This window comes from Carettochelys insculpta, chromosome 16 (assembly GCF_033958435.1).
Source record: "Carettochelys insculpta isolate YL-2023 chromosome 16, ASM3395843v1, whole genome shotgun sequence".
NCBI lineage: Eukaryota > Metazoa > Chordata > Testudines > Carettochelyidae > Carettochelys > Carettochelys insculpta.
Genome location: NC_134152.1, coordinates 30,853,116 through 30,996,504, shown reverse-complemented (window position 1 = coordinate 30,996,504; position 143,389 = coordinate 30,853,116). Strand labels below are relative to the sequence as shown.

General features: G+C 45.4%; 2 protein-coding genes and 1 long non-coding RNA gene across 4 annotated transcripts; 1 reads left to right on the top strand and 2 right to left on the bottom strand.

The window, feature by feature from the left end:
* Window positions 1-3,692: 3,692 nt before the first annotated feature.
* On the bottom strand, window positions 3,693-4,808 carry LOC142021768 (urotensin-2 receptor-like). Its single transcript, XM_075010938.1, has one exon. The coding sequence runs from the start codon at window positions 4,806-4,808 to the stop codon at window positions 3,693-3,695; it is 1,116 nt and encodes a 371-aa protein (XP_074867039.1).
* A 20,655-nt stretch (window positions 4,809-25,463) lies between these two features.
* RNF216 (ring finger protein 216) lies at window positions 25,464-139,358 on the top strand. Of its 2 annotated transcripts, XR_012647822.1 has the most exons (18): window positions 25,464-25,589; window positions 44,241-44,366; window positions 46,415-46,548; window positions 48,600-49,460; window positions 51,087-51,163; window positions 55,574-55,676; window positions 56,475-56,639; window positions 57,854-57,968; window positions 58,229-58,368; window positions 59,292-59,342; window positions 60,528-60,665; window positions 61,967-62,115; window positions 63,719-63,797; window positions 106,730-106,827; window positions 110,434-110,656; window positions 125,811-125,880; window positions 134,067-135,982; window positions 136,339-139,358. XR_012647822.1 is itself a non-coding variant. In XM_075011282.1 (17 exons), the coding sequence occupies exons 2-17, from the start codon at window positions 44,300-44,302 to the stop codon at window positions 134,384-134,386; spliced, it is 2,790 nt and encodes a 929-aa protein (XP_074867383.1). In that variant the 5' UTR covers window positions 25,464-25,589; window positions 44,241-44,299; the 3' UTR covers window positions 134,387-139,358. The 2 variants fall into 2 exon arrangements, 1 of the variants encoding a protein (XP_074867383.1); XM_075011282.1 differs by having other exon boundaries at window positions 134,067-139,358.
* Window positions 65,484-67,674, bottom strand: LOC142021938 (uncharacterized). The gene is made up of 3 exons (XR_012647823.1): window positions 67,646-67,674; window positions 66,186-66,253; window positions 65,484-65,536 (listed from the first exon to the last, which is right to left on the bottom strand). It is a non-coding gene; the product is annotated as an uncharacterized LOC142021938 (long non-coding RNA).
* Window positions 139,359-143,389: the final 4,031 nt, after the last annotated feature.

Genomic DNA, 143,389 nt, shown 5'->3' with positions numbered 1-143,389 from the left:
TTCATAGAATCATAGAACAATAGAGCTGGAAGAGACCTAAAAAAGCCATCAAGTCCAGCCCCCTGACCTGGGCAGGACCATACCCATCAGATCAGCCCAGACAGGGCTTTGTTGAGGCGAGACTTAAACACCTCCAGGGACGGAGACTCCACCACTTCCCTGGGTAGACCATTCCAATGCTTCACCACCCTCCTCGTGTAAGAGTTTTTCCTAATGTTCAACGTGGACCTTCCCAACTGCAACTTGAGACCATTGTTCCGTGTTCTGCCCTCCGTGACCAGCCTCTCTCCAACCTCCCTGCATTCCTTGCTCTCCTGTTGCAGAGGCGTGGAGATCTGCTCCAGTAGATATTGCACGGTTGCCTTGTTGTGTCCTCACCGCATGCTGCGGCAGGTAAGCCACACGCCTCCTGGGATCAGCTGGCATTTCAGCTTTGGGAGATGTGAGAGGAGTCCCCTGGCATCCCGACAGACAAACTTGAACCTGCGGCCGTGGGTGCTTAGTGCAGGAGCCTCTACTGTTTGAGCTAATACCAGCTGCTGCCCTGCTAAGGCTGAAGTTGAGTTGTTCTTCCTCTCTGTGTAAGTGGTTTAGGTACTGTTACATGGGACAGTGACCCACTCCCTGCAGGTGTGGGATTACACCCAGACAGCATCTGTACTGTACACGGCCTTTTGTCCACCCGTGTATGCCCCCAACCACCCACCCACACACTTGCCTCGTCGCTGTGGTTACAGCCTGCAGCTCCCTTCTGGTGCCTGCTGCCTCTGTCAGGGATCTCTGCTGAGCTTGGTCACCTGTAGGGCACAAATGGACCAGTCTCCATCCAGCTTCTTACTGGGGTGTTGCTATCAGGCGCGGTGCCAGTCAGCCGGTGGACGCAGCCTGCGGCAGTGTCAGACGGCACCCCAGTAGCCGGCCGATGGGCACCTAACTGCAGAACAAGCTCGCACACCGGGTCAGACGGTAACAGCTTCCCATGACTTCCCATTGCCATTGGGGCAGGAACGAGCAGAACAGGGACAGGCGCGAGGGACATCAGGAGGTTTGGTGCTGCTGTTCCTCCTCAGCCTCTGTCTACCAAGGAAAGCCCAGCGACTGCAGACCTTCTGCCAGGGTGAGTGGATGCGGACCCTAGAGAGGGAAGAGGACGCAATAGCTCAGGCTGCAAGTGGCTTTTTACTACACAGCCTGCAGCTCTTTGCAGCACCTATTAGGACACTGTTTAACTATTAAATCACTCAGTCTAAGTTATTAGCCAAGCCCGGCGCTTTGACTAGGTTTGTAACCCCCTGTAGCTGATAAAATAGTAGGTCTTGCTCAGTCGTTTCGCTATGGGGTGAGTGGAGGACGTCAGGCCTGCAGGGAAAGACTGATGGGCGGGGGGAGTGAACGGCAGTGGCCGTGTGGGTGGGTGGTATTGGATGTAGCTGTGAGGCCTGAGGGGGATGAAAGGTGTCATGGCTGCCTCTTGAAGGGATGGGCCGAGTGGGGGTGGGGGTGTATGTAAGGCAGGAAGGGAAAGGCTGGGTGGCTGCGTTGAGGGGCCGTCAATGGCTGTCAGAGATTAGCTCCCTGAAGTTCTACAGTGTGAAGCTCAGGCCAGCAACGTATCCCCCAGACGCCTTACCAGGATCAGAACCGTCGCCACGGTTACAGCTGTTTCTCCAGAGCTGGTACTTAACGCTTGCCTTTACCTGGCCTGCAAAGAGCTGTGTGCAAGGCAAGGACAGGCTCAGTCAGACAGAGGCCTCGGGCATAGGTCCGGCCAAATGCAGCTGCCCCAGCAGCTCAGACGTGGCCGCCTGGGTCATGTTCCGGCCCTCGCTGCCACGCTGGGTGTGTGCTGCGGGGAGCAGTGAGCACAGCTGCTGGGCAGAAGGAAGCGCCAGCTGGGTGGCACAGAGACAGAGCTGAACTGGAAGGACAATTGGTGGAACAAGTGAACAGACACACACTGGAGCCAGGGAGCTGTCTACACTAAGGCTCCCAGTGGGTGTTACCAAGAGATGCGATTTCTCTAAAATTCCCTAGTTTAGGCCAGGCCCTCCAAGGCCCTTGCAGCCTAGGGAGACCATGTTTCTGCCTGTGCAAATGCCACCTCGGCCAGGCCTTCACGAGGCTGCCTTGCCCTAACTTCCCTCCGTTGCTGGCGGCAGTGAAGTCCCACCAGTGGTAGCACTTGGGAGAGCGTCCGTGGCGACGCTCCTGGCCGTCACTGCTGTGAAGACCTGCACTGTCAACATGGGGTGTTTAAAATGCTGTTGGCCTGCCTACAGTAGAGCCTTTCCATTGACAGCCAGGCAGTGGCGGTTGCAATGACAGGTAAGCTGAGGTAAGCTTCCTCCTTCTGGGGCATCGGGCGTTGGCCGCTGGTGGAAGAGAGGATACTGGACCAGATGGGCCTTTGATCTCACCCACTGTGGCCATTCTTATGAGCCCAGGACAGTCCTTAGGACCCCGTCCAACCTGTCACATCTGCCAGAGAACTCAACTTCTCAGTACAGTTAACTCTGCCCTTGAAAAAAGGCAGTCCAGTAGCACTTTAAAGACTAACAAAATAATTTATTAGGTGGTGAGCTTTCGTGGGGCAGACTGTGTCCCATGAACGCTCACCACCTAATAAATTATTTTGTTAGCCTTTAAAGTGCTACTGGACTGCTTTTTTGTTTTGATAAGATACAGACTACCACAGCTATTTCTCTGTTACTATTCTGCCCTTGAAAGTTATCTTCTGTTGTGGGGGTGAGATGAGCGATTTAGCAGTCGTTCAACAGCTGTCACAAGCAGGATGTCCAAAATAATCATGAAATCACGACTGCCCTGAAAGGAAAGGATTGATTCAGCTCACAGCCTGCTTTTCACCTGTAGATAGTGTTACTAGTAGATCTGCAGTGATTTTCAGTGGAACCACAATGATACAGAGTTTTAATTATAATCAGAGATATTTCCCAGAGGAGAGAAGTTGGGAACCTGGTTCTTCCTGTGGTGAGAGATTCTGACTCTCCTGGACGGGAGCTATTGTTTTACCTCTTTATTGTCATCACATCACCATGATTTATTAACATCCTGTCCGCTCTAATAACCCAGCGGGCTCTTCAACGGAAAGGCGTTGATTAAAATGCAAACGTAAATGAAATTAACTGAGTCTACAAGGGGGGAAAGGAGCATCTGTGTTTTCCATTCAGTTAAATTTGATTTAAGGGCTCATTTTTCATGTGGAGAAGCAGTGACTGTCGAGTGGTAAGTGATCCTTAAAATCTTTGTCAGGTGCTGGATGCCAGAAAACTGAGGCATAGTGCTCATACCACATAGTTTTCTGGCCGCACCAATTTCAAATGAGAGTCATGTAAACCTAGTTTAGGCCACCACTGCTACTGTAATTATTTTCTACATGTGTAATGACCTACTAGCACCATGGAAGGTAACATGGATAGAACCTGTGACTGTCAGCTCCAAAGCCCCATTTCTGCCATGTACCCCATGAGTTACTTGGTTAGCTAGTAGCTGCAGTAGGTTCTTATCCTCTATGTGGATCAGCCACCAGAGGGGGTCAAGCTGCTCATAGCTACTGGGATACCTTTGAATGTAATTTCTGGTGTGGCTGGGTCACACAGGTGGTACCAAATATATGCATAAAACCCATGAGTGTGAGAAATGAAACAGACACCTTCTTCTCGCCAACTCACCTTTCACAAAGAGCAGACGTTCTCATGAGTGAGCCCTGTGATGTGAGCAATAGCTACGGTTTCCATGTATGCGTGGCTGCCAGAGGACACGGAGCGCCTTGAGGAACACCTCTTGGGCTTTATCTTGGAGAGAACGATGCGATTCTTCTGACGGCTCCTTAGATACTCCTTGTAATTCTTGGAGAGCAGCGTGTAAAGGAAAGGGTTAATGCAGCTGTTGCTGTAGGCCAGGCAGGTCACCATGAAATTGATGTAGACCACGGTGTTGCTGGTGAGGTTCCCTGGCTTGTAGTAGTAGATGCTGAGCAGCTGCCAGAGCCAGAAGGGTATGAAACAAGCCCAATAGGTGAGGATGATGCTGAATATCATGTACAGGACTTTCTGCTTTGGGCACCGGTTCGTTTCCCTGCTGGTGAAAGCAGCAGTCTGAGATCTCCAGTAGGTCCTGGCCAACTTAATGTATAAGTAGCAGATGATGAGCCCTGGGGCCAGGATGCAGGTGTTAAAAAGGATGGTGAGATACACTTTGTAGGTCTCCAACTGCCAGGTGGGGTGGCACATACGCTTGGTCACCCCGCCCTGGTCACTTGTCCTGAGGTCTATGAGGATCATGGTCGGGAGAGCAAGAAGAAAGGACACCAGCCACACCAGGCAAGTGATAGTCCTCCGGTAGTCTCTGGCTCTCCCAATGGTGTCTAAGGGCTTGACGACAGCGAGGTACCGTTCGGTGCTCATGATGGTGAGGATGAAGATGCTGGCGTGCATGGTGAGGAGGTCCAGGCTGAAGAGGATCCTGCACCCCACGTCTCCAAAGTACCAGTCCTTGACAAAATACGTGCAGACCACAAAGGGGATGGTGGACAGGTACAGGAGATCAGCCAGGGCCAGGTTGACGATATAAATGTACATTGAGCCTGTGAATCTCCTGGAGAGGTTCACAACCACCAATGTGTAGATGTTGCCGACTGTGCCCACCAGGCACATCACAGCCAGGATGCATCCCAGGAAGGAAGTAACCAAGACATCACTGGTGTCAGCGAGCACTTCAGATGTGGCATTGGCATGACCTGTGGCATTTGTAGGGTGGCAGGATGCAGAAGTGCATGGAGCCAGCTCCATCGCTCAGCAGTTATGGATTTTTCCAGCCTCAAAGCCTAAGAATAGAGGCACTTAACTCTGGAGATGTCGGCTCAGAAGCTGTCGTCAGACATGCAGATAAATTCCATGCAACTGAACAGAGAGGGCTGTGATTAGACACAATATAACAGCCCTGTAACAATAGCATGATTTGAATTTTTTTTTTTGGAGGTGGGGGTTGGTGCCCACAAATTTACAGCCTCTTAAAAAACATCCACCGCTGTCCCTCTGCTGTTTATTTCATTGTGCACAAACAGCCTTGAAGGACCACAGACAGAAGTGAAGATAGGAGTCTGTTACCTGCAGACAGTTGTCCCCATATCCAAAGGCAAAAGCCTCTAATGTATGTTAAAGCTGTGGCTGGCAGGTAGATGGGGAAGTGTCCATTCTGTTGGAAAGAATCACAGTGCAGCTGCCAGTCCAAGTATTTTCCTTCCTGTGAATATTCAAGTGTTTATTTACTCCAATTGCCTTCCAAGGGGTCCTTGTGATACTGGCGACTGAACTGGAGCTGCAGGCAGGAGCAGCTGTTCTCCAGACCTGGGCGAAGTTCCGGGGCATGTGAAATTACGGCTCAGTGAAGACCGGAGTTCTGTGCAATCCGAGCTGATATCCCCAAAGAGAGAGAGAGCGAGTGAGGGATGTGAAGGTGATCTGCTCTCTCTGTGCAGTTGCTAGAATGTGAATCGGAAGCAGGGTTGGTTTAATGTCACAGCAGTTCTTAGCCGCTGTTATGGAAGATAAATCTGGACTACTGAGGGATCCCAGTCAGTCCCTGGTAGGGGGAGCGAGCGAATCTGGGCTAAGAGCAGGGCTGGGATGAGCTGTACCAGCAGACAGCATGCTCGCCCTATGCTGCAAAATTTTCTAAGCACTGGAGCTGGGGAGGGGTGGGATTTGCAGCTCTGGCAGCCTCCCAAGGGTGGGATTTGTCCCTTGGCCCACTAGGGAAGAGGAGAAAACAAAACAGCAGTAATTTAGCACTTTAAAGACCTAACAAAATGAGGGAAGAGGGGATAAAGCCAGCTCTGGCACATTGTTCCCAGCAACACTTCTACACGCACCTGGTACCTCCTACCCTCTTCAAACCCTGGGGGTTGAGTGCTGCCTTTTGAAATGTGTTTCTACAGGGAAATCTTAGCTCCTTCCTTTCCAGGCTGTTGCAATTTAATTTGAATTGTGCACGGCTCTTAATTTGCTTCAAAGGGGGCATTGGGAGGCTAACTCCACTGCGTACAATGCACATCCCCTTATTTCATTTGGGCACCGCCAGGGGGGCTATTTCTAAAACAGACGCCTCTCAGGAGGGAGTGGTATCGGCCTGGCGTCTGGAGAGCGCGTTCTAGGAAAAGTGAGCAGAGAAGCATGAAAGGCTAGAAAGGAAATGCTGTCTGATGCCTCATTTCTCAAATAGGAGGGCCATAAAAATTCCAAGAAAGCACATGGCACAGCCCTGGCTAACAGTGAATGAACAAAGTGTCATATTTTGTTTTTGGGCTACGCTTACCAGGGGAGAAATGCTCTGGAAATCCATCTCCTGGGGAGTCAATTAGGCAGGTCTTGTAGAGCCACCCTACATCGCCAGCTGATTATGCTCCTGTTGATCCCGATACGCCACTGGGTGGTGAGGAATCAGGTAAGTCAATGGCAGAGTTTCGCCTGTTGACCACCTTCTTTGGGGACGCCACAGAAATTTGGCCTAAGGGACGTCAACTCCAGTTCCACTGTTCCTGCAGCTGGAATTGTGTGTCTTAAGTCAACTTTCTCCCTTAGAGTAGACCTGGCCATAGACTTCCAGAGCGCCTTTTATTCCAAAAGGGTAGCTGTACTAGTCTGTAGCTTTGCAAATAACAGGCAGTCTTGTAGCACCTTAGGCTATGTTTTCACTGCCGAGCTATTTTGGCATACCCAGGTATTCGGAAATAGTAAATCTGCATCTAGGAAACATGGCCGGTATTTCAAAATGTTTTTCGAAATAGTGGGCGTGCAGTTTCAGCATCCCTCTACCCCTCACTGTGGGAGGAGTAAGGGATGCCTCGACATAGCGCAGTGTTTTGAAATTTGATGTTGCTTAGAAAGCGCCAAATCCCAAAATAGCCTATTTTGAAATTAATTTGAGATAGGAGATGCTGTTTGCATAGCATAAATTGTCTCTTATTTCGAGTTAAGGGCACAGTGTAAACACAGCCTTAGAGACTGACAAATTTGTTAGGTCATGAGCTCTTGTGGGCAAGGTCCGCTTCTGCAGATGATCGGAGTAGGGGAAAAAAAGTAGGATCCAGGGTTGTTTTTTTTTCTGCTCCAATCATCTGAAGAAGTGGGTCTTGCCCATCCAAGCTCATGACCTAACAAATTTGTTAATCTCTAGCATGCTACAAAACTGCTAGTTTTTTATTCCCAAAGTTTGCCAATCCAGTTAGACGAAAATCCCTTCACTTTTGCAATGCAGCTGCTTCTGGGGTGAAGTGCATTCTACTGCTTAACAGAGCTCAGCAACAGCCTATTGTAGTTCAGGAGAGGCAGTGAAGAAGAATGCTCTATCTGATTGCAGCTGCTGATTAATCACATGGTGTGTCAGAATCACAATTTGTATTTTGGCAGACACTGGGTCTCCATACTCTGGGGAGGCTGTCTGGTACCTCCTGGGTCACAAAAATCTCCTGGCTGAATTAGTCCTAGTGATGGGAACCTCCCAGAACTCATGCTGCCGTTGGTGTTGAGGAGATCTGACAGCACCGGGGCAAGGAAGATGTAAGAACGACATGTTTCCCACATGCATTGATTACCGCATTAATGTTTCAGCTAAGGCCTTCCTATACAAGCCTGCATTGGCCATTGTCTGATGGAGTCCCTCACGCTTGCTGTATAATATCATGGATTCCTATCAGGTGCATTGCCCTCACGGCGTGTGGAACCTATGCCTGGATGGAGATGCACTCCAGAAATTACACCCGAGGTTTTGTTTTTAGCCAACTGGCTGTGTCTGACGGAGAATGCTGCTGGGCTTTGAAGAGCTGCTGCGTTAGGAGGGCCCAGTCTGATGGTCACTCAGCATGGTGAAGAGCTGAGACCTAGTCTGAATTTGCAGCAGAGGGGTGTCTGCTTTTGCCCCACATGTGCTAAGCTACTCAGTGTTTCTTGTCATTCCCAAGGACTGTGCGTGTGGGGTCACGGTGGGAAATCAGACAGTGCTTAGAAGACAGCAGGTGCAGGGAGAGCATGCTGCAGGTGGGAGCAGTGCTCTGGACGGGTGCTGAGCAGGGCCAGTGCTTGTGGATGGGGATTGCTGCTGGTCATGTTTCCCATCCCCAGAGTCCAGCACCACAGCAGAAGCAGCCTCAAGGGACATCTAAGCTGCAGGAGGGAGCAAACCTCCCCGTCTGTGTAATCAGGCTCCTTTTAGTAGGGTTGCCAACTCGGTCACACCGGATGGACTGGATACTATTTGTGGCAATGGCGTCTGATCCATCCACTCCAACTGAGCTGGCAACACAACCTGCTAGCCAGCCTTCAGCAAGCCCACCTGGCTCCCTAGGGGTGAGAGGCCAAGCTGTGGCACCCGCACAGCTATCTTTAGGTTGCCCGTCAGGCCCCAGTAGCCCCGGTTAGTCTCTCTAGGTTGCAGCGTTGATTTATCCAGGTGCAAATCGTGGACTGTGCACCCGGTTGGGGAGAGAGAAGAACAACAGTGGTAGGAAGTCGGCGAGGGAGGGGAGTTATTCCTCCCTTCCCCTAACTCCCAGAAGGTTTCACTTTTCCTGCCCGCTGTTGGTGCATTGACATTAGCAAGTTCTTTCCAAATATTTTTTGAAAGAAAGGGCTCGTTTGAAATATCAGCAGAGCGTCTACACACAAAGAGCATTATTTCAAAATTATATCCAAAGAAGGCCAAGCACCTTTCCAAAGCCCGCTCCCACTCCCCTTTCAGGAAAAGCGCCTTCTTTTGAAAGCTTCTTTTGAAAGAAAACATGTGTCGATAGATGTTCCACGGGCCCTGTTTTTTCAAAAGAGCGGTCCTCCTGGGGCTGGATTTTTCAATCCCTGGCCCGTTCTTTCAAAAGAGCAGGGGCTGTGTGGACGTTCTCTTTCGAAAGAGCAGAGTTCTCTTTTGATCTGCTTTTTTGGGAGTGGACGCGCCCTTCTGAAAGAAGCTCTTCCAGAATAGCTTCTTTCGAAAGATCTCTGTAGTGTAGACATAGCCTGGGTGTCTTGTAACCCAGCCGGCAGCCTGCGGTGCCCCACCGGCAGGCCTCTCTCCACCCACTCAGAATTCCTGACCCAAGTTGTGTTGCCCTCTGCCGAGCTGACCTTCTGGTTGCAGGGCTGGTGTTGCTTTTTTTTAACAGTGACGTGGACCTGCAATGTTTGAACCCCTTGCAGGGCTTGTCTCCCCAGCTGTCTCGTTGGCAGTGGCTCCGAGCTCAGCACAAGCTCTGCTTGCTGAGGGACTCATCCTGGCGTGTGGCTAAGGCCATGCCTGTGGGGGCTGATGGGGACAATGCAGGCTCCTGGGAAGGGCTGATGTCCAAAGCCCTGTTTGCAAATCCCTTTTCCTCATTCCAGTCCATATCCTCATCAGCCAAAGGCCCGAACGTTCATTTCTGGGCCCCAGAAAAGCTCCTTCTCCTCTGCTGCCACCGGGCATCTTTAAATCAGGCTCAATCCTCGCCTTCCCAGGGTCGAAGACCCGTTGTTCCCAGGCCCCTCTGCTCCACTGCAGCATTCCTGTAACTGCAGACAGTGAACGTATTGGACCCCGAGGCAGCTCACGGAAGCCCTGGCCTGTGTCATGTGATGGGCCAGCCCATCAAGAGCAGCGTTAGCATATCCGTATGCCAGGGCCTTGGTGCTGGCTGTGCATAGGACTGGCTGCAGAGCAGAACAGAGCGTATTGATGGCACGGTAACAGGTACTGGTATGGGGCCTAGATATATGCCCATTAGGCCTTCCCTCCTAGCCCCAGCATGGCCATTTTCCTGCCCCTGTTCCCTCTGCCGTCTAAGAAAGCCCCCGAGAGGGACGTCCTGCCACAGCAGTAGTCATGCGCTGCCACATAGATTAAAGGGTAAGCCTTGCCGGCTCATAGCAGAGTTTCCCTCTGAACTGCCCCCTCTGGCCCTGGCTTTCGGCTCTCCTCCAGGGACAGGGATTGGGTCTGTCCAAACATCCCCCCCCACTGCCTCTCCCCAGCCCACCATAAGTCAACTGAGCCAAGGCATTTTAGCAACAGCCCCTCCTAATGGCACCCAAGCAAAGGAACATCCCTTGGAGCAAGCAATGGGCCTGCTGAAGACAGAAGCAATGTTACACCCTGGCTGCCGCAGTGTAAGATCCCTGCCCTGCAGCGCTGTGCTTAGTGGCTGACTGGGTTTCTCAAGCCCAAGAGCTCTTCAGTAGCCTTTCCCTCAGGATGGATGTTCAACAGAGGCATGAAAACAAGACACCCTAGACCAGCAGAAAACAAAAGAAACAAGGGAGGAACCAGGTCTGGAACAGCCTCCTGCATGACCCTTTCCTGAAAAAGCCCCACTGTGTCTCATGACTGGGCTTTTCCTTTCAAACCAATTCCCATTTTCCACCCTATTCCTCTGAGGCCTATGTCCCTTCCCACCCACGATGATCCCTATTGGCAGAAACAAGCGCTTTCCACCTTGCAGGGTCCGGTCTGCTGATGTTTGGCTGAGCGGCGTTGGCACAAGACACAGCTGGGCTCGCAGAATGGGCTGGAGAGGAGGTGGAAACAGGAGAAATACCAAGAAACACTTCTGTGGAATAATCCCATCGAACTGAATGGGAACAAACATGGGGGGGAGCTACAGAAATTCCATTGGGCTCTATAGACTCACTCAAAAAACAAACCAAACTAATAAGAGAAATAAAAATGAGCACAGAAAATAAGTTTTAAATAAACTGAAAAGTTACAATCATTTTAAAATCGAGTATCTTCCGATAACGTTATTAATGGCTGTCCAAAAATCTACACCGTGGTTTCCATTTTCATTTAACGAAGTGTACATTGTGGCTAGAATTGGCTTTGGTGGGAGGGGACCCAAGAACGGTTGGTGGGGCTATTTGGGGGTCCATAAAATGGTTCTGGAGGATTGCTTGGAGATCCCTACTAGGGAACCACTGCTCTCGTGGACTTAACAGAGACTAGGGCCTCCGGTGCTTTTCCACTTTTGAAGCATTCTGTGGGATAATGTAGCAGTGATAAAGTTCTCTATTGCTGTTTATAGGATAATTCAACCCCCCAACAGTAATTCTCACTTGAATCTCCTAGTTTCCTTTGCAAGAAGGGGAGCGGGAGAAGGAACTCACATTATGTATGTGCCGGTAAAGGAGACGAATCCACAATGAATTTCACATGGGTAACGAGAATGCCACTGCACGGAGCCGATGTTATTACAGTCTTTTGTGAACAGGCTTATTGAAGCTTAACTGCAGTGTGATGCTTAGGTACCATGGTGACAGCACACTCTGAAGTACCATTGAGAGGTTCTGTGGGCAACTTCCTTCATGCAGAGCCAGGTAGGGGAGTCATGACAGGGCAGTACAGAGCACCCCATAGCAGGGCCGCCTGCCTGCCTGCCTCCTCCAGTTCTGGGAATGTTTGGACTCCAGTCCTGGGTCATGAGTAGCATCTCAGCAGCTCTCTGAAGAGCAGCAAGCAGGGCGGCTTGGCCCTCCGGTGCTCTTTCAGTGGACGCTTTCAAAGTGAGTTGTAACACAAGGAGCTTTGCAACACCCCAGCAAGGTGAGTAAATGGTCAGTTTTGTAAAATGGGGAAAACGACACTTAGCACCTATTGTGGTAAAGAAAGCTTCAGGGATCAGCAATACGATTCAGATCTTGAATCCGATGTTAGTTGCTGGGAAATTGTCTAAGTGAAAGCAAAAAAAGTCCCTCCTCGTGTGGGTATCTTTGGTCCCTTTCGCTAGGGGACATATTCTTGGTTTCCAGTGTTTTTGATTCAGCCTGAAATTTACCATCTAGACTCACCTCTGCCCTTGGCCTGTTGGGAGACTCTTTGCAAGGGCAAATCAACCATGGCACACTGCAACTGTCTGCTGTTAACCCTTCCCCTGCTGCTGCTGTCAGTGTAACATGGCAGAACAAACGTGGCAATTTTTGTAATGTGACTCACTGCAGGCAGATTGTTTTCCAATGAGGATTTTTTTTCTCTGTCTTGAGCCTATCCAGGTTTCCTGGTGAAAAAGCCGCCTGGCTGCTTGAATTGCAGGGTATGAAATGACGAAGCAAAAAACAGGAGAGAAGTGGCCTGCTTGGCATGTCCTGCAGAGATGGCTGGACAGAGGGACCTGAGCAATGCAGCAGAGGCTTTCGTTAGGGGGAATTCATTGGGTGAAACTAACCACTTTCCACCACAGAGCAGCAGCCGACGGAGAGGAGGCGCCAGCTCCCTTTCCTCCTTGTGCATCATCAACAGCTTAGTTCCATGAGCTCTCATGAGTTACCCTTTTGGCAAGCCCAGTGAAAATTAGAGGCTGCATGGGAGCAGAGGTGAAAGGAAGCAGGTGTGCCCAGGTGTTCTCTGGCGAGAGCTGGCTAAGCTACTGCAAAAGCCGGCAGGGAGCTATTTAAAGATCCGGGTTGCAATAGGACAGTGCCCGTAAGACATTTTAAGTTACTTTCACCTCTGCATAGACATCAGAAAGGACACAGTCTAATGGCTGTGGAGGTGCTGAACGGAGGTTGTCCTGAAGAACCCGTACAATGGATGATGCTGTGAGGGGAAGAGAACCCACCTGCATTAGCCAAGCTGGCTGTTAGGGGGAAGAAAATCACCTCCTCCTTGCAAACAAAGTACATCTGAGCCGCAGTCAAGGAAGAATAATTGGGTGTCGACGTGAGTGACTTTTCCACATGAAACCTCAACCCTATAGCTCTGAAAGAGCTGGTGCCCATGCCAGGCCCCCTGACGGAAGGTATCTCCCTGCCAGGCAGAGTGCAGCAACACAGGCCATGCCTGTCTCTCTGGAGGATGAAATGCTGCTGTCGGCTTACAGAGCTGCTGTGGATTCGTCTCCGTTACTCAGCACGGCTTAGAGAGACAGAAGCTGGGTTTGGGTTTGTTTGAATGAAAGCTCTGTCAGACCCGCCCAGGGAATCTTCGACTCCCCTCGCCTCTGCCAGCATGCGGCACTGGGTGCAGCATGACTGACTCGTGCCTCTTTGTCCTGGGAGGCACAAGCGAAAGGGGTGGCTATGCGGCTGCCCTATGCGTCTAGCCCAGCCTCCCCACCACCACCGTCCGACCTCATCCCAGAGCTGCTGCGGTTTCCCGCCCCACCAGAGTTATCTGCAGAGGAGCTTTGTCGTCTTCCCACTGCATCTCCTGCCTGGCAGAGGGGTGGGGAGTGGGTGGGACAGACCTGCGTCTCCCATGGTTGAATCTGGCTGCCCCACAGCGCAGCAGCTGCCTGAGAGAGCCAGCTGGGGCAGTGGAGGGCTGCTCTCCACCTGCTTCGCCTGCCAGAATACAACCTAAATGAACCAGAAATGTGTCAGGCGGGAGGGGAAACTTCAGATTGCTCAGCCCCTGGCCCTGGCAGCTAGGCCAGGCCACCACCCCAGCCAGGCTCTCTCAGGCAGCCACTGCACAGCAGAGCAACAGAGAAGTGGTTGGTGGGTCCACCCCTCCACACCCTGCCTCATCTTGGCTGGCAGGTGCAGGAGCTATGGGTGCCAGTCCTTCTTCCCACCAGCAGGCCAAGCAGAAATTCGGAGCGCGCCCGGCCCTGCAGGCCCCCTCTAGGCATTGCCTGTGCGTGTGCCTGGTTTATTAATAAGACTACTGCTGCTCTGTCAATTGCCTTGGGCAACATCTTTTTTGCTAGGCGTTCTCCTGTGGAGAACCTCTCCTCTTGCTCTTTGCTGCTCTCACCTGCTGCCACTGGATTTGGGAGCGCAGGAAAGGGGCAACAGGAGTGAAAATGTGCCCCCGTCCACCCACACTGTGGGAATTTTGTGTCTCCCTCGGCACCAGCTGAGCATTTCTGCACAGTGGTATGGGAAATAATGGGGCTGTTTCACTGGGAATCTTGCTCCTGAGCTCTTTTGGTCTTGTGGGCTGGGTCACAGACAGGTGCCCGAGGGTGAAGGAGAGGGGCACTGGAGTTGCTTTTCCTGATCCGCTCCATGTTCTTCTGGTTCAAGGACTCTCTGAGAACAACGAGAAGTCCCGTGGCACCTTATAGACTAACAGATATTTTGGGGCATAAGCTTTCGTGGGCAAAGACCAGCTTCATCAGATGCATGAGTTGGCGGGGAGGGTTCAGAGGGGTATTTAAAGAATGGGGTCCCAGAAAAAGGGAGGGCCAGAGCTGACAGGGTCTATTCAGTCAAGGTGGAAAAGGCGCATTATCAGTAGTATGTATCGAAAGAGTTAAAACCAAGTCAGAGCAGACAGGGGGATGTGACCCATTGTCAGAGTCTAATGTGGAGATGTTAACACGCAGGGCAGAGAAGCTGCTTTTGTAAGGGGCCAGCCATGCCCAGTCTCTGTTTAATCCTTGGTTAATGGAGTCAAATTCACAAATAAATTGCAGCTCAGAGATTTCTCTCTCCATTTGATTTTTTGAAATTTCTTTGTTTTAGGATGGCTGCTTTTAAATCTGTTGTTGAGTGTCCAGGGAGATTGAAAGGTTCTCCCACAGGTTTCTGTATATTATCCTTCCTGATGCCTGATTTGTCCATTTATTCTTTTAGATAGAGACCGTCCAGTTTGGCCAATGTAAATTGCAGTGGGGCATTGCTGGCACATGATGGCATAGATTATATTAGTGTATGTTCAGGTCACCTATCAAGTCCCAAAGGGCAAAGCAGACCCAAGGGAGTGTGAGACTAAACACCATAAGCCAGCACAGACCCTGGGCAAGAGCCAAGGGAGGGGAGAAGAAACCAAACACAGCGGGAGGGACCCAAAGGTGACCGGTACACACCGCCATGAGCAATCTGAAACCCCAAAGGCCCACAACAAAACCCTGACAGCCTGACGCCCAGGGCTGGGGTGCATCTAGTGAGGACTGCCCTAGAGGTGAAGTGCAAGTTTAAATTCCAAACCATCCCTTTAATTGCCCCCTTCCCATGTTTAAAGTGTCCCAAGCATATTCTTGTACTCAGAGCTCCCTTGTCACAACATCTCTGAGCCCATTCCAACACCCCAACCAGCGTGCGTGTCCGTATCTGAAAGTGCAAGTGAGAGGCCTTCGATATGCATCAGCTAAAGGCTTGCCCAGCCCCGTCTGCTTACATAAGCACATTGCGTTGCCCTCACCTCTAGATCCCCATTTAGGAGCTTGTCTTTGGACGGCAGGCACAGAATATCAGGTAACACTGATAACCAAGCAAAGGGGGAGACAGTGCTGAGTGGGTTTCTTGATCCCAGTACCCCACCTAGTGGATATTCAGTGGTTTAGTGCCCTGATGTGGCCTGTTGGATGGGCAGAGGAGTACAAATGAGAAATAAGTGTCACAAGCTCCGGCCCGGTGCTGAGAGTACGGTAGCCCCTCTGGTGTAATCAACCTTTCCTGCAGCCAAGAGTGATGTTAACAGCTGGCTGGAGCACCTGGGCCTAATATCTCCTGGGAGATACCCGGAGAGCTGGGCTGCCACGTCCCAGCCTCAGCCCTCCCCACCAGCAGGAGCATGGGCAGTTCCCTCATCTACATACCCAAGGCCCATACTGATAATGCAGAGGTCTTGATATATTTTGGAAAAGTTAACAAATTAGTTATAGAGTAGATTAGAGAGAAGGCTGCTCAAGGAGTCTTCTCTGCATGCTGGTTGGGTGCTGCCATTTCAGCTGCGGGGTTACCCCTCAAAATAGTTTTCAGCATCATTTGCCATAGCTCTTGAGTTATCAGACAGCCCCATTTCCTTAAAACACCTGTAACTCAGTCTTGTGATGCTATTAGATTATTTACATTGCCTGGGTATTTAGCCACTGTCCCCTTGAAACCCTTGAGCTCTGGAGGGAGCAGAGGTCATCTACAAGTCTCCTGCACGTCACTCTGTCTTGGTGTGCATTTATTCACGAAAGTTGCTTTAGATAAGGGCCTAGCTCTTGGTGCTTGCTGTGAAGTCGTCTTCCCATCCTGCAAGGATTTTCAAGATCTTGAAAACTTTTCCCAGCCCTAACTGGGATAAAAAGCTGAAATCTAAAAATCTGTCATGCCTAAAAATAAAAAAGTCATATCCAGTTGATCAAAACATTTTGTTTCAATAATTTTGAAAAGGTTCCATTCAATGATGACCTTTACTTTAGTTTTTTTTACTGTAAGTTTGAAACGAAAGGCCACTTCAATGCCAAAACGGGATTTTTCATTTTGAACCTGGCAAAACAGGATGTTTTTCTTCAAAACTTTTTTTTTTCCAGATATATTTGTAACAGCAACAGGGATCAAAACTGACTTTCCTACAAATGGTGCATTAAGATGAGTTGATATTTTTTTGCAGCAAGAAAGTTATCACCAGCTACCTACTAATTTATGCATTTGTAACGTTCTCATTACTCTGGTATCTAAATACTAAAAACAATGCTGTGCGCTTGTATGGTACCTCCTATCCCAGTACATCTTGCTAAGACTAATTAATCCTCCATGCTTATATGCTTTGGTAAAAGCCAAAATCACAAAGGAGGTCTGAGTCCTAAGCAACCACCTTATCTTCCTCCTGCAAGGCAGTCTTCCATTAACAACAGTGCAACAAAAAATAATGTCAATAACAGGTGGAAACATAAATCAATGAGCAAAAAGTAGAGCTGAGAGGTGAGCAAGAAAAAACCCACAGCACCTCATACACTGTACACTCTGGTGGTTACTGAGTTATGTCCCACGTGACCCATGTAAGTGTGAGGGGGAGAGGGCAAGTAACAAAAAAAATAGCAAGAAAATTCTAACAACAAGCTGCCATCAACCCTCTTCTGTGGGTCATTAATCCACACACAGAAAACAGAAAGAATTAACTGAAAAGACCTGTCTGTCCTGTGGTGGGAAGCTTGCATTTCACAGGCCACATATGACCCATTGGGGTTCTGTGTGTGGCCCGTGAGACGTTGGGTTTACTGTTGCCCATCAGCAGGGTTGCCAGATTCTGCTGGTTTCGGTCTACATCGTGTCTTTCCTACCCGTGTTACTGAAGTGGTACTCCCATCTAGCTAGGGCACGTGAAGGGAGGGGTGTGCTCCACTGCACACAGCTTCGACTGTAAGAGCCGTGTGCTCCCTCTGTGTCCAATCAAAGCGCTGACAGAGTGCCATGGGCACACCCACCACGTTCTAGGTACACAAGTCCAGTCAGCAAAATTACCCTACCCTGGGAGACTGGCTTGATTATAACAATCTTGCAGCCCACTGAGATAAAGGAGGCCCACTCATATAGCCACTAAGTAGCCTCAGCAGGGCAGTCCTGTGGTGGGGCTTGGGGTGATCCTCCTGCCCAGAACCCCAGGCCTGGAACCTAGGGCAACACCCCTGCCATGCTACAGACCCCACCCTTTCCCAAGCCCCAGCCCTGCTCCACCCTCTGCCCCAAGTAACACTGCTTGGAGGATTATGGGGCCTGGCATGGCAACAGCAGGGGTCACCCCTCCACTCACCACATGGGCATTGGGAGCTGGAGCAGCGTGCTACCTTCCCAGCCTGCTGCGCCCCACTTCTCCACAATGGGCAGAAGTAGAGCGCCCGGGAGCCAGGCTCCTCTGCTTTCTGCGGGCACAGAGAAACTGGGCATAGTGGGCCAGGAGGGCAGTGCAGCAGAGCAGAGCAGGCTGCTGAGTGGTGGTAGGGGGCCAGGCCTCCTATAATCCCCCAGTCCCTCCCAGCCGTACAAATGTTGGAGCAGCCACTGCGCTTCATTCTATGGATGGGACAGCTCTGAGGCTAGGTTGCCCATCGCTGGGCTGTACTGTAATTTTCAGCCCTGCAGCTGGGACTTCCCAGGCACCCCTGTGATCCAGAAACAGCTGACCGGGGCTACGCTGGGGACTGGAGACCCATATGTGTACATGTCTTTCATAGTAGTGTAGATCTACAGGCTCTTGTCTTTCCCTGCTTTCTTATCACGTGTCTTTACTCCATTGTCTAGATCCAAGAGTCCTATTCTCTTGCAGAGGAATCTGAGTATGACACCCAATAGAAAAGGGAGAAAGTAGAAAAGCATTAGCTGAGCAATTCACCATGGGCTGAGTGGAAGATTCCATTGGAATGACTCCATTCTGGCCATTGATTTAAAGGATCACGCTGTGTCATCACTCGCCAGAAGAGATTGCAGCCAAACCACCAGTTTTGTTGTTCTCTCCATTTTAGAGGTTTCATGAAGCAAAGGAACTTCGCAAAATGTTCTAGAGGTCTTTGCTGCCTCAATGTCCATCCAATCTTCCTTTACACAAGGGCTGGCAGCAAGGCTTTGTGCCTATGGAAATGTGGAGTAGAATCATAGAACAATAGAGCTGGAAGAGACCTAAAAAAGCCATTGAGTCCAGACCCCTGCTCTAAGCAGGACCGTACCCATCAGATCAGCCCAGACAGGGCTTTGTCGAGGCGAGACTTAAACACCTCTAGGGATGGAGACTCCACTACTTCCCTGGGTGGACCCTTCCAATGCTTCACCACCCTCCTCGTGAAAAAGTTTTTCCTAATGTTCAATCTGGACCTTCCCAACCGCAACTTGAGGCCATTGTTCCATGTTCTGCCCTCCATGACCACTGTGAACAGCCTCTTTGCAACCTCCCTCAGTAAGCTGAAGGCTGTTATCAAGTCCCCCCTCAGTCTTCTTTTCTGCAGACTAAACAGTCCCAATTCCCTCAACCTTTCTTCATGTGTCATATGCTCCAGCCCCCTAATTATTTTGGTCGCCCTCCACTGGACCCTCTCCAGTGTATCCACATCCTTCCTATAATTGGGGGCACAGAACTGGGCACAGTAGTCCAGATGCGGCCCCACCAAAGCCAAATAAAGAGGAACAATCACTCTAGTAACAGAGAGGTCACCGTGTTAGTCTGTATTCTAACAAAACAAAACAGCCGTCGTGTAGCACTTTAAAGAATAACTAAACGATGTGTTCAGAAATGTGGGTTAAGAAAGCAATAGCCCTGTTGAGTGAGAGCCCTGATTCTTCCCCCCCCCGCCCGCCCGCTTCAAACACAGCATCAGATTGTGGAAATTAGTTCAACATCCTGCCTTAAATGTATTGCGGAAGAAAGGCTGTCTGTTACAGCCCAGTGGAATGATATGATCAATGTTGCACGCTGCGCATTGCATGGATGGCTAATGACTAAAAAGTAGCCACGGGGAAGGGGAAAGCAAGGAGATAGGACACTAGGAGACATCGCCTGCTGTCATTCTCCATGAGGAAATCCCATTCGTATTAGCCAAAATCAAAGGTATTGATTGATGGAAGAATACACTCCAAGAAGAAAAATTGGATTCTCAGGTATGGTGGCTTTTGGGTGCAGTGGGACGTATCCATTTTCAGTGCAGTGGGGGTGGGAACAGGGCCTGTCGGAGGTGGTGTGGAGGGTACTCAGCCAGTGTATGGTATAGGCCAGCTCTATAGAGTTCCCTGTGCACTGCTGTGCCAGAAGCAATGGAACATTTGGAGAATCCATCACTACCTGGATGGCTCAGCCAGTGCTCCCTCCAGAGGAGGGGGTTCAGGGCCAGCAGAGCTTTTTCTTGTGCACTGAGGGGTCCTGAAAACCCCAGCCACATCAGCGGCAAGCTAGGGCCCTGGGTTCATGCCCCAGGAATGAAAGGGAGCAGCAATCTTGGTGAAAGAACCATGAAGGAGATGAAAAGAGACTAGAACCAGGGAGGGGTGGGGTAAAGCAGGGACACAAAATGGGAAAGGCGGTTGGGAATGAGACTTTCCCCTTCTAGAGAAGGAATGACCCAATAGGAAGGAATTAGACAGGACGTGGAGAGAGGGGAGTGTCTGGAAGTAATTTATTTTTTATTGGAGGGTAGATCCATCTCTGTGTTACCCATAATATTGTATCAAGTCTTTTTATATATCATTGTATTAAGTCCTTTTACATCGAAAGTTTGTGTCTTTTCAAACAGAAGCTTTGTATCAAGTCTTTTTACACCGACATTTTGTATCCTGTAGAATAGTTTCTAGAAATAAGTAACTGTCTTTGTACCCACCTTTTTTTTTGCGGGGAGGTTGCTTAATTGATTGTCCTGTTGAGTGAATGACGTGTGAATGGATAAGGTGTGGAAGACAAGCACCTCCAGGTACTTGCAAGGGTTGGAGAGGGGATGAAAGCCAGATTCAAGACCAATGAGAAGAACAATGGGACATGTGAAGTGGACTCCTTGAAAGAAGACTGAACATATGGATGCCTTGGGATTCTTCAGCAAGCACCTTCCTTTGGAAGCACCACCTTCTTTGAAGGTGAATGTGGTCACACTGAGATACCACCAGAAGAAGGCACCACAGACTTCTAACTACATATGCATACGGTGGCTCTCACAGATCATGCATATGCATGTGATGGCTAACAGGTGTCCACCTGCCTGTGAGGGAAGACAGTACAGATCTAAGGCACCTTGCAGAGGGACCTGTGTCTCTTCTTGTCAGCATTGGAGTATTGATCTGGATCGTCCAAAGCCTAGCTCCAACCCTCCCGCAACTCCACCTGGCCAGTGTAGTTAGGGGGAGCGACTATTGGTAACAATAATAAGATGACATGTGCTTGTGTGTGTGAGACAGAGTGAGTGAAATATATCATATGCATGTGATAAGTGTTGATTGCTCTATGTGTATTACCCATAAATGTGGTGTTTTGCCTTTTCCCCATGAAAACATCCCGTACAGTACTTTTAAGTACAACAGCAGTAGCATCCCCACCAGGGGCCGGGGCAGCACCGTGCACATGCAGTGAAAGCTGGCTGCTGCCCCCAGAATGGGAGACGGAGAGAGGCCACCCTCAGCTGTGAATCTGCACCCCGAACGATGTGTGCGAACGCTGCTGACAGCCAGGCTAGGAGTGGGAATGAAGCCAAAGGGGGACACTCTGTAGAGCAGAGAGAGGAACTTGGCCCAGAGCACATCCGGGCAGGAGATTATTTCTGTTCAAGTTGTTGCTTCTTTTCCCAATTCCCAGCGCCATCCAAACCCTATGGGCCAGACTGTGTCCGGCCACCAGTGGTAAACAGAGGGAAGGGAGAGAAAACAAGAACCGCCCCCCGCCCCCATGCACAGACTGAGTACAGGCCCCCTGGGCAGCTTAGGTCCTACCAGCACTGCCTTCCTTTACAACTATCCAAAAGATTGCAGGGAGAGGCAGGGGAAGGGAGAGCCATGAGAGGGTCCCCCTGCTCCCTCCATAAAGTCTGGCAGAGTTAGCCAGGTGTGACGTGAGCACATTCTGCACAGGCTCCCGTAGGAGCCCCAGGAGCAGTTTTGGCTGAGTCCACCAGGTTTTTGCCTGGAGGCTCCTTCTGCAGCATAACATATCTGTACCCTTCAGAGCACCTTTTTCTGGGAGCGCCAGCATTTAGCCCTTGCTAATTAATTCACTTGCCAGTTGTTATTTTGAGTGCATAATTGACAGGAAAGAGTGTTCTAGGATACTCCAATTGAATCTAGTTCCTATCAGTCTTGATTTAAGTTTAATCTCGGACCCATGGAACACCATATTGTGAAAATCTTCCAGGAAACAGCTACTTAGTAAGATCTGATTTCACAGATGGATGCAGTGACCCTCTTTCATATGATTTACAGGGGAGATACACTCAACTTCTTGAATTTTCTCTAAAAAAATGTTACTTAGATGATGTATGCAAGACAAATAAAAGGTTCAGCTAATAAAACAGCTAGTTCCTTAGATCGCAGTTCCCAGGGGTACACAGCCCACCATTGTAATACATTTGTACATATATTTTAAAATCATCTAATTAAATGGTGTAGCATAGTGCTAGTTGGGATGGGGATTGTCTCTTTCTTTGTTCTCTTTGTCTATGGCTCCCAGGTATTGCGGTATTACAAATAAGTAATAACAAATGTAGAAAAGGTATGGTCTTTTCAGCTGCATGTCCCGCAGCAGAAGAGTTTACTCTTTCAGTTCCGTAGGTTCAGGGTTTTGGAATAGGGTTACTAGGATTTACTGATCAGTGATAACGCTCAATGAGTTTCCTTCCAAGTATCAGTTTAAGAGTCCTTCAATCTTCATTAAAATCACCATGTTTTCCTTCTGTCTGAGAATGTTTGGACAGATGACAGGGGCTATGTCTACACTTGCGAGTTTTGGTGACAAGAGGCCAGTTTTGTCAACCAAACCTGTGGACCATCCGCATGCCCAAGGCGTTCTGGCAACAGTAAATTGATAGAATGCCGCACTTCTGTCGACAGTGTTCTGTGGCTCTCCCATGAGACAGAATGTCTCTGTCGACAGGTTCTATCAACAGAAAGCTGGTCTAGATGTTCCAGGGGGCCCTCTCTCCACAGACAGGGCTTCCAGGACACCGGGCAGCCCTGTCTGCTGTGCTTCCAGATGGCTGTTTTGTTGAGAGAGTGGCTGGGCAGTCTGGCTGCTGTCGACAGAGCAGATCTCTCTTTCAATCTGCTTGGCAGTCTGGCAGCACTCTGTCGACAGAAGTTTTGTTGGAAGCTATCTTCTGACTGAAACTTCTGTCGACAGGTCGCTCTAGTGTAGACAGAGCTAGGATTCTGCTGGGCAGGCTTGGCTAAATCAGTGATCCGCTGTATCCATTACTAATGGCACTGGGTATAGCCAAACAGGTGTGCTGAGGACTTTTGCAATGTTAAATATAGCTTTGATGACTGATCTTCTCTGTCCCTTTAATTCTGAATAAACCCAGCTTGGATAGTGGCTTGCAATTTCCATACTATACAATTGTTAGTTCATTTTATTTATGTATTTAGCATTAGTTTATCCTTATCATGCAGCTGAACATAGTGCATCGGTCTGCCAGATTTGACAGCTGCCCTAAATCAATCACAAACTTTATACTTGTGCCCATTACACTGTTTTAGGTGGTAACATGCTTATATTATTGCTGTCTGGTTTCCCTTGCAGTCTTACTCATTTGTTTGTGCACCCACCTGTGGCCTTGTCATTAATGTAGGACAAGTGCTGTCTTTCTATTTGTTAGCAGAGTATCTTGTGCAATGGACCTCCAAACCTGGATTGCAGCCCATGGGTGTTGTGGGAATACAAATAATAAATTACAGCCTGACGATTTGTGTTTATAAATGCTTCCCCCCACGTTTCCTCTGATGTATCTTTCGCATACTTTGAGTCAGTCGCTGTGTGATGACGCTTTTTAGAACTGCATTTTCTGTTGCAATTGTACCTTGTACAAAGCTCTGATTTGACTCTTTGTGCTGTTCACCTGGCTCCTTGCCTCAAAAATACCGATCTTCATAAGCTTTCGTTCCATAAGGGCTACAGTGCTCGATTTACATCAAGTCTTTTCTGACTCCAGAAGAGTGGGTTGTGGATTATGTTGGTTTAAGCAACTGTATTGACTTTTGCTTAGTTACTTCACAGTTAAGATCTGGAACAGAGTGATCCAGATGTAAAAAGCTGAGGTGGAGACTCCTGACTTCATCCATCTGTGGGTATATTACGTTACAGAAGCCTGATTCTTTACTGCCTCACATCTTGTATGGTGGTGCAGATCTGGGCAAAGTGAGTACAAAACATGACGATTCTGATTTTAATCCAGTTGAAACTGTTTTTGTCAGCCGGAGACAGGAATAGCTTGTCAGGAGCCATAACGTGCGCGACTTGTCTTTCTACTGGTTATGGGCACTTTGTAGCACATTTGTTCAGAGAGGCTTCTTCAAATTCCTTGGGCATGTAGATGAGAGTTTTCCAGCCTTCAAGAGTTGCAGGAGAGGCGAAGAGCAACATCCAATGAGAGTGCTGGCAATTTTATCATAGTCCCACTAGGTGGCAGTTTTTTGTTTGATGGGGATAACAGGGTGATTGCCTTCTAACCAGCATTTCTTTTTGGGTTATATGTCAACACAAAATGCTTCTGCATAGCAGGATTTATGGTCTTACTTCTTTTATAGCTAAGTGCAGTAGGAGGAACACCCCATTCTTTTTATCATCTTAAGTAAAACAGTTATATACATTGGGTAGACTATCAGTCACTCAGATACCATCAGTCATTCAGATACAGCAGTTATATGTATTGGGTAGACTATCAGTCATTCAGACACCATATCAGTCATTCAGATACATAAAGAGCAAGAAAACTAGAAAGCTAATTCAGAGTAATCTTGACCCTGTAGAGTTACCTAATAGTTAGGGTTGTTTTACTTTGTTGTAGCAATGCCCTTTGCTCTGAACTTCTGTGATTCACGTGCAGTAAGGGCGACTAGCTCTTACTTAGCACTTTTCATTGGTAGATTGCAAAGCTTTTTACAGTGATCAACATAGTCACCTTCTACAAGTAAAGAAACTGCGGGCACCAAGAGAGTGACTTGTGCAGACTTGCCCTGGAAGGGAATAGGATGGGTAGGGGTGGCATTGTAAGAGGCAGAGCCAAGCCTAGGGGATGGGATGGAAAAGCACTTTAGTATCTCACTGATTGTGTTTCTCTTTTTAATTCTAGTTTTTATTTTCTTTGATCTTTACCACCTCACATAAGATCACCATCTTCAACTGTTTTAAAGTCTCTGCGATGAATCCTTATATTGTACTGTTTCAGTAAGCACATATTACTATCATATATGTTTGTATTGTTTTCATAGGGATAGAGAGGATCACTTCAGGTCAGCCCAATGTCTCTAGGGAAAGAGAGGATTATGATAGGTGTGGGTGGTTGAAACAAAGGACTGACATGCAGCAATAACCCACAGTCAACTAGGAAAGGAACCTCTCCTCACTTGGGAGGAAATTCACCCTAGTGCAAAGGCTGGCCAGGCATGAGGGCTGGGTACCACTCTAGGGCTGAAGTGATTCAGGGTCCATGGGAGGGCAGGTGGAAAAAGGCCCTATGCTAACAGGTTGATTCCTCCCACTGACCCTTACTGTAGGGTAGGCAGTTGCCACCCTTGTATCTCAGGGCTGTGTCATCACCCTGTCACAAGGGCATCTTATGGACATTTGAAGACCATTCAATGGCCCCTGTTGGCACCCTCAACTTCAGGCTGCTGCTGCTAGACAGCTCTACCCTGGCCACAGGGGCGACTGGTGCCTGAGGGGAGAGCGGGGGTGCAGAGGGGTGGCCGGGAGGGGCCTAGTGGCACACCCCATTTAGCAGTTACAGTTTTGCTGGGGGGCTTGGAGGGTGGTGCAGCTCCCCACTGCTTCGCGTGGTCACCTAACCCGGCTCAGGCCGGCACTGGGAGGCCAGACCGCCCCTCCATCTCTTGGCCCCTATTGCCAGCGCTCCTGCCCTTCCCCTCCCCTCCCCTCCTGTGCCCTCCCCAGCTCTGCCTTCCCCCTGGCCCTGAGCTCTCCTCCCCTCCCCGCAGCGGCCAGGCAGCAGCTCCACTCCGCCCCCTCCCCTCTGGGGGAGAGCGGGAGGACCAACTGGAGCTATCTCTATGGTGCCAAAGCGGAGACGGGCCCCTCCTGGGCGCCCTTTCCCGCTCCCTCTCCTCTCTATGGTCGGCGGCGGTGCGGTCACGTGGCACGGCGCGGCCAGGGCGCAGCGCGGTGCGGGCCGGAAGGAGCCTGCCTGGCCGCGGCGGCTAAATGAAGCGGGGCCCGAAGGAGGCGGCGGCGAGGCAGGGCTCGCGCGACGCGGCCCGGGGCTGGTGAGTCCCTCACGCCGCCGGGACGAGCCAGGCCCCGGGTTCTTGGGCAGCCCCCCCCCCGACTCCCTCCCGGCCGTGGGGTAGGCTCCAGGGCTGGGCCCGAAGCTGGGCAGGGAGCGAGGCGGGGGCCCCGGACTCCTGGGTCCCGTGCCCGGCGCTGCCCCTGGCTCGCGCTGTGACCTTGGCAAGTCCCCTCCGGGCAGGCGGCGCAGCCCTTGGCGGGACCCGTGTCACGGCCGGGCGGAGGGACTGTGAGGTGCCGCCTTCTGGCCCGGAGCTGGCCGGGTTCCGGGCGGGCAGGGCTCGTGGCGGGAGGAGGGGTCAGGCTCGTGCCTTTCTCTCTGTATAATGGGTCTGTAACAGAGGACCTGCCTTTTTGCTTCAGAGCCCCACACTTCAAGCGTGGGGGTCGCTGTTCTAGCTGCAATAACTGGAGCCAGTTTTACTTCAGCACCGCTTGTAGCAGCTGTGGGGTGTGTGGGCCTGGGCTGCCCTTAGCCCTGCTGGCGAACAGAACCCCACTCAGAGCCCCTGTGTTGTTTTGTCCCGCCTCGCTTTGCCTAGGCCCTGCTGTGTGTTTACTTTCCGAATAGCCAGGACACCACTAAGCCAGAGTCAGGTCTGGCGCAGCTCACAGAGTATGTGAAGTTCTCCCCTTCTTGCCTAGTTTCCTGTTCTGGCAGGAAGGCTTCAGGCGGAGTAGGACGCTGGGGCGTGAAAGGAGCTCCTGTTTTGAAAATCTGGCAGCTCGCTAAGGAGCCCATTTAAAAGGAGCATTGGCTCAAATGAGTTGTGGGTGTAAAGAGCCAGTTATGAGACGTGGATAGCTCTGCCATGTCAGGGGTTTGATACCTGAACTCCTTCCTCACCTCGCTTTCAGAGACGTGGGCCGAAACCTAAGCCTAGCACGTTTGGGCAAGAGGCCTGTAACCTCAGTCCTGTCATTTGGGGCAAAAGTCCTCAGTTTTCAGCTTTGGTCCAGGCCCCAGTAATTCTAAGCCATCCTTCACAATCCCATTAAACCAGGTTTACCATCCACTTTGGGTCCACAACCTGCCATCTGAGAACCTGTGGCCTATGCTAAGTGTTCTGCAGTTGCTACTATTGGAGCTACATCTCTTGTGGACAAATGATTGTTGGCATGGTCCAGGTTTCAAACAAAACAGAGTCATGTTCCCAAGGTAACTTGAAGCTTTGTATTTTAAAGTGAGGCCTTTTTTCAGTTAAAGCAATGAAAATTATAACTAGAGTTATAACTTCATTCCAGCATGAATGAGGGAGGAAAAAAGTTGAAAATATGCCATATTTTCAATCTGGTATATTATAACAATGTCATTTTCGGAGTGCAAGCTATTTCAGGTCCATACCCTTTGTGTTGGTACTTCATTGAAGACACTGCAGGTGTTCCTGGAAAGTAGTGGTAATAATATAGATATGGCAGCTTTACTACTGTGAGCCATCTTTCTTAAGAGTTCTGCAGCAGATTTTGAAAAACACTAATGAGAATTGGGTACTTAGCTGTCATTTGTGCCTTTTGAAAATCTCTGCCTTAATGACTGTTTCTCAATCACTTGTATCTAGTAAGTGTCTAAAAGTTGGCATGTGCTGAGATTGTATCTAGGTTAGCTTTATCCTTATTTTTTTCAAAAAAGCCTTAAAATAGGTCTAGTTAAAATATACATACAGTAAAAAAAAAAAAAAAAAAAAAAAAGTAAACAGTCTACTTTTCTTTTAGCTCTGTTTTGTCAAAACCTTGGGTGAAATTTAACCTTTTTAAACACAATATTGTGGCTTACTCCTCAATCTGATAGCTTTTGATGTTCTTTATGTAAAATAAAAAGTATGGCTTCAGCCACACTCACGTTCTTTACTGGAGGTAAGTGTGGAATACTACAGGGCTACAATGTAATTTATTGGTGTCTTTTACCATGGTTTGTTCAAGTAGCTCATGGTCATATTTCAGCTCTGATCCAAATAGCTGTGATAGTTTAATATTTGAAAGAGACTGAATTTTTTTCATGCTAAAATGAAGCAATTTGCATCAATTTTCATGTCTCTCTTCACGCTTCCCCTCTCGGTTCTGTAAGTGTTCTCTGTTCCTGTGGTTCCTACCCTTCCTCAGTCCTGCAGTGAGCAGAAGCGTGACAGTCCCAGTTCTCTGGAAGGAGATGGGCTTCAAGGGCTAGAAATATCTACAAGATATACCTTATGGCCTTGCCTACAAGGCGCTCTTGTGCCTGTCTTTGCTGGTGGAGGAACTGGTGTCTAAATGTACTCTTCCTTTTGTCCCTTGGAATCTTCAGTAGCTGTGTGGGACCAGAATTAATAGAAGCTTCTGCCCTGAGTCAGATTTCTAGCTGTTGCTCCTAAATAGTTGTATGCAGCCATGTGGAGAAGGCAGTGTTACTAGCTGCAGGACAGGATTTTTATTTTGGGAGTAGCAAAGTTTCAGGGCCAACTTGATAGCAGTGCGGTGGTAACATCTTTAATCCATCTTTTGTACTATTGCTATGCAAAATCCAAGTTACTTCAGTGGGCCTTTCCACATTCTAAAATCAACATCTTAATGGATTTTATTTGCTGTGGGTCTGCATGAGGTCATTGAGGTCATGGATCCTGTGACCTCAGATCCAGAGCTCCATGGCTTCTCTGGCAGTGGCTTCACCTCTGCACATGCCAGAGTTCAGGCTGTCTGCTCCCCACATGACAGGGCTCTGGCTTCTGTGATATGTTGTTGTTTGACCTGCATCCTGTCCGTGACTTCTACTAAAAACACCCCTGACAAAATCTTAGCCATACTACTGAGACTAGGCATTGAGGAGTAGTACTGCCTGTCAGTATCTAAACAGGAAATCATTATGGATATGTGGCAAAAGATTTTGACCATTTTCAGTGAAAGAACTGTAATGGCATGGTCCTGTCCATAGTGTGTTGTAGATGGTTAAGCATGAAGCTTACTGATTAGTCAGCCCTTGCCAGTTAACTCTGCTGCAACTGGCTGAGGCATTCCAGGTGGTGGAATCTGAAGGGGCAGCAGAACTTAGGTTAAAATGGGCAAACCCATTAAGCTCTGTAACAGCAATGAAGGGTCCTGTGGTACCTTATAGACTAACAGAAAAGTTTTGAGCGTGAGTTTTCGTGAGCACAGACTGGCCCTGCAGATTTCCAAGACCAGCATCTGATGAAGTGAGTCTGTGCTCACGAAAGCTCATGCTCAAAACTTTTCTGTCAGTCTGTAAGGTGCCAGAGGAGCCTTCGTTGCTGTTACAGATCCAGACTAACACAGCTACCCCTCTGATACAACTAAGCTCTGTAATTCAACGTGTTAGCTGCTTTTAACATCCGTACTGTGTAGTGATGCTGTCTTGGAATGTTCCTGCAAAGCATTATGTAAAGTCCCTTTGTGTGTGTGTGTGAGAATGGTATATGATTTTTGGTCAGGGGTGATCACTGTTATACAGCTAAATACAATGAGTGCAAATAGGTGTTTTTAAAGGTGTGTGTGGTGAGGGAAGGACACTGGACAACAGGACACTATAGCAGATTGGGGTATGATTTATAACTAGTGTTCCTTTGTTTTAGGTACTGTAGAAACACAGAGCAAAGAGCCTGTGGCTTGCTTTCCATCTTAGACCTACATTTCAGACATTCTTTTGGTGTTGTGAATTCCATGGCAGGCTGACACTGCATCTTGTTTGGAAAAGGGGTGGGTCTGCTAATAAAGTATCTGACAGGCCTGGCTGATAGTTACATGTTTAGTGCTATCTTGCAGCTGGACACATGCTGTACACTTGAATCTCTAGGTGGCAAAAGTAGGTGATTCATATTGAGGTTAAAATAACTGTGATATTAAAGGATGAGTTGGAGAAACAACTGGAAGGAGACAGGAAGTGTTGCAAAGTGACCAGTAACTGATTAATAAGAATAAACAGCCCAGAAACTAGAGCAGTTGGGAAGTGAGGACTTGTGGGTGTTTTCAGAGTCTGTTGATAGAAACTCCTGTTTGTTGTTTTTCCTAAATGTACATTTTTGAACTATTCTGACATTTCGAGTAGCTTTCAGTGTAACAGTGCACGCCACTTCCTGTGCAAGAGTGGGTGTCAGTGCTTGCAATAGGCTGTATTCTTCCTGGGGACCTTAGAACTGTATGACTATTTCTCCAGTCAGAAGCATATTGCAGGTGGACTTGATCTGGAAACCTTTAAAGCTTCGGCTTAAAAGATAAATCAGAAAAGTGGACTTTTTCTTTCAGGCAAGAACTGTAGACTGGCATTCACTGAACTAATGGCCTTTTTATTGTAGGGGTGAGTTATGCATTCCAAAGTTGCTATACATAAATTCATTTACTGTAAATGAGAGTTACACTGGCTGTGATAGATTCCTTGCTATTTACAGCAAGTGCATGGGCAGCAGAAGCCATGGAATATACAGTTTATTTGGGAAGCTATTTATCTATAAGCCAATGTGATCAAGCTTTAGCTACGTATTGAAATGATAGGTCTATAGTCTTCAATACAGACATTATCTCATCGGGTCAACTATCTCCTGGTCACAAAAGTCTAACGCTGATTTGAAATACTAACTCATCAGAGAACTATGGTAAAATGCTGGCTGAAACTGATGAGCAAAAAAAAATACAGTAAATATGTTCAGGTCATTCCTAACTTGCTATGTTTCCTGGAATATTATGGCATAGAGAATATGGAAGACTTTACCCTGATCTGAGTCACAGATGTGGATCTGAGATTACCTTGGGGGTTCTTGCCTTGGTCTTACAATTCTGGCTTCCATGCTGATTTAATTTGTAATGTCTTAAGTGTAGAATTTTCAGACAGATCACTGGCCCCTGTCCAATACTTAGGAAGGCATACTTGTAATAAACTCTGATAGTGATCATTCCGAGTTTCTAATCCAGCCGAAGATTCATAGCTTTTGCTGTGTTGAAAGGTCACAATTTTTAAAGGACAGTTAATGTTCCATTCTCTAGGCTGTTTTTTTTTGCTGCTGTTACACTAACAAATCTTGTGTAGGCATTCAAGTAGCATTACGTGTGCCCATTTAAGTGGAGAAAGTATTGAATTTAGGAATTAAATAGGAAATTGCATAGAGGCATGATGCACTGTATTTATTTCTGTCTCTTGCCAAAGTAGTTAGTTTAAGACATCTGGCATACTGGGTCAGTCTTCTGCCAAGAGAGATGCTTGAAGGTGATTGAGAGAATGAGGTGGTTAATGGAGGGGAGGGGGGTAGAAGAGTTTATAATGCAGCAGGTCAGCTGTGCTATTTTCTTTAAGGGATCTCTAATTGAACTGCTCAGTCATGGTAATGTAAATTGAGCATTGGTTCCTACTTCTGTCTTCATCAAAATCTGACATTTCACTGTCTGTGATGCTTGTCGGTCACATTAAGGTTTGTCTTTTTTTTTTCATTTCAGGTTCTGAATTAAGTTGAACCAAAGGCATAGCCCGCAGCTTGGGCTCTGAAGATCATTGTGATGTATAATGTTTTCTGTTGATTTTCAGCGACAGGCACTCTTATTTGTGCTGACTTCTCATTTCTTTAGGTTGGCTGAGCAGTTGTAATCCAGACCAAGTTTTTGGTGAATTAACATTTGGCTTGATAAAGTTGGCAGAGGTATGACTTGATATTTCTGTGCAATGTAATTGAGAAATGCCTGCTAGAGATCACATTTGTTTTAAAGACTAAATGGCTTAAGAAGCTTTACAGCAAAGTGGGTGTCAGTAAACAGTACGTGTCTCTAGCACCTGCTATTTGAGGACCTGAAAGTCCTTTATGAACACTAAGAAATTGTTCGTTCTGGGGAGTGGCTGGCATTGTTCCCATTCCTCCGAGGTAGGTGAGACTCAGACTTCCTGAAGGCTTTGAAAAAGCCATTGCAGAGCTGGAAATGGAACTTAGACACTTGATAATCTTCCGAAGAAGAGCTGATTCACTTTTTGTGCTTGTGAGAGAAGATAATAGCTCTGCAGTGGTTCCTGCAGGTGGCCCATTTTTGCTCACTAGGGTATATAAAGACTAACACTGACCCAGGGTTTGAAAATGTGTTTACCTAGGTTCTAGTACAAAACTTTCCCTGATGGAGAAGTGAGTTAAGCTACGTGAGGGAAATGGACGAACTCTAACGTTCACAACTACATGCAGCACAATAGCGAAGCTAACCAGAGAATTGTCATCCTCAGTCTGCTAATGCAGAGAAACCTTGCAAATTTTTTGGGGAGATGGAGAAAGAGGGCAGCTGCAGCAGTATCCCTGAAAGAAAAAAAAAATCTTTCCTTTTTTCCCTTCCTCGGAGAACCTGCAGCTGCATTGGATTTTCTGTTCTGCTGATGCTTTTCAGCAGCAGATAAGGGGAACTGGCTTTAGCTCTGCTACAGAACATGTTTAAAATCCCATCTACAGCCTACAGTGGAATTGTAGTGGGTCAGGCTAACTGGGTGATGATGTAATAACCGGTATCCTTTTCGATAGTTGTTTAAGTAAGCTTGTAGCTTATAGAATACAGTCTTAATTTTAGTATCACACAACAGAGCACTCAACACATTTTGTTTTTATCTGAGGCTCTGCTCTCTGATCCATACAGTGTTAATTTGCAGTTAATAGCCTGTTTGATGCAGTACAGTTATAAATCTCCTTGCAGGATTTTTGCACTTTACTAGATGAAGACATACTGCATGTGGCAAATGAGATGGAAGAGACATTGAGAAGTGGGGTTCAAAAACAAAGGCAAAAGAGAATTTTTCCAACTTCTGCCCTGCCATGAGTGGCCAGTGGAGAGTTTAGTTTTATTAGATTGTCTGATAAATTTGTGTGTCTACATATCTGAAAGCACATGCATTCATATATGAAGAAATGAGATGTCAAGTCTTTACTGAGAACTGAAATAAAGGTAACTGGCTAGTGGCCAGTCTCATAAACATTCTGTATTGTACTTCGTTTCTTCAGGCCTCCCAGCTTTATGTGGTTTACAAATAATTAAAAAGTCCATAAAGACAAAACGCCCTGACCAGCTAAAATGCTTTGAAGGAAGGCACTGCACATCTGTGTTTCAGTTCTAGAAATGACATTTAGACCCCCATGTGGAATCCAGTAGTTTCATCCAGTCAAAAATAAATGCTCTGCAAATTTGAGTTACTACAGATGAATCTAAAACGGTTTGGCTCCCGCCTGTGCAAACTTGGCTTGGACAAATTATTTCTCTTTTGCCTTTGTTTTTGAGCCCCACCTCTCAGCCTCTCTCAAATCTCATATGTCAAATGCTAGATGAAAACATACTGCAAAGTGCAAAAATCCTGCAAGGAGATTTAGAACTCTAGTTCATCAAATAGGCTATTTAATTGTGTACACCAGGGGCTACTGGAGTCCTTCCTGCCAGCTGTTCGCTCTGCTTATGAGACCATAAAAGCACAGCTTCTCCTGTTCTCTACCCTCAACTCATTTCTGTTCAGAAGGACCAATGCACAATAAAACAAAACGGTTACCAAAAAGAGGTCTGACAGTCTATTCTTGTTAATATCTAATAGTTGGGCACCCTTAGCACTTGAACACTGATAAATTCAGATCGCCTCTGACCAGCGTTTTAGGGACAGCACAGTGTTTGCATGCACTTCTCCAAATACCAGTACAAGAGTTAAATCCCTGATTATCAGTAGGTATTTAACTCTGCAAGGAAGACAAGCCTTTAACTTGAGCTCTTAGTCAAGTGTTGCCTGTAATCAGATTGCCATGTGCACACATACAGACATCTCCCTCAGTAGTTAGTATTTTACACTTGAGCTACCTGGCCCATCTTGGGGAAAGAGCCATTGTGCTGTAAGCACTTGGGCTGGTAACCAGTCCATTTTATAGTTTTAATGCAGACTAAAACCTTTCAAGTACTGATAGTCCTCCAGCATCTTCCCACAATTCCACTTCGTGCTCAGAAGGGAAGACGAGTTCTCCCACAATTCATTGGAAAAGAACTTGAGCATCTCACTTGCTGCAGTGTGAAAAGTATAGGATGTGCCTGCAGAAATCTTAGCACCTTGCGTTCGTGATCAGCACCAGTGTGGATGCAGTCAAGTGAAAGTGCTTGGGTATAACTTCGTAATATGGTCACCTGCCTCAAGACTAGACTGTTTTTCTTCTCTGCAATGAAGAGAGACCCTTAAATGAAGTGGGGTAAGCGGCAGCACTAATTTCCACAAGTGAATACAGGAATGCCTTGTACATCTAGATCCCAGTGACCCCAGTCATGCACAAACACATGCTGATGTGTGCTGTGTTAGAAGGGGGGATGATACATATACAATGATCCAGCAAAGACAGTAAAAGTAGCAGAAAGTTAAGTGCCTGCATACAGTCTATACATTTTAAATCTTTCAGTTAGAGCTTCCTCCTTCCCCCAGGACGCCTTTCTGTAATTGGGCCTTGCATCATTTTGTTCAAAGATCTTGAAGACCTGGCCTCCACACCAACACATGGCTACTGTTGACTTCTCCACTTCACACACTCAGGACAAAACTTCTAGCTGACTCCAGCTGTTGTACTTCAGTCTCAGTAAATCTTCTCCCTGTCATCTGAGGTCTTCCTCTTTTGCATTTTCCTTGCAGGTTCAATCTGAGAGCTTGACAGTCTATGCTGGATGATGGTGTTCTGAGAGTGTGACCTATCCATCCCCACTTCCTTTTCTTAATCGTCAAGTGGTTCTTGTCAGACTCTGTTCCAGAGTTTCTCGTTTGTGACAGTCTTGACATTTGATGCAAAGGATGTAACGCACGCGTTTGTTTATGAACATCTTTAGTTTGTGATTTGAAGACTTTTTTTAATATGCCAGGTTTTGCATCCATGGAAGAGTGCACAGTTCACATTTGTATAGAAGATACGCAGTTTCATCTACTGGCTAGAATTGGCTTTGTAGGTGTGTTTGGGTGTCTGCACTAGTGAAAAGGTTGGGAACCCCTGCTATAGGGTTATGCAGAAGTGTCAGTTACCAATAGTAGTATGCAGCTGTTTGTTTTTTCCCCCAGGGACACTGTCCTCTTACCTTGTAAACTAATCTTTCTACTCTAACAACATTTTTAATGTTATTAAATCATTTAATAACCAGTTTACTTACCTGTGCTCCTTTTCTGCAGGCTATAAAAAATGCAAGACCTAAACAGTTAAGACCTGTTAATACCAGAATATTTGCATCTCAGATACTTAAGGGGAACATGTGTTTGTTCTCAAAATTGCTTTCACCAGATCCTCTCTGTAACAATTGCTGTACAAGTTGACCCCCGATCTCTCCTTTCTCCCCCAGGATAAGCAGGCAAGCTGTTGCAATAAAAGGATTTACGTTGCCTCCCGAAATCATGCCTTCTACCCAGAGTGTTCCAATCCGTAGGTTAAACTGGGTCACTGTGCTGCGCCAGCTGCCCTATGGATGGGCGGGGTGAGGATTTTTGGGACGGAGTGTGATGGTGGGTGGCGGCAGCAGCAGGGGGTTGCCTCCCCTTGGCCTTCTTGCACTCACCACCCAGGTGGTGGGAGCAGCAGCTTGCTCTGCCACACCCTCCTGTCCCCCTGAGCCCTGCTCCTCCATGGCAGTGGGAAGCAGCCCTTGCTGCCTGCGGAGAAGCAGTACTCAGTGGGCTGGGAGGGTGTGGCACAACTCTGCTGCTTCTGCCTGCTACCGCTGTACTGTGTTCCAGGTAACACCCTCCCTGACCAACGGGGCCAGGGATAGGTGGGAAGGGGAGAGTAGTGGGATAGATTGATGGTTGTGCCTGTTAATGAAGAGTGGGATAGACTGATGAACTCCAAAATATTGAAAGTGAAACTGTTTGTGGTAATTCCCAACTTAAATTTAACAAAAAAAAAAAAGGAGGGGGGGGGAAACATCTCTCTCTCTGTCCCTGTCTGAATCAGATCTCCTGCAGTGCTGCTCAGTGTTCTCTGTCCTGGGTACTTCAGTCCACTGGGTTCATTCTCTTCAGCTGCTTCACACTTGGAGTATCACCAGAAGTTGTTAAGCTCGTGTATTACAAGTAGTTTCCCTGTCTCTCTTATCTCCAATTCTGTCTAATGGTGTCAACTTTATGTGGCTCTGAGATTCTGGCCTGCACCTGTTGACTCCATACTGATCTCTCCTTTGTGGTTTTCATGGGCTGCTTCTCTTAGTCCTGATACTTGACAACAGTTTGCCAGCTGCCTGTATCACCTTGAGTGCTTGCTCAAATAGCCATTCTTGCTCCCGGCTCTGCAGCATGGTGGAGTTAGAGTCCAGGACAGCTGGCTGGACTTTTGGCTCACTCTTTTTGCTTATAAGCTTAGGCTAGAAGCTGGAGAAACAGCCTTAAGGGCTCTTGATGATGTGGGATCCCATTTGTTATATAGCAGTATAAAAATTATGCTTCTGGCTGGATTTTTGTACCTGTTCTTGTTACGAATAACCGTGAAGATTTCTGAAAATAAGACGAGGAAATAATTTCTACTTTGAGTAATTTAATACTCTGGTAGTCTCATTGTGTCCCTTTAGTAGCCAGCCAGTGGGTTTCTCTTGCTCTTTATGTGGGGCTCTTGCACAATGGGTGACAAAGAAATGCTTTATCTTTAAAACAATGTCAAATAATAAATTGGCAGATGAACTGGCAGGCAGGTTAGCACCTGAAGCCTGCTCTGTTTCAAAGAGTTTAAAAGCAGCTTCAAGTTAATTGTTTGTCTAAATCTGGAAGATGCTGTTTGCCTGTCTTACTTTTCTTAGAACTGGCTAAATTTGAAGGTTGTTAACTAATTTCCAAGAGTGAAAAGTAGAAAAACTTGCTGTTGTAACAGTGTGTTTGAAACAGCAGATCACATGGTTTAAATTGGCATTCTTTTGGTCCCCACCCCAAGGGTAAAATAGCTATGTGTAAAATAAGTGAAAGATGAGTTGTGAGCTGTTTGCACCAGTGTGTGTGTGTTTTTTTTTTTTTTGGCATGTGTTCTTTGGTATGTTGGTCTTATAGTTGTATCTCTTGCCCCTCTTGTAAATTGCCAGCATGACATTCAGTTATCCCAGCCTCTTTCCTGTGGTCCAAAGAACTTGGATGATTAGGATTCTACTGTTCTACTTCAGGAAAGGAAGTTGCAAGTTAAAATTCTTTTTTGGAGTAGAGGGAAGGGATTTTCAATCCATTTAACACGGAGGGCCACATATATGCAGCTCTGTGTCTCCTGTGAGTGTGACCCACAAAATATGCACACGCTGCCTGTATGGCCCTGAGGCAAGTCACTTGGATGTCATGTGCATTATTTAGCCTCCTTGTTTTAACAGTTTGAACTCAGCCAAAAATTCGACTTGTTTTACAACTGAAAAAAATAAGAGGTTAATCTATACTCTAACAGCACAACACAGCAGGAATGTTAGTCTTTAAAGTTCTACATTTCAACTGAAAACCAGTTAGCTGCCTGAAGGCGGAAGGTGGGAACTAATGCATTTCTGTTGATAAAGAGCTACCATTGTAACCTTAAGCTTAGATGGTTGAGCTTGATGTCTCTTTAGAACATGGTTGTTAGGATTTCGACATTCCCTAGCTTCCCCCACAGCCTTGCCTTAGAGCCAGAAAATGAAAAGGATGGGGGTGGGGGGAAAATAAGCAGTCCATGGGCCATATGCAGTTTGCCAGGGTTCGTCCAGCGGCCTGCTGGGGGCTTTTTCTTTACGTGTGTCTGCAGGTGCAGCCACTCACAGCTCCCATTGTCCACAGTTTGCTGTTCCCAGACAGTGAGAGATGTGGGAAGCATTGAGGGTGGAGCTTCAGTTCTCTCTGACCAGGAGCAATGAACCACAGCCAGTGGGAGGTTGGACAGCTGTACCTGTGGCTATGTGGGTAAGCAATGTCCAACAGCCTGCCAAGCACTAACCCTGGCAAACTGCATCTGGCCTGTGGGCCGCTTATTGCCTATCGCTAGGCTAGAAACCATCAGCTCTCCAAGCAGCATTGAGCTCAGTAAAACACCTTTACGTTACACTTTTTTGAAGGGGAATGAAACACGGGCGGGCATTGAGCAGAAATTCTCTCTCAATGCTTGTGCCATCTGAACATATCCGTTCCCACACAAGCAGGGGGAGTCAGAGAACTACTTGAGGAGGGCACTTAAAGTTCTGTTTCTTGGGTTCTTTGGGTTGTGATCCCACTTCGGTAACGTAATGTCCCCTTCAGTGACCACTTTGCAAATTCACTGTGTTTGTATAAGGGCTTTGGAGCAGACCGTGCCTGGAAGGTGTACACATATGAGTGTAGAAGTAAGTAGAGGGACACTACCAACTTGAAGTCTCATAGGCTTAAAAGTTAAGAGTTTTATGTACTATACTTGTGTGAGCGCCCTACCTGTCTTTGTGGCTTTACAATAATGCTGTTCTGTTAATGGTAACAGAGAGTAAGCCGTGCTAGTCTATATGCTGTTCTGGTCTGGCTATGGTCTGAAGAAGTGGGTCTGTCCCACGAAAGCTCACCTAATAAACTATTTTGCTAGTCTTTAAAGTGCTACTTGACTGCTTTTTGTTTTGTTCTGTTAATGGTTTTTCTTTCCCTTAATTGCAATGTGAAAGAGCCTACACACAGAATAGTGGATACTGATTATACAGTGAAAGTGGCTAGATGCATTGCTGTCAAATAGGCAGAGTAAACAAACAGAAATAGAGGAAAATAACACCTTAATTTTATTTTGGTTATGTAAGATTGGGTAGGAGACCTTCCATGTGATCCCGTTTTTGTTAACATTTATGGTGTTCCTTTAATATATTGGAAGCTGATCACAGGGGCTACAAAATTTTGGTACGATTTGCACATCATCCTTCTGAAGGTTGTTAACCTAATGGGAGTGAGCTATAAAACCCAGTTCAATCTTCTTCTGTGTTGGTGGGAGTACAGGGGACAGAACAGCTTGTCAGCCATATTTCTATATATTTCTTAATCCATTTCTTTGGACAGACTTAGTCCTTCTGTTTAGTATCCTTTTAAATGGAGTATATTTTAATTACAGTGGTAGCAGTGGCTAGCGTGATTATAAGTTACTTGTACTTCCCTTGAAACTGAAGGCCTGCACATGAGGGTGTGGTAGCTCTTTCATTTTCTTACTATTCATGCAGTGAAAGACCAAAACAACCCTGCTCTTTTACTTTGCATGGTCTTTGTTGCCACCCTGGCACTGTAAACTCTTATGAATTTCTTATTCATACCACTTGGTGGAACTGCCAGTGCTTGTAGGTTCTTGAAATTAACCCTTTTTAATTTAATGTCTTGCTCTGGATGAAAGTCTGGCTTTACCTTTTTTAAAAAAGTTTCATCTTATGGCTTTTTGATCACTACTCTTCATGGAAAGAAAAGAGGTAAGATGGAGAGTTGGTATTACCCTAGTCTGACCTTTATTGAAGAAGTTGTTTCCCTTCATTGCTGTAAGAAAAAAGCTACGCACAGAGTAGTGAGCCAGTGCTGAGGACACGATGAACCCTAACCCTTGTGGTAATAAAATTCAGAATGCCATTTGTTACAGTTTTTTTTTCCCCAAGGCTCTTTCATTTTCAGGATGTGTGTGCACGTCCTTCTACTGTGCATGGAGGGACAGGTTTATCTCCTTTTAAATTTGCTTGAGATATGATCAGTCTGCATGACTTTGCTTCTCAGGATGTTAACTTGTCTGTGCCAACCATTTCTTATGAAGTAATTGGAAGAGTTTTCCCTCTGGGTAAAACTGACCTGGTTATGGAGAGTAAAATCCTGGGTGCTTTGTGTTTTTTGCCTTGAACAGTAAGTTCCTGGTTGTGGAAAGCAAGGATTTAGTTCCCAGCATGATGGGTCATGTTGAAGAGGTGGGAACAGGCCTAGCTAAGTTGTTACGGACCAATTTGTCTGGGGTTTGGGGAGAGAAATTCTCTGAAAGCGCTTCTGCCCTAACATAAATTGCCACTACTGTTGCATCCTCTGGCATACCTGTAAAATACCACATGTGGACATACAGGTTCTTGCAATTGCTTACTTTTCTGTGCAAAAAGTGATTACTGTGACATGGAGTATTCTGCACAGGGTCACTGGAGGCTCTTCTGCAGTCATAGTTGTTACAGTTTGAGCACTGACTGTCACCTGACTTGTCTGTCAGCTCCATTTAAAAGTAGCTAAGACTGGGTAATTTGCAACAGTTCACAGACTCGGAGTTGCTAGCAGGAGTGCTGTGCAGGCTTCATACAGGGTGTACCCCTATAGAATGCGTGGTGCTACTTTGTGGCTACTTGCTTTAGTTCAATTGCACCAGTTCAAGCTGAAATGAAGCAGCTTGTAGTGTAGATGAGGGGTAGGCAAACTTTTTACATCAGGCCCCAGGTTTCATCCCTGCGATTAGCTCCCTCGCACCTGTCTAATGGAATCGAAACTGATGGAAATTTTAGTTATGTTCATATGGGTGGCGGGGAACCCTTTTGGCACATGCATGAAAATAAATATGTAGATGTAAAATCTTTATTAATTGATGTGTAAATTTGCATACACATTAAAAACGTAACGCATTTTTAATGAATGAGCCTGAGACCCAGCCGCTAATCATGTTGTGCATCCCACCCCCCCACGCTTTGGAAATTTCACATTCCCCCAAGGGGGCCTGCCCCTCACTTTGCACGTGCTTGTTCAAGATGAATGGAGAATCAAAAGCAGTAAAGTTAGTGGAAAGGAGCAGCAAAAGAGATCCATCAGCTACATGAAACAACTTGCCCAGATCCAGACAGACATCATCTTTCTCTCCAAATGCAAGAAAATGGACATTGTACCCAAGGGACTGACAGTGAAAAACCCATTACAACCTATGTACTACACCAACTACAGCCAGCATTGATGCAATATGCTCTAAAAGATGATTAAAAATGAGCTCTCTGAACTTGAAATTCTCATCAATAATCAGGCATCCATGCAAGACCCCACAGAATGAAGCATTACTTGTACTAGACAAGAAATTTATAAAACACACTTCCACTTTCTGCAAAAAATAAAAGAATAAATTTTCTAAATTACTTCATACCTTAGGATACTACAACTACAATAACGACAGCTCAACAAACAATATTATTAACCTTTCCAGCTACCAACTTAGCCCAACAGAAGAGTCTGTCTTATCCCAGGGTCTTTCCTTCTGCCCTACTTACTCCACGAATTTAATACAGTTCTTTGGTGACCTTGAAGCCTACTTTCGCCGCCTCTGTCTGAAGAATTCCTTTAAACACAACTATGAACAACAGTCTGACTCTCTTGACCCCACCAACACCAAAAGAAGAAGAGCTCTATGTGGACGCCCCCTGACAGTCGTAGCGAAAGTCTGGATTTCTACGTACAATGCTTCTGCAACTGTGCTCAGACTGATGTTATACGTGAACAATGCCAAATGAGACACCATCTCAACTATGCTGAAAGCTATGCTGTCCAGAGTCTCAAAAATAACCCAGACGTTATAATCAAACCAGCTGACAAATGGGGTGCAGTTGTCATCCTGAATAAATCAGACTATGAACAGGAGGCAGCTAGACAACTCTCCAACACCACATTTTATAGACCCCTCTCCTCTGAGCCCACTTTGGAATTCCAAAAGAAATTACACCTGCTTAAGGAACTCGCTGCTGCTACTCAGGACCTTATTCACTCGGACACACCATCTGAGCCTCATCCTAGATTATTCTATTTACTTCCCAAAATCCACAAACCTGGGAACCCTGGACACCCTATCATTTCAGGTATTGGCACCCTTACCACCGGACTATCCAGTTATGTGGACTCTCTCTTCAAACCCTATGCCACCAACACTCCCAGCTATCTCCAAGGTACACTGACTTCCTGAGGAAATTACAAAACATTGGAAAAGTTCCTGACAACACCATCCTTGCCACCATGGATGTAGAGGCTGTGTACACTAATATTCCACACGAAGACGGATTACAAGCCATCAGGAATACCACCCCTGATGTCACCACGACCAATTTGGTGTCTGACCTCTAACTTTGTTCTCACCCATAATTATTTCCAATTTAGGGACAATTTATACCTGCAGATTAGTGGAACTGCTATGGGCACCTGCATGGCCCCACGATATGCTAATATATTTATGGCTGACCTGGAACAATGATTCCTCAGCTCTCGTCCCCTATTACCCCTTCTCTACTTAAGATACATTGATATCTTTATGATTTGGACCCATGGTATAGAGACTCAAAGAATTCCACAGAGACTTTAACAATCTGCACTCCGCCATCAACTGATGCATCGATTACTCCAAGCGAGAAATACATTTCCTGGATATTACAGTACAAATCAAGGATGGCCTGATCGGTACCACACTCTACTAGAAACCCACAGATCGCTATACTTACCTGCACGCTTCTAGCTTCCATCCTGCACACGTAACTAGATCCATTGTGTACAGTCGCATTTGGTCTGATCCTACTGACAGAGACCAAAAACTACAAGATCTTTTACCAAATATTCATAAACCTGAATTACCCTCTAGGAGAAATAAAAAAACAAATTGATAGGGCCAGACAATTACCCAGAGACCAGCTACTCCAAGATAGGCCCAAAGAAGCCAAGAACAGAATACCACTGGTCATTACCTACAGCCCTCAACTCCAACCACTACAACACATTATTAAAGACTTACAACCTATCCCTAATCAGGATGTCACACTCCAGAAGGCCCTAGCTGACAAGCCTGTTCTCTCCTACAGACAACCTCCCAAACTTATGAGGATTCCACAGTCTGTACTGCAGGAACACCAGTCCTGGGACTTTACCTTGCAAAAAAACCCGCTGCCAGCTTTGTCCACATATCTATTCTGGAGATACTGTCACTGGACCTAACCAGGTTATTCACAGAATCATGGGTACATTCTCATGTTCCTCAGCTAACATCATATATGCCATAATGTGCCAACAGTGCCCAGATGCTTTGTATATTGGACAGACTTCAAACTCTTAGACAAAGAGTTAATGGGCACAAAACAGACCTAAAAACACTCCCAATCCACAAACCAGTGAGCCGTTTCAGCAGATGCTAATGAGGTGCTGCCATGCATATGTCACACTTCATTAGCATAATGGCGGCCGCGCTTCTTTCGAAAGTGCTGCTTTCGAAACACACGCTGCTAGTGTAGACAGGGGCCTTTCTAAAGGACCCCCGGACTTCTTCCCATTTGGTTTTTGAAGGGGCGGGGCGTGGCGTGGCTAGAGTAGCCATAGCCTTAGTGTTGGAGCCTTTTATCGGCTTACTTTGTAATGGAATACTAGTGATGATAAAACCCATCAGTTAATGAATGCAGTGCCATTATTTCAGTCGCTACAGTTTTGTCTTGTTACCAGCAGATACTAACAAAACAAAAAGCAGCCAAGTAGCACTTTAAAGACTAGCCAGACTAACAAAACTATTTTGCTAGTCTTTAAAGTGCTACTTGGCTGCTTTTTGTTTTGATTGTGTATAGACTAGCACAGTTCCCTCTCTGTTACTATTCAGCAGATACTAATAGTGTCTTCTACCAGCAGGTGGTGGTAGAAAACACCACCAGGTTGTCTGTGTTATTGCTTGGTGGCTTACTATTGAAGACCATGAGAGTCATCCAGTTTCCTGGCTTTCATGGCTTGCTTGCCAAAGTGTTGGAGTAGAACCAAATTTTAAGCTTTCTCTTCCTTGCGTAACATTTTTAAATAACTAGGCCTTTAGTTTCTAGAATGGCCTTCTGTCAGGTGATGGAAATAAATCTGAGAAGCAAATTCCATTAGTGAGTTAGGGATTGTAGATGAGGCTGTATCAAAATTATGTGAAGCATAATGGTGAGGTCTGGCTTTAAAATGCTTAAAGATAAACCTGTGTTAGTGTGCTAGTTCTGATCAATACAGTAAGTAATAAACACTGATTCTCTCCAGTGAAGAGCAAGCTTTACCTTTTTGCTTGACTCCAGGAATTTAAAAAAAAAAGAAAACAGCACTGCACTTCAAGTGGCTTGTTCTCTTTGCTTAATACGATCATCATGTCAAAGGCTTAGCTCCTGTGGAATGTGTTTTATTTGGCTTTTCCTGAAGTATTGCTGGCTATCTAGAACCTGAAATTGAAGGGGGGAAACAAAATTCACCTGAGCACTATTGTAATAATGTCATGGAATATGATCCCACCTGAACTGAAATTAATCAGTGTTTGGTGTGAGCTCTAAGGGGAGAACAAGATGGTGCCATCTGTGTCATATGGCCCATCGAGGTTCTCTGTGTGGCCTGCCAGACACTTTGTTTATCGTTGCTCACATGCATGGTTGCTAGATACTCCTGGTTTCTGTCCATGTTGTGTTTTTTTCCATGTCGGTATCACTAAAGTGATGTGCACATAAAGCAGGGCTCTGTGAAGTGAGGTGTGTACTGATTGCACACAACATTGACTGTAAGTTGTCTGCATCCAATCAAAGCACTGCTACAGTTCACTTGACACACCCTGCAACTTCTAGATACACAAACTCAGTTAGCAAAGCCTGCCCTACTCTGGGAGAGCATCTTGGTCACAGCAGTCTTGTGATCTACTGAGATGGAGGTCACTCGTGCAGGCCACTCACTAGTCTAGGTTGCCCATCGCTGGTCTCTACATGCTCACTTCTGTTTGTTCCGTGTTTTCCAGGTCCTGAGGTTGTGATTGCCATGTTCAGATACTGAAGCTCATGTGCACAGCTGTTTAAAATGGCTGAGGGAGGTGGCAACGAAGAGGTAATTCACTTGAACAGTTTCCGTAGTCATGCTGGGAAAGGTAAGTAACTTCACGTGCGCTTGCAAAGCTTCTAGATTGAACACTAGTGCCTGCAAGTATTAAACTGTTGAAAGCTGTGTTAAGCAATAGTGAAGGTGCTAACATGCTTTGCTGTACCAAATCTCTCACATTCGTTGGGTTGCTTTTGGATAGTTTTATGAATTCTCTGGGTATGCCTCGTCCAAAAAGCTTCTGTTTCTCTACCCATTCCCCATTTTTCAGGCTGGTTACTAGGCTCCTGGAAATAGCCACTCAGATTAGAGCTGCTTCCACAAATTTTTGAGGGTCTGGCAGCACAGTCCACCTTTTAAAGGTCTCCTGTTATGGAGGCTGGCTTTGAATACATGTCTTAATTGGAGAGTAAGTTGGCGTGTGTTTCTGCACAAGTGGAATTTACAATACCAGTGTCTTTGGGTATTGGTGAATTCTAGGTGACTGTTCAAAAAGGCAGAGATAAACCTGTTTTTGTTAAAGGGCTTTCCCTTCACCCCGACTTTCTTCACCCAGACAGCAGACGACGAGAAGTCTGAAGTGCCGACAATGCAATGTGTATTGTGGTTAGTGCTTAGCAAGTGCATCCTTGGGTCTAGATACTGGCAGAGTCAGTTTCCCAGTGTTCGGTTCCCTAGCTCTGATTCCAGTCCCCTTCTCATTTCCACTGCCTCCTTTTAAGCTCACCAAAATATACCTGCCTTGGACGCCCAAGTGCTACACCTTGCAGCTTATGGTTGCGTTCCACTTTGAGGCCATGTGTCTAGGGTCTTCATCACAGTCCTCTTGTATCCCATGGGAGAGGTAAAAAGTGTAATGGTGTCCTGGCCAAGGGCAGGCTTTTCTTAAGCTTTTAGTATGGTTTTTTTTATGCATCCTTCTTTTGTCTCAACTGATTGCTTGACCTTGGCTTGGGAAAGGAGCCAGACAGCTTTTCAGTGGATGCTAACATAGTGCTCTCCCACCAAGCTTCAGTTCAGTCCCTTCTCTCTTCCCATTGTGCTGATGAACCCATCTGTCCAGGCAAAAGCAGCACACACTAGTCTAACACTGTCCTCCGTATGCATGTGATGGGCTGTATAGCAGCTTTTCTTGTGTTGGACTGCAAAATATTGAGTCAAAATCTTGAATATCAAAGCTATGCTTTGCCTCTGCATAAGTCATGTCATGTAGAGAAACCATAAATGTCCGAATGAAATGTGCGTTCGAGGTTCCAGTAACCATGCTTATTTTTATGTTCATATCCCTTTCTCACAAAGATCCTGGTAAGATAGGGAGTACTGGGTTCCCCAAAGGCAGTGATCTTGACTCAAGCTTCTGCTAGGTCATTCAGTGCTTTCAAGAGAGACTGAATTGCACTTCGATCTCTCTCCCTCCAGAACCTGCTCAAACAATCATTTTAAGTGACCAGTCTTTAAGATGTTCCCTGTGGTGGCACCTCCTATCTGCAGTACCTTCTACCCAGCGTTCCCTCTCTTTTTTTTCTTTTAAACATCGAGGGGTAGAATGACTGTTATGCACACCAACGCATGTGTGGCTGTGCATCACCAATAAAAACACATGCTGCACACAGATGATGGCTGTAGATGCTCTGCTGATCAGCTGGGTGGCACTTGAATCTGGCCAGGTGGCTGCCCAAGTGCTCAGCTTACAAGGAATACTGCTCCGATCTCGTTCTTTCCAGAAATTAGTTTGAAGAAGCTAAGCACAAAAGCTAGGTATCTTAATGCTTGCCTGTGCTGCTGTACCATTTCCTAACCTGACTCCTGCTGAAATCCTGAGGTGAGGCTTTGCACAGTACTAAAGAATAAACATGTTTTCTACATATGCTGCTATGTCAATTGTCTTTAGCCATAGCCTGTCCTTGTACAGATTTCCGTACATGAGTATGCTGACAAGGAGATGGGTCTAACAATGGCACTAGTGCCTTTTGAGATCTTTTTCCCTGTTAATGCTGTGCAAACTTTCAGACTTCTTTTAAAAAAAATAGATTGGAAATTATAGGACCTAAATATTTGAGCTGCTGTGAAAAGATAATGTTATCTGCCTTACTGCAGACTGGATAAACAGAAGAGATGAAGGACTTATCACCATATCAGACTCCTCGGATGAAGAATTGCCTTTGCTGCTAGATGTGCCAGTTCAGCAGCGGCAGGAGGAAGATGATGATGATGTGGTCATCCTCATGGAGGTGATTTTTATACTCTGTACACATTGCTGTATTAATCTTTGCTTCCCTAAACAATCCATTATGCAGGTGAATTACATGCTCCTTCAGAACCCCATGACTGTTGTAGTAGCTTTTTTATCAGGGGCCCCTGAGCTTAGTGTTAGCTGATGGCTGCTGCCTTGGCAACTTTTGGGGACTTCAAGTTCTCCATCTTATTTGGAGAAAGGAAGGCTAACCTAAGCCATGCTGCTTAGGATAGTGGTGGACCAACAAAGATTACCACTCCCAGCATATAATGACTTTCTCACAATCCAAAAAGATGGAGCACAGTATATTGGGATGTGTGGTCTCCTTGGGCTGTTCCTTATCTAAAATAAGGGCAGTCATGTACTTTGCTTGACTTGTGTCAGCCAATGCAGCTGTCAAAGGCACAAAATTCTTCCCTGCTGCCTCTAATAAGCTTTTGGGCTGGCACGTATGGAAGTGGGGAGATATGAGTATTGAATCATCAGTCAGTTAAACACATGGCATGTCTTAATGTGCTCAAATCTGAGCACTAGAAATCAGACTGTCCTGACCACTAATATGTAAGGACCCTGTGGGTGAACTGACTGCATATTTCCAGCCTCTTTAGGACCAAAGCAGTGTAGGGTATGTGTGAAGTGGCTGTTTGCTTGATTCTTTTCACATTAAAGACTAAAGCCAGTGCCATATGGTCTTAAACTTAACCATTTTTATATTAACCCAGTGCCCTGGTTTGATGCCTACATATTATATTTTGGGCGCACACAACTACTGTTGTCCTCCCAGATCAACTGCTCAGTTTTTGGGCTAACTGCACCTCTAACACTTGCTTTTTCTTCCACATGCACTGTTTTGGGTCATGGTCCATGTAATATAAAGGAGATTTCCAGGGCACTGCTAAGAGAACCAAACCGGGGCATATTGCTTACAGCCTAGGCTTAGGTTCTTTCACATAAGGCAAATCAAATCAGTTACAAAGAACAACTCTGCTGCCTTCCTGGCCAGCAAGGGATAACACAAATAAATCCCTCAGACTCTCTGGCTTCCATGGTGTCTCAATCAGTTTTCCTCCTTACACAGATAAGAGGCTATGAAAACCTATCTCACCAAACCCACACAGGTTTTCCTAGCCCTCAAAGGAACCAGCCACATTCCCCGGTCAATATATATTTAGCACTTACCCAAAACAGCACGCTGTGCCGATCCTTTAGAGTCTAAAATCTAAAGGTTTATTAAGGAAAGAGAGAATTATAATAGAATGAGAGTAATAGTTAAAGTGGTCAGATTACATACATAGATCTCTTTCCTCTGATCCTTGTCCATTTGCTCTTCCACAGGTTGCAAAATTAACCACTTCCTCTCTCCTCCCTCTTGCATCCAAGCACATTCCTTCATATGGCCCCCTAACATGTACATCCTCCTCTCTGGAGGTGTGTGCCCCCTAAACTCTGTTTTTCAGATTTCTTACAATTGTCTTCTGTGAAGGGCCTACGAACTCTTTTTTTCTGAATATAATGTAGCATGAAAATGTATAAAGGCTCAGTGGGCCTTACCACCACTTTGCCCTTGTCTGTCCATCTTGCTGATAATGTCTTGTATCCTAAATAGACCCAGCTCCACTGGGATATAGACTTTGTCTCTAAAGTGCAAGACATGCAAGTGACACATAGTTCCATTACCTGTTTTTTTGATATTCTATCCCTGTAAAAGTTAATGAATCTTTAGAAACAGAGAGCAGATCCCTACACCCTGGCAATTAATATTGCAAGAAAGCCATGGAACTCAAACCAGAATGCTGGAGCCTGGGTTCTAATGGGTTAGAGAAATCTGTTTGGTTTATCTAAAATACATTTCTGAAAATGCTTTTTATGATGCACCAGATCATCAAAGTCCTGGTATTAGAGCCCTTGTCCTACTGCCTGCTAAACATGTTACTTTCTTGCCCCAGACCAAAATTTTAGTTGGATACACAAGTCATCACGACAGACCCCTCCACGACACGTACAAAAAGGGAGAACTCACGCTATTCATTTGTCTTTTCTTTTTAGACTTCAAAGCAGCAGATTCTGCGTCCCAATGTCATCAGATCCCCTGCTCAGTGGCCCGGTGTGAACCAGCTGGGAGAAGTATCTAAGGGTGATGTGGCATTGAAGAGCTTACATAGGCAAGAGGAGATTTGGCCTTGTGTGGTATGCCAGAGAGCTCATTGTAACGGCGTCAGGGAGAGTGGTTTGGGGCCAAGCAAAGACAAGAATGGAAACCATGCCTTGCAGCTACCTGGACCCTCTGAACATTGTAGGCACAGGGTTGAAAGAGGGGGTGATTCAGAACCTGGGCCAAGTGTCGTTCAAGCAATAAAGAGAAGTCCAAGACCCAGTGGTGAAAAGGAAATAATTAATCTGGAGGAACCTGGCTTCCTACCTAAGTGGGAAGTAAATCTGAAAGTACCAGACCAGGAGGATGAAGACTTGGAGCAAGAGCTCTTACAAAACCTCAGAGGAGCAGTTGCTGCAGCAAGTGGACAGTCCACCACAGACAACAGCCGGTTGGATCATCCTTATTTCCAGCCTCTAGCCAATGAACCACGTACTGTAGCAAACTGCTGTGCTCCGCAGCAAGGGCAGCCTGAAGCAGAACTGGGATCTTTGCTAAGGGTATACCGGGAGGAGAACCCCGGGCCAGCGTTTCCCAGACCTGAACCACAGCAGGATGGGATTCCAGGCCCTGCTTCTCCTCAGCCAGCTCATCCACCAGAGGAAATGAGAGGGCAGTGGGCAGCAAGAGACAATGAACGGCCAGGCCCAGCCTTCCCTGCACAGGGATCACGTGAGCCTGGCTCTGGTAATGTTCCAGAACAAGGAGCTGCTGGGCAGGATAAAGACCTCACTGCACTACTCATCAAGGAAACAGTAAGTATTCTGTGTGCTGTGTTAGCAGGGGAAGGCACCTCAGTCTCTCATGCCCACACTACATTTATAGCTTTGAAAAATGATTGGGGGGGATTTCGACAACCATGTCCTCATACAACACTGATGGGTTGGATCACAGAGATGCCCTCAAGACAATACGTTGATCCTACCTCAGAGCCCACCACCCTATCCTCCTGGGCCAGATGTTCTGGTCTCCTACAGCAAAGATGTTTGCTCTCTTTGTCAATGAATGATGCACAACTATTCCTTTTTCCCTCTCTCCCTCCCCTTCCCCCACCGCCCCCGCCAACAGTTATTTGCAGTGAGTTTGGTAGTATGCAAAGGTGTTAGTCTGAAGTATGAAAAGTAGGTTTCAAGTGTCTGCAAGTGGTGACACAGTTCAAAGTAAGTTTTTTGCTAAGCTAAAATAAACAAAACATGCCAGCTAAACCTAAAGCACTACGAGAAGTGGTTACAAAACCTAATTTGTCATCCTAGTCCTTATTTTGGGTGAAATCCTTCAACTCAGAGCTGATCTTTTCTCTGATCCAGGTCTTGCAGCTTATTTCCTCATTAGTATTCTTTGTTTCTAGGTCTCTTTATGTGCCCTCTTTGTGGAGAGGAGCTGGTTTCAAAAGCTAGCTGAAGACGATCATTCTTTGCTTCTCATCCCTTACGTAGAATTTCCCCAGGCCAGGAATCCTTTGTTCAGTTCTCTCTGTCTTCTCCTTCTCCCATCCTGCACCTCTGGGAAAAAATTTCAAATTCAGGATGGATTCAAGCACCAGGTGCCATGGTCACATGTCCTTATAGAGCCAACCACATGTTTAGGCTTACATATAAAACAAAACCATTCATAGATCATTGCTTTTGTGCACTGGGCCATTAAGTTCCTTAAGTACCACTAATAGCTTTCACTAGAAGGCCTAGATTAATGAAACAGGTTTCCACTTAAAGTTTCTAACTTGACATACAAGAAAAATACATGCATGCAAATAGAATGTACACATTCAGGGATTAGAAGCTATTGAATGACAGGTTACTTGCTTCTTTTTGCATAAAGCATATTTGAATTCTTCATATTGAAAAACCATTGGTAAAATGATGTACATGTTAAAAGTTAAAATGCTGTATATGATCCAGGCATAGGATTGTGCCTTTTATAAGAAGAAAGCTGGAAAGGCTTCTACAAAAACTATAAAATGTTCAGACTTCTTATTTCTGGTTTATCTTGTCAATGACAGACTTGTGGGTGCTTTGAGCAGACTCCATGTACTGATTGTGTTTCAGTGTGGTGTGTTTCTTAGCAGAAAACATTGAGCTTTGGTCAGGAAACTATACTGAACATTAGGGTCTACGATAAAAGTGTAGCTATCTTCAGTACCAAGAGTAGCTGGTCTGCCCTTGCCTTAAGTAGGTACTAAATAGGGAACCTGAATTCTATACCATTCTCCAGGCTGGTTAAGCTTTAATATTCTTACAGACACTGCCCTCTTCTTCAGGTGTCATAGCATAGTATGTGTGTATGTATATAAATAGTCTGATCCTACTGACATGGCAACTAGACCATCTCTATCTGGCTTTAATTTCCAGTATAACAAACCTTTTTTGCTTCTCCCTCCATAGGAAGCAAGATTCCCAGATGTGAGGAGAGAGTATGTTGAGGAATTAATTCACATCAAGAACTGCTATGACCTAAATGTGTAAGTACAGGGCTGAGAGCCAGCGCTCCTCACATAGCAGCAAATTGGTTAATGGAACTTTTTCATCATGAAATAATGAACAAGTTGGCTACAGTCAGATTCCCTTTTCCCTGACCCTAATCACATTGCTTCAGACCTTGCTGGGGAGGAAGTCTGCATTGCCATGGGACTGTCTAGAACACAGATGCTTCCTTAATCCTAACAGTACCCTTCTTGAAAGTAAAGCCCTTTCTGCACCTGGTATTGTTCCTGCTCAACTAAACCAGCTACCATTACATTCTAGCTAACCTGTACTACCCTTGTGCCTCCAGCTTTTTTTATTCATTCCTATCTTTGTGTCAAAGCTGCAGTTCTTTCACTTATTAAGAAACTTCTCTAGAACAATGCTAGTAGGTGTCCAGGCAGGAATAAAATCAGAGGTGACTTTTGAAAGCATGGCTCAAAGGAGACTGAATTTTACAGAACAGCTAATGCTCTCCTGCTACATTTATATATACCATTTTGGATACAAGTAGAGCTTAATATGTTTTTGGGTTCTTGGCAAAATTGAGTGGTAGGCTGGTACTGTGCATCTTTTCATTTTGGGAATGTTCATAGTATTACAGTGTTAAAAAGTTCTTGTGTCATACAGGATTGTGTTACACAAGATTTTTTTTTTCACCCCGTAACTCAGCCTGCTTTTAAATGTCCTGGCAGAGGTTTCTATACCTTCATGTGGGAGATATTCTGCAATCTGTAGGATCTCGCATTCAGGATTTCCTACATTTTTCAAGCTAGTTTTCTCTTCAGTGTGTTCCATTACTCCTCAACAGACAACTTAGGTAGCTTCTTTCCATCCTCCATGTTTATAGCCTTATGGTGTCTTACTGGCTTTCCTCCCCGCACTGCTTTCAGAAGATGGGTGGGTGGACTTGAATTTCCTTTGCCTAATTTGAAAGAGTGAGTTTCCTGCTTGTTCCTGCACTCCAGCCTGACTAACTGGGAGTGTACTCCGTATAAAGCTGGCACTGTATTTTACACCCCATCCCCCACTTCCCAATGCTAGGATGTGGTTTTCCTTAATACTTCAGTGGCATGCCCCTTTAGATTTTTTCTGTTTTTAATATGCACATGACAAAGCTAATAAATGTCATGGGTTGCAAATGCTAATTCATAAATGTCAGGTGCTGTTAGCCTAGAACCTGAGCAAAACTCTGACAAAACCAGTCTGAGGATTGTTAAATTACTTTGCCAGTTGTGTTGGAGACTCCAGAACAACATTCTTGTGGGTTGAACATTGCGTTTGAGATTCCCCCTTGAATCAAAACACCCCTGAATATTGTACTTCATTAACATGGTCCCACCTGCTTCCTCATTTCCTTGCTGAAATTTGGACACTCAGTTGGGGGAATTCAGTATCTTGGTATCAGCAGAAGTGAGTGAATTATAAGATTTTGAAACAAGAGGAAGTGGCTCCAAAGTATTTTGCTTCATTAGCATAGATCTGTAGTGTAGATGTCCTGAAGATGCCATTTCACAATCTTACTCATGCTAAAGCTGATTAATTAGTGAAGCAAAAATTGAAAATAGTCAGTGGCTGGAGTGTTTACAGTGTTTCATACGAAAGTAGTTCTTGTCTGACTAAACATGGCAATTAACTGAGCAACATTGGGATGCGTGAGTATATGGGGGTTTGGAACCATACGTGGGACACTTCGTAATGAAGGTAGGATGTTCAATAACTAACAGTCATAGAATTTCTAGTTTGTTTACATTAGTTGTTTGTGTTTTTAAGATCTCACCACCAGAGATTAGAGTTTGTGACTTTGGCTTCCTTTATAGAAGCCACTAATTTCTTGGTTTCATGTTCATGTCGTAAAGCCTCCTTTCCCCACCAGTCTCCTGTCATTCAAAGTCAGATACCCATGTTATTCTCCAAGGGTTTGATAGAGTTAAACTCCAAGTTTAGCCTCTGGGACCCTGCTGATCTAGAATGAATGAGGTGAGTGTGTGTTCCTAGACTATCCAGGAAGCATTCTGAAATATCTGCTCTGTAAGGTGATTGACAGACAATAAAAGGTTCTTGTGTGTAATTTTATTCCTTTAAATAAACTATCTTTTGGGTTGTCATCACATCTTTTGAGTTGGAATAAGCAGGTCAGATCACCGATCAGCCCTCCTTGCCAAGAGCACTTTTTCACATCTGTTGCAGGTCAAGCTGAAACGCGATAAAAGGGGACAGATTTAGGGGCTCTGACAAGGGTCTTCACAGGCTCAGGGTCCTTTGGCTCAGATATCAATGAGCAGCACTGCATAGTGCAACACAGCGGGTCCGTCCCATGAAAGCTCATCACCGAATAAATCATTTTGTTAGCTTTAAAGTGCTACTTTTCTGCTGCTTTGTTTTGTTGAAGTACAGACTAACACGGCGACCTCTCTGTTACTACGGATGTGGAAAGTTCACTTCCCTGAAAATTCGGGGCGCACACAGGGCAATATACGAATAATCCACAGGTAAACAGACTGTTCCACCATTAACTTAGATTTCAGCTGCTCTGGTTTAAACTCTTTGAGATTTCCATTTCACTGAACAGCAGCCATTTTAAAAAAAAAAAAAAAAGCCAAATGCTATCAGGTACATAGTGTCTTAATGTGAGTCCGTTTTCCAAGATGGGCATCTTAAAATAAAAAACATCCCATGTAGCAGGGAACATGGATATATTAAGTTATCATTTGCAGACACTTTTGATTGAGCTTATTTTGTGGCTCAGCACAGCAATGGCTAATATAACTCTTCGCATTCAGTGTGAGAGTTGAACTAAAAATAGTGCTACATGGGTGGGCAAGTGTTGCATTTGGACTGGCTTTAAAAAAAAGACCCTATTTTGATCACAATAGTGAGTTGTTAGCATTGGTCTGGAGCTAGGAAGACTGTGGTTGCTGTTGTCTAGCACCTTTGGATTCAAAGATTTCTGTGGTTTACAAACAGTGTTCCTCCTGGCACCTCTGAGATAGGTGTTATCACTTTGGGTGAATGGACAGATTTTAGAGAGGTGGTAGTGTTAGTCTGTAGCTTCAACAACAACAGGAAGTCTTGTGGCACCTTATAGGCTAACAGATATTTTGGAGCAGAAGCTCCATAAGCATAAGACCCGTTTCATCAGATGCATGAGTCATGTCTATAAGGTGCCACAAGACTTCTTGTTGTTCTGGACAGATTTTGGAACCATTTGTAAGACCAGTAGTGCAAGTAACAATCCATGTCTTGAAGGTATGTGACCCTCCATGTGACTTCTCCCTATGATCCATCCCACTTTACTGTGTGTGTGTGAGAGTGAGAGTGAGAGAGACTTGCACCTGCACTCTATCCTCCTCCTGATCGGGAGACCTCAGGAAAGGGGCCACTGGGCAACTCCAAACTGGCAGCTCTGCCAGCCCAGCTGCTGTAGCACCTCCTGGCCCTGCCACGCAGCCCTGCCAGAGGGGAGCTGCTGGCATTCTGTTCTTTCCCCTGTGGTTCCTGGGAGAGCCCTGCCACTTTAAATCAGCGTAAGCACGGTTTCTTCTCTGCTTCTGTGTGAGGGGAGGTGGGAGTGAGGGATTTAGCTAAGATCTGAAACAGCTCTCTAGCTGGAAGAGGGTGGTGCAGGGCCAGTGCAAGCCCTTGTGCTTTTTCATGTCTTTGATCTTCAAACAAACATTTCAAGAGGTGTGTTGTGTGTAAGCTGAAGACCGTCCGCTGGGTGCGAGCTAGTGCTTCACACGACTGTTACTCTTTCCTATTCGATCTCTGTGCTTTTAGTTCCACAGCGAAACACTAATGAAATAAGCATTTACTACTTTTAAGTCAATCGCAGTTTGAAGTGCCCTCCAAAGAAGGTGCCGTTTTTCTGAAATATATGCCCTGAAATATAGTCAGTCATATTTGCAGTATCATAGGGTTGGAAGATATCTCAGGAGGTCATCAAGTCTAACCCCCTGCTCAGAGCAGGACCAATCCCAACTAAATCATCCCAGTTGGGGCTTTGTCAAGCCAGAACTTAAAAACCTTTAAGGATGGTGATTCTTCCACCACTCAAGGTAACCTATGTCAGTGCCTCACCACCTTCCTGTTGAAACATTTCTTTCCTAATATCCATATTTGTTATGTCCTTTCTGATATGAAGGTAATTGTGATGATAACCACTCATCTGTATGTACCTTAACTGCAGGATCAAGTAAAAGAATGATCAGATGTTGGAATAATACATAAAAGCTCGTGGCTTTGTCTTTCAAACCTTCTTGGGTATAGTTTACTCTAGCCCAGAATGCCTTTTTTGCCTGTGAGGGCCAGCTGTAGCGTAGCCATAGGGCTTCTTAATTTGAAGACAGTAAAATTTTAAGAATGATATGCAGGGATATTCCGACAAGTAACTGCATTTATCTTTGCAGGCTTTGTAATTTTCTTCTGGAAAATCCAGATTATCCAAAGAAGGAAGGCAGAGTGGTTTTAAATCCCAATAGCAGCTTGCTCGCCAGCCAAGATGAGACAAAGGCAAGTGAAAAGTATCTTCATCTCTTCTATGCATCCCAGCAAACACGTGCAATTTAAGCTGCTTTCAATATATTTTTTCCTTTCAGGACATGTATGTTTGTACAATGCCTAATGCAGTGGGGCCCTTTGGTATATCTGTGATACAAGTAAACCTATCAAAACCTTCTTGTAAAATGACTTTGAAGAGGCTTTCTTCCATTAAGTTTTGTGCATCCCTAGATCTAGCCAATTTTTCCCTTCGGATGTACCTGCCATCACACGCTATTTATTTACTTCAATCAAGGAGAAGTGGAAAGCACCCTAACCCCTTCAGTCCTCTTAAAGTCGGTGATTGATATTAATACAGAGTGCTTCTGTGCACTCAGATCCTTGAGGTATGAAGTAGACTGGAATTCTTATCTGATTCTCCTGCGGTATCGAGCCCTGCCATTCAGCCACTAGGCTGGCTAGCTGCTTCAGGGTTTTTCCTCCGCTTTATTTCTATCAAAAGTGTCTGGAAAGGTTCCTTGTGACTTCTTTCCTTTTATTGAAGTAGATCTCAAATGGTTATGTGTGGGCCAGAGAACAGACATATTAAGTCTCATGCGCTTGAGAACAGAGCAAATCTTAGTCCTTTGCAAATGAACCCACTCATCCTTAGACTAACCTAATTCGACACACTCTGTGCACATGCTTGGAACAGTCAGTTTTGTTCTGGGTGGTCTTGCCCATGTTCACTCATCAGTGCTGACAGAGGAGAGCCTTATTTTTAAAAGGAGGTCAGGCTTGCATTAACTCCTGTCTTAATTTTCTCTCCAGGTGCCTAAAGTGGACTACTTTGACTTTTCAAAACTCGTCCCGCTTGATCAACGATGCTTTATCCAGGCAGCTGACCTTCTTATGGCAGACTTCAAAATGCTGAGCAGTCAGGACATCAAGTGGGCACTACATGAACTCAAGGGACACTATGCAATCACACGAAAGGTTCTCCAGTTAGACTGTTTTTCTTTCCTCAGTTTCCTCTCCGTGGTGCTGGATGGGCGAAAGCTTGGTGCCTTTGTTCTAGTATTAAAAACACTCCTTCTCTTGGAGTGCAGTTGCAATCCAGATCACTGGCTGGTAGGAAATGGCTGGCTGATGTTTGTGAAGATGCTGAAGTATTCCATTTGGCTGATGTTATGCTCTTCCGGGGATGTGGTGGCTAGTCAGTGGATCACCTGTACTGTTAGGTAGAACCATATGACACCCCCAGTCCTGCGAATAGTCCAGGCCTCAACCATCTGGAAGCATAATTTCCAATAAAGCCAATTCTAACCAAATCTTAAAACAGATGCGTCAGCTTTATGCAAAGGTACAAAAACAAAACAGGGTCAACGCCTGAATTAGATGAGTAACAAGCAGAGGGGATCACATGCTTCAGTAGCTTACAGCTGATGTGTGAGACCACTCTCTGCTCACTCATTCTTTTTTAAGCATCTGGCTTATGAAGAATTGGTTAGAGAGAGAGCATGGGCTGCTGAACCGTACTGGCCACCTTCAATTTAGCTTGCAAGGTGGCTTCCTTCTAGAAGAGTAGCCATGGAGCAGGGTGGCAGAGTAAGATGACAAAACCTTCCCTTCAAAGGCCAGCATCTTTTGCTTAGTCTAGTCTAAATTGTTGCTAGCTAGTGATCTTTTTTTTGTTCCTTTCTCCTTCTTTCTCCCCCAATACTACAATATTGAAATGACTATATACCTTGCTCCTCAGACTAACTTAATGCTCAGAAAAGTTTTTGCTCCTAGTTGACTTTGGAGAGAGCATGACTGAGTCCTAACACCTTCACAGATTGCCTGCAGAAACATTCTTTGGAATGTATTGGATTGCATCCGCTTCTTTCTTTGTGGGTACTGGCACTGCTGCATTATAGATAACATCTTAGGGGTGGTTGTATATCATTCCACTGTGCCTGAACAAAGCAGGCTGTTTCCAAGTCAGTGTGATTTCCCCATGTTGCTGAGGTGGTAAGATGAGTAAAGGATGGAGAAGCAGACACATTTCTGAGCCTTCTGGTTCCTGAGGCTTTGTGAATTTGTAGTGCCTTAATATATACACGCAGCTCTTGTCTTCTTGCAAAGAGTAGCAAAGACTTATCTGAACGGATTGTGTTTTAACCTCTTTTTTTTTTTTTTTTTTCCCCTCTCCCCCCCCCCGCCCCAAGGCCTTTTCTGATGCCATCAAAAAATGGCAGGAGCTGTCTCCTGAAAACAGTGGGAAGCGAAAACGGAGGAAAGAAATGAACCAATTTTCCTACATTGATTTCAAATTTGAGCAAGGTGAGTGGCAAATGGTGTTAAGGGTTGTCCCTATGCACCTCAAGATTGGAGTTCACCCACCACAGAAGGTACCCTGTTAAGCATGCGGATCCTGACAATTCTGTTTCTTCTGCCCCTATCTGGTATAGATGTGGTATATTGGTATTCTTTGCTAATAAATAACATGTCTTTTTGATACTCTATGGCTTCAAAGTGCCTAAAGTTGTATAATGTGTCACAGCTATAAGTGAAAGATCCAGTCCCTTCTCATCCTGTCTTAGGTGACGTGAAAATTGAGAAGCGAATGTTCTTCTTGGAGAACAAGAGACGGCACTTCAGGTCCTATGACAGACACTCTCTTCTCCCACCGGTGCAACTGGAGCAGGAGTTCTATGAACAGAAAATTAAAGAGATGGCAGAGGTGAAATGGTCTTTGTCTTTTAATTCCTCTTCCTCCTCCCAGTTCCCATTCATGAGTTTTAGAAACAAATTATGGTTTTGCACATTGGGAATAGTCAAGTTAGCAGCATATTCAGTGCTTATGGCATACATAGGCAGCTAACTGCCATTTCTGTGTAGGGAATCTCCTTCACAGCTCCCATTGTCACGTGAATTGGAATGCTGAGCTGAAGTTAAAACATCATTCTGGGCCCTTCTTAGTCCAGGGGAAAGTTGCTGTTAGAATTTGGTCTTTGAGTGGTAGGACTGCACATTCTTTGCTAAAGTGAGTTTTAACCTTTTGCCCAGTGTTTGGCAGTAATGTCCCTTCTTTCGTCACAGTACCAATGGTGAGACTGCCTGTGGCATTTGTGAATGCAAACGTGGTCACTGTTGTGTTAGCAAGGCACTCTTGTCTACCCATTCACCTTCTGAAAACTGGGCCTGCTGTCTGCAGAACTCCTGTCTGTCTACATTGATACTGAAACCAAACCCTAGTTGGCTATATGCTGCCACCCATTACTACAAGCTACCTCTGCTGCTCATATTCTGGGAGAGGACTGCACTGATTCACTGGGGGAAGAAATTGTTGATAATCCTTCAGGAACAAGCCAGATGCTCTCAGAATCATCTTTGTAAAGGCTCTGGCCAGTGGTATCGGCTCTCCTGTCTGCAAGTGCCTGAATTTGCTGACTGTAAAGCATTTCACTCATAGTAGTGGTGGGTTGCAGAGGAGAGTCTTAAATAGCTTGATGGGTAACTGCAATTGGAGTGTCAGGTTGAGCCATTTTGTGGGCAGCCTGTCATGAAGCATACATGTGATTCTTCAATCTTAAGAATGCATAAGTGTTTTAGTACCTGGAATTGAGCATTGTTCTCTAATTACAAATGGATGTCTCTTTTCAGCACGCAGACTTCCTTCTTGCCCTGCAGATGAACGAGGAGCAGTATCAGAAGGTCAGTAACTCTATCTGTCTGACTTGAGCAGCAGCCAAATGAGTTACTACAGATTATTACGTTCATTGACTCCATTATTTCTAAGCTGACTTGTCTGGCTCCCCACATGGTCCGTCCATTTGCTGTAGGATTGCTTTTGCTGAGCTGGCAGAACCCCCATAGTGCACGTTCATGTGTGTTGGCTAGCTGTTAGAAAAGGTTATCAACCGCTGAGTCTACCAAGGCAGTATTGCATGTAACTGTAGTGACTCATTTGGTTGCTGCTCATAACTTGATCAGCCAGTGCTAGCACAGCAGTAGATTAGTATTAGGGTTGCCATTGCTATGCACGTTAGGGCAGTTTAAAACAGATTTGCTATTCTTGGAGTGCTATGCTGGAGGGGCTTGTTTCCTGTTCATTGTGGAGTCTTGTTAGAAATCTGAAAATTGAGTCGTTACTTTTCAACTGAGAGAGACTATGGAACTGTTCAGCTGCAATGGATTACCTTTTTCCTTTCATTATCCATTATCTTTAAGCTATGACGTGCATAGCTTCCTCACTGCCATCAAACCTTAGACTGAAACTTTGCAAGCTTCCCTGCCTCTATCACAGTGCTGCCAATGTCCAATATTCGTGACCTATAGAGGTCCACTTTGCACCTTGCAAAAATGATCTGCAGATGTCTACACCTTGCAGATATAGATACCCATTTTTGTATCCGTACAGGTCTCTATCCTTTGGGGGTAGTTGTAGGCTACTAAACTTGAATCTTAGACTCCAAAAATGTGTGGTGCATTCTGTACCCTTCCTCCTCTCTAAAGATGGTTTTAGTCTTCTGTAGTTCAGCTCTGCTAATTCTTAGCACTTAGGCAAGCTAGAATACACACCAAAGCGTTCATGGGTTTGGTAATTGGTTACAATGACAGCTTATCCTATATCGCAATCCATTAGAGTAGTCAGAACAGCCAGTATTTAACTTTCATAGGGAGTTTGTATTGTAGCAGTTGAATAGTTTGTTTGGAAACTTGCTACTCTTAAAAATGCTGATGCCACTTTCAATTTATTTGGAGTATGTTACAGATTGGTAGGTTATCTCTCAACAGTATGTATTAGTTTTATGGGTATCATTTATATATTTCCAATTGCCTGTTACTGTTGTTGCTTGGGTTGGATAGTGGGGAATTATTCTTCTTAATGGGTTGCAGGATGGGCAGATGATCGAGTGCCGTTGTTGCTATGGGGAATTTGCATTTGAGGAACTGACGCAGTGTGCAGATGGTCACTTGTTCTGCAAGGAGTGCCTAATCAGATATGCTCAGGAGGCAGTCTTTGGCTCTGGGAAGGTAAGTGTATCCCAATGAGAGAATGAAAGCAGGTGGATTGCCAGGGCGGGGTAGGGGTGTTCATGTGATCAAGAATGCATGTGGTTATTCTGGAGGAATTTGTGAACTTGGTATACATGCACTTCTCACCAAGTGTTCCATTGTGTGGAACAGGCACAAATGTTAGTAGCAAACAACAAATTCATCTTGCCCTCTTTCAGGTAGCCAACAACTGTATATTGGGATCTTTGTCTTAAATTGAATATCTCCTGTAACAATGCCTGTTTTGTTCTTTTTAAATGCACAAAACCTGGGAAGATTACATAATTAAGCAAACAGAATTAAATTAAGGTTCTCATAAGGGCAACTACAGACTTCTGGGGAAAATGTTGCTATCAATAGGCAGACTAATTAGGGTGAGTTGAAAGTGAGAGAATGTTTTTGCTTTGTTTCAAAACCAGACCTGTACCTGTTTTGCACAGTGGGATCTGTTGGTAACTGAGGCTCAAGATTTGAAGTCTGTTAGGTAGAGTTTGGGAGCATGAGCTGCGATGCCAGGCAGCTTTGGCCTTTGCAGGGAGACTTGGGCTTTGATGCTTGAGTAGGGAATTCTGCCTTCACCCCATGACTTTCCTCTTTCCCCTCCTCCCCCCGGGGTTGCATGGGGACCTAACTAGAAATTTTGTAATTTGGAGGGGGGCTCATCTCAAAAAAATTTGAATTGTGCTTCTCTGAGGAATGAAGGAAGTGAAGAGTACACGGGAGCATCTCCTGAGTGTTACAGTTCCCCTTTGTTGTTTAGCTTACAAATATCTATACATTCCTAGAATTTGAATGTACCAACTCTCATCATGCACTTCGAAGTGGAAGAACAAAAGTGCAGTGGTATGGCAATGCTAACTTATAGTTAAATATCTGGGACTTCTCATGTAAGTCCACCCAGGTTTGTGATTTGCTTGCGACAACAAAAATATGTACTTATGAGATTAAAATCTGCTAAATCAATGGCGCTGTTCTCTTGATAAGGTAGAAGTATTAAAAGAATATTTGAGAGGGGTGAATTCTACCCTGAATGGTTTTCCTTCAGTGTCAAAATGGCCACTGTGCAAAACGATTCACCATGTTTCATAACTGAATGTTTACTTGGCGTGCGGCACTTGTGCGACGTGTGGTCACTCCGGAAGTGTCCGTTTCAGCACCAACATTTTCTTTGTCTTAGACCTCTCAGTTCTGTTGACTCAATCTTGATTCAGTAGAATTGAGAGGTGCCTTCTGTTCTGTGAGCTTGCATTGTCGTGTCTTCTCTTCCCTCGCCAATGTAGTCGGAGCTCAGCTGCATGGAAGGGAGCTGCACATGTTCATTCCCAACCAGTGAGCTGGAGAAGGTTCTCCCAGAGAACATCCTGTGTAAATACTACGAGCGGAAAGCTGAGGAAGAGGTGGCTGCTGCCTGTGCAGATGAGCTTGTCAGGTAAGTTTCCAGAGAGTCAAGGTGTGTCGATATTGAGATAGATGAACCTGTATTAGTTCTTTGCCTTCTGCAGTGGTAGAGTTTTGGCCCAAAACATAGCTGGCTTGGTAATGCAAGGCAGCTAGGTTTTTTTTTTTAAATCTTTCTGTACCCGAGGCATCAAACTTTTACCTCTGAATATGTTTATTAATAGAAGTAAGCTTTCTTTGGCAGGTAGACATAGAGATGAATCAGTTGAGCTGTGAGGGCTGTTCCCCACTCTGACACTCCCAAGTACAGAAAGTGGGGTCCTGCAAAAATCTTAAAGTACTTGTTTGTAAAAGGCTTTACTTAAAAAACTCCCCAAGGTGACAGGTTCCCTGACTCTGTGTATGGGGTAGTTTGCCACCATCAACCAAGTGGGGGGGGGGGAAACACCATAACGCAGAAAGACACACTTGGGATGTCTTCCTCTGGGGTACCCCAAGCTCTTAACTGTCCTTCAAGAGAGAGCTTAGATGCAAAGAACTGCAATTTAGTAGCTGACCTTTTAGTCTAAGGCATGCATACACACAGACTCTTCTCAGGACACAGAATAAAATCATTTGTGCTTTTTTCTTTTTAAAGTAATTTATTTACAAAACAGGAGAAAATAAATTGTACTGGTTGCAGCACATAGACTTACTTCCGTGGGATTCAGCTTGAAAGATACAGGGTAAATCAAGTCATTAAGCAAAGCAACTAAAAAAAGGTTAATCAGTCGACGCCAAATGCAAAATAACCGTAACTTGGTCATGTCTAACTACACATTTCCCTTCTTCTTGCATATCTATGGCTGATTTTGAGGCCATCAAGATATTTACTGGATTCATTCCAGCTTCTTGAGAGCAATCATTTCTCTCTGTCTCCTCTGCATCAGGCAGGCAAAGGCCCCTCAGACTGCAGTTGTTCTCAGTTCAAAAAAAGTTTCTCTCCCTCCTATTGGCTTACCTGACCACCCCCTGCTGTGAGTTATCTCTGTTAAGGGTTAACCCTTTCTCCGCATTCATTATTGACAAGTGTCGCATGCCTTGTGGTTTGTCAACCCTGCACTAATACTTCACGTGAAATAGTCTAAAAGCAGTACCAAGCAGGTGATCTCTAGGACTAAAGGGGCTTGCAGTCAGAAAACTCTAGGAAGGAAAGAGGCAGTGCTGAGGTGAGGGAACCTCTTTTGGGTAGGCAGGCCCTAGATAACCACTTTATTTAATGGATGTGTGAAATTGTCCAACTAAATCCACTTTACAACAAATTGAGGCTACATCTACTTGAATTCAGGGTTGATCTTCTGGGGTTTGATTGTGTGTGTCTAGTGGGGGCCTTTCACATGAAATTCACCTCTTGCTTGCAATCGACCCCTCTTCTCTTTGTGAGATGCAAGGAGGTAAGGGAGGTCAACAGGAAAAACTCTCCCATTGACCTTGCTCCGTACGAGTAGCCAAGTAAGCTGAGTGCAGATAGTTCAATTCTAGCTTTGCAATTGTAGTACCTAGAATTGCGTGTCTGCGGTTGATTTACTTTTGCCTAATGTAGACATAGCCTCACTCCCTGCAGGATGTTAATGTTGTCTTCTCTTGGGCTGTAGGTGTCCTTTCTGTAACTTCCCAGCACTCCTGGACAACGACGTGAAGCGGTTCAGCTGTCCCAACCCTCGCTGCAGGAAGGTAAAGGACTGATAGTTACCTAGTCGTCTCTTTCAGAGTTTAGAGGTATGGAGCTTTTGAGGGCTCCTCCAATTTGTTAATAGTATGAAATGTGCATGTGACGCAGGTGTGGTGGAGCAATAGGGTTCTGGGTGACTGGTGTTCTGTTAAAGCACTTGACTAGCAGCAGGGCTGCATTTCAGGGTATTGTCAATACGGATTAGGTTAAATCCTGCTCTGTGTGCTCCACTTAAGGGATGGTTGCTAAGTAATGTGTCTCAAGATCCTCAAGCATGCTCTTTTGCTTGTCCAGGATCTTAAAATGGACACTCAACTGGGTCTTTTTAAATGTTGGTTTTAGGAGCGTTCAGATTGTAATGAAATTTTCAAGAGAACTGGGGAAACCAAAATCAAATCCTGAAGTAGAATAGTACTTTTTGTTACTGCGTGTCACCACATAGCATCCAGGTTTTTGCAAGTAGTTCCAGGAAGCCACCATCTGGAGAATTTAGGTCAAGTCTATCCTTCAGAGGTCTGGGAATTTGCATATTCATGTACTCGGCGGCAATGTTGTTGCAGACTCAACAGAGGGCAGTCACTGAATGGGTTGCAGTGAACCACCTTTTCAGCCATGGAGGTATTCTCTCAGTGGGTCAGAAGTGGGGCGTACAGTCAGTGCAGAATGGGAAAACTGCCACAGCGTGTGCTCTGTCTGCTCTGTAGAGAAACAGGATTTAGTTTCTGCCAGAGACTAAGTGCTACGTGTGCATAGAATCTTGATGATGGGACTTAATTTTTTTCTCAGTGCCTCCTTTCACTGGTATTGATAAATTTAATCCTCCTTGGTGTCTATATTCAACCTCTAATACCCAACAAGTCTTGCTCAACTTAATCCCTGCAGGTTTGGTCTATTATGGGTCAGGGAACTGTATCATAGAAGCTTCCATCTCAAGTGAATCACGCTCATGCTTGTAGCCACTGTAACTACAGGGGTTTCTTAATTCTAAATTTAATGTGGCTGTTTGCCTGCCGTGAGAAGTAATCATCATGCACTGGTACTCTTAATTTTTTCCTGAAGTAGCTTGTACGGCTGAGAATAGATACTGCATGGTTGTCAGCGTTGCAAAGTGAGAGCAAGGCTAGCCTGATGACCGATCAGCAGTTGACTTTTGGATTCTGGAGCTACGGACCCATTTGTACCAATGTCAGTCAGTTAGTATTAGAATTTCTCAAATGTTAACCAGACTGAGAATTATGGCATCCAGACATGAGGGGGCTGAAGGCTGAGAACCACTAGATGGCACTAGTGACTTGAGCAGGATCAACCAGTTCTTAAGCCTACATGATCAAGAGTAGACGCCGCCTCTGTTTTTGGAAGTGAACCATACAGGTCAAGAACCCTATAGGTTGCAGCAAGTAAGCAGAATGTTTGAAGAAAATTATAGTAAAGGTTGACCCTCTCTAATCCAGAACACTCCTCTCATCTGGCAACATCCGTAATCCAGCATGATTTTAGTTAACTGGATGACCACTTATCAAGGGTATGGCCAAGTTTCCAACAGTCACACACAGTTGGTTTACAGCCACCAGTACTGGCTCTCTGTGGTCTGTGCTGTTGAACTGTAATTTACATGTAATGTCTTCTAAGAGACCAGCAAGAAATGAAAGCATTGGTAATGCTGCTAGACAATATTGATCTCCTGTGGTCTCTCCTTCAGCACCGGTCAGGTCCCCAGGACGTTGGATGAGGGAGGTTCAACCTGTATGCAAGAAGGACAGGTGTTTGTTTCAGAATGTAAAGTTGTGGCATGAAGACATGGCAGGGTGTTCTGGTTCATCGGTGCTCCAGATTAGGGTTGTAAAATCCCCTTTAAGTAGTTAAGCAATGAAGCATGGGTCAGTGGCTGGGAGAGCAGCTTCAGTCCAGGTGGGATGGAGCTGCTCCTGCCCTTGGTGCAACCCCCCCCCCCCCCCACCCCCTGGCTGGAGGAGCAGCCCCACAGTCTACAGCAGGCAAGGAGCTGCTCCAGCCCTGACTGGTTAACCCATTAATATCCCTACTGCAAATGCACTAGCTGTTTTAACTGGTGGAGTCCTTTGGTACAGTATTTCAAGCTAACTTGTCAGTACTTGAAACAGGGCTTGGATTTCCAGGGTATCAACAACTTGTATTGATATGTTAGCCATAGTTGTATGGAGTATCGGGGTGTTGGGAGATTGCTTCCAAAAGAAACAATTTTGGGCTTCTTGGGAGGAACTGGTATGTTTCTTGAAGTGGGAGGACTTGCTTTGTAGCTGTGGTTGTGGTGGTTTTCCCAAGCTCCAGATCTTGATGAGCATTTAACCAGTTAATGTCCCGTCCCTCCCACCCCCCCAGGCCTTTTTTTTTTTTTTTTTTTTTTGAAGTACCTGTTTTGACCGTGTGCTTTATCCAGCCTCAGGCATGCAGACATCATGCCTTGGGTGATGATGTTTTCCTAAAGGGCAAAGGGGAAGTCACAAGCGGCCATTCCAAGATTCCCCTCTGCCTGCCTCCCCACCATGCAGGGCTGTCCCAAGTGCTCCTTGTCTCCTGGCTGTTTGGGGCGAGACTAATTCCCCCCGCTGCTCGCCTGTGCAGAGCCCGACGGACCTTCTCTCCCCTCCCCGCCCCTCCCCCCCCCCCAGCTAGGTGCCCTAATCACCCGTACAACCTGCATATGTGGGCTCACTTTCAGCCACTCTCTTGAGCTCTCCTTGCATGGAGATGGCATTACCCACAGTATTCCCTCCTTTTTTTATTTTCATGAGTGGAATAAATTTTATGTGCACCAAGGCATATGTGGATGTGCACCATTTAAAAACATGTGATGCCCCCCACCTGTGGGTGGCTGTGGGCACTCTGTTAATCACCTGGGCAGTATTTAAATCTCCTGAGTGGGCACTCAAGTGCTCAGCTTATAGGGAACACGGATTACCACCCACCCGCCAACGCACTTTCGTCCATGCTACACTAGGAGTCACACCCCACTTTTATGCCAAAACAGCATTTGTCCAGGTAGCTGTTGCCAATTGATGATCAGCTGGCTAGAGCAAACAGGAAAAATGCGCAGTTCCCCTAGGGTCAGGACATCTGGGATAGAACTTAGAAAGGGGATTATCCCAGCCAAAATGTGACACACAGTCACCCTAATTATGCCAGACATTCTTTGGCTACTGCTTGTGCTTTCCTGGCACATGATCATTCCTTGTATTGGCTGGGACATATCCAGCCTTAACATCATCAATGGGCAGAACTGGCAGATGAGAGGCATTGCCGGTGGCTTAATGTGACTACTGAATAGCCAAGTTGAAGCACTTGTAATAAACGGGGATCCCAGCATTCTGGGGTTTTAAAAACCCTACAAAAATCAGTGTTTTTCCATAATTAAAATGAAATGCTGAGCTTAGGATCCCTGGTCACAATATATAGGTATAAGTTAAACAGAATGGTTTATTGAGATCTTTTAAAGCATGTTTAAATCCTACTAGTGAAATCAGTCATTCCATCTCAGTGCATGGTTTCTTTACAGTTGTCGATGGCTCTGCAGTTTCAGCCTCTTGTTTTTATTTCTTTTCATTCAGTTTGTATTGTGCTTTCCATATGCTGTTTCAATTGCCTGCCTGCATGGAGGACAGAACAGCACACTGCTGTCAATGTGAAATTTGTCCTTGCCAAACTCTGCGCCGTGGTCTTTTTAGGGGGTTGACTTTTAAACTTTTTTGGTCTCTCTTCATAACTCGAACTACATTCAAAAATCAGCCCCAAAATATGTATAGAATAAGTGTACTGAAAGCGCCTGTGTCAGTTTTAGTTCGTGTTTTTCCACTAAATGAAAAAACAAACGTACCACGCTTTTCCATGGCCAATGGATTTCCGGGATGTCTGGTAATGAGTCTACGCCATCTGTCGGTGCCTGTACATCTCCAGCTGTGGTACGTGAAATTTGTCTCTTGCTTAGCCATCTAGGCCTTGCCTTTTCATGTTACCTGCTGTGTAGAGGGAGTGTATAAAAAAGCTTAATTTGCTGAAAAGAAACATAGCTCAAGTAAGAAAAGAGATCCTTGGTCTGTATGTATTACTTGAATGCCCTCTCTAGTGCCACTCACTTGAACTGCAACTTTCTGGCTTGGGTGTGGGGTAAGGGGAGGGAAGAAATCCTGAGCACAGCAAGGTGCAACGCTGGGGTTTAAATGGGCTCCCAGCTGGTCCCCTGGTGGCTGTGGTTTACCCAACCCCAGTGCTCGTGTTGAAGCCATGCTTTCACTTGAAAGCCCTGCTGCAGCTGCGCTTTAAAGTGTAGATAAAGCAAGTGTTTTGTGTCTGGGTTATAGGCAGTTAGCTCCAGCCCGCAGAGGACAACTGTAGGATGTGTTAGCACTCCATAATGCTAAACCCTCTTGAGTTTCAAGGCATTTGATCCGTCCTGTAGTTAACTGCGTATAGGCTGTGTGTAGGAAGAGGCTGAACTCAGTGGTGTCATTCACAGCAGCATCTGACCTGCCAAATGTGAATGGGACTAGCTAGTGCTGGGGGTGAATGACAGCCTCTGGGGATGCATGACCACCTCTGTGCTGCCTCTAATCAAAGCAGACCTCCTTGCAGTGGCATTTGAGCCTCCCAGCCCTCTGATGCATGTTACTTTCCCATGCGTCTTGACGTGCTGAGGTCTGTGCAGATTTTTAAATCGAAGCCGCTGAGTGCCTTAATGAAATTAACAAGCGGCTTTCCTCTCATGACTTCAAAAGCGAAAAGGGCCCTCATCCACCAGGGGAAAATTCTTCCTCTCTGAAACGAGATCCCCTTCTCCCTCCCCAGTCCCTGGCTTACCCCCATTAACAGCTTGCATAAACCCCTGTGTGCGAGCCAGCAGTGCAATCTGTTCCATGTTTTGATTGCAGGTATCCCAGACTCTATATGTGTTGCAGGCGGGGGAGTTTGTCACCCCTCTCTGCAGTCGCAGCACAAAGCCACGGAGGGCTTCCATCCAGCTCAAAGAGGAAAAGGTGAAAGATGTTGCCATGGTAGTAACACAAGCATGAAGGAACAGCCTCCCTCTGGCTGCTGGGGGAGGGGCGAAGAGCAGGAACCGAGGAGCTCAAGACATCAAGCGGTGTCATTTCAAAGCCACACCGGAGGCGGCTGCTGCATTGTAGCCTCTTGTATTTCCTCAGTTCACTTTCTGAACTCCCTTCTGTCACTGAGGAACCTCTCTTCCCAGCCCTGGGCATGGTGGGTTGCCCTCCGCCTTTGGAGGGCTGGCGCCTCTCATAGAGTAGAGTGGCTGGAAAGAAACTCTCCCAGGATCTGAACTGAATAGCCCTCCGACTAGATAGATTCAAGAGAGACGTGTCTCCTTTACGTGACACTGATGAGGAAGTGAATGTGCCTGCCGAGTGTTCACTGCTATTGTGCTGGGGAAAAATGGTGATCGAGATGCTTAGAGTAGCCCACGGCTTTGCCTTTAGATCTCAAGTATGATCCCTGTGGATGAACTTTTATTTTGAAGGGCTGTGTTTTGAAAGGGGCTTCTGGAGCTGGCTTTCTGGGGTCCTGGTGAACTTGCTTTTAACCTTTGTTTCTTGTTGAACTGAAATCCTGAGTAAGCTTCTGCAGAGCACTTGCAAGGGAGCTGTTTCAACATAGCCCTTTCTAGTGGGGTGCTAACAGTGCCTTGCTGACCTGTGTTAATAGGCATGAACCATACTGTACAGTCTGCAGCTGCTTCAGCGTGAGGGCATTACACAAGCACCCAGCTTTAAAATTACAAAGGTAGTCAGTAGGGTTTGCTCATTGAACTGGAGTCTGGACGGTGGCATGCTGGACTATTGTAAGAGATATGCTGCCCAAGCCACATGTGTCTTAATTGTACCCTAGAAGAGAAACTTTCTGTGTTTGGAGGAAAATGTTTGGCTAAACAAAGGACTCACTGGTCAGGAGCAGTGTTCCCTGTAAGCTGAATGCTTGGGCAGCCACCTGGTTGATATTCAAGTGCTGCCCAGCTGATTAGCAGAACGCCCCCCCAGCCAGCAGCGTGCATTTCTCCTGGTGGTGCACATGTGCACATGTTTTAGTGCACATTATAAAATTTATTCCACATGTGGGTGGGAAACATTGGCTGAAGGTGACATCACACTGTATGGTAGACGGTTTTCCCCACCTGAGCATGTAATTATAGCAGCAAATTCACGCCACTCAACCTTATTCTTCATTTGGTTTCCATAGGTTGGACAGTTAAGCTATAAATGCCTCTATGACCTAAGATTTTAAAACTGCATTAGGGACACAGTCACTATCTGTACACACAACGGAGAAAAAAATTCTTCCCGTTTAAACAAATTAAACTTGTTGGATGTGCATATGGAGAATTGCTTAATTCCCATTGTTTTGCAACATGTTTTTCCCAGCTGCTGAGTCTGCTGTGTCTCATTCAGCTTCCTGACAGCAGTGCAAACATTTTGAAGGTCCCATGCTCTTGTGTCACTCCCTGTTCATCGCTCTATATATGCCTGGGCTGTGTGTATTTCAGTGAGCGGATTTATTTAGAGAGAGTTGCCATTTTTATTATGCCTCTCTGCTTTTGTGGGTAGGGAGCAAGGCTGGAGATGCTAGTAAGGAAACCTCACCATTCCTTCAGGGTGGTCACTTCCAGTTCTAGTTTAATTTGTTAAATTCCTTCCCCTTATTTGAGAAGAATTTGCTGCCGTGGGCAAGGAATGGAAATGCAATGGAACAGATCTTGCTACTCTCTATACTGATGGGGTTTGGAACGAAGGTCATCTCTCTACAACTCATGAGCACTTTTGTGTGCGTCTGCACAGTGTCCCAAGAAAACGTCCTTGTGCCTTGTCCAGTAGAACCATTTTGAGGCTGTCTCTCTTCTTTTTGCTAATGACCCTGCTGTCTTCAGTTGCCATTCGCTAGGGTCCATAGGTGAATGTCTCTTCACGCCTGGGATTTGCGCTTTTTCCCGTCAGATGAATGTCTCTTGCACACCCTTCTAGCTGAGGGGTGTAGATGGGAGGTGCACTCATTATATTGCTGCCAAACCACAACAAATGGCAAGTTTCCATCTGTCGTCTATGCTCTGCTCAAAGGCACTCTGCTGCTGGGCAGGCAATTTCATTTTTCTACCATAAAAGGGCAATGAAACTTGCCTGTAGCCTCAGTGCTCTCTGCACTGCAATCAGAAGGCAGGACAAGGGGAGATGCTATCGACACAGCAGCAGCAACATAACAGCAGTAGCTTTGGAATTTCAGTATCTGTTCCTCAAAGGGCCCTGTGGGAAGGAGGGACCAAGGTCAAAGGGATGGGGGATGTGAGGGTATTCTCTGTAGATAACATCCCTTTAAACTTTGAGGTGTTCAAAGTGGTAGATAATAGGGTGGGAAGCACTCGTGGAATAGCAAACTCTGTTTAAAGGAATAGATCCCACATATGACTAAAGTGTATGCGTGAAACCACATGACTTATCCTCCGAGATGCTTACTGCCTATTCCCAAGGAGATTGAAGAATCAAGTTTGCTTGGGATGTCTTGAGATGTGCTCACCATCTTGCAAGATCCAAGGCCCTTTAAGTACACGTGTATGAAGAGCTTTTAAAGGAATGCCCCATGGAGGAGTAGAGGATGCGCAGGAAATAAAACATAGTTTTAAAACCTGGGCTGATGATAGAGATCAGTGAAATGTGTGTCTGTGTAGCCTACCCAAAGCTCTAAAACAGCAAATTTCAAAGCAGATCTGTAAAAATAGATCATGTAAGTCAGTGCAATAAAGTTTATTCCTGTACTTGGTTTCTACCATATATAGCAATAGCCATTCAGAGAAGGATGATTCTAACTCTTTTACCACTGTTCAAAGGATACATCTTTTCAGGTCCATAAGAGGTAGTGCTGGCTTCCCTTTATAGCTCTGTCATTTGGGCCTCTCCTGAGCAGAGGCCCAAAGATGGCTCTGACTTCATGTGGGATGGAAACAGCCTGCTTGCTCTATGCTAGTAATAGAGTTGAGACCATTCATTCCTTCCTCTGAAGTTGTAGCTAGATTAAGCCCAGAATCTTTTGTTGGCGGTTGTAAATATAGCCGGGCTAGCTTGTGAATTACTTTTGGTTCTGTACAAAACAAAGCAGCAGAAATGTAGCACTTTAAAGACTAACAAAATGATTTATTCAGTGATGAGCTCTCGTGGGACAGATCCACTTCATCAGACCAATATCATTTCCAATAAAGACTGACATAAGTACAGGGGACCAAAAAAACAAAACAAAAATACAATAAAAACTGACAAATCAAATAGGATTGAAGGAAAAGGGTGGGAGGGGGACAGTTAACATCCCCACACCCCTTCCTTCAATCCTATTTGATTTGTCAGTTTTTATTGCATTTTTTCTTCTTTTTGGTCCTCTGTACTTACAAATGTCAGTCTGTATTGGAATTGATATTGGTCTGATGAAGTGGGTCTGTTCCACGAAAGCTCATCACAGAATAAATAATTTTGTTAGTCTTTTAAAGTGCTACATTTCTGCTCACTTGTTTTGTTTTGGAGTACAGACTAACACAACTACCTCTCTGTTCCTATTCTGGTTCTATACGTCCTTCTGGTGTTCTTGTGCAAAATTGCTGAAAACACTACGGATTGATCAGCTGGTGGATTCCCAAGATTACTGTTTTATATTGCAGGGTTTCTGGCTGGGTGACACTTGGACTATCACCCTCAGGGATAGGATGAGAGATTGTTTTTGACTCAGTGAGTCAGGGGGAGGATTATGGAGAGGCAAATCTCGATATTTTGCAGCCTTAAATTCACTCCACGTTTCCTCTGAGACACCCCTCAAAAATAAAGGGGGAGTGTTGCTATGCTTGCTTGCTTCTCTTCAGTAAGGACTGAAAGGGAGGGAGCGTTTTTGTGCTCCTTGTAAATTGTGAATGGGTCACAGAGACAATCCTGAACCTCAGGGCAAACAATAGCCATTTAGTCAATTACCTAGTGAAATTGCCCCTGCAAAGTTGCTGATTTCCTATTTACAGTTTACATTTGTCCTGGGAGCCGGAAAGGCTGACAGACTAATGTTTGCTGAGACCTGAGAACCACTCACCACTTCAGGTGTTTAGTCAGGTGAATTCTGATAATGGAAGTCCAGCAGTCACTTGTTAACAAGTGAGTGAAGTGATGAAAAAGCAGTCCTGGCGTACTGGAAAGACTAACAAAATAATTTTATTAGGTGATGAGCTTTTGTGAGACAGACCCACTTCTTCAGATCTGGAAATTTTGCACATGCCTACCTGTCAAGCGAGTAAGGCTTAGAGATGGGCCACTGAGTGATGACACACCACACTTGCTCCAGTACACGTTTCTGGTGTTCTACTGAAGAGAGTGTCCTTAGGCTTGCTCCAGAGGTAGAAAGACTACCAGTGTTCCTAGGCCAATCTTAAAACCTTGCTCGGACTTTTTTCAAAGAAACTAAATCTCTCCTCTTTGCATCTCTGGCGCTGAGAATCCCATCACTGCCCTCTTCCTTCAGTTTTGACCAGTAATGCTCTTAAAGTGGTGATTCTGAGAGTTTTGGGGGAAGAAATTGAATGGTTTAAAATAGGGGTTTGGGTAGAGTCTTACTACCATGGTAACTCATTAAATTCCTTCAGATAAGTGCATCAGGATGGTATATCCTTGTGTATGCAGCATAAATGTATTAAGCTTCCCTATTCTATACTAGTGTAAACAGGTTTCTGCATGTCAGGCTTTCTGAGCTAGTTCAAGGTCACTGTGTCTAATGCCTGTCTCAGAGGCTGTCAGTTTGTTTCCTAATTTGGTCACAGTATGCTTGGGGCTGGCTTGCTCAACTTTTTTACAAACAGTTGTCCTTTCATATCATTGTAGTGGAAGGGAAGCTGTTTAATCGGAGAACCTACCACTCACTTCACTTCCTCTCCACAGAGGAAGTGACACTTAAGGTCTTTGCTGCTAAAAAAAAAAAAAAAAAAAAAGTATGAATCTAGGTTAGTTTCAATACTCCCATCTTGTTTTCTCCTCATCCTTTCACTGTCCTTTCTGGATTCTCTTCAGGATGCTCATCTTAATGATCTTGTTTAGAACCCCCTATGGATAGTCATTTGAACTTTCAATGCCAGAAGTTTTGAAAATTATCACTCTTCTCATGGAAAGAGATGGTGGTTAAGGTGCTTTTTTTTAAAAAAACCTTTGACTGTTGTAGATATTATAAACAGTTTTGAGCATTTGCATTTTTTGTGAGTGTGGCAAAGAAGGGAAGTTGGCGACTAACTGATCTCCTTATGAGAAGCTGAATGGCCAATAAAAATAAGCAAGCAATACGACTGAAGCAACTCTGACCCTTTCTAACACGGGGCTGATCTTCCACTTCAAATCAAAGAAAAGAAATCTCAGCCAAATTGCCGTTGATTGTTGGAGTGCAGAAGGAAGAACTTACTAACAGTCTGTGGGAGTTCTGTTAAATGCTCTGCATTTGCAAGGAAGGGAGCAGCCATAGCTGTTGCATCACTCAGACAAATCTCTGTTCGAAATGTAACAATAAAATATTTTCTCACCTGGGCACACGTGGACACCAGCATCTGGAACATCAATTATTAGCCTGTAGCTTCTGTTTTGATTCCTGGGCTGTACTTATCCAGGGGAATCTGACTAGGCTGTACTATAGGCAACTCCGCTAACCAGGTATGTTGCCTTTTCAGGAGGCCTTGTGCATGGAGAGGCAATGCTCTTTGCAGTCCTTTCTGTGAGGAGGAGGCCATATGTTCTAGTCCTGCAAGGACTAGAAGAGAATCTCTCTCCCCTTTTTTAGTGGTTTGAGATGCAGGAGCTCTCTGAACATCTGATTCTGTTATGGGCAGAGTTACCTTAGGAGTTATCCCTGCAGCAGTGCCTTAGGGTGTACTATTAAGAAATCATGACACAGAAGCCAGGTGTAGTCCATCTCTGTAGGTATCTTCCTGTGATGTGAAAGCTTATGCTCTTGACTCACTACTAGTACATAGCTACAAATGCCCTCCGTTTCATATGCTGTACTGTTAAGTGCCAAACATACAGTACGGACCGAAGACGGGCAGGTGCTGCCCACTCTGAAAGCAAAGCTGTTCTTTTCAGTACAGTAAAAATCATCATGAAGTGGGGCGTATGTTTGCCTGGAAAGTGAATGACCCTGCTGAAAGTAATTGTTCCAAAGTACACCTCTTATAAGCTCTGCATGCCAACATTGTGCCACTCCAGTAAACTTTGTCTGTGACTTGTCTTAACCTTCCAGCCTCTGAATTCTTATGCATTCACTCTGTCACTGCTGTTGCATTATTAATAGAGCTCTAGCAATCCATTCAGAATGCTGACTTACAAAATACTACTGGTAACAGAGTAGTGAAGGGCAAAGTAGAAACTGAATCATGAAACAGAGTCAAGATAAAATACTGCTACCAGAACTGTCCAACAGAACCACTTGTGTGAGATTATTGGTTGCAGTGAAGTGTGTTTATGGATTTGCAGGGCCAGGTTGGGGTTCTCTACCTTTTATGTACAAAAGAAGCAGATAGTCTTTCTGTGCAGCCAGAATGGCTAATAGCATATTAATCTCCTGGACTTTGTCTCTAGGGAGCCCAAGAAATTGAATAGCATTCTGTTCTTTCTAATACTACTATGGGCATCCTAAAACTCTTGTGCTCTTTGAACATTCATATTGCATAATGAAACCTCTTCTCTAAGTGTCAATAAGGAGACAGGAGATGGGACGTAGGCAGCTTGGTTAGTTCAGAAAGTAGCTCCTTAGCTGCAGTTCATACGTATGACATCCGTGAAGGGGAGGAGTAACTCTTCTCTGGAACTAATTTCAAAGTAAGTTTAATTTTGGGTTGTGAATGCTGGGCTATTGTGAGCATAAGGCACAGTTGGTCTCCTCCCCTATCTTTTTTTAAAATGTAGCTTTTCCTTTTCATTCAGTTAGCAAAGCATTCCCTCAGGAGTCTGGCATCCCTCTGTGCCCTTACTGTGAACAGTTACACCATCATGTGTGCTTGCATCTCCTTCAAGAAACAAGTGTGAACAGGGAAGTGTCACTCGCTTCAAAATGTACTGACTGATACAACAAGTGACAGTTAACAGAAACCAATCACTTCCACGGCAGCATGGGCACTTACCTGTCTTGTGCAGAAAGGCTATCTGGAATGGTTAAAATACCTGGGTTGGTAGGAGAAAAAAAAAAAGCAGTTATAGAACATTGCAAATCGTTTTCAGAATTAAAGACTAGAAGTGCTTTTCCCAAAAAGCATAGAAGGTGAACTGCTAACATGATTTCCTGGGTCTCCTCCCTTAACTATCTCTGAATTATCCTGAACCTCCTTCCATTCGTTGTAAGGCTTGTGCCTTCACATGGAAAAAGTGTGTGCGTTATACCAGATAACTAATTTTAACAGTCCTAGCAGAGAGAGCGCTCTGGCAGAAGGTTGACCTGTCTAGCTGATCAGGGTAAACCTTGGGTTATTTCTTGAAGTGGGGATGAATGAATGCATACCCTGTTCCCCACGCCTCCAATGAAGAAACAAAGTGCAAGTAGGAACAGCACTCTCCCTATGTTGTGACCACCTCTATGCTAGGAAAAAGGCTGTTGGTAATGTGTTAAAATCCGAATGTGGATGTAGCTTGTTGTAATCTGAATGTAATTAATAAGGCTGGCGGCTGAGAGAGAGGGACTGGCTGGTTAAAGCACTCTGGAAGGTGAATCAGAAGCCTCGTGATGCATGGCTTTCTTCTGACCCCATGTGGCTGTCTGTACTGCTTTGTTTTTAAACAAATCCTTGATTTCTGGAAGGCCAGTAAGATCTAGTGGAGGCCTGTCCGTCCCTGTGTGCTCTGACCCAATTCAGAGCAGGTCTAAAAGGTCGTGTGAACACTGTTAGGTGCTCTGTGCTAATTCTGACACCAGTTGAGTTGCACTAGTGGGAGATTAGCCTCTTTTGTGTTAGACTTTCTGGAATAAAGTGCAGTTGCTGGAAAAACCCACAGGAATATCTCAGAATCGTTTGGGGACATCTGGTGGCCTTACCCAACTAGGTGAAGAACATTAGCTCTCTTAGCCAAATAGGCTTTTCACTTGTATTTTCAACAAGGTGGATAAGTCTAAAATTTGAGGATTTGGAAAGATAGTCTCCAAATACTTCCACATGCAGGTGGATTTTAGGCCAGTGAGCCATGATAATGTCCCTTGAAACATTCCATTCCCCCAAGCCTGACTTCCACAGCCCTTGCCTTCTACCTCTCTCTTCTTGGCTCTTTTGTTATGACGAACAGTCTTCAAAGGAAGGACTTCGTTACTTTAACCTGTTGCCTTCCTTGCTGAGTTGTTTATCCAGGTTGAAGTCAATCAGGTTTAATTCTCTGTCTACACTTAACAGCACAGCAGTGGTGCCACTGTAGCAGTTTAGTAAAGATACAACCTCTGAGTATCTATATTTACTGAAGATGCTACCTATGCCGAGAGAAGTCTACCCGTCAGCACAGATATGGCACCTCCACAAGAGGCAACAGTTGTGGCGAAGTTGACCTAGTGCTGTCCACACCAGGAGTTAAATGCATATAACCGCATTGTTCAGAGCAAGATGGTTGTGCTGCTCTAAGTTTGTAGTGCAGGCCAGAGCTCAGTTTGCGTTTGTGTAGATTGATGAGGCTCTTAAAGTTGAACGCAACTCTCATGTTAACTATAGGATGGCCAGTGCTGCCCCATTGTTCGTAAAAGTAAGGCTAAAGTAGAATACTTCCATAGCGTAACCAAACTTCTGGAGAGAGAGTAGGATTGTCCATTTGGCCAAGTGTACATTCTTCCAATGGCAGCTGAGCAGAAATTGCTTCTGTTCTTTCTTTAGTTGAGTATTTGTGGAGTTAAAGATCTAAGCCATTAACAGCATCGTATTCTAAAAATTTGCAGTGGAAGTCAAGTGTCTGTGCTGAAACCAGTACTCCCTCTACCTTCAAAATGTTATATGTGCATTTTTAATTAAAGGCATCAGGATTAACGGAGCTTTGACTCTTTAAGGCTCTTTGCTTGAAATTAATTTTCTTTAATTAGTTCCTGAGATTAAAATTGCCTGCCGTAGCTTCCCTTGTTATGTGAATTCAGGGACTATCTGAATGAAAACACCAAGTGCCAGCTTTCTCTCTGTATTAATTTTTCATCTTGAAGCTCTTCGGTGGAAAGAGGATTAAAGGAAAACGCATTTTTGTGGGCCCTTTTTTAGGCCTTTTATATTGAGGAAATTAGCTAAGCTGTGAACTGTTTCACAGACAGAAAATGCTCAGAAGGTGAAAGAAAAATGGAGCATAGTCAACCCTTCACTGACTGAATGTAGCTTGTGTATAACTCCCTATGGACCATCAAATTAGAGGAGATATCTTTTGGATTCAACACTGAGTAGGTTAAGTTATAAAAAGACACATGTCCAAATAAGACAGATCATCATATTTAGCAGTGGATCGAAGCAGACGCTGTTTACAAGAGCTTTCAGGTAACTATTATATCACCAAAGGCCCCAGTTGGGGTCGGGATTCTGTTGTGCTCGCCCAGGGGGTGGGGAACCGTTTTTGGGCTACAGACCCACAGAAAAATCAGTTGGATCCACATAAAAATATGACCCAAAAATAAAAAAGCCTCACTGGCGTGGTCCCTGACTGAGACCCCTCATTCCACTCATGCTCCAGCCCCATGGTCGGAGAGCAGACTGAGGTTCAGGGATTCCCCCAGGCCAGATTAATTGGGAGGTGGGGGGAGTTCCAGATTCAGTGTGCAGAAGGGGATGCCAGTGGGCAGGTGTAGGGTCTGGGAGGGAGGATGTAAGACCAGGCTGGGGGTCTGGGTGGATGTGGGGTGCAGGAGTGTCATGTGGAGTCTGTACTGTGGCGGGGGGCACTTACTTGGTATGCCATCGCTGCCCCCTGCCCTGCCCGGGGGGAAAAACAGCAGGGAGAAAGGCCTCTCTAGAGAGCATTTCACATGCTGCTCCCAGGCTCTGCCTCCTGCACTGTGCTGATTGGATGGACGTGCAGCCAGTTCCTTGGAATTCGATGGAACAGCCAAGGGGAGAGGGTGATGGCAGCGTGCAGAGCCGCTTGCTGCTGTTCCCCCTCTCCCTCTGTTCTCACCCCGACTGCCAGGCAGAGTCCATGGGTCAGTTCCAGCCCTGGCTCGCCTGACTCCGGCCTACAAGGTTTGGGGCTCCTTGCCCACCTGCCCGCCCCCGTGCTTTGGACTGATTGCTGGGTGGAAAGCTCTGAGCCTCTGGTGCCAGATCCAGGCAAGCTGTGGTCTGGATCCAGAAAGACAAAGTGTGTGGAAGGAAGGAAGGAAGGAAAGCTATGTACCAGCAAAGCAGTGAGACCAGAGTAATGGAAACAAGACCTTGTTTCTCATTTCATTATAATAAAATTAATGACCCGTGGTGAATTTCTTCATTTGGTACAAGCCACTGTAACTAGCTCGCTTGCTCGCTCTCTCTGATATTAAGCCTGAGTGTTCCTCATTTAGCACTTCTGGTTTTCTAGCTAATCTTTCGCTAACAGCATAAAACATTAACCTGCCTCTTTAAAGTTCAGCCTCTTCTGTTTCCTTTTCGTAACATTTTAACCCATAGCATCTTGTTTTTTCTTAATGCTTTAGATGTTTGCTTAGTCCCAGTTTTTTAAAGCAGCAGTGATTTCACACCTTTCGTTCCTTCCCATGCTTCAAGTGACACTTCCTCTCTGCACCGCCAGACAGTGAACCCTTAGATCAGTGTTTCCCACAGTGTGGTACATGAAAGGATTTCAAGGGGTACACAGCAGAAAATAAATTACTAAAAATCGGGAGGTAAGCAGTGGGAGAGGGGTTATGCCTATAAGGCTGAAGCTCTGAAAGGGGTATGCCAGTATTTTGTTTGGGAAACACTGCCTTAGATCACTGGTGGGTAACCTGTGGCCCTTCAGGATTCAATGTGTGGCCCACAAGAGGTTTTTAGTGTTACTCATGCACAAGGCTGCCAGATACCACGGGCTTTTGTCTGTCTCACCATTTTCTAGAAACGTGGTGTCCAGTACGCTTCCCATCTGCCGCACGTGGTGAACAGGAAACCACGGTGTGGCAGTGCCCTCCACCCGCTCCATGCAGGCCCCCCACCACTTGGTGGGGTAAGCACGTGGAGGCAGCTCCTCTGGCCCCGGTGGCTGCGTGTGCAGCGGAAGTTCCAACTGCAGCTTGCGTGGCATGGCTCTGGTGAGTAATTTTGGGGGTGGGCGAGGTGGCGCCTGGCTGGTGGGTGCGGTGGCAATTGTGGAATTTCTTTTGGGCACCACTATGCTAGAGGTGTTCCTGAGGAGACATGCAGGTAAAGCAAAGGCATATGAAGTGAGGTGCATGCTGGTTGCACAAAACGGGGACTGTAAGAGCCATGCTCTCCCTTTGCATCCAATCAAAGCATTGCTACGATTCAGTCAGCACACCCTGAAAATCTTAGGCACACGAGTGCAGTTAGCAGACTACCCTCTCAGAGGGAGCATATTGGTTACTGTAGTTTTGCTGCCTGCTAAGATCAGGGAAGGCCACTTATTGCCCCCTCAGTAGCCTAAGTTGCCTGTTGCTGCCCTAATTCCTAGTACTGAGAATAGTGAGGGGCCAGGGCTGTCCACTGTGGCTCAGGGTGGTTTCTGTCTTTCACCCAAATAGGAGAGCAGAGGGAGCTGTTAAGTGGTCTCTCTACTGCTGTTAGTGTAAACAAAGCACATGTCTGGAAGAGTCAAGAGGAGCATTAATGGAATGTGTTGGCTTGGGCTGATGCAAAGCATTGCTACAAGTTTTCAGAATGAGGTCAGCCGTACTGAAGTCTGATGGGAGTTTAATGTTGCGTCTGCCTTTTGAAACAGCAGGGTCACCTGGGAAAGCTTCTGCTAATGGAAACACAAGTACACTTGTCAAAAATCAGTGCTAAAATACTGAACAGACATAGCTTCTATATCCTCCAGCCACCAGCATATCTGTATCTGACCATTAACTATCCACTGGTTGCTTTTCTCACTCTATTTTTCATGTTGGTGTTTGACTTCAAACAGGAAAGTGTCAGCTGCAATAGAGGGCTTAAGAAATGGTTCCCCTCCATTTGCCCCAGAGGTTCTGCTTCCCTTAATTTCCACTGAGTGCTGGTGGTGTCTCTTTAAGTGTTATCAGTCTTTGTGGGGTTTGGTAGAGAAAAACATCACAATTTTGGATTCCGTTGTCTCGTGGCAAAATAAAATCAATTCTGTTTCCACGGTGACTTTGCAGCGGAGCTGTCGTGAAATCCAGGAAAGCTGTGAGAGGCAGGATATGAAGCAAACTCAGCACTGTTTAGAGATCATACGGCTTAAAAGGAAAGAAACTCATTCTATAAAACAAAGACCAGCATGTAGAGATAATGTCAGCCATCCGTCTTAGCTTGCATCCCACACATTTCTTTGAAGACTTGAGCCTATAGGTACCATTGCTAACAAGATGAAGATGGTCACGTTTGTTTAGCATTGACCTGAAGGGTTGGCTTTTAATGGCTTTTAGTTTTTTTTTTTTTTTTTTTTTTTCCAGCAGAGACCTTTGTTTGACCTCCCCTTTTCCATGTCTCTCTGGCTCAGACCGGAAGAAACACCCCTCTGTGCTAGATCTCGAGGTGCAGACCCATTGTTGGCTTAGCTTCATTCTTATTTCTTCCATTGTGATACTTGCACTTTTAGCATGTCAGAAATAACCTCTCTCAGAATGAGACTTAGCCAGGAACCACTCCTAAAAGCACTGTCTACATGGAAAAGTTACAGGCATAACATGGGAACGCTCTTATTCTGCAACAAAGTGGCTTTTGGGGTTAGTTTTCTGCATAAACTTCCCTGGGTGACACACACAAACCAGAAAGAATTTTTGTACTGGCTTTGCCACTGGCTTGAAGGGTGAACCCCTCTGCTTCAGTTTTTCTGTTTATAAAATGGGGATAACAATACCTCCCTTTTGCAAAACACTTCCAGATTTACTGACCAAGCTGTGTGAAGCTAAGTATTACTGCAGAGACAGCATTATGCTGATATAACTTGTTTTAAATGCAGACCTTAGTTTATACTGGTGTAACAACCTCATGCAGGGAAGTCCTAAGTTTGGCCTCCTCTTTACTACATGAGCATTAACTAGCATTGCTGCTGTTTGTTCCCATTTCTCCCCCCCACCGCCAGTCAGGAGGGTGAAATATGAAGGTAATGGAAGACCCTCGTTTCCCTCTGGACCTGACTGGTGCCAAATGGGAGAATTTGCAGAACCATGGGAGGTCGATATTGTCTAGCAGTATTAGAGCTTCTGCTGCTTACTGGGCTCTTAGAAGACCTTTTGGGGTAAATTACAGATAAACGGTAGCACAGAACACTGAGAACCAGGACTGGTGGCTGTACCCAGACTTTGAAATCAGGGGAAACTTGGCGACAAGCATGATAAGTGGTCATCCAGCTAATCAAAATCCTACTGGATTATGGATGGTGCTGGACTAGAGAGGTTCAACCCGTAGTTTGCAATTGTGGGTGATGGCCTTACCTAAGCTTAAGGTGGACTCCTCACTTAGATGTGCTATATGTAATGTTTACATTAAACAGCTGCTGTGTGCTAACAGAAATGGCTGCGTTTTGGTAGGGTCACATGATCCCTATTTTTAAAATGTTTTAGGAGCTTTCTGTTAAAAGGCACAACATGAACTGGAACCACAGTTAATTGATTCCTGCTAGTAAACTTTTACACATCATGTAAAGTGGATTTACTTAAAGCTCTGCTAGTCATAGACTTGAACTGTTGTTCCACTTGTGCTTTATTTTTGGAGGCCTGCGTGGATTTGAAATTTACATGCACAAATGCCGTTACGTTGTGTGTAAAACAAATATCCACAGAGCTGCAGAGTCTGCCAGGAATCACTGCAGTGAAAGCAGCAGGGTAGCGGGCCACTGCTCACAGGTGCCAGCACTCAGCCCAGGTAGCTTTTCCAGTGTATCTATACTGCCCCCACCAGCCCTGCCTACTGGGGCAGGTGCCAAGCTCACTAGCAGCTGCCCCTGGTCACGCTAGTTCGTGCAAGCCGCTCTCAAGCTCACGAAGAGGACCTCAGCAGAGAACAGCTGCTTAGTGGGCAGGTCTGGGGGTAGTCCAGCCCCACTGGCAGAGCTGTCTGCATTTGGCAATGGCTTCTGCAAGTGGCAGCCTGACATGCTGCTGCTTTTACTGCTGTGGTTCCCTGGTGGATATCTACGGAGCTGCAGGGCTGTGCATCTGCAGATGTACATTTTTAAGTTTTGCTTCCTTAGCTATTGTTCATGTGGATTAGTGCAATGCACCAAAGCAGCTGCATCAAGTAAGTACCAAGGGAAATCTGTAGGAGTTCAGAAACAAGCATTCCAATCCATTGAATCTACCACTGCAGCAAACAAATTTTAATAATCCTGAGAGATGCGGTACTGATCCTGGCAGATATTTCTAACCAACTCCCTTCAAGCCCTCTGTTTAAACCAAGGGTGTGTCTGTGCTACAGCCACACGGCTGGGGCCGTGTAACCGGCATCTACGTTACAGCCATGGAAGGGTTTTATTCCTTCTCTGTGGCAAATCTGCCTCTGGAGAGCCAGTAGTTAGGTTGTCAGAGGAATTCTCCAGTTTGACCCAGTGATGTCTACACTGTAGCTTAGGTCATCTTCACTACAACTCTGAGGGATGTGGAAAACCTCATAGGTTAGCCTGTGTTTTAACTGTAGAACACATCTGAGATTGTAAACTGGGTAACTAAGCTGCTTAAATAGGCTGAAAGCCCCCTGCCCCCAGGGCCAATAGGAATTCTGGCAGGCTGAATAGGATCAGAACTGCTGCTGCCCAGTGCAGTGGGGAGTAGGGGAGGGGAACTGACTGACTGGCTGGTGCACAGCTGCTCTTTTAAGAAGAGTGAAAGTGGACTGCAGGGACAGAACACTCATGGTGCTCTGACTGCTGCGGGGGGAACAGGGCAGCTGCCACAGACACTCTCCCTTTGAGAAGGATAAAATAGCCTCAGAGCTTGTGCCATTTTAAGAGTCCAAATACGGGAACAGAGCCTGGTGTAGGAAGAAGAGCTGGATGCTAGAAGGCCTTCAGCATGTTGGGAAGAGTAAAAGCAAAAGAGGAGCCTTGCGAAGAGGTGATGTCCATCATCTAGTTACTGGAAGGGCAGTATTGATTGGAGGGGTTCCACACCTTTAGCCGGGGCATGGCACCTTTTTTGTTTGAGGGGCGGATGGAACCAGCTGCGGGCAGAGTTGATTGAGATTAGGGGGAGGGAGTAAAAATGTGGTAATGTCAGTTGACTAGGCACATGTTTAGGGGAGGGCAGTGGTGGGGTGAGCTTCTGTCACGCCGACGAGTATGGTTACTGCTCGGGTGGGTAGAAGTCCAACTTTCCAAGCCACGTACACGAAACTCCTCTCACTTGCTGAAGCAGATTAGAGCCAGAGATGATAGTTGTCATCTGAATCAAACATGACAAAACTGGACATCTCCCTCGAGAGAAGCCCAGTGGATGTTGCAGTGCATGGGTGGCGTGAATTAGCAAGACTGGTCCAGGTTGCAGGTGGGAAATGGAAAGGAGGCATGCCTAGCTGTAGCCTGTTCTGTTAGTCCTCATTTTAATAGGTCGTGGTTATAGCATTCTCACTTCAGAGCACGTCACATGCACTGATGCTTACCAGACCCTTGTAGGGTGGTCAGTGTTGCCCCCCATTTTTCAAAATGGGGAAACTGAGTCACCATGGTGTAGGAGTTCCCAGAGCTGCAATAGTGGAATCTGGCATTAGAAATTGGCAGATCCTAGGTTCCAGTGCTTTGCTTAAACCAGTGATACTCAGACTGTGGCTCGTAAGTTGCAAGTGGCTCTTAGATTCCTATGACTTTTTGCAGCACATGTTGTTAAAGCCATGTGATATCATTATTCACTGATTTAAATTAACCAGTCAGGATGCTTTTATTATGTTAATATCAGCTTGCATTGTTTACTTATTTTCTCTGAGTGTATTTTAAAATATAAATAAAAACTAAATATTTCCCATTATATTGCTTATATATGAATAGTATTACAATAAATGAAACAACAAATTGAAACTCTTGTGGGTTTTTTTTGGGTAATGTTTACCCCTAAATTGGCTCGTGAACCACGGAGGTCTGAGTAATTTAAATCATGCTCTTCTCCAGAATCAAACTTCATGTAAGGTACCTTCAGGGTGTAGTGGTTAAATTTCCTTTTCCTAGAGAAGGAATTGAGATCTGCTGCTAATCTCTGGGAGCCTCTCTTCTCCAGCCTCCGTCAATAGCTTCCTGACGCATCTTATTCCAATATACTATAGACTTAAGACGTGAAAAGGAGCAAATGAGACTGGCATAGTTGTTCTTGGCGTAATTCAACTGCACATAAAACAAAGTCTTTGCATGTGTCTTGCAACCAGGAAAAGGAAATTGTCCACTTTGGACTAGGAAACATCTCCACAATAGCATGTTTGCCGTCATACGTCTATTGTTTCTCCGTAGAATCTTCTAAATGCCTGTAGGAATTCCCTTTCTCTACCTCCAAGTGGCACTTGCCCCTTGCCTTACCAGTCTAACAGGGAATGCCTTCTTCGTGGCCAGTCACCATTAGTAGTGAACTGGCGGGAGGGTTTGACCCACTTAAACAGGAAGTACATCACTCTGTGCACCAAACCTTTCCAGGCCTCTGGAGAAAACAAGGGCTTAGCAAAAATTAGATTAAATCTCTAGGAAGACTGAGGACTGGCCACTGAGCAATGTAAATGCCTTCTGATTGTTCAGGAAGTCCCTTTGTGCCAGGAGAAGTGCAACAGCAACATTTTGGCAGAATAACACAAGTTCTGGAGGGAAGTAGCCCTGCTTCATTGCTCTGCTGTGCCTGTAGGCTGAGGAGCTCTCCACTGGTAAGTAGGAACAATGAAGTAGGTATAGCTTAAGTTCATTCTATTAAAGTCAGAACTCAGCCAGATAAAGTTCAGAGTCGTTCCCCCTACTCCTGTTAGCAGTGCTCTTTCCTCCTTAGCTATAGGACATCATTGTGTAGAAAGGAGAATATTAGGTTTCTATGCTCTGTAAGTCTTACACAGCAAACAACCATAAGAGGGCCCCAGAGTCCCACTCTTGAATGCTTTGTCTGGTGGTCCTGCGCTTCGTTCTTCCGTTTTAAATCTCATGCAGGCTGTCTTCTTGTTTGGGAACTGATTGTGACAGTTCTGGTACGATTATGATTGCAGGAGGGCAGGAAGGGGGTGCAATAAAATCATACCAGCATGAGGATGCCTTGTCAGTATGAACATTGGCTGTATTGATAATTTATTTCTCAACAGGAAGCAGAATAAGTAATAGTGGTATAACTGCATCCAGGCTTGAGTGCGAGAATGCCACTTTAGCTATACTGTAGCATGGAAGGCTTTAGACATCTGCGTGCAGAAGGCAAGTGTGTGGGGGGGGGGAGTGCCTAGCAAAACGGAAACCTACTTCTGAGTGTCTATAGCAACATAAATGCCAAGATGCTTGGTACGTTGCTGCTCTTTAGAGCAAAATCACTGTATAAAACGCTGGAGAACTGCAAAGGAGTAGCTGGTAAAGTAGAAGTTGTGTCAAAACATGCTATGCGACAAGCATGCTCTGTAGTCAGACATGGTGTGACCACAGAAGAGTTTAACCTGGAATGCATGATTCCTGGGGGGTGGAGGGGAAAGTGCAGCACTTTGTGTGTGTCCGTGTCTGTTCCCCATTGCAGTCCTGAAATCCCACACAGTTAACTCTTCAGTGCTGTCTGCTAAAGCCCCTAAATCCTGTTCAGTTATTTATAGGGTTCTTTGTCATGCTCATTGCTGTAAAAACAAAAAAGCAGTCCAGTAGCACTTTAAAGGCTAACAAAATAATTTATTAGGTGATGAGCTTTTGTGGGACAGACAGTGGCATTTCCGGTACAGACTGAAATGCTATTGATCTGAAGAAGTGGGTCTGTCCCACGAAAGATGGGACAAGATGTGAAAGATTAGCTCGAATTCGTGAGGGTGGGAAAATAAATTGCAGGAACTAGAAACAGAGAATAACACCCTCCTTCCTGATTGTCACTGTGATTCCTTCCCCATAAGGACATCTTTGCTGATTGGATCCCTTGTCCCTACATCCAATTTGGTGCCATTTGAGGAGAGAGGAATGTCAGAGGAGGCTAGAAATATGAAGCAAGTTTTTTTTTTTTGTTTAAACCTTAAAATTTACTAATCAAAATTTATGGATTGGTAGAATCCCATTTTAGTAACAACTACTTGCATTGCATTTGAATTGAAGAAGCCTTCTAATTGGGTATGTGACTCATCTGCAGAGAACTAACTTTAATTGTAGTCAGTATTTTCAATTGCATGTTTCTCCTTCCATCTGAAACCTTATTAGAAGCTTGTGTCTTTACAAAATAGCCTGCCTAGAATGCAGTAAAGCAGTTCTAAAGCCTTTATTTTCCTACATTTTCTCACTTGGGCTGTGTCTATACTACAAAAATAATTTCAAAGTAGCTTATTTCGAAGTGCAACTTCAAAGTTGAGCGTCTACACACGCCCAAGGAATGGAGTAAGCACTGCAAAGTTGGACTCCCTACTTCGAAATTATCTTGAAAATGTTAACTAAGAAAATGCATGTAGACTTTCTGCTGGCTACTATGAAGTAGTGCCTAACTGCAGAGTTAGTTCCCAGTGTAGACACACCCTAGGGGAGATTAAATTTACTGATAGGCTCACAATTGTAGATGCATAATTGTATAGTGTCATGTCATCTCTGTCATGTCTTTTTACAAGTGCTAGTCAAAATATCAGAAAAGGATGGGGATAATTAGAAGCAATCATAAGATTCCTCCTAGTTATTTATGTTCTCAGAATATGAAGGGTGACTTATTTAGTATCTGTTGGTCAGAGTAATGGCATGCCTTTGTCTGGATCTGAAAAAATAGAACAAGGTGTTGGTTTCTGTGTTCCCCTCTTTTTGAGGGTTGGAAAGCAGGGAGAGTCCCAAATTCCCCAAATACCTTGCGTATGCATCCCCACCTTGGAGGTGATTTCATATGGTCTCTCTGGAGGATGGATAGCGCTTGGCTGTGCAGCTGAGCGCACATTAATGGTCATGCAGGTGGTCAGAAACGTACATACGGCTAATGGCAATTGAAGGTCAGCCTTAAAAATAACACACACTAAATAATACATCCAAGGGGATCTTACAACCTGGAGTTATGTGGCACGCAGCTGTTCTATATTTAATAACTCTGTTATTGTACAGTGTGCTCCTGAGGCTTATTTTTTCCTTTTTGACAGCTCTGTAATGAGACTCTACAAGAAGAGCGAGCGTTTGCCATGTTCGTGCTGAAGGTTGCACTTTGAAATCGGTGCTTCCATCCAGGATGACAATAACTGGAAACGAATTTTTGTGGTGGTTTTTATATAGCACATCCTCTCTGTACTCTTGGGAAGTCGAATAGTGTTCATTATAAATGGCCCGTCTATAATTGCCTGTACAGCTGCTCAGTACAACCACCATAACAAATCTAAACCCCTGCTCCAAGCTGAGTAATGAAAGTGCATTGTGCTGCAGTACGTGTTTGTAAAGGTTACAGATTATCCTCGTCGGGTGACACGAGTAGCGTTCAACTTATCTTAAGGACGCGCCTGGTAAGGCTGGTGATGAAAGACATGCTTACAGCAGCCTTCCTGAGTCACAAGCTCAGCTGTTTAGATGAGACAGCTCCACTGCTTTACCTTGTGCCCCTAACACCCTTGTTAAGCTTCCCAGAGCTTAGCTCAGACTAATGTAAAGGACTGGGCTGGGAGGGAGCAGGAAATATTTGATTGTTACTGTCAGCGGTGTGTTGCAGAAAGGCCCCTGGCCCTCTAATGCTGTTAGCTTCCGCCTCAGGAAATCAATGTTTAGGCTAATTTGACAAGTTGCTATTATACATGAGTGACCATACTGGGGGAGATCAAGGTCTGCCTGGCCCAGTGGCCAGTGCCAGATGCTTCAGAGGGAATAAATAGAATGAGGCAATTTTGAGCAACCCATTCACTAGTATCCAGTCTCTCCTCTGAGAAGCTGGAGGTTTTGGGCACCCAGAGGGGAGGGTTGCATTCCTGACATTTTAATTAATAGCTGTCATGGATGGAGGGTGGAGCTATCCTCTGTGAACTTACCTAATTTTTTTTTTTATTTATTTATTTTTTTTAAAACCTTGGCCCTCAAACATCCCATGGCAGCAAGTTCCACAGATTGTGTGAAGAACCTGCTGAATCTGTATTTCCTACTTTTTTGCATTTATCATGCACATGAAATTAGACACAGGAAGTGTGAATCTAGTTGTAATTCTAAATGGGCTTAAGTAGGGCTATTAGTGATGCTTAGGAACTTAATGATTCAATACTCAAATAATTGAATGGTTTTATTTTTCCTGTAGGCCCAAACTGTGGTTGGTCCTATGAACACGTGTAACTGTGCCATCTTGTACTAGAATTCCTTATAAACCTGGTACTTTTCCATGAGGATTGCTCACTAATGGGTTTACATCCTGGGGTAAAGCCCATGTAGGGAATGGAAAGCAATCAGGTTTTTATTTTCCTGGTAGTAATTCTGGCTGTCACAAGGGGATTGCAGCACAATGAAGTTTGAGAGCGCCTGCTCTACTGCTGAATCTTGAAAAATGAAACATTCTCTAAACCAAGAAATATCAGTGAGGCTGTGGGAGGTGCCTAAGAGGGGAATATGCACTTTTTAAATAAAGAAAAAAAACCCTGCCCACTTAGCCCAAGAAGCAACTTCTGTTTGTGGCTCACCTAGCAGAGCTGCCACTGCTTATGAAGCAAGAGGCTCTGGTTCAAATCTGTTTTATTGCAGTGTTGGGATGTTGCATATGAGGAGTGTCACTGCCGAAGGTAACTGTAAAATGCTATCGGCTTGTGGCCACCAGTTTGCTGTCTTTTACAATATAATCTGTATTCTTCAGACAGACATCTACACTATATCACATCTGCATCCCTTAATAAAGTTGGATGGTGTCCCAGTGAGGGTGGTGACTGGTCTGTGACGCTTCCTGCATTTTGAGGAAGTCATTGAAGTTCCTTGTTCTTGATGCCCCTTGCCTCTCTTCTCTTCCTTTTATGGTGAGCAGTGCTGATTTACCCCATATGCTCAAAGCGCAGGTTGGAAGTGGAACTGAGAACTCAGCTGAGAGGAAGGGCCTTGTTCACATGGAAAGCTGGCGGAAGGGGTGGAATAACTTGCAACACAGTGAATTGCAACATCTCCCTAGAGAGGTGCTGATTATTGGTGGTTTGGAGGGTTGTTTTGTAGAAGTCTATTGCTTAAAATAGCCATTAGCAGCTTTGACCATCCATATTCTCTGTGGGGGTTAAAAAACTTACTGGTATGCGTCTGAAGAAGGATGGTTTTCAGCTGCACCAACTCTGCTGCATTTATAAAAACGTGAAGACACTGTCCCCTCTTCTGTCATTCATTTAACCAGTTATGTGATGTCACGTACAGCCACAAAAGGCCAGTAGCTCATCCAGAAGAATTTTCTTATCAATATGTCTGAGCCCTTTAATGTACTAGGTAAGGACATACTTAAGTTATTGACTGGTTTCATGTAATGCCCATCAATAGCAGATGGTGCTAATTAAAGCAGAGGGTGACTGTCTACAAAGGTCTTCAAAGATTCTCCTAAGCTTTTTATTTTTGATGTGATTTTGTCTTCCTAATCTTTAAAAAAAAAAAAAAAAAAAAAAAAAAAAGGGGGGGGGGGGCTAGGATGGGGGGAAGGAATCCTATATCCCTGGACTTGGCACAGACACACTAGGTGTTTAAGGAATAAATTCTGTCTTTATTTTCTCCGTGTAACCAGTTGGGAGCCACCAAGTTGTTGTTCTGATTTGACAAAGACAATAAGCAGTCCTGTGAACCTTTAAAGACGGACTAATTTAAGCTTTCAGTTTGTGCATCTGACAAAGTGTGCACCAGCCCCTAGAAGCATATACAGTTAAACCCCGAGATACGCCCATTTGAGTTATGAGAATTCGACTTTACGAGGAGTTTCATTTAATACCCCTACTTCAGCTTACGAGGCATTTCACATTTACGAGGACCAGTTTGGAGGCTGGCGGCTCTGGTAGGCAAGCACCAAGGGGATGGAGTTGGCCACATTGGTCTTGACGAAGAGGCTGTATGCGGGGGCCAGCGGCGCCCTGTGAGAGGGCGGCAGTCTGGTACAGGGAGGTAGACTCGTCCGGGTCCTGGCAGTAGATCATGCTGCTCTGCGAGACATGGATGCTGGGTGCGCAGCCCATCCCAACCCCGCCGCTGCTGCTGCTCCTCACCCCCTGGACGGCTAGGGGGCCGCCGCCGCTCGCTGTCTGTGGCTCTCCCTCCCATTTAGCACCTGGCTTGCCTGCCGCTGCTGCCAGTGGGGCCTCTCCACCATGCAGCCCCGCACGAGAGAGGCATCGCCCCTCACCAGCCGGGGGCCCCCTGTGCCTGCCTAGCTCCCCACACGGCTAACCCCTGGCAGCGCCCCCTCCCCACTTAACCTAAACTGCGCTCAGGCCAGGCTGCCTCCCCGTGCCCTGCTCTGCCCTGACCGCCCCTTGCACTGGATTTAATGGGATTTGGAGTTGTTTTAGCATAAGCGGGTGTAAATTTTGGGGCCCAGGAACACACAAAATTTTTTCCCATTGAAATTAATGGTAATTACATTTTCAGCCTAAGAGAATTTGCCCTAAGAGGGGTTTTTCAGGAACGAATTACCCTCGTAAGGTGGGGGAAGACTGTACCCCAATTAATTTGCTAGTCTTTAAGGTTTCACAGAGGCCCTCCGCCCCCGTAGTTTTGCTTTTGCAAAAACAAACTCGGTTACCCATCTGAGACTTGAGTTCCGAGTCAGTCCTCCTAAACCCTGTTGGGTGCATCACTCGTGGTACTCTGTTGGCCCATGAGCTGTCCCTGCCTCATGCAACTACTGACCTAAATAAAAATAGATCACACTTTCTCCCCCATTTGAGGAAAGTAAGGAGGCAAAAAGTGACAGTTTGTTTATGGGCTCCCATCCACCCTTTGCCTCAACAGGCAGTTGCAATAGTGTTTGCTCTTATAGTAGAGTCAAACTCATTCTGTCGCCTGAATGAAAGACAATGTTCATCATGAAAACTGTGTTTACCTTCAAGAAGTTTTAGGCACCATGGGTTAAATTTCACAGTTTTTTAATAAAGCATTTTTAAGCCTTTATTTCCTTACTTTGGACTGTCGGATGTCCAAAGAGCTGTGTGTATTTGAAGGTGGAAGCCACTCATTAGCATCTGTGAAGATAGATGATCAGTTGGTATGTTTTAGCCCATGTCCTGGGAAAGTCGTTTATGATAGCAATAACATACCCTTGAGCAGTGATTTTTTTCTTTTAAACGCGTCTGCCACACTACAGTCTCTATTTTGCTATTCTCCTTAAATCTTCCTAGTTGAGGAATACAAGTTGAACTTCTCTCAGCTGGCACCCTCAAGACCTGACTGGTGCTGGACGAGAGAATTTGCCAGATGGCGGGAGGTCAATATTTTCTAGTGCATTACAAACACTTCCACTGCTTACTGCGCTCTTAGAAAACATTTAAGCGTAAATTACAGCTAAGTAATGGCACAGAACGCTGAGAACGAGGACTGGTGGCTGTAAACAAACTTTATGGGACTATGGGAAACTTATAAGTAGTCATTCGGCTCACTAAAATCATACTGGATTACGGAGTGTCCTGGACGAGAGAGTTACTGATTAGAGAGGTTCAGTATGAACCTTAGTTGTAAAGACATCTAGGAAACTTAGAGGTAGGCAAAGGTGCACACAGTCTGTAAACTAGGAGGCAGATTCCTATGGTGTTGAAGAGGATGCAGCTGTCAAAATAGCAATTAAATAGGCTTTTCATTTATGCACATGGCTGTCAAAGCTGTTCATACGTTTTTACTGCTTTATTTCCTCCTGTGATGATACCTTATGTTTTACATCTTTTCCTGAATGTAAAAATAGTACCATGTTAGGACTTGCTGTCCAACTAATCCCGTGGAGTAGCCTGCACAAGGGATGTCAACTGAGTTACTAAAACTCACCAATTGTAGCCCTAACTCACATTCTCTGAGCCATGGAAGCTGAAAACTATTCAAGCACATGCTGCTTAATTGGCATCTTACAAAAGTCTTCAAGAAACATTAGTTCCTCGCGGTCCTGCACCTGGTCTTGAATAAGAAATTGTAACTTATGCCACAAATGCAAAAGGGATTTTCTACAGAAAAACACGGGAAAGGGCTAGGCTGATGCATCATTCTCTAATAGTGGGAATTTCAGCAAATGTTTTTTGCTGCTACCTAAGTTTCTGTTGGGTACTTTCCTATATCACAGTAAACAAACAGACATGCATCTGACAAAGTGGGTCTTTGCCCATGAAAGCTTATGCGCCAATAAATCTGTCAGTCTATAAGATGGCACAGGAGTTCTCATTATTACTGCTACTTAGAAATTATTGCTACCTTCTCAAACACATTTGCTGGAGACTACCTGTTTTGTTTGGTTGGCTTTTTTCATGGAAGGTGGAAGAACACTAACACAGGAAGCCGTCCTTAGGCCAGTAACAATATATGTAATTAAATCTTGTCACTGAGTGTAAGGAGAGATCTTAGGGGCAAGTGCTCAGCAAAGAGAAGGGGGACAACTTTTGTCTGAGTTTGTTTGTCTATTTATTTATTGGGGGGTGAGCTGTGGACTGTGTTGCAACAAAAAGAAAACTTTTTCTGTGGATTTCACAATACTGTAAATGGCTTTGTTGAGTTCTCTTCCTGCCTAATTTGCGTTGAGATGAGTTCCTCTCCTACACAGATTGAGACTACAGTAGTATATTCATAGTACAGGGTGAATCTTGAAATTATATTTATATTTTTCCTCCCATTCTCTTTTTACTCTTAAGAGAGTTGTGGCGAGTCACAGGAGGACAATTTTATTCCCGAATGAATTTCCACCCACAGAGGTGCTTTGAAACTATTGACGAGGTTAATTTAAACCTGATTTAACCACACTCATGCAAGCCCTTAGCAGGCAGGATATTGTTATGCTAAAGTGCCTCACTGGTGTATATCTTTTAAATTACATCTTCATAGCAGAGGTGACTTGTGTTAGCGTAACTTGGGTGTATGTCCACACTTCAGAGTTCTCACTAGTGGTGTACTACTCCTGCTGCTATCTGTCACTAGGATATCTGCAGTAGGCTGTGTCAATGCTTCTTTCCTGGAAATTTCTGGAAGAGTTTGTCTGTCATCCGGTGCATGCTGGAGGAATTGTGGGAAGGCAGTGAACAGCTACTGGCTCTCAGAATCCTAGCTTGCTCCTCACTGCAAATGGCAGGTTACCTTCCTGCCCTGCTTTAGTGTATATGCCCAGCTGGCCCAGGTTGAAGGCACCACCAAACTGGCGAAGGTTTTTGTCTGTGAATGGGGGAAAGATTGAGGCAACACTGAAGAGGGAGGCTGGATTAACTGAAGTAAAGGCAGACCCTAAAAGCGTGCACTGCCCTCCTTGGGGAGCTGAGCAATGTGTGTTGAGGTGGGACTGGATGTTCTCACATTGGCTTAAGAGGTAGGAGTGGTTTCTATCCTGCTTCAAAGCTCTGAGTTCTGTAGGGATTTACACCCTCTAAATTACTGGTTGGAAAATACCTGTATTTGTTCACTCAGTGTTGCCCATTCAATCAGAATGACTATGTACGTGGATCAGGCAGGTCTAACACATCACATAAGTTACACCTGCACTGTCCCACCTCTTGTTCCTTATGACCGAAATCCCGAAGTCTCCAGCTGCCCTCCTGTTCTGGAAGCCACTCTTCTGTCATCTCCATGTTTTTTCCACCAAAGTAGCTATCTGTGCTCCAGGGCTCCTCCCACCAATTCCAGAGGCCTACACCTTCTCTCAAAGCTGCAATGGCAGAATAATAAAGTGGCGTTAGGGCTTTAAAGTGCCTACACCTTTACTCCCCCCATGTGCCCTTATTATCTGTGTCTGTGGTGCCTGTCTTCACTGATGAAAGGATTGAACTCTGCTTGGTCCCTTCCAGACCTATTCACATGTTTAGCAAAATGGACAGCTCTCCATTCCGTGAGGCCCCATTCTTTGTGCATGTGCTTTATTAAACCCTATTAAAACTCCCCTTCATGAGACTCCATTTCTTGATGGTTTTGATTTCCTTGGATCCTTCTAATGCAGTGTTTCACCACCCCCTCAGAAACATCTCACCAGGCTCCTACTGCAAGGCATTGGTTTTAGATTTGCAGATATCTTATTGTTCATCCTTGTTACAGATGACTCACCTTGGTGCTATGGTGAAATATGGGAAGCAGCAGAGATTGACAATTCTCAGGGCTGCTAAGAGTTTTATAAGTCTGCCATAAATATTTCATTTTCAGATTCATCAATAGTTAAGTCAACACCCATCTTCTGTTATCTGTCGGTAATTGTCTCCCAAAGAAAAGACTGGTTAGTTTCACTCTGCACTATGATTATTAGTGAAATTTACCATATATAATGGCAAAGGCTCTTGTATCAATATAGTTTATTATAGATATACAGTGCCTACGCCAAATGAAATAAGTGACCGTGGATAAAGCACTTTTAAGCCCTATACAATCAGCTGCTGGTGTAGCTGCATCAAGACTAGGGGATCCGACCTCATCACACCCCAGACTGACACAGCTGTGCTGGCAAAAGTTTGTATTGTCACCCTATTCTGTGTCTAAGGTTTTACTTCTGATTTTCAGCTCTGACCAGCGTTCCCTGTAAGCTCTGCTGCTCAGGGCAGGTTCAAATGCTGCTGAGCCAATTATCCAAATGTCCACAGCTACGTTTTTTGTTTCTACTCGTAGTGCGCACTCACTCATGTTTTAGTGCACATAAAAAAACTTATTCTGCACATGGATAGAAAAGATTAGAGGGAACATTGGCTTTGACTCTTTTGTTAACCATAAGTCACCAAATCAGTTACCATCAAAATTGTCACTTTCCAGAGAATATTTGAATACGTACTTGTCAACCTTAAACTTCAGTCTTGTTTCAAGACAGGAATTAAAGCATTTCCGAGGTGTATTACAGGAACCAGAGCGTTCCTGAGACTTTTGCGACTTTACAGTCTTTCTCCCTTGTATATGATTCTCTCTTCTGTTGCTGTGTGAAGGACTCACACAAGCAGAAGAACTGATTTGGGTGGGGAAAGAGATAAAAGAACTTTGCAAAATGTGATCAAAAGTGAAAAATAAAGAAGCTTGGAGGTTGCTGGGAAAGAACAGTTAAACTCCCAGGTGTTTCCTGTAAGTTAAGCACTTGAGTGGCCACTCAGGAGAAGGAGTCAAATGTCACCCAGATGATTAACAGAATGACCACAGCTGGCAGCACGGTTTTACTGGTGGTGCACCTCCACACGTCTGTGTCCATAAAATTTATTCTGCACCTGGATAGAAAAATGTGAGGGAACATGGAACTCTACCAATTCCTTATGACTCAGAATAAGTAGCAGGGTTGCTTGTAGAGGAAAATAGTTGAGGGTGAGGGGACAAAAAGAATTGACTTAAAGAGCTGTTGTCCCTTTAGTTTAACTTCGAATGTGTAGCGGCACCTTACAGTGGAACCTCTGTAGTGAGGCGGCAACATTTGTTTGTTTTACAATATACTGTAGTGCAATCTGAACATGACAGATGCAAACTGGTTGCTTTCTAGAGTTGTCCTTGAAACAAAACGGAATTGTACGTGGTACCTCTCGGAAGCCACTGTAGTGTGAGCTAGTAAAGGCAAGCTCTGCTGATTTCACTGTGTTTTTCCCTGCACTGTTATGCCTCCTGTTATGTGGCATGGATGGAGTGGGAGATGATCTAGAATTCAAGCATCTGTCTTCATAAAATACTGCTTTTAGGATTTAAGCAGTGCCAATGAGAGGCCCACTCTGTTAAAGGGAATAAGAACAACGAGGAATCCTGTGGCACCTTAAAGACCCTTGCATCTGACAAAGTGTTTTTTACCCAAAAAAGCTTATGCCCAAATAAATCTGTTCATTCTCAAGATGCCCACAGGACTCATTATTTTGCAGATACAGACTAGCATGGCTCCCCCTCTGAATGTTGTCAAAATGGAGTAGGTAATCAGTCCTAAGCATTTGGTGTAGCAGCAGGAGGGCCAGGCAGGAAGAGCTTTGAACTAGCCTGCTTGTGTTTAATTATTTACTTCACCTGGGAAGACTCTAGCCATTATCTTCTATCAGCTTAGTAAATCTAAAAAATGTGGTCAACTGCATGTGTGACTCCAGTAGCAAATGACTGAACTTGATCTGATTTCCGGCCCCAGCATAGAGCGAAATGATTCCACGTATTCTAATTTAAATATATATTAGCATGAGGTCACAGACTATATTTAACCTGCCTATATAAATTGAAGCAAATGGCACAGTTTCTTCTGACTGCCCTGGAGTGTGGGTTAAAGCAGGTTGATGCCTGGAGGCCTTGGGAAAGCTCACAGGGAGAGGTCTTTCTCACTGTATGAATGGAATTGTTTACTGAACAAATTGAATGTTGCCTTTTTCCCGGTGCTTATTATCTGAAAGTAATGGGGCTGACCATAGACTTAGGTTATATGTTACTTTGGAGAGAAGAGCTGATTCTTATGGAAAAGTTTGTTACTCAGCTCTTCATCTAGTTAGGAGGAAAAGGACAAGGTTCTAATGCAATAAAAATAGTTCTGATCCCATTTAGTGCTCGTCTGGCTAGCCTTAGATTCCCATTTCTCATCTCAAATTCAGTTTAGAAATTCCACTGAAATAAATTTTTGAAGAAAGCCTTGTCTGCACTTAATTGCACCGTCAGTCTTCAGTTACGTGAGGAGCGCAGCTGATGTGATGTACCTGCTGTGGTATCTTGCATTCAGTAAGGTCAACAAGGGCTGCTTTCTTAACGATGCTCATTTAAAACAAAAAAGCAGTCCAGTAGCACTTTAAAGACTAACAGAATAATTTGTTAGGTGGTGAGCTTTTGTGGGACAGACCCACTTCTTCAGACCCTAGCCGTACCAGAAGAGACTCAATATTTAAGGCACAGAGAACCAAAAATAGTGATCAAGGTGGACAAATCAGAAAAATTGTAATCAAGGTGGGCAAATCAGAAGAGCAGAGGGACGGTAGGATGGGGGGAAGTCAAGAGTCAGATAAAACAAAGTATGTAAAAGAGACCATGTAGTTTTTCTCATGTTGGTGAAGCACTGGCATCAACGGGAGTGAGATCAGAGACCGATTTATGACGTCCAGTGTAGAAGTAATAAATGGATGGACACTGCAGTGTCAGTCCACTGCGTAGCAGAGTCAAGGCCTTAATCAGAAAGCCTTTTACGTGGAAAATCTTTTAAGATGGCAAGCACCCAAGTTAAACCAGTATTTTTTAATGTTTTTGTCTTAGATTCTAAATACATGTCTGCCACTTCCTTGTACAGTAAGTTTGCAGGAGATTGATGGAATACTGTTATAGAGGTAATGCCGTTTGCAGAGTTGGTTAAGAGTACTTTCATACTGTTGACTGTCAGTGGTTTTTTTGCATGGAACTGCTGACATTCTTGCTGTGTAGGTGTCTAACTGCTGTGATCAAATGACCATTACCCTCGCCTTTGTGAATCAGACCGCTGAAAAAACATTGCCTTGTTTTCTCTGAAACACATTTCTGGAGTTTCAGATCTCTGCAATAATAAGCTGTAGTCTTGTGAATTCCATCAGGCCACCAGTAACTTGGTAGCTACCACTAAGACCAAACCTGATCACATGGGACAGGAATTCAAGAGATTTCTTTCTGCAGCGGTTCAAATTATAAGTTGCTAGTAAGGTCCAGTAATCTTCCGTTAGTGGTCCATGGATCAATTCCTGTATATCCTTGTTGAGTATGTATTATCAGTTGCATTTGTAGGAAGGAAGTTTAAATCCCGCCTTTCTGATTTCTTGATGTTTGGGTGAGTTAACCTTACTGTATTTGAGGAAGAAGGCCATCCATGCCTTTTTGTAACCGTTAAATATAACCCTTGTCTTTAAAAAAAAGAAAAATCCATTTAGCAAAAAAATGGAAAGCTATTTATTTTGTAAAGTGTTGAGAGGAACAAATTCCCCTTTTATTATTTTTTTTTCTCTTTGCAACCAACCACAAAGAAACGTAAGCTGTCCAGGATTGTGCTGCTTATTTTTTTCCTTGCCTTTTTCTATTGTAACTTACCCATCAGTTGAAAAGAGAGAGCTATAAGGTGGGTTGTATTTCCTCTCCCCTCTTTAACTTTTCAAAACAACCTGTATTTTTGGAAAAGTTAGATTAGCACAAGAAAACTTAAAGTGAAAGGGATTCCTGGGCCCCCAAGACTTCATTCAGTATGTTGCTTGGGAAGGGATGTCAAGAGTTTTGATGAACAAGCATCTTGGAAAAAGCAGCTCCTCACCAAAAGTTTAAAAATCAGTTTATCTAGCATGTAAGTAAATTTTGGCAAGTGCTAATATACAGTATGGAAATTGAACCAACTTTTTTCTCCCATGTTTTAAGTCTTAATCATTTGCACAGCGTAAACTTGTATATGTAATAATCTTGTTTAGCATAATCCTGGAAGCCAGCCTAAGCTCTTTCAAGATTCTTGTCAACACCACAGCCTCCTACAGAAATTTAGCTCTGCTAAAAAGAGCAGAGGCTTCCCTGTTCCCCAGCTTCACAGCTTGTTGGATCCTTTTAGCACCTTGATTCTGTGTTGTAATATGGCAACAAGTGCTGTCAATCAAGGATTCTTTTTCACAAAGATAAGCAGCTGTGATTACAGATCCGGATCGCTAGAGGGCAGCATTAATTGAGAAACGGATAGAACTTTCAGAAGGCAAACACAAAGCAAATTTTCAGGGGAAGGAAGAAAGGCATTATTTTAATTCCTTCCAAGTGGTAAATATATTTGAACGTTCCCCCCCCGCCCCTTTGTGGACATAGGATGTTATGTGCATTCTGCCGTACTGCATAAATGTATGTGGAGCTGTTTATCTGCTGCCCTTGCTAAATGTCTCCTCTATGTAAATCAAGTTTTAATCCTCTTTTGGGCTAAATAAGAGATGTAGGAATCTACCATAGGAGGAGGCAAGTCTTTGCCCAGAATGCTGTTGCCAAATTTCTGTGCAAGTATATATCCCTCTGCCTCTCTGCTCATTCGTTTCTCTAGCCAAACTGGATTTTAGTTCATTTTCTGTATCTTCACTAAGTGAGAGACCCAGAAAACAATCCTAAATGCTGAGTGTCATGGGGTACCCACATACAGAAGTTACATCCCATATAATTGATACCAATTTTAACTAATCTGGTTGAAAGTTGGGCACTCCTTAAATATCTGTTTAAAACTAATTGTGTGTCTGGCTTGCACTTCTCCATGAACTGCTTTAAAAATCAAGCCCTTAATTCAAGAGTGCAGCTTTGTGCAAACCTCCGTTAAAATCCTCCTCCAAGTGTGCTTGTCAATGAAACTGCCAAAAGCCAATCATCAGTCTGGATGTATGATGCAGCACAGATTCAGTCACTGGGGCATGGCCCCACCAGAATACTCAATATACTCAAATTCTTTTAACCTTTACCTCAATTCTGTACTCTTCTTTACAGCAGATAATCTAACAGAAAAGGCCCTCTTAGATGTAGGGTCCACACAGGAGTTGCTGCTAGGGTATCCTTAATTGTTGGTCACATGTTTTGAGAAATGGGCCAGACTTCCAGAGCTGCAGCATTTAGAGTTCGTAATTAACAGGCATATGGAGAGCTAAGCAAGTCACAGGGCCCCCACTTAACAGCTGCCACTGAGAGTGGGAGAGAAGGGATGTGAGACTAGTGATGGAGCCTGCAGTTGATTTCTTTTGCATTTTGCTTGATCAGTAAATGGCCTTGTGTGAATTCTTGTGCAATAAGAGGGAGCGAGCATGCAGGAATGCTGTGGGCAGTCAGCAACTTCTGTCTTTGTCTTCTGACATTGCACTCCGTGCAGCATGTATCTGGCCTGAATCTAGACTAGTCAGTGCTGATTAGATAATGACAATGGGAACAGCTTGGGGGGAGGGCATCTTGTGGCTAGCTAAGCAGGAGAAGCTGCTTGGTAGAAGTGTTGAAATATTTAGCTTTGCCAGATCATCTGTTAGCTATGTATGTGGATTAGGAGCAGGGGGAAACAGACTAATTTTATCAGCTGCTGCTTTTGTTTAAACAGTTTCTAAACAAATTCTATAGTTTAAGTGTAAAGATATTTAGTGGGCTGCAATTAGACTTTGGTAATTTCTGTTGCAATCTCTGCTGAATGCAAAGTCGCTAACCTTACTTACATCTGGCCTCAGATAGGGAAAGCTGTGTAAGTACATCTTCGCTCCTGGAAACAAAGAGTCATCCTGAGTACCCAACATGTTTGCAGTAATCACAGCTGCTTCCTGTCAGCCTGCAGGAAACAGGAGCCGCTACCTTCAAGAGCTGTGCAGTGAAAAGATTACATTAGGTGACTGATTGGATCTCCATCACATCCACCTCATACAAGTTTTAATGGGTTGTCCACGCTACTTGTCAGACTTGGGCAGGTGCAACCAAGTAATCACTACTTAATGTCTGACTTACCCTGGTCATTTTGGAACTGTTCAGTAATTCAGTGGCTTTTTGAAGGACAGTGTATTTATGGGCTAACCTAGTCAAGCTGCCTCATACAATGAAATCACAGTGCTCGTAACACAGAGAGCCTAAAACTGCTAAAATAGCAGATGAATGGATGGGTTAAAGCTATGTAGAAAACCAGGTTTAAAAATCCAAACACAGGTAAACTCACGATATTGGAAATATAATGCAAAAATAATGTTTCAAAATTGGGCTCCAGGATTGTCCCTCTGGCCTAGGAGTGAGAGAAGTGGGTTCTGTTACTGGTGTGACTCTGGACAAGTCACAGCTATGCTTAGCCTCACACTTCTTGTCCTTATCTTCTTCAAAGTGCAAGCTGTTTAGGGCATGGGGGTGTCTTTTGGACTGTTTACCTATGCGTCCCCCAGATTTAGGCAAGTCTTGCTTTGGACATGTAGGTGCTATTGTAATACAGGTTGGACCTCTCATCTGACACCCTCAGGACGTGACCGGTGCCAGACGAGAGAATTTGCTGGACCACAAGAGGTCAAGATTGTCTGGTAGCATTACCAACACTTCCACTGCTTACTGCGCTCTTAGAAGACTTTTTGTGTTATTGTGAAATAACAGTAGAGAACACTGACAGTGAAGACTTCTGGCTGTAAAGAAACTGTATGGCACCATGGGAAACTTGGCCACGCCCATGATAAGTGGTTGTCTTGCTAACTAAAATCACTAAGGATGTTGCTGGAGGAGAGAGTGCTGGGCTAGAGAGGTTTAACCTGTACAAATAAATAAGTTGAGTTGGCTGTAAACTTCAGCCAGGAATGGCATATGTAAGGAAACAGACGTAGTAAAGAAATGCATTTTCTCTTTGGAAACAGAGCTGCTTTGTAAACCAAAAGCTTCTTAATAATGGGGCAAGACTTTATCACTGTTAAAACCAAGCAATGATCAGAGATCTTTGGTTACAGAGTATTAAGGCTAAGATTTTGTAAGGGGTATTTTTTTAAATGGGCAGACCGCAAGCAGTAAAGGAAAATATATGGATGTCTGTAACCTGTCCCTGACCTTTACTAAAAATATCCATGGTAAAATGGGGAACTACCAGGGAACCTCAGAGCCAGCTGGGAGCTCTGGGGGCCCCACCAGCCCCCACCGTGGCCTGAAGATACAGGGGTTCCCCCACTGTCCATAGTGGCTTAGAGCTAGGGGGACCCTGAAGCTCCCAGCTATCGCAGGCTGAAGTCAGTGAAGTCTTTGAAAGTGAGAGATTCCATGACTTTCATGACCTCTATGACAAAATCAGAGCCTTTCTGTGTGTAAAACACTCAACAGCTGGGCTAGTCAAATCAGTTCATATAATAGAGCCTAAAGCAAAGTGTCCAGTCCGGTGATCTTGGCAAAACAGCATGGACTATTAGGTCAGGCCCATTAGGCCAGGTTCATGGCAGTGGAAACAATATGGAATGTTTGCAAAAGCCATGCAAAGTATCTTGGCAGTAGAGCTCATTACAGTTCAGTTTCTTCTGCACTTCTCCTACCTTTTGCATTGGTTTAGGGTTCACCCCTGCGAACACTGACTGAAGGAACTCAGAAGCATATAAGGGGATAATTGCTATTTCTTTAGGCGTGGTGGAAGCTAAGAGGAGAAACTGGACACACTTTAGGTCCCTTTACTGGGAGTAGGTGGACTTGCAAGCCAACATCATCTCTCTCCCCTCACTTGAAGAGAAACTGCTCCCCCTGGGAGCAGAGGACGAGAATTCTGTTTGGAAGTCAACGAAACCCTCTGTGGTTTAAGGGGAGACAGGAACGGCAGACAGTCCCTACAAGCGTTTAAGGGAGAGCAGGTCTGCCGGCACCTGATCTATTGCCCTGGCCTCCTCCACTGCCCTTTTCCTCTGAGGTCCCACGCCTTCCTGCTCCATTCTAGTGCCCTTGGCTGGCGGGCCGTAGGTATCTCTGGCTTTGGAAGGAAGGGTGGAAGCAATTTTAGCAGAACACCCCTGTTGAGAAGCGAATGAAATGCTTTACCATTGGACTTTATAATGTCTGATGCTTCAGAAAAGTGTGGTCTATAATATGAGACCCTAGAGTTGTGAAACAATCAGTGATAGTAGAACTCTGGTTGGGAAGACGTGTGTTAGCCTTTCAATTGAAATGGCCACTTCTGTCGTTGCTGCTGATGTACAGAATCATTTTCAAGCATCTGGTAAATTCTGTGGCATCCTGATAAGAATCTTCTTATGTTGATTTTATTTGGAGCAACAAAGCATTTTAACTCCTTGAGTTTGAAATAGTTCTTTAGGTGTTAGGAAATACAAAGGGGGGAACTATGTCCTCTCCAGAGAATCTGAACTCTTTAGGGAGTGAAAAGCTTTTCTGAATGAGGCCAAAAGCAATCCACTTGCTGTCAGTACTGGTCTTGTGTGTCCAGCTGGTTACCTGTTAAACAACTTGGGAAGCAAAACAGGGAAAAATATGGCAAGTGACACAATGGAATAAAAACAAAGTCCATTCGTTGCCCTGGAAACAAAGAAGGAAGGTTCCCCACTTGCATGTGGCAAAGGAAATGGACTGTCGGGAGGAAATGGGTTTTGAGTTGCACTGGTTTTGGCTGTCTTTTCTTAATGGTCTGAGCTACTGCTTGTATCCCATATATTGAAACTGTGGTGACTTTATCAGGCTAGTCAGCCAGGAAATTAATGTGTGTCTCTGCACAATACTGTATATAGCAAACGATTTTAGAAAAAGTATAATCTAAGGAAGCTAAGGACTTGCTTTTCATCCCTCAAATAGAAACTGATTATCGTTATTATACTTACCTTCTCTCCATAATGGCAAACAACCTCCAAAGTGTCTTCATTATTCTCCTTTGATTAAACAATGGAAAATTTGTCACTGCTAAAATGATTTAAAAAAAAAAAAAAGTAGGCGTGGAGCATTGTGTTCCCTGTATGCTGAGCACTTAGGCAGCCACTCAGGAGAGATTGAGATGTCACCCAGCTGATGAGCAAAGGGCCTGCCACTGGCAGCATGTCTCTCTCTTGGTGGTGTACATCTGCACATGACTCGGTGGGCGTAACTGAGCGTTCTTGACTATATTGTGCATTGGTGTTTCTATCAGAGTGTGTATATATAGTGTATCTGAAAACGAAACACCAATGCGTAAATTAAAATGAGCCATACTGCCGGGAATTAATTCTGTCTTCTGTACTGCACTTAGTATCCTAATTTGTTGCTGGTTTCAAGACTCTGTCACCTACTCTGTCTTGAGCACTTTTGTAATCCTATTGGGTTTACGAACCCCAGACTGGAGAATGCTGTATGAGAGCCAGAGGTGGCCAGTGTGGGAATTTTAAGGGGGGCACCAGCCACATGCTCCTTCCTTTCTGCCCTTGCTCCACCCAGGCTTTGACCTCTCCCCATCCCTGTCTGCCTCTCCTGGTGAGTGTGGGGCATTCTTCCTCCCACCCCACCAAGCCCCAGTGCAGTGTAGCTTAGGAGAACAGTAAACCCTTGAATTATGTGGGGGGTTGTGTTCCTGCAACCCCCAAGTGACTCAAATTTTTGCGCAAGTCAGAGGGCAGATGGGAACCAGGCTGCCACTTGGTTCCCATCTCCCCTCCGCTTGTGGACCTGGGAAACTGACCAGCTCTGGAGAGCTGGTCAGTCTCCTGGCTGCTTCTCCCTGACAGACATGCTGCTGGTGGAAGGCCGGGGAAAAGCTTTTAGCTTGCCTAGTTGTCCGCAGCTGCAGACAGCTAGGCAAGCTTAAAAGCCCCTTCCCCTCAACTGTCAGGTTGACAGCCATGTGGCTGGAGAAGGTGGGGAGAAGAGGCTGCAGGGCAGCATCGAGTTGTGCTTAACTTGTGTTAAAGTGAGTTACGTGCAACTTGAAGCCATGTATGTCGAGGGTTTACTGTAGCATGAGCTAGGAAGCTTGCTCTGCTTTTGGGCTGTACCGCTCTTGTAGGTTGGAGAGGGGCTGCCCCTATGCTCATCAGGTGCCAAGGGAGATGATGCTGGCAGTTGTATGTGGCCCCCTGTGCTCCCCCCACACATCACCTATGATGTGAGTGAATTTACAGGGAAAGGGTTTAACCAAACTGCTGGCTAAATTGTCACTTGTGCTCTGGTTAAGGATTCAGATTCTCAGAATACTACTGAGAATGTCTGCCCATGTGCTGCTTGAAGCATCCAGCCACTGATATATTTAAGGTTGTCTGCTGTCTTTATTTTGTGAGGAGGTGCTAGCAGATCATTGATTTGTTTTGTGAGCAGAGTGACCTGGAGATTGCTGTGTGCCTTTTGAGAAGTGGCAGTAGGCTTTTGTTTGTTACCTGCTAGAGAATCCTTCCATTTCTTATTTCTTTCTCAAGCTGGGAAAGTTAGTACCATTTGGAGTCAACTTTCACATTGACTAAGACAGCTGCAGATAGCACCATACGTATGTCTTAGTCCATATAAACTTCCCCTTGCCTTAGCCTGTTAAAAATGGCTCCTCTCCCCAAAATTTGTTCTAAGAGCTCCTATTGGTGAAGGCATCATACCTAGAGCCCATTGCTAAGCAATTACAGTAACATCGGGAACCTCCCAAATTCCTATTATACTATCTTCATTTCTCAGGTTTCTGGCTGAGGGCTGATGGTTTGCCAAGCTTGACTGCTGTGCTGACTCTATTGCAGTGGTCTCCAAACTTTTAAACCACAAGATCACATTTTGAATTTAAGTCAATCTAGGATGTACCTCAAACCCAAATACTCTTACCTAATCCCCTGCCCTGCCCACACTCCTTCTTTGAGGCCATGCTTTGCCCCACCCCTTCTTCATGGTCGTGCCCTGCTCACTCTGTGGAGATGGGGTACGGGGCGGGAGACTCTCTGATGTCAGCACTCTGCTCTCTTGCCTCCTCCACCTTGCACGACAAGCAGGAGGTTCCCTGGAGCCAGCCCCAAGGCAGAGGCAAGAGCAGCATGGTGCGGGGGAAGGAGTAGCACTTGACAGCCTCCCAGCCAAACCAGTTAGGTTCACCTGTCCAGAGGCTCCAGTGTCTACCAGTAGATCCCAATCCGTACTGTGTGCTGTAGGCTTGATCTTTCCATGCAAATTTGTGCGATTTGTAGCTTTGGTATTTGACATGTCTGGGATTGTCTTTTCTCATTAACACCTGTTGTTATCCTCAGGAAACCTGCAGGAAGTGCCAGGGGCTATGGAAGGAACACATGAACCTTACCTGTGAGCAGCTGGCTGAGAAGGACGACATAAAATACAGAACATCTATGTAAGTAACTTCCTGAATCTGGGAGAGAAAAAACACTGGATGCTTATTCTAGCTTCTAGTGTGAGTTATGCAAGAAACCATCTGTGTTGCTAAATTCGGCAGTAAGTATTATGTGTGATTACATAGAACCCTTGTTTGTGTATTAATAAGGCCCTTGACTTTGTTTCATTCCAGTGGGGGGATTCTAGGGTTATGAAAAATTAATAGGTACCAGGGTTCCGTGACAGAACATCCATGAACGATTTTCAGCAGCGTAGTCCTGGAGGTAAATTAAGACGATGGGAGTTTCCATACCAGAACACATTTGAGTCATTTTAATCTGGCACCTTGCAGCCCTTAGTACCCATTCAGTCAGAAGAAATGAGACCTCAGTATTGCATCTGGCCAGTTATGTTTTGTCCTCCGCGAAGAAGGGATGCACAGAGACACAGAACAATCGGTAGTTTGTCGCCAGATCACTTGTTAACGTTCAGTGATAATCTGAACTACTGGTGCTGTGCACTTTTGTGATGTCTGGACAAAGCTCCCTGGCCTCTTGTGCTGCAGAGGAGATGCGCACGTGTACTTACGCACAAGTATATTTTACATGCTAAGGAATATTCTCTGAAGCCTTTTACAGACCTTCATTTGATGTGTAGATGCTTCGCACAGTCTCCTGTGGAGTCTGACCTTTGTCCATACTGTATTAACAGCCAAAATACTCTGCAATCTCTGTCCTGGAGACTTTTTGAAGAGCAGGCTAGACAGTCATCAGTCAGGGATGGTCTAAATCTATGGTGGACAAACTGCCACCAGCAGGCCGCATGCAGCCCGCTGGAGTTCCACCTGCAGCCTGCCTACGCCCCACTCCCCCTTGCCCCCATGTGCCTCTCATGCACTGGTGCCCTGCAGTTCCTTCTCCACACTCTCCTTCCCAGAGCTTGAACACCAGAATCAGCAGATTAATGGCTCTCAGAAAGTGCCCACTGCTGCCACTTGTGCAGCCCACTCACTCGTCTTGGTTACCCGTCACTGATACAGATAATACTTAGACCTACCTTGAGTGCAAGGTATTGGACTAGAACAGCATTTCTTGAGCTTTTTGTGACCATGGAACACCAAACAATAATAATTTTTTTAAGCAGAACACCTCTTAAAAATTTTCTTCCAAAAAAAAAAAAATTGTCAGAGCAAAAATAACCAAACTACAACATCCACAGCAAAAAAACAAAATAAAATAATTTGATTGGGTATCATAGTAATGAAGAAGTAACATTGTATCTGTTTTTAGTAACAGAAAACATCTATCAGTGTATGATATCGAAAAAGTGTCAGACACTCACAAAAATCCAGTGTTCCGCGAAACGTAGTTTAACAAACACTGGGCTAGAAGACTCTCCAGATTCCTTCCAGTCTTGTCGCATTCTGTGATTCTAATTGTGGAACGTAAGTAGGAGTTGCAATATAAAACTGCTGGTCTTGCATAATGGAATTAGAATAGCCTGCTGTCGTTAATTTGGTCTCTTCTCACAGGCTCTAGTAATTTTGCATCTCTGTTGTGGTGTTTTAGTGTGTTTGAGGGAGGCAGCAATCATGTTTCAATCTTAGAATTAAATTGTGAAGGATTTAGTATTGTGAATCAAAGAGAAGCCTCTTCATTCACCCCCAGCACACATTTTTTCATGAAAATATGAACTTTCATGGACACCATATTGTATCGTTCTGCCACTCTTTTCCCAATAGAGGAGGGGAAGTGGCTTTCATGTCCCAAATGAAAAGGAAAAGATGTAGCTTTAAAACCTTTAATGGAATTTTGCATTCTGTAGTTGTCCAGATGAGACTTCACTGTGTGAAGACAATGTAACTTCCTGTTCAATATAAGGAAAAGGAAGCCCAGCTGGAGTCCAGGCCTCGCTTCCTGCCTTGTCGAGAGTTTCCAAAAGTGTACGAACAGCATCCTGTTAAAAGGACAAGGGAGGAGCAGCAATCAGAGCAGATTCAGTTTCATTAACTGCTTTTTCTGTGTGTTTCTAATCCAGATCCAAGTATTTGGATGGAATGCAGAGAGGGTGTGGATCCTAGTTCATTACCCACTACAATATAAAACTTAGGCTAGGTCTGAAGTTGCTGTGAATTGTGAGAAATACATGATGCTGGTGAAACCAAGGTATATTTATTATGGGCCGGAAGGATGCCTCTGCTCTCCCCTACTATTGTACCTTCCTGTAATGTGGTCTCTACTGACAAGCTCCAGGCCACTTGGAGCAGTCTGTCTGCTGAGTGTGCATCCACATCACAAGTCAACTGTAGTCGCATGACTGAGACAGCACCACCACCAATGGAAGTATTGCATGTTCCGTACACAGCCTAGCCAGCCAAAGCAAAGGAGTCGTCCTTTTTCAATAGCAGTGCAACCCCTCCACTGGGCTATTATGTCAGTTTCTTCCATTGCCAACCTACTGGTTTCGGCTTTGCTAGCTTGTGTCTCATAGGTGGTGAATTGAAGAATTTAGCCTGGCCTAAATCTCAGTAAGACAGATCCTATTAACAGTGTTTCCTGTAAGCTGAGCTCTTGAGTGGCTGCCCAGGAGAAGCTGAGGTGCTGCCCAGCTGAATGAGGAGTGCCCACAGCTGTTCACAGCCAGCAGCATGTTTCTGTTGGTGGAGAACATCTGTACATGCCGCACATGGGTGGAACAAATTAGGGGGTACTTTGCCCGTAATCAGATTTCTTATCTCTCGTGGTGAGAGGAACTAATTGCCAAGATGTTTCCTTCCAATTCCCGCACAAAGATAATATAATGAAAATGGAGCCCTTCTGGTGGATTAAACCCCGAGTCCTGGAATTTCGCTCAGTGTCTTTAAACTGTCTCGCGGGGGAAGGGTTTTGAGGTACCATTGTTAGAACCAAGCACTTCCAGATAACATAGTAGAATCCAGCTTGCCTTCTGAGCTATAAGAAAGCCTATGTGCATATCTTTAAATAGTAACATCTAGAGCGTCCATGCAGGAAAAGGGGAAAGACTTTATAAGATGGACAGAATGCCCATTCTCCTTGGAAAGACCTTCCTTGTTTTAATCTTCAGAAATTAAAGAAAGATCAAATCCAAAAATCTCAGGACTAGCAGACTAAAAATTGAAAAATATGTTCGTGGCAACTTGGTAACCAAAGCAACAGCCAGACACGAGCTGTAGTTAGTGAATGGCTTTACACAGTTTGCTTTTCCTGTACTTTTACCTCCTTGACTAAATATTTCTCTGCAGCCAGCTCGAGACTCCATGTGCCCTTTAGCCCTCTGACTTTGGTTTTACATTCATTCCAAGCCAGAGCTGCATTTTGTCTCACTTGGAAACCAGATTTAAGCCTGTAGAATGTAACCAGTGATTAACTTCCTTTCACTTAATTTGTTTTCTACTCCTCATGGGTGGACTCCAAATGAAGTTCAGCCCAGACCTCCTTGGAACAAACCAAGGCTTCGGGGATGAAGTTGGGAGAAACAGAGGACTGCTGGGGGAATTTAGTAAAAGGTCTATTGAAATAGCTGGGTTCTCATTACTCATGTGAGAACAGGCAAAACAAACATACCGATTCCAGCTTCTTTCCCTGTCACCCCTCTTACATTGCAGAGAAGAGAAAATGACTGCAGCCCGAATTAGAAAATGCCATAAGTGTGGTACTGGCCTAATTAAATCTGAAGGTTGCAACCGCATGTCCTGTCGTTGCGGTGCCCAAATGTGCTACCTCTGCCGAGCCTCCATAAATGGGTATGACCACTTCTGCCAACACCCTCGGTCGCCAGGTGCCCCCTGCCAGGACTGTGCAAAATGCTCTCTCTGGACTGACCCCACGGTAAGTGATTGATTCACCAAGCATGGACTGTTGCAGTCGCCATTTGGTATTAATGCCTTGTGTTAGGAACTCCAGTCTACCATATAAACTGTTTACATGGTAGCACAAGTGCAATACAACCATTTCTTTTCCTCAGGGTCAGACAGTAGCTCAGGTAAAGGACCCCAGCATCCCCTTTAACAGAGTAAAAACAGAAAGACTTCCAGTAAAGGTGGTTTTCCAGTGGAGCCTGCTAAGAACAAGGGTCATGGCATCTGGATAGCGGGGCAGGCCTGCAGCAAGGAGGAATGAGCCATGTGTGTAGTGGTTACAGCAGAGAGTGGAAGTGGAATTCCAGAGATTTATTCCCAGTTCTGTGTCGGGCTCGTTGTTTGACTTTGGGAGCAATTGCTTGCTCTTTGTGCCCGATTGCCAATCAGATATGGGTATCGTGACTCTCTATGTGGCTGCATGGATGAATGTTTGTAAAGTCAAAGTTATAGAGTCACTGATGATATATGTCCGCTCTTACTGCTCTTGGCATTGCTTATGCTGAAAAGGACTGAAGCAAGGCTCTAATGGATGGGGATCATAAGAAGAGCATAAGAACAGCCATACTGGGTCAGATCAAAGGTTTATCTAGCCCAGTATCCTGTCTTCTGACAGTGGCCAGTGCCAGATGTCTCAGAGGAATGAAAAGCCCAGGTAATCAAGTGATCCCTCCCCTGTCACCCATTCCCAGCTTCTCACAGAGGCTTGGGACACCGTTCCTACCCCTCCTGGCTTGTAGCCACTGATGGGCCTATCCTCCTTGAATTTGTCTACCAAAGGAAGATTTTAATACATGTAATAACCAGGGGAGTCACATTCCCCAAGACTTCAGTTTACAAAGCCACAAACTTGGAGGGGGACGCAGGGAGTTGAGCGCTTCGTGCTGCCACGAAGCCGCCTTAAAACAACAAAACTGCAAGCCAGTTTTCCCCAGTACTCATCCCGTGCTCCACTGATTCACTCTTTGCCCTCGAAGGAGAAGCAGCTCTAGGACAGCAGTGGGTTATCAGAACTTCACACGTTCATCTTTAGGCAGGGAGTGCATGCATGTCTTTGACTTCGTTACTCAGTGAACCGCCCTGCATTGGTACTGTGCTTTAAGTGGACCCTCCACTGTCACCTCTACCTGCTGGCTCCTAAGAGCACCCATGTTTCCAAAGAATTCTGAGCCCAGCTGGGTTCATTCTGTGGTTTAAATGCCCACTTTCCAAAAATTGTCTTTCCTGACTTTTCCCAATGCAGTACTTTTTGCCCCAAGCCAAGGTAGACTGTGAAATAACTACTCCTTTTCCCCTTGCCGCAGCCACCGTGCTTCTGATGCCTGTTCATTCAGCGTCCAGTCAGTCTTAATTCCACTGTTCCATTTCCCATCAGGGCATGATTCTGCAAGTCAGAAACAGCAAAGCTTGGTCATTCCCACAAGGCCGCTGATTGTATTCAGCAATGGCATCTCTTCAGAGCTGGGGAGAACACAGGGTCATTCACAAAGCTCATACCATCCTTAGAATAAAACAAAGAATGTACTGTCATCCAGCCCTCTTCATCTGTTCAATTATCCAACACAGCAAAGCAAATTTTCCCACTGTCAGCTGGGAGGCAGCAGTGCCAGCGTTTTGGGGATGACAAAGCATTGGCTAGCTGAGGACTTGACACTGGGTGAGTTCTCTGATCAGTTTGCACAGGGGTGCCATGAACCACATGGGACTGTGTAGGGTTTTAAGCTGAATGTAAATAGATCTTTTGTGTAGTTTAAATCTTTTTGAGTTTTTCAAAGAGAATAAGTGAAGGCGGTGTAGGGCAACTAATTCAGTCGTGCCCCAGCTCTGCTCTAACCTGGGGACTGGACAGCAGGAGTTTTTCAAAGAGAATAAGTGAAGGGGATTTAGGGTAAAGGGGAAGTCAAGAGGCAGAAGAACATCAGGAACCCTATCAGAGGTTCCTATCCTCTGTCTTGGTGAAGAGATCATGTTAGTGAATTGCGTTCAGTTCTCAGCAAGGTACCCCTGGCTCCATATCTGCTCATCAATGTTGTTTGTGTCTGTCCCTGTAAGCCCTTTTCTATGTAGTCTTTTACTTTTTTTCTTCCTTTCTAACCCTCTATTCCTTAACCAACTGAAGGCTCCATGCTGCTTGGTATGGATTTGGGGTGTCCATGGCTGAATCTCTGGCATTGCCTCATGAGCGCTTGTAGGCAAATGTTGTGCTCAGAGAGAACAACAGCTTTGAGCCCCTCAGCTGCTTCCCGAATCTGCAGCTCTATATGTGTGAGCAGCTCCTGCCCAGCTTTCCATATTAGACTGGCACAATCATGAAATGTGGGTAGATGTGTGCATTCAAGTGTGGCTTTTTTCAGTGTGGTCAGGCAGATGGATAAGCCTGCTGCTTTCTGCACCTTCACTGTTTTTTTATTGTTGTTGTTGTTGTTGTTTTTTTAAGTTTTCTTTGTTTTGTTTTTTTAAATCTATGAATGTTCACCCTTGACTTGTTCAGCATCTCTGTTCCCTTCAACTTCTTAGGTTGGGGGGCAGAGTTACCATGCTCTGGTTGTCTTAACAGAGCAAGAAATGGTAACTCCTGGTGTAGGAGTCCACATTGCATGCTTTTATTTCCTAAATATACATTTTAACTTGCTGTGACATTTTGGGATAATTGATCGTTTTTATGAACAACCCAATATGGAGGTGTTGATAGAAATCCCATTGTTAAGACCAATTTCAGTTTTGCCCTTACAGCCAGGAATTTAATCTTCCATTAAGAATCCCAGGTATCTTTCCCCAAACATAGAGCACTCACTTTTTGAGTCTAGTATAAGTCTTCTGAGATGTTACAAATAAATCTGTTAATTAGTTTGAGTTAAAAATTAATTAAAAATGGAGTCCATTAAAACATTTAGTACTGTCATTCTTTGTCCCAAATGATCTTACCAGAATAATACAGGCACTTAAATCTTTCTTTATAGTGAAAAATAATTTAAATCTGGTCCATAGGTAATACTGTAAGGGATTAAGTTGTAACTAAGCTAAGTTACTTGTGATTGTATCTTATGGTTATGGTTTTATAGGCTACCAGTGAGCTCATGCAACAATTAAGTAGGGCCATTGTGACATATGCGATAGCTTAAGCAATTATCACCCCATCCTCTACAGTTAATTTGCATTCAGCAGTTCTTTCAGTTATCTGAGTTAGGATATGAGGGAGAGTGGACTTGCATGCCAAGAGATCTCATTGATAGGCTGCTTGGCCATGCTGTCACTGCAGATGTTATGTGGCCTCATGCTACCTTGTACATCAGTGGCCTCATAAGGCTTTCTGTGGCAGTGCAACCTCCATTTCATTGCACACTGCGGCAGTGCTGCTGGGGGAGAGTCAAGGACTCTCTGAGCAGGTCTACGCTTATGGAGAAAATCAACTTAAGGTATGCAATTCTGGCTATGTGAATAGCATAGCTGGAGTTAACATACCTTAAATCACATTGTTTCAGCATCCCCACAGCAGGAGGACTCTCCCATTGACTTCCCTTTCTCCTCATGACCCCATGGAGTACTGGGGTTGATTGGAGAGCAACAAGCGGTCGATTTAGCATGTCCTTACTAGCACCTCTAAGTTGACCCCTGGGAGATTGCTCTGCAGAGCATCATGATGAAATGCAGCTATAAGTCCAAATGACTCAGGTAAATATGACTCTTCTGGTAAACTAGTGAATCTGGTTTGTATAATGTTACCTGTCTTCAAGTTTCTGGAAATGTTGCATGTTAGCCTTCACTGTTTCTTTTTTAGGATTTATGACATTACAAAACATTTAAGAAATTCCCAGACAAACTATGTTAAACTGGAGTTGAAGTTGAGAGTATGTTTGAGTAATTTCAGGCAAAAAGAATTCCAACAATAGTGCAATTATCCCAAAAACAACTATTATAAACAGAAGAAATTAAGTTAGACGTAAAGGAACTCCATACATATTATGAGAAATATAGAGTTAAGGCACTCAAACAACTTTAAGTCTGGGATGGGAAGGGTGGGGAGAAAGGCGGTGGAAGGGGCAGACCTCTCTAAAGAATCAGATTAGTCTAATGGAGCACAGACTCCGAAATGCCATTGCCACACTACTGTGGTTATTGTGCGTCATCCACTCAGGCCTCTCAAAACTGAGCACTGGCTACATGCTCCTGCTCTGCCCCCAGCCCTGCCCTCACCCACCTCTTTCTCTGGAAGTGCTGCGCAACTTCTGGAGGGTGCAGCGGTGGTCTGGGGCTACTCTTCTCCAGGGCAGGGGCAGGAGTGCTACCTGCACTCCCCAGAAGCAGTGCAACACTGACGGTGAGTGCAAGCGCGTGGGCACCGGGGATGCACGAGACCCCTTTTACACTCCCCCCCCCACACACGTCGCCTCTATTTGCAATACCTGTGTGTACCCTATCCTGTGCGCGACACAACTGCCTTTATCCCCCTTTCCTGTTGCATGAAGGAATACATCAGAAATAGTCAGCGCCTGGTGTTCCTCATGCTCTCCACAGCTGATCTGGGAATGATTGGAGACAAAACATTAATCCTTTGGAAGTCTCTTTCATGAAATCATTTCAAGTTTATTAATAACATCTGTGGCCACACATACATGGAAAAGAGAGAGCATTAAACTGCCCAGAAAGGGAGGCCCTGGTGGATAAACCCAGTCATTCATTTTTTCTAAAGCAAAAAACCTCAGCCCTGAAATAATTAGTGGGTCTGTCCACTGTCTTTGTGTCCTTTTGCATGAGTCTGGGCGACAGTTTCCTGTAGTGTTCAGTGATTAAAGATGGTGCACCTCCCCCGCCCCCACCCCCCCAAAAAAAAAAAAAACCAAAAACAAAACACTGTAGATAAAACAGTATTTTGAAAAGCTTCACTGGTGGGGTAAAATGGATTCTATTTTGGAGCTGCAGTTGGGATTTATTCTCTATATGTGACTTCTGAATCTTTCTTTTATCCTCTGACACTGAATTTTCTCTTCCCTGATGGTTTTCGGGCTAACTGTGTGCACGCAGAGTGCTGCTGATGCAGTGGCTGGGTGTGTTCTTTTCCTCTCTGAAAGCACTGTCAGAACTGGCTTCCCGTTGGTTGCAATGAAAGGGTGCTTTCCCTAGCAACTGAACCCAGCTCTTTATTTAAACTCTCCACGAATCTGCCACGAGCTCTAAGTCAGAGCCATCCTCATCCTTGGTGCTTGGCGTCATGCTTTCTACATTCCTCTGAGCACAAAAGGGAAGCAGCTGACACGGCCTCCTTTCACTGAGATGTAACCAGATCCTCCTGTTTTTGGAACCCCTCCTTAAAGTAGAAAATGGGTCAGCTAACAGTCCAGCAGTCTCTTTTGTTCTACCCTCAGTATCACATCTTTCATCTGAGTGTTAGAACTTGGGGGGAGGCTGTTTGTATGTACTGGATTTGGGGCCAGATCTTAGTCTTGTTTTGCCCTTTAAAATGCAGACTGTTTTGGTATGTCTCCTGCTTGTTTTGTGGTGTCTGTGGTTATTGGATGCCCAAGTACCATTTGGGGATCTAATCACTTTTTATTTGGCACCACCTTATATGCCATATGTATTTTTATGGGAGAAGAGAGAGCCCCGACTAAGAAAAGTCCCCCTCTCCCCCCACCATTGTCACTGAGATGGATCGTGTGCCTGTGGGATCTTAAAGTATGAACCCTGCTTGGTGCACAAGATTTCTTGTTCCTACCAAGTTGGTATGATGAGCTTGAAATCTGTGCAGCTGTGAAAAGACAAATTGGAACTATTGGCTAATTATTTTTCTCATTAAATCTGTTGATAGCTATCACTAACACAAATAAATGATATAGATTGCACTTGCTGCTTTACTTTGAGGCATATCATGTAATCTGGTTTTGTTGGTAACCGAGGATTATTCCTTTCTAACTTCTTCCTCTTGATCAGTAGTCTGATAACCTCTCCTGTTATAGTGAGTGCGCACAGTTCTAACCCTTTTGTTACTTTCTTATGATCCCTTTTCTTTGATTGTAAATAGTTTCCATCATGTCTGGATATGTTCACGTAATTAACGCTATAGGCTCACAAAAAGCAAATCAGATTAGTGATTAATGTAGCTTAGTCTCCTCTCTCAAACAATAGTCAGTACCAGATGCTGGAGAAGAAGATGCAAGAAATGCTGCAATAAGAAATTATAAAGTAACTTACACATGGGGAATTTCTTTTTAATTCCCTTCAGTTTGAGGTTGGTTTACGTTCACAAACAGGAAAATTTATATCATTTTTAGAACTTTAATTCTTTTAGTCCATCCAGTTAGAACTTTGGATGTGTCCTCTCTGTTACTATTGGATGTTCTTGTTGGCCATGCAAGAGTCAAGTGATGTTTTCATTCCCCAAATGGTCACTCTTGAATATTGTTGCAGTAAGCACCACGTGATGAGTCTGTAGTGTGGAAAATTATTCCCATTGTGTCTGCAAAATATGCAGAAAACTGCCTGCTACTCACAGAAGCCTTGTGTGATCATGTGTTTCTGGATATGCCTCCATCGTTCTATAAATTTCATTTTTTATGAACATGTATGCTGGCTTCCTTTTTGCCTTTGACCTCCTTGATGGAATGGGTTATCCAGTAGGTGTTAGCAGGGTCCCTCTCTGCCCACAAAGAGAACAACAGAGAGCAACCGGGTCATGAACAAGGATGGTTTTATGTTAAAATGGAAGCATCTGAAAACAATCAGCTGGCTGCAGCCAAGAGGCACCAGTTTTCCCATTGTGGATTTAAAGTGGGGTATAACAAAGCAACAACTCACCTAACAATGGATTTGAAGCTCCTGTTGGGGTGGGGATTATAATAGGGAGGAGCTCTCAGAAGAACAAGAAGGCAAGACTAAGGAGGGGGACTGGCAAGTCTGGGAAGCCTGAAAGGACTGGCCAAAAGACACATGGGTTTCTGAGCAGTAAGGACGCTCCCTGGAGGAAGAGTTTTGCACGTACACTTCGTTCTTCTGTGGATCTGTGGATCTCATGCGTCCACTGCTTTCACTGTTGCATCGTCTCTAAAAGGTGAAATAGTGATTCAGAGGGTCCACAGCTTTGATGGGGCTGTGGGAATCAAGCTGTTGCTGCTGGGAAAGTTTGGGGTGACTGGCAGTGATTTTAGGACCTAGGCTACTGGACTGTGCAGTCCAGTTTCCCAGGAAGAGTGTTGTTTAGAGGTTCTACACCTTGGGAATGTTCCTAGAGGCCCTGTGACAGTGCTTCTGACCCAGCCAAATCAAAATCCTGTGATGTCCAAGGTTTGGATCTATCACAGCAGCCTAATGCACACAAAGGGAAGCTCATCCAGCATGAAACCCCCATGGCAAGATAGTGCTGAATACCCTTTCATATTGGCACCTTTTGTAATAGACAGGCATTGAGACCTGATTGCTGCTGCTTGCTTCATGCATGGCTTCTGTCAATGCTCTTTCTAGAGCAGGAGTGGGCAAAATCCAGCTTGGGAGCTGGATCCAGTACACCAAATGTTTCTCTCCAGCCCATCCAGCTGACTAGTGGAGCATGCATAGATATAGCCAGCAGCATGTGTTGAGCTGTGCCTCCTCGCACCTTGTTTCATCTGCAGCCAAGCTGCTCCTAGGATTCTCCTGCTAGCTGTGCAGAGCGGGAGGGCCTAGGGTAGTGCTTAAGTCTCGGGGTATTCCCCTTCCCCTGAACCCCTTCTCTGCAGAGCAGGGATCGGGGAGATGGAGACACAAAGCAGAGCTGCTCCAATCTGAAGCATGGCTGGTAAGTGACTCAGCAGTGCAGAGCAGGGGCAGGGGAGATGACAGAGCAGGACAGATTTCCCTTAGAGGCAGAGGGTGGCTTCTCTCAGAAACATACACAGTCCCTGTCGCACACAAACTGCAGCAGACACTCAATCTGTGTCACAAAGTCTGTCTCTCCCAGTTTTTCTTTCACACACATTTTCTCTCTCTCTCTCTGTGGGCCCCCAGTCCCACCCCTTCTGCCCCCCTCCTTGTCCCTTCCTCGGGTACCCAGAGCTTGCCTGTGACCAGAACCAAAATTTGTGGAGTGGCCCCCTATGAAAATGTATTGCCCACCCCCATTTTGGATTGTCTTGTCAGCTTAGCTCTGTTTGCATGAAATGCTGCAGTTCGAGTACAAACAGACTGATTACATGTCGAATCCTGTGTAGTGCTGAGTACCTTACTCGTGTTTATCACTCCTTTTGAGAACTTGAGGACTGGTAAAGGTGTGTGTAAGTTAAAATTGGAAAAGGGGGAAAACTAGGGAATTTCTGTTGCCCCGGTAACAAAGGTAGTCACAGAGAAGTAGCTGTGTTAGTCTGTATCTTCACAAAACAAGCAAGCAGCCGTGTAGCACTTTAAAAGCTAACAAAATAATGTATTGGGGGATGAGCTGTCGTGGGACAGACCCATCCCACGACAGCTCATCCCCCAATACATTATTTTGTTAGCTTTTAAAGTGCTACACAGCTGCTTTTTTGTCCAATGTCTGAAGGAAGTATCTCCGTCGCAGAATGTAATCAGTACCACAGGTGTGAAAACCATGCAGGAGCATCACACCTGAGGCTACACTGGATGTCCTTTCTGAGTAAAGAACAGCTGCCGGTGACGCTGTGAAAATTGTTCTTGAGGTTTTGGGATGGTAGGAGCTGTGGTATCGGGAAATGGCCGTGTCTACCGATGACTTTAAATTACACTCATTTTCATTTGTTTAATTGTCAGGGGATCGTGGAGCAGCTTCTCCTTAGGGGTTTAGCAGCATAATAGAAAAGCATTCCTGTTATAAGTGGTTGTTTACAGCACTGAAATCTGTGAAGTAAGAATTTTTTCCTATTTTAATTCTGACCTGGAACTCTGTCTACATAACAGCCAGCGCTTTTGGTATTAACTTCTCTCCACAAGAATGTCCTAAAGTCTCTCTTATTGCTCACATATTGCGCCGGGTTTTGTGCCTCGGTGTGTCAGTTGATGTGCATTTTTTCTTAAATACTGATAGTATTTAAAACACTCAGGTACTTGTTGAATCAAATGTTTTAACGCTGGGTTTTGATTTTGAAGTGGGAAAGTGTGTTTTACTGGCTTTTTTTTTTTTTGCTTAAATTAGTAGACATCCCTCTTCTAGAAGATGAATGGGGCTCAGCTGAGACTTTGCCATGCACAAAGTATGGAATTAATTATAAATATTCCTGAAAATTGGATTTCACAATGGAAAAAATTGATCGCTCTATTGCTGCATTCAGTGTCTTACTTGTGAAGCACTCTCTTTCTGAGAACCTATTAAACCTGTTCTCTGTGGCCTGCACTTGGCTACCTTGGGTTTCTGGATTGATCTTCAGAGGTTGGTTTGGATCTATAAAGCCTGAAGCGAGCTAGGGCTACCTGCCAAAGAGATTGAATCTCTCCCTGTGCTCTGCTGCCACAGTTGTGGTCAGCTGAGGCATCCGAACAGAAGCTCCTTCAAAATAACAGATGTGTGACTGGCAGAGTATTCTTCATTAGGGCTTCTAGTCTCTGGTAGTGCTGCTTTCTTCTTCCACCTCCTCCCTTATCTCCTCCCCTCCAGGTCCTCAACAGCTAGTTTGTTGGACGCCAGGGTGAACAGGAAGGTCTGTCTTTTTTTCTCTGGCTCCTGAAGAAATGGATGGTAGGGAGAACTGGTGCACGACCTGGGGACTGTGTGCGAGGTTGCTTTTTAATTGATGGTATTCCTGTACATTCGAATTGACCTCTGAGCACTGGATGAATAAACAGTCTATATGTGGTGGCAGCCTAGGTGGGCCAACTGGCAGTTGAAGCAGTGAATGAAGGTAGCATGATGGCTGATTGGTGTGAATGTTTGCGGTCGTAACACCAGAACTTAAGCTCCGGAGTAGGATCCCCAGGAGAGGGAACTGGCACCTTTAATGTATCTGCTTCAGAAGTCATTCAGGGAATTGAGCTACTGTAAAAGGAGCGTCTGCGGAATGCACGCTGAACGTGGAAGTCGTACAAAGGTACGTCTACACTTCCAGGACAATCAAAGTGCCGGTGGCCAATCTTCTGGAGTTCGATTTAGCCTGCCTTGTAGGGACGAGCTAAATCGAACTGTCATGGCACCACTGTCGAACCCGGTACTCCTGGCAGTCATGAGGAGTAAGGGAAGTCGATGGGAGAGTTTCCCCTGTCGCCTTTCCTCTGTGTGAATGGCAATTGGGTAGCTGGAATTGCGCATCTACAGTTGACTTACCTGCCTGGTGTAGACCAAGTGTGAGAGTCATTCTTCTGTATACAAGCTCTCTGATAAGTTTGTCCCCAAACTCTTATCTGCAGTTGACTTACCTGGCTGTCTTCACAGAAGGAGGTTGATGGGAGAAACTCTCCCATTGACCTCCCTTGCTCCCTGTGATATTGAGTACAGGGTCAGCTGAAGGCCCCAGACAGTTTGATTTTGCACATCTCTAGCAGGAGTGCTAAACTGAACTTTGGAAGATCAACCCTGAACAGGTCAATATTCCCCATAGCCTAAACCAGGGTCAGCAACCTTTCCGAGGCAGCATGCTGAAATTTGACCTTTTCACCTCTCTGTATGGTCCAAGTGCCAATGATACTTTTTAAAATCAATAGTAGTCCAACCTACATTTGGCAGAGTAGCCTTCTTGTGACCCAGCATTGTCCCAGTGTGAAGAGCCAATTCTTGCAGGGATCTAAAATGTTTTTTCTCCCACAATTACACAAGTGCTGACTTCAGCAGAGTCTCTTGGTCCCCTCCCATGCTGGGTGGGAGCCGGGGGCTGAGCTTTCACCATGTGCCACTCTAAATCAGCGTGAGTGACACGTATGCTGGGGGTTGCTCTTAGCTGGGCACCTCAATTGCATGATTTTAGGGGTGGGTGTGCTGCTCAGGCTATAAATAAGGTGCACCACTATACCTCTTTTTTTTGTGGGCGAGGGGAGCATGGTACAATGAGGTTCATTATGTACAAATTTTCAGACTCAGAGGCAGCTGTTCTTGGACGTGGACTGGGGGTGAAAGAGCTATTTCAATTGTATTTTAACTCTATCTTGAGAATTCTAGGTCTGAGATTAAGATACTTTGGATATGCCTCTGAACTCTGTTTGCCTATTCCCAGCTATGCATTGTGTCCTCAGACACTCCCTGCCAAATGGCAATCTGATATCTGTAGCTCAGACTCAGAGGGTAATTAAAAGCTTGTGCATGCTTCCTGGTAAGCTTCTTCCATAAAATAACTGTGCTTCAGCACTTCCACGTCAATATGTAGACCATCATTAACAATTCCTAAAAGTAATCCCTTTGAAAAAATGTTTAGGAAAGGTTTAAAGTTAACCACTGACTCAGAAGAATAATCAAAGTGGGGCAAGGAGCCAGGCTTGATGGCTTTCTTTAGATCAGGATAAGGTTTCCTGGAGACAATTAGGGTATTTCCCCATCTCTTCTCCTGTGAGCACACCCTGAACAAGCTGAGCCACCGTTGCTGCTAAATAGGGACTGGATGACTAGCTGTGAATCAGGAAGCTGGCAAAACATTTTACACATACACACATCACATATTTCACAGGAGGGTCCCAGAGCACTCTCCAAAACACAAGATATTTTCCACATTACAAATTTGCAAAAGAAATGTATGTAATGCAGTAATGGAAATAAGATGGAGAGAATTAACTAGAACAATGTATCTTGCAAAGTATGGACTGTTTAAATTCCCCATACATCCCAACTGCAATCACCTGCTAGTAGTTGAAGAGAACATTAACTTTTGTTTCTCACACAAATGATCCCCAGATGCTTTCTGAGTAATGCAGATATTCTCTGTCCTGCAATAGTTCCCACACCCAGCCTTAGGCCTCAGAAGATATTGTTGAGAGAAGAGATGTGGACCAGAATGTTTAGTTCTTGCTCTTCTGAAAAAATGGCACCAGGTCATTGCTTCACCTTGGTAGCCTCCAGGGGCTGGCAAAAGTAAACTCCCTGTAACATTGCCAAGAAAGGCTGAGAGCGTCAGCCATAAATACAGACCGAACATCCAGACTGTTCTTTGCTTAGGCACTGACAGGGAATCATCTTATGGGCCTTTAAAGGTATGATTGGCTTCAACAGCTCTTGTATGGTGTTCTGTATTTGCAACGCCTCTTCCAGAGTGATAATGGAGCAGGCAGAACTGGCTAACAGTATAGCTGACATCAAAAGAAACCAGCAAAATGATTCCTTGATTTGACACTAGAAATCATTTGTATTGTGTGTAATGATACCCAAAGGATCTCGGCAACCATGGTATCAGTTCCCTCAGTTCAGTCCCTTTTCTTGTCTGTGGAGGTGCTTCCCCTTCCACCACCTCAGTCTCCTTCCATGGCCGCTCACACCCAGCTTTATAAAATGTTTTGCTCATTTTATGGAAAGGGTTATCAATATCGGCGATTCCCAACCTTTTCAGTAACACAGCTCACTTCAGTGAGACAATTCCATGGCACATCCACATTTTTTCAGCTGAACCGATTGTTCATAAACGTCATGTTTACTTAAATTTACGGTGGTTACAGCTGTACTAGAGAGGTTTGCAGTATAGCAGTGCATACAGCAAGCTAAACAGGGATCCAATGCATAAATGTTTCAAATCCACCGCAGAATACACATCTTAGGCAGTGAGCACAGACATGTTCAAAATCTGCTCCACGCCATGCTAAGGATGTTCAGTAAATGAGTAACTACTGAAAACAGGCTCCCCACTCAGGCTTACACCCTCCCCCGTGCCACAGCAGGGAGTGGAGGTGGGCTCCATGCCAGCTCATTTGGGCTGGAAGTCAGCTGCGTCCTGGCATGAACAGAGTGCTGTAGGGTTGGTATTTCCCCTCATGGTGGCTCAGCAAAGAGTTGTGTGGGGTGTAGGGGTAACGAACCCTGCACCAGCTGGGATTCAGGCAGCCTTGCCACTTGAGCCCCAGCTGGCACGGGGTTAACTCTTTCATCAAGGGGGACTGATGAAATTTCATGACACACTTGAACAGTTCTTGCTGCACACCAGTGTACCGCAGCACACTGGTTGAAAACCAGTGCTCTGTATGAATGCTGGCAGTTGGCTACCACAACAGTCTAAATGTCTAGGGTTCACAAGACACAATTATTTCATTTGTCTAGTGGTCACAAGCCGGAGATGCTGAAGGATAGTGCAGATGATTCAGGGGGAGGCTGAAGAAGAGTAAAAGAAGTGAGGAAGTTATTCACAGACCCAGTGTTCACATGCTGGCTGGACGTGGAGGGACTTCTTCAGTCCTGAGTTTGCTCTCACAAGCCCTTTTATATTAGGAAGATAAGATGGAGGCAGCAATAGCTGTTACTGAACCAAATTGTGTTGGTGAAAGAGACAAAGCACTCTCCTTCAGACCACATTGTGTGTCTAATATCCTGGGACCAAGGCAGCTACAACAACACCGCAACACCGGCCACAGTGAGGAATGCAGCAAACTGCACTTTCCCCTGGCTCCCTGACGATGGGGAACAGCCAGCAATGTTTCTGGGTGAGGAGAGCTCCAGGCCCATCTCATCACCCACCTTCAGGGGATCAGAGGCATGAGGCTGGGGTAGTCCTGGGGGTGGGTGGGCCCTCAGCCAGCCCCTTTCACTTACATGGTGATCCTCGCTTCTGTATGGTTTTATGAGAAGCAGTTCCATTCCAGGCACATCCCATTTTCCTGGCACAACCAAACCCTTACCTTGCTTTAAAATAAGACGAAGCTGCATACCAAATTTGGTGGTCCTAGCTCTTACCATTTAGGGAGGAGTTCTTAAGCAAAGGAACAGACACTGTGTCTTAAATATATAGTAAATAATTATCTTTGTTACTAAAGCTTTTGGTGACTTTATAAGAGACATTAGAATTCATGTCCTCCGAATGCATGATAAAATCTAAATGGATTCATTACTGCAACATTCATCTACAGCCAGGATTTAAGTTGTGTTAATTCAATTGTTGAGCTCACCACTCTAGAGCTGTTGACATAGTGTAAATATTTAATGGTCTATTGCCATTTTTAAAGATTAATAGCACTCCAACAGCTGTTTGGATGGGTGGGAGAAAGTTTAGCTGCTTCTCTCGTTCACTGTTTCCCAAACTGCATTCGGTGCGATGTGAAAAGGTGTTCAGTGAAAAAAAACTTTGACGCTAGTGATATTTTTCCTTATAAAATATTAAATAGGAAATTGTGTATATCAAAAATACTAAGATATTTGAATAGTATTTAGATTGTAGTTGTATTAATATTTGTAACGCATTCATAATAGTGTACTTATGCATCTCTTGCCGAAACAGATGCAAAAACACTCTTCCCATAACAAAAACTGTCAGATATTACTTATTTTTCTTTCAATAGTTTTATATACAAATAACAAATTCATAAAAACACAATCTAAAATTTAAAAATATTTTCCATACTTAATTTGTTTTGTTTCTTTCTTATAAAAATGTTTTTTAAGCTTTAAGGAAAGATGGTCCTTTTTCAGCAATATTGTTTTTTCTATCTTTGAACAAAAGAACCACACTGTCCTCCTTTTGGTGTTATATTGATATTTTCTTTTGGGTTTATACTTAATTTTTAATTTTTACACTTAATTATAGGGTTGCTAACCATCCTCTTATCAGGACATTAGTTTGTTCAGAGGATTTTCTGTTGTTATTTTGTTCTTTGTAAAGTAAAAGACATAACTCTTAAATCAACTTTTGAGCATTACAAGCGGCAATTTTTCAGTATGAATGCCCCCACTTATCTGTTCCATGAATAAATTCCAAGCCAAAAGTGCTCTGTGGCCAGATTTAGTTTGGGAAACACTGCTCTGGTTTGTCAAGCTGGTGAATTTTAACAGTGATCTAGCTAAAAAGCAATCAGATGGATGTTAATTATTCTCTATGGAGTATTGTTGAATTCTGTTCTGGATTGTTGATTATGCTGTTCTGGTAACATCTAGGGTGGAACCAAGAGGACCACGGTGCCACTTTCACTTTTAACAACAGGTATCTAATCTCTGCATGCAGATGCGTTAGCCTTGGTCAGAATGCAGGGATCTGTTTGCAGTAGTAACTGCTTTATTAACCTGTTTGGTGGGTTTTTTTCCCATTGTAATTTAGGAGGATGATGAGAAGATAATCCAGGAGATTCAGAAGGAGGCTGAAGAGGAGCAAAAGAAGAAAAATGGAGGTAGGTCACAGAATTCCCCTCATACAAAACTAGTGTGGAACCCAGGGTGGATTATGGAGGTGCCAGGAGAACAGAAAAGATTCGCAGTGAGTCTCTGGTTCCCAGTTGCATCATCAAAGGCCAGGCTCTTTGCAGATTCCCTTGTAATAGCAGCACTCCCATAAATCTGATGTGGGGTATTGCTACAGAAGTTTGTTGGTTTCATATTGTACAAAATCTTATAACTGCACTAGCCGTGTCCATAGTAGGTCAGGGCTGTGATTTGTCTTGCAGGAATTAGCTTGTTTTCTGGTCCTCTTCTCTTGTAGATAGTGGGGGGGGACTTTGTCTTTCCAGAGACCACATTAGCTTAAGGCATTCTCTAGCCTTTAGTCAGCATGGGGATGGCAAGAATGCATGACCACCCCAAAGGCTGTCTCTGCGCAAGGGTTTTTTAGGAAATCTCTCACCATTGCACTGCAGTGGTGGAAATGTTTGTACAGGCAAGGCCCAGGTCTTCTGAGAGCAGAAGCCATTAACTCTGGAGGTGTTCAGAGCAGGTTGCAAATGCCTGTGCTCTACCTTGTCCATTGCTGCAGCTTGTGGGTCACACAGGGCAGTAGACTATGCCACTTGCGTTGGGCAGTGTGGGGAGAGAAAATGGAGGATTTTCAAGGCTCCAGAGCTCGCCCTGAGGAAGAGGGAGAGAGAAATCAAACTTCAAAAATTTGTTCTCTCTCAGACAAATTATTCTAATTCTGCCAGATTCTGATCTTTAAAATAAAATGAAAACAAAGGCCAGGAGTAGCAGAAGTTCACAAGATCTAAATAAAAATGAATCAGGAACCAAACTGAGAGTGAGCCACTAAACTAGTGTTTCCCAACGAGGGCCTCCCCTTGTGCTCCTCATTGTCAAAACCTAAAATATGCAGAGCGAGGACAGTTGTGTTGGGTGAGGGATTCCCTGCATGGAGTCGGGGGAGGGGTGGAGGACGTCTACCAGTGTGGATGTGTCTTGGAAGGGAAGAGAAGTCCACCGTAATGTGTATTTGGGTATTCTGTGGGAGCATCTGGGAGGAAATTCTTGAAGAGCAGAAAACTCCTTAAGTATCTAAAAATATTACAGATTCAAAACTAGTGTAATGCTGGTAAGCCAGGCTCTTCCCTGCACTGTTCTGCTAGATATAACAGTGCCTCCTGAAACCAAGGCAGCTTTCCAAGACTTGGCATCATCCAACAAAGGACCTAATTAAAAATTAGCATTTTTCTCTGTATATCTGCAGACCCCACGTTGGGGTCGTGTGTGCCTCATGTGCAAGGCCAGGAATTTGAGAGGCAGTGTCCACAGAGCTGCACATGTGCATTCCTTGTGCCTCCTCTTGCTCCTGTATGAGGGCATGCAGGGTGGGTGGACGCAACCGCTCTCGCATTTCCCTCTTTTAGCCCTTGGCAGCGAGGCAGAACCTGAACTATCCAGAACTTTTATTATCTTCATTATCAGCATGGTTTCTGCAGAGGGAAGTCGTGTCTGTCTAATCTATTAGAATTCTTTGAAGGGGTTAATAAACATGCGGACAAGGGGCACCCAGTGGACATAATATACCTAGATTTCCAGAAAGCCTTTGACACGGTCCCACACCAAAGGCTTTTATGTAAATTAGGTGGTCATGGGATAGGAGGAAAGATCCTTTCATGGATCGGGAATTGGTTAAAAGACAGAAAACAAAGGGTGGGAATAAATGGTAAATTTTCACAATGGAGGAGGGTAACTAGTGGTGTTCCCCAGGGGTCAGTCCTGGGACCGATCCTGTTCAACTTGTTCATCAATGATCTAGAAAATGAGGTAAGCAGTGGGGTGGCCAAGTTTGCAGATGACACCAAGTTGTTCAGGACAGTCAAAACCAAAAGGGATTGTGAAGAACTACAAAAAGATCTCAGCAAACTGAGTGATTGGGCAGCAAAATGGCAAATGAAATTTAATGTGGGTAAGTGTAAGGTAATGCATGTTGGAAAAAATAACCCAAATTACACGTACTACATGATGGGGTCAAATTTAGCTACGACAGATCAGGAAAGGGATCTTGGAGTTATAGTGGATAGTTCTCTGAAGACATCCACGCAGTGTGCAGCGGCAGTTAGTAAGGCAAATAGGATGTTAGGAATTATTAAAAAAGGGATCGATAATAAGACAAAAGATATCATACTTCCCCTATATAAAACTATGGTACACCCACATCTTGAGTACTGTGTGCAGATGTGGTCTCCTCACCTCAAAAAAGATATATTGGCATTAGAAAAGGTTCAGAAAAGGGCAACTAAGATGATTAGGGGCTTGGAACGGGTCCCATATGGGGAGAGGCTAGAGAGACTGGGACTTTTCAGTTTGGAAAAGAGGCGATTGAGGGGCGATATAATAGAGGTGTATAAAATCATGAATGGTGTGGAGAAAGTGAATATAGAAAAATTATTTACCTTTTCCCATAATACAAGAACTAGGGGACACCAAATGAAATTGATGGGTAGTAGGTTCAAAACTAATAAAAGGAAATTTTTCTTCACACAGCGCACAGTCAACCTGTGGAACTCCTTGCCCGAGGAGGCTGTGAAGGCCAGGACTCTATTAGGGTTTAAAAAAGAGCTTCATAAATTTTTGCAGGTTAGGTCCATAAATGGCTATTAGCCAGGGATAAAGTATGGTGCCCCTAGCCTTCAGAACAAGGGCAAGAGATGGATGGCAGGAGATAAATCACTTGATCATTGTCTTCTGTTCTCCTTCTCTGGGGCACCTGGCATTGGCCACCGTCGGCAGATGGGATGCTGGGCTGGATGGACCTTTGGTCTGACCCAGTATGGCCGTTCTTATGTTCATTAATCTGTCAAGTTGCCTCAGTCATGCATGGATGGCTAGACCCTCTGTATGCCCACACATCTGCAAAAGATGCAAGGCAAACTCAAAACAACAGGCTTTGTCCTGACCATTCTCTGATGGGCTAATCCCGTTACAAGCTGGAGAAGGGTGAGCTTGCTTCTGTCTAGATTCACCATACCTAGCAGGTGCTCCGTGTGCCCGTTGTTTTCCCCAAGGGTGTGTGAGTTCAAGGTTTCTGGAGCAATCCATGAACGTCTTCTCAGACCATGGAGACGCTAGCTCTGAGACATGCCAGCATTCTGTAGCAGACAGGCTGTGACCAAGGCTGGCATAAAGATGACACCAAGAGAAGAACAAACACAGTTGCTAGACATCAGCATTAAACTGCAAGATAAACATCAGCATTAAGCTGCCACCAACACCTCTTATATTGAAGTCCAGCGCTGACAGGTGACTGATCTGAACTTACTGGAAGATACTATAGGCAGCGCTGGGTGCTGTCAGATAAGGATAGACAATGTGAAGGCCCTGGAGACACATCCTCCAGGTCCTACATGGCATCGAGGGCTGGGGAAAAGAGACAGATTGTGGCACACATGTTCTCCAGCTCCAGGACTGTATCCATACATGTTGATTCAGACTTTGGAGGACTAGCCTAGAGGGAAAATCAGAACCACCCGTACTGAAGGACCTGCCATTACTGGTACAAATCCTTTTACTCAATGCCATTTATGTTGGTTCCATTCCTAAGAGCCCTATTTTTCTTCACTATCACCAGGGCTACGTCTACACGTGCACCCAACTTCGAAATAGCTTATTTCGATGTTGCGAAATCGAAATAGGCTATTTCGATGAATAACGTCTACACGTCCTCCAGGGCTGGCAACGTCGATGTTCAACTTCGACGTTGCTCAGCCCAACATCGAAATAGGCACAGCGAGGGAACGTCTACACGGCAAAGTAGCACACATCGAAATAAGGGAGCCAGGCACAGCTGCAGACAGGGTCACAGGGCGGACTCAACAGCAAGCCGCTCCCTTAAAGGGCCCCTCCCAGACACACTTTCATTAAACAGTGCAAGATACACAGAGCCAACAACTAGTTGCAGACCCTGTATATGCAGCACGGACCCCCAGCTGCAGCAGCAGCAGCCAGAAGCCCTGGGCTAAGGGCTGCTGCCCACGGTGACCACAGAGCCCCGCAAGGGCTGGAGAGAGAGTATCTCTCAACCCCCCAGCTGATGGCCACCATGGAGGACCCCGCTATTTCGATGTTGTGGGACGCGGATCGTCTACACGTCCCTACTTCGATGTTGAACGTCGAAGTAGGGCGCTATTCCCATCCGCTCATGGGGTTAGCGACTTCGACGTCTCGCCGCCTAACGTCGATTTCAACTTCGAAATAGCGCCCAACACGTGTAGACGTGACGGGCGCTATTTCGAAGTTACTGCCGCTACTTCGAAGTAGCGTGCACGTGTAGACGCAGCCCAGGGCATGCATTCTCCCCATCTGTGAGCACACAGCTGTCTTTCCTCTAGTAAGTGGCAAACATTCCAGAGAGGCTTTCTGGATTTCCCTATAGAGCTCAGACAGATGAGCACTGACCTTGTGACTGGGCAGCTGTACTGATGTGCCATGTCACTGTAGCCCTGTCATGGTTGCTAGTGTTCACCATTTCATACATCCAGGAGCCAGACTCTGCCACATTCAAGATGGAGGTTACTCTGCTCTTCAGCTCTGGCCAGACCACCCGGGCAGAAGAATCAAAAGGAACAGAACACCACAAGTATCTCACCTTGCCTCCTAAAGGACATCTTGTCTTCAATCCCAATGAGAGGGTATCGTGGGCATCATTCAGTGCCTGACAAGCTCCTTATGTAAATTGCTGTCTCCATCTCCAGAGTTTTAACAATGATGTCAGAAAAATCCCCTAAGCTATTTGACATTGTCAGCTGCTGGTCCAGCCAGGATTGCCTTCCTCTGAGAACTTTTTGACTAGCCAAGGTCCTATGGCAGGTGCTGTCCCCGCAAGAAAACCTACTGTATAATGGATTAATACCAAGTCTCACCAATGGGGTTAAAGTACTTCTGTGCTCTCCCCATGGCAAGCTTCTTGGTCGTCTTGGTGGTGCAGAAGAAATCTTTGATCAAGCAAGAGTATTATTCCCAAGGTCAAAGAGCCAAAACAGCTTGACCTATTTAGAAAACAGTCATTCTTCTGCTCTTTTACAGTTGTATATAGATAATTGTCAAGACGTACTGGCCAAGTGTGTCTTTCTAGCCTGGGACTGTAAAACTTGCTTCCTTGCAAAACTCTTGCAAGTTGTAGTTAAAGATATTGAAGGAAGGTCAACTGGTAGAGAAGACAGGACTGTGAGTGGCAATGGAGGCCTCCAACACAGCAGAGAAGTCTGTGGCCACCATGGTAATATGCACAGATCATCATGGCGCCAAGCTTCACAAGAGAGGTACAGGTACATGATTGAGAACTTGCCTTTTGAGGGTCCGGAGGTATTATTCAAGCATACCATGCTCTGCACTCATTGAAATGCAAAGGCCACATTATGCTCCCTGAGAATTTATGCACCAGCATTGTACCACAAGTCACGCTTTCCTCAGCCACAGTCAAGATAAAGGACACGTCCAGTCTCTCGCAGCACATGGGCACCAACAGTGGGACCTATGTCAACTCAGCTATCTCAGATAGCTTACTCCCTGCTATTTGAGTTGCTAGAACTGGAAGCCTCTAACCTAGAAAGGTGGAAGTGCTGCAAACCCAGAATCAAAATGCAGTGGTCATGCAGTGTAGAAGCTTGCACTTCCTGTCCCCACTGTATCCTCCTCTTGCTAGCAGTAGTAGATTTACCATGGCATCAGTTGTTCAATGGAAGCAGGCCCCACCTCAGAAGGGGCCCATATATTTCGTTTCCTCCCTGCTGCGCTGTGCAGTGGAAGCCTGCAGAGCATCATGGGAGCTGAGAGCCCCAGGTATCCTGGGATCTGTAGTTCCTTGTCTACCTCCCTGCCTAGAGAGCAGGAAAGGGACTGTATTTCCCAGCATTCCCTTGGTCGCTACCAGTAAGAAAGGAAGGGAGAAGCTGAGAGACACATGCACAGGAGCTTGCTGTGAACGGAGACCCAGCTGCTAGATGGGTTGGCTCTGTGAATGGAGAACATGTGTGCCCAAAGTGCAGAAGGCTTTGGCCCAGACCTCATCGTCCAAAGACTTCCCAGACTGGATTAGGGATGTCGGTGGCCTTGGCTGACCACCACCAAAGGAGGAGTTGGGTGCACTGAATGGACAGTGAACCTCTGTCTAACGCTAGCCAGAGAGGTATGTAGAACCCACCAGCAGAGGTTAACTTGTTGAGGAGGGAAGGCTGTTAGAGGGTCTGGGCAGCTTTAAGTACAATACTAGGCACAAGAGAAGATGGACTCAATTTCCACAGCCACAGAAGCAGAAATTGGCTTTTCCTTTCCAGATTTCTCTAATACCCAGAAAATGAATCTACTGGATTTGAACAGGAGTGCTCATGTTTAACTTGGGCTGCTGTTCCATCATTTCTCCAATCAAATACTGCTCCACTGTAATGTGTTGTAGAAGAAGTAGGATAGGATTGAGTAACACATGCTGGCGTCTTCCCACCGTAAACTGGGCCTGGAGTTGCTATTTTCAACCCCTATCAGCCGTTTGGGCGGGTGGTAGTTTCTTCTTTTAAAGAAGACAGTAATATTGCATTGGTGATTTCCCCACAGAAACAAGGAGTGAAATAAAAGAACAAAGGTGCCTCAGCTTTTCCTTCTGTGGGACAGTCTTACAATATGGATCCAGATATCTTCCACTCACACAAACAGAAAATTATTCCACGTTACTGCAGTTCTGTAACCATGCAGGAGCCAATCCTGTGGTCTGAGCAGTTTTAGAAGTGCAGCTGAATTCAGAAGTGCTGCTTTTTTGTAACCATATTACCTGATAGTTTCAGCCCTTGTAAGCCAGGCAGATTTACATTTATTAGTTAGGTGGGAGGCCTCAGAAGAACGTAAGTGCTGCAGGAGGTGTTTGATTATGCACTAGGTAATGTGAGACCTTCCCCTTACAATAATAAACTAGTGCAGCATAAAATGCACTCTGCTCCTGATGTCTCGAATGGGTCCTTGGCTCCTATGAAGACTCACTTCAGTCAGTTTTGGGCCAAACTGATTCTATGCAGGCTAATTCCACTGGATTCCCAGCCCCACAGCAGAAGGAGACGGTGTGATCTTGTTGCGGAGCTGCTGCTCAGGGACAGGAACTCCAGGCATCCCAGCCTCCAAAGTTATTCAGGCCGCACTTCGTGCCTGTCTGTGGGAATTTGGGCTCCTGGTTCAGGTGATGGGCCTCTTAGGTACTTTAAAGCCAGGGCCTAGAGGGAAGCGCTCAACTGCAGAGTCTGCAGCTACCTGGAACAGGAGTCTGAACCCCAGTTCACCCTTCAAACCAGTGCCAGTCCTCAAATACAGTGGACCAATGGACTCCCCTCTTGGGCAGGGCTCTGGGGGTGGGGTGTCTCCATGGTTTCCCCACACATACACGTATCCCAGCCCCTCCTGTTGGCCTGCATGTCCCCTCACTGGTAGGGCAGCAAAGTAGAAGGGAAACAAACATGGGAGAGGTGATGGTGACCAGGTCCTGGACTAGCAAGTAGCTGGGAACAGGAGCAAGGCAGAGGACTTCAGGTTCCCAGGGGTAAGTGCTCGTTTTGGGGAAATGGTGTATGGAGGTGGCTTGCTCCAATGGCCGGATGGGAGCTGGGGTACGGATTTGTCAGAACTGACTGGATAGCTGCTGGCTGTGGAACGTTACTGAGCTGAGACCAGGACCCCAGACGGCGACTGGTGAAATTGGGGGGAGGGCTGGTGAGGTGGCTATAGAATGGCTTGGATGAGGAAGCAGGTAAATCGGGGGGGAGTTTCCCCTGATCGTTATGAAATTTGCTGCTCACTGTGGACACTGGTAATCCCCCGTGAGAGGAGCGGGTGGCTGAGGAGGCCGTGTGCAGCTGTCCCTACAGTCATCCAGAGGTGAGTGATCAAAATGAAAAATGCCTCTGAGACTCAGTGCTGGGTACGCTAGTGCATAGGCCTACGCTCAGAAGGGGCCGAGAATTACATGGGGGCTCCCAAAACGCTAGCCAGGCCCTGCGTGCTAGAGCTCCTGCTCGCTCCTGCTGCAAACCATGCACAATCCCATGGCAGGAACCAGAGAACACCCTCCTCCCTCCACCACCAGGAACAGAGGAGGGAGTTCCTGCTCCGCCCCAGGGTCTTTCTAAAGTTGTGGTTTTTACCTCCTTTGCAGAGAGCAGCTTCAAGAGGATTGGCCCTCCGGTGGAAAAGCCTGTGGAGAAAATCCAGAGAGTTGAAGTCATCCCAAGACCAGTCCCTCAGAACCTCCATCAGCCCCGAATGCCTCCTTATCCCTTTGTGCATCCACCCTTCCCCCTCCCTCCAGTCCGCCCACTGTACAACAACCTACCCCTGAACATAGGACCCATCCCTGCCCCCTATGTGCCCCCATTGCCTAACATGCGGGTGAACTACGATTTCCCCCAGATCAACGTTCAGCTGGAGCACAACTTGCCTATGCACTTTGGTCCGCAGCCTCGGCATCGGTTCTGAACTGGTTTAAACAGGACTAGTAATGGAGTCTGCAGGGAGAAGCCCCCACCTCACCCCCTCTCCACTCTTCAGCCTCTCCCTCCCCTAATCATTTCAGCCCACTGCAGGGGGGAACAGACCTAGATTCCCCTTCCCCTACGCACACAGTATTTAGGGCTTCTGAGGTTTTTAAATCTGTAGAATTCAACATTCTGGTCTCTTGAAACGTCCAGCCGTGCTGCACTGTTCAGTCTGGGCATCTCTGGGGCACTTGGTTTCACAAAGCTGTTGAGAGAAGAAAGCAACACTGTGTGGGGATGCAGCCATTCAGCCAACCCCTTGTGCCAAAAATGTTCCATCCTGTCTGTTGAATGCAAGCCCAGCTTGGAGGGAAGGGGATATGGAGAAGCTTGAAATTATTAAGCTACTGAGAACAGTGAGTCCATTGTCGCTGCCTTCTAGCCTGGGGAAGAGGAGTGAATCTGAGCTTCAGGATTGATCAACCCTCCAAATATTCCCAGGGTTTTCCTGGAACCTGCGGTTGCCCTGGCAGACAGGAGTCTGTACAAGCAGATCTGTAACCATTTTGCCTGGCAACACCTGTTGTTGGGAGAGTCCAGTGCTAGGATGCAGCGTCTCTGCTTGTGTGAAGTACCACTTGTGCCACAGTGTGTCAGCACGTAGAAAGAGGCTACAACCACCTTTGCTGGCTTAGTGTTGCAGGCCACGACTTTCAGACGTCATTGCTTCTGGTGCCTACCTTGAGGCATCATCGGAGACAAGATTTTTCAGAGTGTGAGTGGCCAATACATCCTGAAATAGGGAGTCAGGATCACTCCTGCTTCATGCCGCTTTACCTGTGACTGGAGCTGGTGCAGCCTGCAGCTAGCTTGAGCTGGAAGCGGAGTGTGGCTCTGGGCCGGCATTGTGGTTTGGCTGCAGACTACATGTGACTCAGCCAAGCAAGGAATGGGATGGAAGGATAGAAGCTGCTTGTGCCAAATGGGTAATTTATGCTAGCGCCACGGCTTTTCAGGCATGAGCCATTCCCACCACACCCTCACTCTAGTGACTAGCAGGAACAGAGCTTTTAAAAAAAAGGGTGGAGGCCCAGCATGTCAGAAAATCCTTCCATAAGCAAAGGATCTAATTCTAAAACAAGCCACTTCCTCACACAGCTGCACCCCAAACTGTTTGGTGGTATTGTTGCTGTCATATTAATCTCCCCTCTTTGATTTTTTTCCCTATAAATTAACACCCGGGATTTCTTGACAGATAAATCTCTGTCTGCCTTGTTTTACTCATGTCAGACTTGCCCCGTCACTCCTCTCCATAGCCCCTCTAAACAAACAGCATCTCTCTTGGCACCGAGCAGGCAGCAAGCCCGGGTGCTGGGAAATCTCAGTGACTGGCAACTGCAGGAAGCACCGGGAAGAGAGAAAATTAGAGTGGCTGAGTGGAGCCTATCCAGGAGGAATACGGCTGGGCCTTGAGCAATGTCTGGCTGGGTTGCGAGGAGGAGGTTGCTCTCACTAACGGGATAGTCTCCTGGGGGACCTTGCTCAGTGGATGCTCTCATACGTTTGGTAGCTGATCCGGTGTCTCCACTCCCAGACGGTATGTATAGGCCAAGATACGCCCTCTTCACTCATTGTTCTAGGTGGTTGAGTGCTGTTGTCTATATCGAGCTAATAACCACACCAGGAACTACTCGTTGACTTTGCTGCTAAGACTTTTTAATGGAAAAACAAGTCTAGGGAATGCAGTGGCTTATCAAATGCTGCTCAGCTGGTTTCTGTTTAGATTGAAATCGGCACCTTGTACTGAATGGTCTCCTCAGTAGCCGGGGTAGCCATGTTGACACTATGTCTGAAATGGGATGGAGGCAGATTGGCCGTGTGCAATTGCTAGTGACTTTTGAATTGCTCAGTAGCTCAGATGAAAGGGCTGAGTCGCATTTCTTGTCTTTCAAGAGGCTGACGTGCGGCGGCAGCTGTGTATTCAGAGCAAGTCCTAACGCTTCGTACCCTACTTCAAGGATCTGCCATCCCGCTACCCAGTCAGTGCCAATGCTGGAGATGGAGCCCAGCTTTGCCTCTCATCTCATTGAGTCAAGCAATAGTCCTGCGACGCCAGTCAGCCTCGGCTCTCATTCCAAAGGCAGTGCTCTGCATGCTAAGTGAGGAAGAAGGCAAACGCTGTTCAGGAGTCCTCATTCAGCTGGGAGGTGAGAGGCGTGCTGCAGGTTCTTAAGAAGCAAGCCTCCCGTAGTGCCAGAGTGTTGTGAATTTTGCCTTTGGTAGCTGACCCTTCATTTTATCTAACAGATAGGCACAGAAAAGCGGTGCCAGGTGTTACTGGATCATCCAAGGAGGCTGGTTTTACAAAGTGTGAAGAAAAAGATGGATGAAGTCCCTGGGGAGGGCTTGGGGTTTAAAAACAAAAAACACAGAACCAGGATATCTGCAGGAGTGTGGTGCAGGAGAGGCCTGTCAGCATGTCCTGGCATCTCTAAGAAGCATGAAGTATCTCCTGGCGTCTCTAAGAAGGAGCGTCTCCTGGCAAAGGGCCTCTGTCTTTCCAGAATGCTCTTGTGGACCTCATCAGTCTGGCATTTTCTCTGGGGCGTTGGCAGCGTTCGTTTTTTCATTTGTGGAAGAGAGGGCACTGAAGCTGAAACAGCTTAGGAACTCACCTCAGCTGACAGTCTGAGGGTCATCTAAAGGAAAGACATATTCCCCTGGCAGGTTGCTGGTGGTCACCTTAGCATGCTTTCTATGAAGGCAGTGGTCCTGGATGCGCTAATAGTGTTATTTGAGGAGTGGGAAGAGGGCCTGTCTTGACCACTGAGCTAGCTGAGCAAACCATGGCTGTGGCCTTTATCCTAAACAAACCCAGCCCATTGGGGTGTGTCTGCCATCTTCTTGTTGCCATTCACGTACTTCCTAAATAAAGCAATTTCTCTTTTGAAAGCCTCAGATGAAGCAGGTACTAATTCTAATACCCAGTGCCTTTTGCGGGGGTGGTGTCTGTGTCCTTCATTTTGAAGTGTGTTGCAGAGGGACTCTCGACGACTCTGCTTACCAAGCACAACTACTTTCCCTTCAAATCCAGTGAAATGTAATTTGCTTTTCCCCTGTGCTTCCCCTCCCCACTTCCTGCCTGTATTGTTGCAGTAGAAGAGACCGCTCAGGATTGGTTTCCTAGCAGGAGGCCCTCTCAGTCAGAAACGGGAGGTTATGAATCTTCAGCCATACGTGTACTTCTCTCTCCATAGACTCCAGCACCAAACATCCTATCACCACAGTAAAGAGCTGGAGACGAGCTGACCGGCTGCTCGTGACTGAGCCATGTCTTTGAAGTGGGTAGTGGTACCAAATCTCTGTAATCTTTGGATTTAATTTGACGGTGTCTTGCCAGTTTTGGATGGAAAGATGCAATTTTATCTAGTAACAACGGTTTTTTTAGTTCCCTGGTGTCAGTGTAAGTTCACCATTGGACAGCATGAGCATTTGGATTCTACTGTCCCGTGCCAATTGCTGGAGCAAATTTCAGCCTCCAGGCCTGACCAGTGCTATAGCAAATATCTGTCACCAGACAAAGATAGAAGCAGTGTGGCCCTTTGCATGCTGCCATATCGAAACACTATAGTACAGACCATAAACAAAAAGAATGACCTCAAACTCCTGGCTTTTGTATGTTTTTACCCAAGGAAAGGCTCAACGTGGGAGGAAAGGAACTACGCAGAGTAGCCAGAGGCCTAGTGTTTGTACTTGACCAGTTTTTAGTTTTCCCTGTTAAAGGTAAGCACTGACTCATACTGCATAAGCAAACTTTGGATTTGATGGTGCACAGCAAGTCTCTGGATTTGCCATGCCAAAGGGGGAACGGGTTGCCCCAGGCAGGAGCTATGGGGAGTCCAGTGAGATATTCCTGTAGAGTGTGCGTGCCTGTTCTCTCCCTCATTGGGGATCTGAGAGGAAGGAGCAAATTCTTTCTCCCATTCTAATGGTGAGTGCCCATTTTGCATCTGCGCGGAGGGAAATCGGTGTCCATTATATGAAGCCAACATCAAGTCCTGTAGGTGGCCACAGGTAGTCCAAAGAGATCAGCTCAGCTCATCACGCAGCATCTCCCCAGCATGTCAGCTGCTGATCCTTCCTGGGGGTGGTACTCTGGTCATGAAGCTCTGGATTAAGTATTGCCCAGAGAAATGTAGAGCCTGTCCTTCCCTGTAATTCTTAATGGTGATCTTTAGAGCCATCCACTGTCTTCTAGCATCATTGGATTAATGGGGATGTTTCTCCACATCAAGAACAAACCATTTACTGTGCAATTAAAAACAGGAAAAATCTATGTTTTGAACTTAACTTGATGTTTCTATGGATACAGCTATCCTGCAAAATCTGACTCCCACAGTAGTTCTCAAAGGCTGGGTCAAGTGACGTGGGCTCTCAGGGTTCAAAATAGCCGAGTAGATGTTCAGGGCTGGGTTGGAAACCAGGATCTGAGACCCTCCCCTGTTGCTGAGATTTTGAGACCTGACTCCAGCCTGGACCTGGATGTCTCCACTGCTGTTTTGAGCCCGAGCTCTGAAACTCGGTGCTTCAAATCTTTTACAGCGTAGCCATCCTCTTGGACCCATTTAAAATCCCACTGTTCTTCGGAGGGGAGAGGACCACACAACACACCTCCCATCTCAATGTTCCGACTGGTACTTTTGCTGATAAATTGCAGTGTCCCCATTTTACTTGCCTTAAAGGTGGAGAGAGAAATTTAGTATTTGCACTTAGCAAAATATATTAAAAAACCAACCTTGTACAGACAAATGGTGCATGTTCTGCAACTTTGTATAACAATAGCAGAAAATGAATAGGTGGTTTATTAAAAAAATATTTTTCTTTACCCTCTGGTAGAAAACCGTTCTGTGTGTAAAAAGTCCCTGTAAAATATTGTAATTTGCATTTTTTGTAAATAAATTCTGTGCACTCTGGCTTTCATGTTTCTGCTTTTCATTGTTGAATGAATCTCTTTCCATGAGAAGCTGGTTGCTTTGAGCTTGAGGATAATTATGGGGACAACTGGTAAAAAGGAGAGCCCAACACCCTTGTACCAGATTTCTGATGGAGTGGTTGAACACCCTAAAAATCCATAGGCAGATATTCAGCCTGCTCATGAAAGCTGAATGTGTTCCAACAGCTGAAAAGGAGAATGGGAAATAAGATGGTTTCTGTTCCCTCGTTGCCATGTGAAGCAGGACTAATCATGGAAAATAGTCCTTGAAAAGAACTTCATGTGTACGCACACTCTAGCCTGTCTGGATGTTCAGGGCCATAGCCACCTGTGTGCTGTGGCTGCTTTGTGATGTGAATGTTCTAAAATAGAAATAGGAAATGTAACAGGACATGTCCATGGGGGCAGCCCAGCAATGGACTGAGACAGGAAGAGCTGGGGCAGGAAAGCAGGAGATTTCCCTGACTGATTCTTTTCCTTCAGTCTCGTTTCCGGTTTGGGGTTTTTTCAGTTCGGTTTCAGTCCTGTAAATGGGGGTTTGGTGAACCCCCCCAAAAGCCAGTGAATACCAAGGAAATGTCAATTTGTGTTTAGGGGGTTTGGGTGGGATACACAAATGAGCAGAAACAGCAGAGCCATCCCAGCCCCTGGGTGGTCACACTAAAATCAGGGAGGGGACAGGAAGAAATGGCTGACATCTGGGATGGGGAATGAAGGAAACACGGATCAGAAAGCACTTAGCCTGGGACTGTGTGCTCTTAGCAAGCCCTGGCTTTCCAACCTCTCTGCCCTGCCGTCACTGCCATGGGCAGAGAGGTTGGAGCTGAAGCAGTTCCTAAGTAATCATTTCCCACCTCCAAGGCTTTGATTTCAACTGGCCACACTGCACTAAACTTCTCCTTTGTCTTGATTTGGCAGAGGTCTTACTACATAGAAGAAGTGGGTCTGCCCCACGAAAGCTCATCACTGAATGAATTACTTTGTTAGTCTTTAAAGACTCTTACATGGATACATTTTCGTGTTGCTAGAATACAGCCTAACACAGCTATCTGTCACTATATAGCCATAGGCAGATTGTGGGTGCGTGAGCTGGGGGGGAGGAGGATTAAAAAGAAATTAACCCCCCTTTCTCCACTAGTCTTTAAATTTTTACATTGAGATACACATCTCGTAGAGCTGGAAGGGACCTCGGGAGGTCATCGAGTCCAGTCCTCTGCTCTCTCGGCAGCACCAAGCACCATCCCTGACAGGTAGTCAACACGTGACCTTGGTGACGAGCTTCAGTAGCACTTCCTGATGTCATGGGCCTAAGCCAGGGGTGCTCAAAAAGGGGGCCAGGCAACGCAATTTCTTAAGGGAGGGCAGAGCATGGCCAGCTGCTGGGTCTCAGGCTCATCTCCCTTGCCGAAGTATGTTACTGTTTGTATGTGTGTGTATTCACATTTGTATACCAATTAAAGTTTTTACCGTCTACGTACTTATCTTCCTACACTCACCGAAAGGATTTTCTTTCATATGAACGTAACTGAAATCTCTATCAGTTTGGATTAAATTAGACAGGTGAGGGGAAGTCTAAGTGCGGGGACAAAAAGTGGGGCCCGAGTAAAAAGGTTTCTCACCACTGGTCTAAGCTACACAACGATCACGTCCCCTCTCCATGTAGACGGGTATCAGAAGGGTGGCTCTGTTAGTCTGTATCTGCAAAAATGCAAAGTCCTGTGGCACCTTATAAATTAGCAGATATTTTGGATAATAAGCTTTCCTCAGCAAAGACCCGCTTCATCTGATGCATGAAAGCTTATGCTCCAAAATACCTGTTTATCTGTAACGTGCCACAGGACTTGTCATTACCTCTCCACATAGGGTTTTGTGGATGGACAAGAACGGGTCAAACTGACTTTGAGCTGGTGTTACTGTGCATCCTCTCCCTGTTGAGGGCCTGGCTCCCGGTGCCAGCTGAGCAGCTTTGTTTGAGTAGGGAGGTTATGTCTGTTTTCCCCTCTTTTTGTTTTTTCCTCCCCCACTCTCCAGGAGGAGGGCAATGTCCCTAGTTCTATGAAGCAGGCTGGCAGCTTTGGGTGGATAAGTTAACAGGCAAATTGAGAACAATCAGCCAGGCGTTTCAAAGGCGCTCTGCCTCCAGCATCCCCCGCTCTCCAGCTGTGCTGCTGGCTCTGGAAGCGGGGGCGTGGGGGGGTTCAGTGTACTGGAGCATGCATGCCCTCCCACAGAGCAGCTTAGCAGTAATGCCTTGGACAGCTTGTGCTGCTGCTTGTGCGTAGCGGGTGTGATCTCCCCTAGCTTGTCAGTAAAAGCTGAGAGAAAGGAATTAAATAGCCAGCTTCTTGAAGGCAGAATTAGAGTGAGGAGTTACACACACACACACAACACACATTTGTGCAAATGACAAGGTTGCAAAGTCGCACATGTGCCATTGCCTTGTCAGGCTTAATTCAATACCCTTATGCAGAGTTGCAGGGTAAGTTTTTAATTACGTGATCAGCTATTTTTTTCTCCACGGGATTCCTGGTTCCGTCGGTGCACAGGACGGAGGGGGTCAGGCTCAGGGAGCAGCTACTCAGTGTTCAGTTTTTCTCCTCGCGTGCTCGCAGGACAGGGTTATTCATTTCGGCATGGGCTCTTCCCGGGCGCGCACCACTAGAGCTGACTGCTCCATCAATACTTTTTTACAGCACTCCCAGGATGCAGGTGTTGTGTTAGGCCCCCTCCCCCAATTTTTCAGGTGGGGAGCTGAGGGAGAGCTTAAGGTGAAAAGTCCCCACCAATTTTAGACACTCGGTTTGCACCTCGGATCTGGTTTTTCAGAGTCCTTAAAGCAGCATCAGCACATCTCCCACTGATCGGTTGCAAATCGGAGGGTTCTGCATGGCTACGGGTCAGGCCCTCAGGTCTCACGTTGTGTCTCCCAGGCTGAATGCTTGTGCAGCGGCTCGGGAGATTCCAGCGCCATCCAGCTCATTAGCAGAGCTCCCCCAATTAGGTTCTTTGTTTCTACAGGTGGTGCACATTCCAGCACCTCGGTGCACACAGCAAAATTTACTCTGCAGCTGGACAAAAAAGATAAGAGGCAACATTGGTCCCAAGCAGCGTTCCCTGCAAGCTGAGCATTTGGGTGGCCACCCAGGAGCGAGTCATGTGCTGCCCAGCTGATTAGCGGAGCACCCCCAGGCAGCAGAATGTGTTTCCACTGCTGGCGCACATCTGCCTGTGGATGGCAAAAAAGTTAGAGGGAAGGTGGGTCTCAAGCCGGGCGCCAGGCAGGCACAGCCAGTGCTCAGCTGTGAAAAGGTGGTTTTAAGAGACTGGTATAGCCAGGCCTATGACAGAGCCAAGAATAGAAGCCATTTTTCCTGGGCAATCTTCAAGTCTTAAGTATGAGCCCTTCCTTTTCTTTCCTGCAATAGGCTGCCTCGTCCATCACTGACCACCAGCAAATGAGGCAGGGGCCCTTTCGACAGCCGCCTTGGTTGCACAAGCCAGCCCCGCCTTGGGCACTGAATGAGGCCTGAGTCCTGTGGCCAAACTAGCGGTGACTGAAAATGTATCGAGCCTACGCCCCAGGGAGCTGAATTAAGGTTGCACGGACAAACCTAAAGCCACTATTAGCTGATGTTTGACCAATTGACTTTGCAACTGCCATGTGCTTTAAACGTAGATTTCATGCATGTTTGTGTGAGAGAGCGAGAGAGATTGGGGGGCAAAAAAAATGCAGCACATCCCACCACACTGCCACCCACACAGCTCAGCAGTGGAGTTGGAACTGGTAGCTCCACTGTGCCCACTTCTGCGACTGGAACTAACAGCAGCACCTGTTATTCTCCATGCGGAGCAGAGCAAGCGGGGGGATGGGAGACACCTGGCCAGAAGGTTCACAGACATTTGCTGACAGCCGAGAATGCAAGTTGAGTGTCTCGGGGTCCACGCCAGACGCTGGAGGGACCAGGGCTCAAGACGGCACAAACACGGCTGCATGTTTTCGCTAAGCTTGAC

What these genes read in the sequence shown, in the direction of transcription:
- LOC142021768 (XM_075010938.1), bottom strand. Translation starts at nt 4,808, where the DNA reads ATGGAGCTGGCTCCATGCACTTCTGCATCCTGCCACCCTACAAATGCC.
- RNF216 (XM_075011282.1), top strand. Translation starts at nt 44,300, where the DNA reads ATGGCTGAGGGAGGTGGCAACGAAGAGGTAATTCACTTGAACAGTTTC. An exon ending in CAGTCTTTGGCTCTGGGAAG is followed by an intron (nt 60,666 to 61,966) that starts GTAAGTGTATCC and finishes TCGCCAATGTAG; the next exon opens with TCGGAGCTCAGCTGCATGGA. An exon ending in CCAACCCTCGCTGCAGGAAG is followed by an intron (nt 63,798 to 106,729) that starts GTAAAGGACTGA and finishes TGTTATCCTCAG; the next exon opens with GAAACCTGCAGGAAGTGCCA.